This window comes from Cydia amplana, chromosome 4 (assembly GCF_948474715.1).
Source record: "Cydia amplana chromosome 4, ilCydAmpl1.1, whole genome shotgun sequence".
NCBI lineage: Eukaryota > Metazoa > Arthropoda > Insecta > Lepidoptera > Tortricidae > Cydia > Cydia amplana.
Window position 1 is genome coordinate 6076822 of NC_086072.1, and position 118499 is coordinate 6195320.

The 118499-nt window shown below is 37.3% G+C and overlaps 4 protein-coding genes across 7 annotated transcripts; 1 reads left to right on the plus strand and 3 right to left on the minus strand.

Annotated features, from left to right (window-relative positions):
- The first annotated feature begins 48332 nt into the window (after window positions 1-48332).
- Window positions 48333-91119, plus strand: LOC134663055 (cell adhesion molecule Dscam2-like). Of its 2 annotated transcripts, none has more exons than XM_063519350.1 (35): window positions 48333-48399; window positions 58567-58768; window positions 62670-62812; window positions 63487-63669; window positions 67833-67973; window positions 68216-68333; window positions 68433-68646; window positions 68736-68958; window positions 71832-71985; window positions 72327-72478; window positions 73599-73689; window positions 74842-75017; window positions 75259-75540; window positions 75632-75751; window positions 75834-76037; window positions 76113-76260; window positions 76470-76627; window positions 76706-77026; window positions 77117-77187; window positions 77279-77396; window positions 77727-77876; window positions 78159-78308; window positions 78573-78743; window positions 78912-79035; window positions 80090-80271; window positions 80608-80775; window positions 80904-81104; window positions 81317-81523; window positions 81904-82094; window positions 82506-82614; window positions 83263-83547; window positions 84225-84410; window positions 89768-89890; window positions 90066-90213; window positions 90833-91119. In XM_063519350.1, the coding sequence occupies exons 1-35, from the start codon at window positions 48336-48338 to the stop codon at window positions 90897-90899; spliced, it is 5745 nt and encodes a 1914-aa protein (XP_063375420.1). In that variant the 5' UTR covers window positions 48333-48335; the 3' UTR covers window positions 90900-91119. The 2 variants fall into 2 exon arrangements, with proteins under 2 accessions (XP_063375420.1, XP_063375421.1); XM_063519351.1 differs by lacking the exon at window positions 90833-91119 and adding an exon at window positions 90536-90720.
- A 9078-nt stretch (window positions 91120-100197) lies between these two features.
- LOC134663054 (odorant receptor 94b-like) lies at window positions 100198-103946 on the minus strand. 3 transcript variants are annotated; one of them, XM_063519346.1, is made up of 9 exons: window positions 103779-103946; window positions 102509-102731; window positions 102024-102153; window positions 101630-101957; window positions 101428-101550; window positions 101232-101331; window positions 100997-101101; window positions 100533-100706; window positions 100198-100275 (listed from the first exon to the last, which is right to left on the minus strand). In XM_063519346.1, exons 1-9 carry the CDS (start codon window positions 103781-103783, stop codon window positions 100222-100224), a joined length of 1242 nt encoding a protein of 413 aa, XP_063375416.1. In that variant the 5' UTR covers window positions 103784-103946; the 3' UTR covers window positions 100198-100221. The 3 variants fall into 3 exon arrangements, with proteins under 3 accessions (XP_063375416.1, XP_063375419.1, XP_063375418.1); XM_063519348.1 differs by having other exon boundaries at window positions 100205-100275; window positions 102554-102731; XM_063519349.1 differs by lacking the exon at window positions 100533-100706 and having other exon boundaries at window positions 100199-100275.
- A 1786-nt stretch (window positions 103947-105732) lies between these two features.
- On the minus strand, window positions 105733-108762 carry LOC134663087 (protein rolling stone-like). The gene is made up of 4 exons (XM_063519415.1): window positions 108453-108762; window positions 107313-107426; window positions 106603-106795; window positions 105733-105946 (listed from the first exon to the last, which is right to left on the minus strand). Exons 1-4 carry the CDS (start codon window positions 108724-108726, stop codon window positions 105751-105753), a joined length of 777 nt encoding a protein of 258 aa, XP_063375485.1. The 5' UTR covers window positions 108727-108762; the 3' UTR covers window positions 105733-105750.
- Window positions 108763-110692: 1930 nt separating this feature from the next.
- On the minus strand, window positions 110693-116308 carry LOC134647582 (protein rolling stone-like). Its single transcript, XM_063501938.1, has 4 exons — window positions 115763-116308; window positions 112357-112467; window positions 111788-111980; window positions 110693-110995 (listed from the first exon to the last, which is right to left on the minus strand). Exons 1-4 carry the CDS (start codon window positions 116055-116057, stop codon window positions 110785-110787), a joined length of 810 nt encoding a protein of 269 aa, XP_063358008.1. The 5' UTR covers window positions 116058-116308; the 3' UTR covers window positions 110693-110784.
- Between the last annotated feature and the right edge of the window lie 2191 nt (window positions 116309-118499).

A 118499-nucleotide genomic window follows, 5' to 3' on the forward strand; every position in this document is an offset into this window, starting at 1 on the left:
AAAAAAAATATCCTAGCCTCGACACGTAGTAACAAAGAGTTCCTGACACAAAAAAAGCATCTCTGAGAACATTAACTACAAATTTTATCTATTTGTGTAATTATGTGATATGCTAAGTTCACACGTGCTATGCTGAGGTTATTTAACAACGCACAGACGTATATTTGGTTCCAAACGAAAGCTCTTGCTCTATTGATTACAGAACTTAGGAGTTCTCGGTTTTAAATCAAGCGAGGAAGCAACAAAAAACATAACTTTCATAAAATTCAAATTTAAAAATTACACGTTCTATATACAAAAATATTTTTAAAAGTTCTAAGCGTATTTTTAATCTAAAATGATAGCTGTGTATTTAATGTATACAGAATTTAAGAGTGCCTGGCCCTAGTGTAACAGTTAAAGTGTAGAAAACCATTTTCTTTGAAATTTTGACATTTTTCAATATAGAGACATAAATTGCTAAAATATTTTCAGGAGACTTAGGCTTGAATTTGCTCTTGTATGATAACTGTGTGTCTGTAGTATTAAAAACAGCAGAGTTCCCGACAATTGATACACTTTGAAAGAGAAATAAAAATTTAGATTGAAATTTCGACTTATCCAAATTTTTCCAAACTACGGGTGTGCTATGCTGAAACATTTTCAGGATATGATTCTTGAATTTAGTCTTTTACGGTAGCCGTCTGTCTGTTATATTTTAAACAGCGGAGTTCCCGGCAATTGATACACATTGAAAGAAAAATAAAAATTAAGATTGAAATTTCGTTTTAGCCACAGTACAGGTGTGCTATGCTGAAACATTTTCAGGATATTTAGGCTTCAATTAGGTCTTGTTTGATAGCTGTATGTCCGTAGTATGTAAAAAAGTGGAGTTCTCGGCAATTGATTCACTTTGAAAGACATGACAAAATTAAGTTTGAAATTTCGACTAATCCAAATTATTCCAAAGTACAGGTGTGCTATGCTGAAACATTTTCAGGATATAATACTTGAAATTGGTCTTGTACGGTAGCTGTGTGTCAGTTCTATTTAAAACAGCGGAGTTCCCGGATATTGATGCACTTTGAAAGAGAAATAAAAATTAAGTTTAAAATGTCGTCTTCTCCAAATGATTCCAAAGTACAGGTGTGCTATGCTGAAACATTTTCAGGAGATTTAGGCTTCAATTAGGTCTTGTATGATTGCTGTATGTTCGTAGTATGTAAAAAACTGGAGTTCTCGGCAATTAATTCACTTTGAAAGAAATGACAGATTTAAGTTTGAAATTTCGACTAATCCAAAATATTCCAAAATACAGGTGTGCTATGCTGAAACATTTTCAGGATATAATACTTGAATTTGGTCTTGTAAGGTAGCTGTGTGTCTGTTCTATTTAAAACAGCGGAGTTCCCGGATATTGATACACTTTGAAAGAGAAATAAAAATTAAGTTTAAAATATCGTCTTCTCCAAATTTATCCAAACAACAGGTGTGCTATGCTGAAACATTTTCAGGATATAATACCTAAATTTGATCTTGTACGATAGCTGTGTATCTTATGTATTTAAAACAGCGGAGTTCCCGGATATTGATACACTTTGAAAGAGAAATAAAAATTAAGTTTAAAATTTCGACTAATCCAAATTATTCCAAAGTACAGGTGTGCTATGCTGAAACATATTCAGGATATAATACCTAAATTCGATCTTGTACGATAGCTGTGTATCTTATGTATTTAAAACAGCGGAGTTCCCGGATATTGATACACTTTGAAAGAGAAATAAAAATTAAGTTTAAAATTTCGACTAATCCAAATTATTCCAAAGTACAGGTGTGCTATGCTGAAACATTTTCAGGATATAATACCTAAATTTGATCTTGTACAATAGCTGTGTATCTTATGTATTTAAAACAGCGGAGTACCCGGATATTGATACACTTTGAAAGAGAAATAAAAATTAAGTTTAAAATTTCGACTTATCTAAATTTTTCCAAATTACAGGTGTGTTATGCTGAAACATTTTCAGGATATAATATATAAATTTGACCTTGTACGATAGCTGTGTATATGTAGTATTTAAAACAACAAAGTTCCCGGCAATTGATACACTTTGAAAGAGAAATAAAAAATAAGTTTAAAATTTCGACTTATCCAAATTATTCCAAATTACAGCAGTGCTATGCTGAAGCATTTTCAGGATATAATACTTGAATTTGGTCTTGCACGATAGCTGTGTGTATATAGTATTTAAAACAGCGGAGTTCCCGGCAATTGATAAACTTTGAAAGAGAAATAAAAATTAAGTTTAAAATATCGTCTTATCCAAATTTTTCCAAAAAACATGTGTGCTATGCTGAAACATGTTTAAGATATAATACTTAAATTTGGTCTTGTACGATAGCTGTGTGTCTGTTCTATTCAAAACAGCGGAGTTCCCGGCAATTGATACACATTGAAAGAGAAATAAAAATTAAGTTTGAAATTTCGTTTTAGCCACAATACAGGTGTGCTATGCTGAAACATTTTCAGGAGATTTAGGCTTCAATTAGGTCTTGTATGATTGCTGTATGTTCGTAGTATGTAAAAAAGTGGAGGTCTCGGCAATTGATTCACTTTGAAAGACATGACAAAATTAACAAAATTACAGGTGTGCTATGCTGAAACATTTTCAGGATATAATACCTAAATTTGATCTTGTACGATAGCTGTGTGTATGTAGTATTTAAAACAGCGGAGTTCCCGGCAATTGATATACTTTGAAAGAGAAATAAAAATTAAGTTTAAAATTTCGACTTATCCAAATTTTTCCAAACTACGGGTGTGCTATGCTGAAACATTTTCAGGATATGATTCTTGAATTTAGTCTTTTACGGTAGCTGTCTGTCTGTTATATTTTAAACAGCGGAGTTCCCGGCAATTGATACACATTGAAAGAGAAATAAAAATTAAGTTTGATTTTTCGTTTTAGCCACATTACAGGTGTGCTATGCTGAAAATTTTTCAGGAGATTTAGGCTTCAATTAGATCTTGTATGATAGCTGTATGTTCGTAGTATCTAAAAAAGTGGAGTTCTCGGCAATTGATTCACTTTGAAAGAAATTACAAAATTAAGTATGAAATTTCGACTAATCCAAATTATTCCAAACTACAGGTGTGCTATGCTGAAACATTTTCAGGATATAATAGTTGAATTTGGTCTTGTATGATAGCTGTGTGTCTGTTGTATTTAAAACACCGGAGTTCCCGGCAATTGATACACTTTAAAAGCGTAATAAATATTAAGTTTGAAATTTAGTTTTAGCCACATTACAGTTGTGCTATTCTGAAACTTTTTCAGGAGATTTAGGCTTCACTTAGGTCTTGTATGATAGCTGTATGTTCGTAGTATGTAAAAAACTGGAGTTTTCAGCAATTAATTCACTTTGAAAGAAATAACAGATTTAAGTTTAAATTTCGACTAATCCAAATTATTCCAAAGTACAGGTGTGCTATGCTGAAACATTTTCAGGATATAATACTTGAATTTGGTCTTGTACGGTAGCTGTGTGTCTGTTCTATTTAAAACTGCGGAGTTCCCGGATATTGATACACTTTGAAAGAGAAATAAAAATTAAGTTTAAAATATCGTCTTCTCCAAATTTATCCAAACAACAGGTGTGCTATGCTGAAACATTTTCAGGATATAATACCTAAATTTAATCTTGTATAATAGCTGTGTGTATGTAGTATTTAAAACAGCGGAGTTCTCGGCAATTGATACACTTTGAAAGGGAAATAAAAATTAAGTTTAAAATTTCGACTTATCCAAATTTTTCTAATCTACGGGTGTGCTATGCTGAAACATTTTCAGGATATGATTCTTGAATTTAGTCTTTTACGGTAGCCGTCTGTCTGTTATATTTTAAACAGCGGAGTTCCCGGCATTTGATACACATTGAAAGAGAAATAAAAATTAAGTTTGAAATTTCGTTTTAGCCACAGTACAGGTGTGCTATGTTGAAACATTTTCAGGATATTTAGGCTTCAATTAGGTCTTGTTTGATATCTGTATGTTCGTAGTATGTAAAAAAATGGAGTTCTCGGCAATTGATTCACTTTGAAAGACATGACAAAATTAAGTTTGAAATTTCGACTAATCCAAATTATTCCAAAGTACAGGTGTGCTATGCTGAAACATTTTCAGGATATAATACTTGAATTTGGTCTTGTACGGTAGCTGTGTGTCTGTTCTGTTTAAAACAGCGGAGTTCCCGGATATTGATACACTTTGAAAGAGAAATAAAAATTAAGTTTAAAATATCGTCTTCTCCAAATTTGTCCAAACAACAGGTGTGCTATGCTGAAACATTTTCAGTTATATTTTTAGTTATATTCGATCAATTACGGAACTGCTCCACATTTATTTTATCGAAAGAAATCCAACCTGCTTGGATAATTTTTAAGAAAATGTAATTCACACTTTTTATCCTTAATATTATTCAGGATACTTAATACAATTCATTTGGATCCTTTTGAGAAATACAATTTACTACACTAAAATCCTTCAGATAAACAGCAAAAAGAATTCATCTCACTTGGATCACTAAGTTAAGAGCTGTTGTCAATTCTACTTTGGTGTGATAATAATCAGCACAAACGATCCATGCAAGTATTTTTTTTTAACAATTATGGCCTGGATACGACCCCTTTAAGCCAATCCATGTAGGTATACTTGATCAAGCAAATCTTGTCAGTAGAAAAAGACGCGAATTTTAAATTTTCTATGGCACGATAACCAAAACTTCCGTGAGACAAAGACATAGTAAATATATTAAAAACGGGTCACTCACGTATTTTAAGTCGAAAAACGCTCGACATGTTTCACTTCGTACCGAGAAGTGTCATCAGGAGCTTCTTCTCGGTACGAAGTGAAACATGTCGAGCGTTTTTCGACTTAAAATACGTGAGTGACCCGTTTTTAATATATTTACTATGGCACGATAACCCTTCGCGTCTATAAGTTGCACCAAGAAAAGTCTGCAGCGGATTTGATAGCGCACGCAGTGTAAGTGTTATTTATACGTCATAATTTCATAGAAGTTTGACGTTTAAAATGACACTTGCACTGCGTGGACTATCTAAATCGCTGCAGACTTTTCACGGTCTGAGTTTACATTTTTTTTATTTGCCGCCTTTTTCTACTGACAAGATTTGCTTGACCACTTTGACCAGCTATATTCTTAAGATTCCTTTCTAAATTCTAATGGCATTATTTTTAACTATTATGTAAGTATTGGCTTGGACCAATATGCAATAATTGTAAAAATGTGGTTGTTGCACATTTTTTTTATTGACGCTACTTACAATTTTTATTTAACGGTAAACATAAAAACGACCCAACGCGGTATTATAGTTGGTCAAGCAAATCGTGTCAGTAGTAAAACGCGGCAAATTTAAAAAATGTAGGCGCGAAGGATTATCGTCCCATAGAAAATTTGAATTTCGCGCCTTTTTCTACTGACAAGATTTGTTTGAGCTATAACTCTTAAATTATCACTAAAATAATAAAATAGGATTTTAAACATATGAATCGTTTTTGATCATTTATAAATAACAAAACACGCAAAAATAATTAAATATATTTTGAATTCGTCTCCTACGTTTTTAGCAAGTTATACATAGTATGTCAAACAACTTTCTCAGTAAAAAAGGTGCGAAATTCAAATTTTCTATGGGACGATAACGCTTGGTGCCTACGTTTTTTAAATTTGCTGCATTTTTCTACTGGGAAATGGCTATAAAAGTCACAAACTTTGGTAATTTGTTCTCTTTTTGGTAACTTGCAACACTGTTCGTGTCATAGTGTTGCTGCGCATTGACAAATTTAATCGTGAGACAGTAATTATGTTTTTTTTAGGGTTCCGTACCTCAAAAGGAAAAAACGGAACCCTAATAGGATCACTCGTCTGTCTGTCCGTCCGTCTGTCATAGCCTATTTTCTCCGAAACTACTGGACCAATTAAGCTGAAATTTGGCACACATATGTAAGTTTGTGACGCAAAGATGGATGTGTAACGTAAATAAATGAATTTTAAATATGGAGGCCATTTTTGGGGGGTAAATGAGAAAATTAAAAAATAAAGTTTTTCAAACTATATCGTGTTATATATAAAATGAAAGAGCTCATTGTTAGGATCTCAAATACATTTTTTTTATAATTTTAGGATTAATAGTTTAGCAGTTCTTCAAGAATATAGGCAATAAATGACCATTCCCCCCCTTATCTCCGAAACTACTGGGTCTAAAATTTTGAAAAAAATACACAAAATAGTTCTTTACCTATAGATGACAGGACCTATTAGAAATGTGCAGTCAAGCGTGAGTCGGACTTATTTTAATTATAAACTCTAAATTTAAAACGGTAATAGGTAATTTTTAAGAAATTTTGTGATCATTATTAGGTTTAATACTGTTTAGCAAAACTAATTTAATTTTTATGGTAAAATAATACATAATAATTAATTAAATTGTTTTTAATAATGATGTATTTATGGTTTTTATCCAATTTTATTGAATGGATCCTTATTGCATAATTTTAAAAAAAAACGAGAGTCTATGAAAAGTGTATTTTTATGAAAAGGATCCAACCCACATTTGGTCAAATATCTCGACAAATGTTGCATGAAACTGAACAATGTATCTATAAATATATAAAAGGCGAATTGGCTCGTTTTTCATCCAAACACATAGTATAAAAAATATCTACCAGTATAGAGGAATACCGATTCAAACTTTAAACTGCCATAACTTTTGTTTAACTTTTTGTAACTACGTCCAATTGAAAATCTTAATTTACATTAAACTGCCACAAATTTAATTAGTTCCTCGTCATAATAATCTAAAAAAAATACCAATAATTTGTATGTAAAGAAAAGGTACCTTGTGGTTAAGTTACATGATGAGGCATTGATGATGATGGAAAAGTTAGGATAAACTAATAATATTTTGGGGTTAAGATGGTATAAATCGTTTATTTCTTTTAAATAATATATTTTGGTTGCCATTGTAGACAAGCGGCTTTGAGGTTCGATGACCTCAGATATTACCTATAGGAATGCGTCGGGTATTGGCATTTTTCAGCAAACCAATGGCAGATTTCTTGTATAAGACTGAACCAAATGAAGATAATTCTAGTTAAGAAAGACTTGACGAGAGTAACTTTGGTATAATAGCAGGCTACTCGGATTTGTAATGTACGTTTATAATATCGGCTAGGCCCCCCGACCAGAACTGAAATTATCAAATTAGTTTTTCTGAATGCAAATACACTTCTCTACCAAACTTCTTTTCTCGTATTGACTAGTTCTTTTTGGGAATTTTTCAATTACATTTCCATAAGGTACCTTTTCTACTAAACTTTGAAACGACATTACTAAGCTTATAAGTCACTTATAACAAAAATAGAAACAGGTAAACAAACGTTAAGCATTTAGGTTTCAGATCACACAATAAAAAGAAATTGAGCATTTTTTTCACCTTTTTACAAAACATTGAATATCTCCGAAACTAGAAACGCCCATAAGGTACCTTTTCCCGTGGGACGTCACAAATAGATAAAATTTGTAGTTAATGTTCTCAGAGAGCCTTTTTTGTCCATCCATCCATTTTTACCGTCTGATCTTGCACAATACACTCAAAATTCGAGAAATGTGGTTATAAAACTTTTACGTGGCGGGTCAATGAACCCATGCGGGATCAATGACCTAACAAGATTTCATTGACATGACCATAGGCGCGGTAGGACGATTTAGGTTAATATAACTTTTAAAAGTGCATAAAAGGTCGAAAACTCCGCTGTTTTCTATATCAAGGACACACAGCTATCATACAGGACCAAATTCAATTCTAAATCTCCTGTAAATATTTCAGCATAGCACACGCGTAATTTGGCTATATCGAATTTTAAAACTTAATTTCATTATTACTTTCAAAGTCAATCAATTGCCGGGAACTCCACTGTTTTATAAACTACGAACACACAGCTATCATACAAGATCTAATTTAAGACTGAATCTCCTAAAAATATTTCAGCATAGCACGCATGTAGTTTGGCTGAATCGAAATTACAAACTTAATTTTTATTTCTCTTTCAAAGTATATCAATTGCCGGGAACTCCGCTGTTTTAAATACTACAGACACATAGCTATCATACTAGACCAAATTAAAGAATTAAATTCTGAAAATGGTTCAGCATAGCGCACTTGTTTTTGTAATAATTTGGATAAATCGAAATTTGAAACTTACTTTTTATTTCTCATTAAAAGTGTAGCAATTGCCGGGAACTTCGCCGTTTCCATCCATCCATTTTTACCATCTGATCTTACACCATGCGCTCAAAATTCGAAAAATTGGGGTAATAAAACTTTTACGTGTGGGGTCAATGAACCCATGTGGGGTCAATGACCTAACAAGGGTTCATTGACATGGGTGTACCCTTGTTTTGTCGACAAACTTTTCATCGAATATTATTTCATCGACAACGATTCATCGAAACATTCATCATCTTCCTCGCGTTGTCCCGGCATTTTGCCACGGCTCATAGGAGCCTGGGGTCCGCTTGGCAACTAATCCCAGTAATTGGCGTGGGCACTAGTTTTTACGAAAGCGACTGCCATCTGACCTTCCAACCCAGAGGGTAAACTAGGCCCGTATTGGGATTAGTCCGGTTTCCTCACGATGTTTTCCTTCACCGAAAAGCGACTGGTAAATATCAAATGATACGATTCATCGAAACATTAGTACTCGTAATATTCTTTGGCGTTATTTTGTTTCATATACTACTTATTTCAATTTTTCTTACTGCGTAGAAATACTATTCAATGAATATTACTTGATCGCTGATTCGTTTCAAATTATTTTAATTGACTCAACTACTAAACATTGCAATTCATTTGTTCGACGTATTACTTTAATAAATTTTTATATGTATATACACATTTATACATTTTTCTGTTGTAAGAATTTTAAAATGATGTATATAATTATCTCATACAAATATGTATAATAAAACTAAGTAGGTTTCGGTCAGGTTAGATTAGAACTGAGAACCCACACAGAAACGAACGGCTTTCAAAGTAGGTTTAGGTTAGGTTAGAACTGCGACCACGTAGAGAAACGAACGGCTTTCAAAGTAGGTTTACGTTAGGTTAGAACTCCGACCCCACACAGAAATAAACGGCTATCAAAGTAGGTTTAGGTTAGGTTAGATCTGCCACCCCACACAGAAACGAACGGCTTTTTTTTTTTTTTTTCATTTATTTTTCAAAGGTACATATACATAATAATTTTTATAGTTCCTCGCCAAACTGCTTAACATGCAGTTTGTTGGCGAGACAGCGCTCATTTTTACAGTTTTATGCACCTACTTTTTAGTTGCTATCATGCTATGCTTATCTATCCGGTGGCGAATGCACTAGTCCCAAAACGCACTATTAGTCAATACACTCTAATTTCGAAAGCCCCTCTTCTCATAAGAAACTAGGCCCAAAATACCATATTTCCAAAAAGGCTCATTCTCGATTTACACGAGAACCATTGAGAACTAGTCCCAAAATACACCTTTCCCAAAATACCCCAAATTGTGTTCACCTGTGCGTGGCGTAATACTTTATTCTCATAATGCGTAGGTCTCAAAACACTCTAGTTCCAAAATACCCTATTTTTTTGGAATGTCTCTTTGTGACTGCTTTCAGCCGTAATCATTACCCGTTTGATGCCTAAAATATTTTTCTCAAAAATAGGATTTACGTATTTAATTATTATTTTGAGCTATACAGGGTGTAATCGTTAAGTGTTGCTCGGCGATAGTTCCGTAAATATAGCAGATATCAGAAAATTTCAAATTGATATCGAAAGTGCATATAGTGAAAGTGAAGGGCAATATACACACGAGTGTTTTAATGCCTGTGTTGATAAAGCAGTGTATGGAACTATCATAATTAGGTGGGCGAGAAACTACCCTCATTTATGGCATTGGCAATAATGCCATAAATGAGGGTAGTTTCTTGATGATCTTAGATGATTACGGCTGAAAGCAGTCACAAAGAGACATTCCAAAAAAATAGGGTATTTTGGAACTAGAGTGTTTTGAGACCTACGCATTATGAGAATAAAGTATTACGCCACGCACAGGTGAACACAATTTGGGGTATTTTGGGAAAGGTGTATTTTGGGACTAGTTCTCAATGGTTCTCGTGTAAATCGAGAATGAGCCTTTTTGGAAATATGGTATTTTGGGCCTAGTTTCTTATGAGAAGAGGGGCTTTCGAAATTAGAGTGTATTGACTAATAGTGCGTTTTGGGACTAGTGCATTCGCCACCGGATAGATGCTTATTGCTTACCCTAAAATTAACATTAAAGTTATTCTCAGAAAATAGATACACTTTCCTTTTACAAAACATAAGCACAGTAGGTTTAGGTTAGGTTAGAACTGCGACTCCACAAAGAAAAGAAACGGCTATCAAAGTAGGTTTAGGTTAAGTTAGATCTCCCACCCCACACAGAAACGAACGGCTTTCAAAGTAGGTTTAGGTTAGATTAGAACTGCGACCCCACACAGAAACGAACGGCTTTCAAAGTATTACAAATATTAAATAGATATGAAATATTACAAATTGAAATAATATTATGCGTAATAAATTTTATTAAATGCAATCCAAAATTAAATAAGAAAACCCGTAAAGAAATACCACGATATAAACTATATGCATAATAACTCGAGTGCCAATTAAAAGTGCGAGATTTAAATTTACTAGTATCGATTCTTCGACGCAATGACTTGTCGATGAAATGAAAATACTTGAAACGTTGTCTTCGAAATAACATTCGATGAAATGTCTGCCGGCAATTCAAGGGTAAACCATTGACATGACCATAAGCGCGGTAGGACGATTTAGGTTAATATATACCAAATTTCAAGAGTCAGTGTATAAGCGACATAATGGGACATATCAGACTTAAAACCCACTACACCCTTTAAGACGTAAGTAGTATGGCCAATATACGTCTGTGCATTGTTAAATAACATCAGCATAGCACGTGTGAACTTAGCATATCACTAGGCATCGGAGTTTTTGTCGCATGGTAAGACTAATAGCAAGTTATGGAGTCGACATTTGCCATAAATGTAAACTCTTATTCATACTCATACTCATTTATTTAATTTATCTTAAAATGCCTTTAGAGCGGTCGGTCGTGTATATTATCTTAGTCGAATTATATAAAAAAATATTTTTCTATTACATTATGAATTCATAACTTCAACTATTTTAACATACAACTATACAAACTACATCGCTGCGAAAGACCTAATGTCATGTAGGTACTTACCGCTGATAAAATTGATTAGTATTTGTCATGTGTCAAACACTGCTGATTGCAAACGTAGTAGTTATTTATATCTGTATGTGGTAAATACGTTGAGGAATATTCCATAATTAATTATTATGCCTAACCCAGAAATAGCTGCAATTTTGGCATGGATAGAGCCATACAACGATTTACAATATGACAATGAAAAATCTGCTATAGTGTACTTGAGTTGTGAAGTACAACTCGCCCAATTGAAACATACATTTATTGCAACAAATGAGGTTTAATAAATAAAACTTATATACGTAGTAACTATTTAGTAATCTGTTCTCATATTAAATAAAATTAATCATGAGTATGAGTATGAATAAGAGTTTACATTTATGGCAAATGTCGACTCCATAGCTTGCTATTAGTCTTACCATGCGACAAAAACTCCGATGCCTGCATATCACGTAATTACAAAAATAGATACAATTTGTAGTTAATGTCCTCAGAGATGATTTTTTTTGTCCATACATCCATTTTTACCGTTTGATCTTGCACAATACACTCAAAATTCGAGAAATTGTAGTTATAAAACTTTTACGTGGCGGGTCGATGAACCCCTGCGGGGTCAATGACCTAACAAGGGTTCATTGATATGACCATAAGCGCGGTAGGACGATTTAGGTTAATATAACTTTTAAAAGTGCATAAAAGGTCGAAAACTCCACTGTTTTCTATATAAAGGACACACTGCTATCACACAGGACCAAATTCAAGTCTAAATCTCCTGTAAATATTTCAGCAGAGCACACGCGTAATTTGGCTATATCGAAATTTCAAACTTAATTTCATTATTACTTTCAAAGTGAATCAAATGCCGGGAACTCCACTGTTTTATAAACTACGAACACACAGCTATCATACAAGACCTAATTGAAGCCTAATTCACCTAAAAATATTTCAGAATACCACGCATGTAATTTGGCTGAATCGAAATTTCAAACTTAATTTTTATTTCCCTTTCAAAGTTTATCAATTGCCGGGAACTCCGCTGTTTTAAATACTATATACACACAGCTATCGTACAAGACCAAATTCAAGTATTATATCCTGAAAATGCTTCAGCATAGCACACCTGTAATTTGGAATAATTTGGATAAGTCGAAATTTTAAACTTATTTTATATTTCTCTTTCAAAGTGTATCAATAACCGGGAACTCCGCTGTTTTAAATACATAAGATACACAGCTATAGTACAAGATCAAATTTAGGTATTATATCCTGAAAATGTTTCAGCATAGCACACCTGTACTTTGGAATAATTTGGATTAGTCGAAATTTCAAACTTAATTTTTATTACTCTTTCAAAGTGTATCAATAACCGGGAACTCCGCTGTTTTAAATACTATATACACACAGCTATCGTGCAAGACCAAATTCAAGTATTATATCCTGAAAATGCTTCAGCATAGCACACCTGTACTTTGGAATAATTTGGATTAGTCGAAATTTTAAACTTAATTTTTATTACTCTTTCAAAGTGTATCAATAACCGGGAACTCCGCTGTTTTAAATACATAAGATACACAGCTATCGTACAAGATCAAATTTAGGTATTATATCCTGAAAATGTTTCAGCATAGCACACCTGTACTTTGGAATAATTTGGATTAGTCGAAATTTCAAACTTAATTTTGTCATGTCTTTCAAAGTGAATCAATTGCCGAGAACTCCACTTTTTTATATACTACGAACATATAACTATCAAACAAGACCTAATTGAAACCTAAATATCCTGAAAATGTTTCAGCATAGCACACCTGTACTGTGGCTAAAACGAAATTTCAAACTTAATTTTTATTTCTCTTTAAATGTGTATCAATTGCCGGGAACTCCGCTGTTTAAAATATAACAGACAGACGGCTACCGTAAAAGACTAAATTCAAGAATCATATCCTGAAAATGTTTCAGCATAGCACACCCGTAGATTGGAAAAATTTGGATAAGTCGAAATTTTAAACTTAATTTTTATTTCTCTTTCAAAGTTTATCAATTGCCGGGAACTCCGCTGTTTTAAATACTATATACACACAGCTATCGTACAAGACCAAATTCAAGTATTATATCCTGAAAATGCTTCAGCATAGCACACCTGTAATTTGGAATAATTTGGATAAGTCGAAATTTTAAACATATTTTTTATTTCTCTTTCAAAGTGTATCAATTGCCGGGAACTCCGTTGTTTTTAATACTACATACACACAGCTATCGTACAAGATCAAATTTAGGTATTATATCCTGAAAATGTTTCAGCATAGCTCACCTGTAATTTGGAAAAATTTAGATAAGTCGAAATTTTAAACTTAATTTTTATTTCTCTTTCAAAGTGTATCAATATCCGGGAACTCCGCTGTTTTAAATACATAAGATACACAGCTATCGTACAAGATCAAATTTAGGTATTATATCCTGAAAATGTTTCAGCATAGCACACCTGTACTTTGGAACAATTTGGAGAAGACGATGTTTTAAACTTAATTATTATTTCTCTTTCAAAGTGCAGCAATATCCGGGAACTCTGCTGTTTTAAACAGAACAGACACACAGCTACCGTACAAGATCAAATTCAAGTATTATATCCTGAAAATGTTTCAGCATAGCACACCTGTACTTTGGAATAATTTGGATTAGTCGAAATTTCAAACTTAATTTTGTCATGTCTTTCAAAGTGAATCAATTGCCGAGAACTCCACTTTTTTACATACTACGAACATACAGCTATCAATCAAGACCTAATTGAAGCCTAAATATCCTGAAAATGTTTCAGCATAGCACACCTGTACTGTGGCTAAAACAAAATTTCAAACTTAATTTTTATTTCTCTTTCAAAGTGTATCAATTGCCGGGAACTCCGCTGTTTTAAATACTACATACACACAGCTATCATACAAGATCAAATTTAGGTATTATATCCTGAAAATGTTTCAGCATAGCACACCTGTTTTTTGGATAAATTTGGAGAAGACGATATTTTAAACTTAATTTTTATTTCTCTTTCAAAGTGTATCAATATCCGGGAACTCCGCTGTTTTAAATATAACAGACAAACAGCTACCGTACAAGACCAAATTCAAGTATTATATCCTGAAAATGTTTAAGCATAGCACACCTGTACTTTGGAATAATTTGGATTAGTCGAAATTACAAACTTAAATCTGTTATTTCTTTTAACGTAAATTAATTGCCGAGAACTCCAGTTTTTTACATACTAAGAACATACAGCTATCATACAAGACCTAATTAAAGCCTAAATCTCCTGAAAATGTTTCAGAATAGCACACCGGTAATGTGGCTAAAACGAAATTTCAAACTTAATTTTTATTTCTCTTTCAAAGTGTATCAATATCCGGGAACTCCGCTGTTTTAAATAGAACAGACACACAGCTACCGTACAAGACTAAATTCAAGTATTATATCCTGAAAATGTTTAAGCATAGCACACCTGTACTTTGGAATAATTTGGATTAGTCGAAATTACAAACTTAAATCTGTTATTTCTTTTAACGTAAATTAATTGCCGAGAACTCCAGTTTTTTACATACTACGAACATACAGCTATCAAACAAGACCTATTTGAGGCCTAAATCTCCTGAAAATGTTTCAGCATAGCACACCTGTAATGTGGCTAAAACGAAATTTCAAACTTAATTTTTATTTCTCTTTTAATGTGTATCAATTGCCGGGAACTCCACTGTTTTGAATAGAACAGACACACAGCTATCGTACAAGATCAAATTTAAGTATTATATCCTAAACATGTTTCAGCATAGCACACATGTTTTTTGGATATATTTGGATAAGACGATATTTTAAACTTAATTTTTATTTCTCTTTCAAAGTTTATCAATTGCCGGGAACTCCGCTGTTTTAAATACTATATACACACAGCTATCGTGCAAGACCAAATTCAAGTATTATATCCTGAAAATGCTTCAGCATAGCACACCTGTAATTTGGAATAATTTGGATTAGTCGAAATTTTAAACTTAATTTTTATTTCTCTTTCAAAGTGTATCAATATCCGGGAACTCCGCTGTTTTAAATAGAACAGACACACAGCTACCGTACAAGACTAAATTCAAGTATTATATCCTGAAAATGTTTCAGCATAGCACACCTTTACTTTGGAATAATTTGGATTAGTCTAAATTTCAAACTTAATTTTTATATCTCTTTCAATGTGTATCAATTGCCGGGAACTCCGCTGTTTAAAATATAACAGACAGACGGCTACTGTAAAAGACTAAGTTCAAGAATCATATCCTGAAAATGTTTCAGCATAGCACACCCGTAATTTGGAAAAATTTGGATAAGTCGAAATTTTAAACTTAATTTTTATTTCTCTTTCAAAGTGTATCAATTGCCGGGAACTCCGCTGTTTTAAATACTACATACACACACCTATCATACAAGATCAAATTTAGGTATTATATCCTGAAAATGTTTCAGCATAGCACACCTGTTGTTTGGATAAATTTGGAGAAGACGATATTTTAAACTTAATTTTTATTTCTCTTTCAAAGTGTATCAATATCCGGGAACTCCGCTGTTTTAAATAGAACAGGCACACAGCTACCGTACAAGACCAAATTCAAGTATTATATCCTGAAAATTTTTCAGCATAGCACACCTGGACTTTGGAATAATTTGGATTAGTCGAAATTACAAACTTAAATCTGTTATTTCTTTCAAAGAGAATTAATTGCCGAGAACTCCAGTTTTTTATATACTACGAACATACAGCTATTATACAAGACCTAATTGAAGCCTAAATCTCCTGAAAATGTTTCAGAATAACACACCTGTAATGTGGCTAAAACGAAATTTCAAACTTAATATTTATTACGCTTTTAATGTGTATCAGTTGCCGGGAACTCCGCTGTTTTAAATACAACAGACACACAGCTATCGTACAAGACCAAATTCAACTATTATATCCTGAAAATATTTCAGCATAGCACACCTGTAGTTTGGAATAATTTGGATTAGTCGAAATTTCATACTTAATTTTGTAATTTCTTTCAAAGTGAATCAATTGCCGAGAACTCCACTTTTTTATATACTACGAACATACAGCTATCGAACAAGACCTAATTGAAGCCTAAATCTCCTGAACATTTTTCAGCATAGCACACCTGTAATGTGGCTAAAACGAAAAATCAAACTTAATTTTTATATCTCTTTCACTGTGTATCAATTGCCGGGAACTCCGCTGTTTAAAATATAACAGACAGACAGCTATCGTAAAAGATTAAATTCAAGAATCATATCCTGAAAATGTTTCAGCATAGCACACCCGTAGTTTGGAAAAATTTGGATAAGTCGAAATTTTAAACTTAATTTTTATTTCTCTTTCAAAGTGTATCAATTGCCGGGAACTCCGCTGTTTTAAATACTACATACACACACCTATCATACAAGATCAAATTTAGGTATTATATCCTGAAAATGTTTCAGCATAGCACTCCTGTTGTTTGGATAAATTTGGAGAAGACGATATTTTAAACTTAATTTTTATTTCTCTTTCAAAGTGTATCAATATCTGGGAACTCCGCTGTTTTAAATAGAACAGGCACACAGCTACCGTACAAGACCAAATTCAAGTATTATATCCTGAAAATGTTTCAGCATAGCACACCTGGACTTTGGAATAATTTGGATTAGTCGAAATTACAAACTTAAATCTGTTATTTCTTTCAAAGAGAATTAATTGCCGAGAACTCCAGTTTTTTATATACTACGAACATACAGCTATTATACAAGACCTAATTGAAGCCTAAATCTCCTGAAAATGTTTCAGAATAACACACCTGTAATGTGGCTAAAACGAAATTTCAAACTTAATATTTATTACGCTTTTAATGTGTATCAGTTGCCGGGAACTCCGCTGTTTTAAATACAACAGACACACAGCTATCGTACAAGACCAAATTCAACTATTATATCCTGAAAATATTTCAGCATAGCACACCTGTAGTTTGGAATAATTTGGATTAGTCGAAATTTCATACCTAATTTTGTAATTTCTTTCAAAGTGAATCAATTGCCGAGAACTCCACTTTTTTATATACTACGAACATACAGCTATCGAACAAGACCTAATTGAAGCCTAAATCTCCTGAAAATTTTTCAGCATAGCACACCTGTAATGTGGCTAAAACGAAAAATCAAACTTAATTTTTATATCTCTTTCACTGTGTATCAATTGCCGGGAACTCCGCTGTTTAAAATATAACAGACAGACAGCTATCGTAAAAGATTAAATTCAAGAATCATATCCTGAAAATGTTTCAGCATAGCACACCCGTAGTTTGGAAAAATTTGGATAAGTCGAAATTTTAAACTTAATTTTTATTTCTCTTTCAAAGTGTATCAATTGCCGGGAACTTCGCTGTTTTAAATACTACATACACACAGCTATCATACAAGATTAAATTTAGGTATTATATCCTGAAAATGTTTCAGCATAGCACACCTGTTGTTTGGATAAATTTGGAGAAGACGATATTTTAAACTTAATTTTTATTTCTCTTTCAAAGTGTATCAATATACGGGAACTCCGCTGTTTTAAATAGAACAGACACACAGCTACCTTACAAGACCAAATTCAAGTATTATATCCTGAAAATGTTTCAGCATAGCACACCTGTAGTTTGGAATAATTTGGATTAGTCGAAATTTCAAACTTAAATCTGTTATTTCTTTCAAAGTGAATTAATTGCCGAGAACTCCAGTTTTTTACATAGGACGAACATACAGCTATCATACAAGACCTAATTGAAGCTTAAATCTCCTGAAAATGTTTCAGCATAGCACACCTGTAATGTGGCTAAAACAAAATTTCAAACTTAATTTTTATTTCTCTTTCAATGTGTATCAATTGCCGGGAACTCCGCTGTTTTGAATAGAACAGACACACAGCTATCGTACAAGACCAAATTTAAGTATTACAGTGTGTTGCCTATAACGCGGGTGAAAAATTAAAACGTAGATTCTACTCCTCAAACTATACAATGTTTGTTCAGCGACTTTTAAAAATAACTTGTGGTTTGTATTTTAAAACACTTTAAAATTTAATCGAACACGCAATGTATTACGAAATTGATTATGCCTGTACGGTGACAAGACTGACGGGCAATGTCAATTAGACGGAATTTAAAGTACATTGAAAATATTATTTAGTTTGTTTGAAAAAGGGCCATTTTTAAGACTACATAATTTCAAAAAGTTGTTGAACAAAAGTTTTATTGTTTGAGGAGTAGAATCTACGTTTTAATTTTTCACCCGCGTTATAGGCCACACACTGTATATCCTAAACATGTTTCAGCATAGCACACATGTTTTTTGGATAAATTTGGATAAGACGATATTTTAAACTTAATTTTTATTTCTCTTTCAAAGTTTATCAATTGCCGGGAACTCCGCTGTTTTAAATAGAACAGACACACAGCTACCGTACAAGACTAAATTCAAGTATTATATCCTAAACATGTTTCAGCATAGCACACATGTTTTTTGGATAAATTTGGATAAGTCGAAATTTTAAACATATTTTTTATTTCTCTTTCAAAGTTTATCAATTGCCGGGAACTCCGCTGTTTTAAATACTATATACACACAGCTATCGTACAAGACCAAATTCAAGTATTATATCCTGAAAATGCTTCAGCATAGCACACCTGTAATTTGGAATAATTTGGATAAGTCGAAATTTTAAACATATTTTTTATTTCTCTTTCAAAGTGTATCAATTGCCGGGAACTCCGTTGTTTTAAATACTACATACACACAGCTATCGTACAAGATCAAATTTAGGTATTATATCCTGAAAATGTTTCAGCATAGCACAACTGTAATTTGGAAAAATTTAGATAAATCGAAATTTTAAACTTAATTTTTATTTCTCTTTCTAAGTGTATCAATATCCGGGAACTCCGCTGTTTTAAATACATAAGATACACAGCTATCGTACAAGATCAAATTTAGGTATTATATCCTGAAAATGTTTCAGCATAGCACAACTGTAATTTGGAAAAGTTTAGATAAGTCGAAATTTTAAACTTAATTTTTATTTCTCTTCCAAAGTGTATCAATATCCGGGAACTCCGCTGTTTTAAATACATAAGATAAACAGCTATCGTACAAGATCAAATTTAGGTATTATATCCTGAAAATGTTTCAGCATAGCACACCTGTAATTTGGAACAATTTGGAGAAGACGATGTTTTAAACTTAATTTTGTCATGTCTTTCAAATTGAATCAATTGCCGAGAACTCCACTGTTTTAAATACATAAGATACACAGCTATCGTACAAGATCAAAATTTAGGTATTATATCCTGAAAATGTTTCAGCATAGCACACCTGTACTTTGGAACAATTTGGAGAAGACGATGTTTTAAACTTAATTTTTATTTCTCTTTCAAAGTGCAGCAATATCCGGGAACTCCGCTGTTTTAAACAGAACAGACACACAGCTACCGTACAAGACCAAATTCAAGTATTATATCCTGAAAATGTTTCAGCATAGCACACCTGTACTTTGGAATAATTTGGATTAGTCGAAATTTCAAACTTAATTTTGTCATGTCTTTCAAAGTGAATCAATTTCCGACAACTCCACTTTTTTCCATACTACGAACATACAGCTATCAATCAAGACCTAATTGAAGCCTAAATATCCTGAAAATGTTTCAGCATAGCACACCTGTACTGTGGCTAAAACAAAATTTCAAACTTAATTTTTATTTCTCTTTCAATGTGTATCAATTGCCGGGAACTCCGCTGTTTAAAATATAACATACAGACGGCTACCGTAAAAGACTAAATTCAAGAATCATATCCTGAAAATGTTTCAGCATAGCACACCTGTAGTTTGGAAAAATTTGGATAAGTCGAAATTTTAAACTTAATTTTTATTTCTCTTTCAAAGTGTATCAATTGCCGGGAACTCCGCTGTTTTAAATACTACATACACACAGCTATCATACAAGATCAAATTTAGGTATTATATCCTGAAAATGTTTCAGCATAGCACACCTGTTTTTTGGATAAATTTGGAGAAGACGATATTTTAAACTTAATTTTTATTTCTCTTTCAAAGTGTATCAATATCCGGGAACTCCGCTGTTTTAAATATAACAGACAAACAGCTACCGTACAAGACCAAATTCAAGTATTATATCCTGAAAATGTTTAAGCATAGCACACCTATACTTTGGAATAATTTGGATTAGTCGAAATTACAAACTTAAATCTGTTATTTCTTTTAACGTAAATTAATTGCCGAGAACTCCAGTTTTTTACATACTACGAACATACAGCTATCATACAAGACCTAATTGAAGCCTAAATCTCCTGAAAATGTTTCAGAATAGCACACCTGTAATGTGGCTAAAACGAAATTTCAAACTTAATATTTATTACGCTTTTAAAGTGTATCAATTGCCGGGAACTCCGGTGTTTTAAATACAACAGACACACAGCTATCGTACAAGACCAAATTCAACTATTATATCCTGAAAATATTTCAGCATAGCACACCTGTAATTTGGAATAATTTGGATTAGTCGAAACTTCATACTTAATTTTGTAATTTCTTTCAAAGTGAATCAATTGCCAAGAACTCCACTTTTTTACATACTACGAACATACAGCTATCAATCAAGACCTAATTGAAGCCCAAATATCCTGAAAATGTTTCAGCATAGCACACCTGTACTGTGGCTAAAACAAAATTTCAAACTTAATTTTTATTTCTCTTTCAATGTGTATCAATTGCCGGGAACTCCGCTGTTGAAAATATAACAGACAGACAGCTATCGTAAAAGACTAAATTCAAGATTCATATCCTGAAAATGTTTCAGCATAGCACACCCGTAGTTTGGAAAAATTTGGATAAGTCGAAATTTTAAACTTAATTTTTATTTCTCTTTCAAAGTGTATCAATTGCCGGAAACTCCGCTGTTTTAAATACTACATACACACAGCTATCATACAAGATTAAATTTAGGTATTATATCCTGAAAATGTTTCAGCATAGCACACCTGTTGTTTGGATAAATTTAGAGAAGACGATATTTATACTTAATTTTTATTTCTCTTCCAAAGTGTATCAATATCCGGAAACTCCGCTGTTTTAAATAGAACAGACACACAGCTACCTTACAAGACCAAATTGAAGTATTATATCCTGAGAATGTTTCAGCATAGCACACCTGTAGTTTGGAATAATTTGGATTAGTCGAAATTTCAAACTTAAATCTGTTATTTCTTTCAAAGTGAATTAATTGCCGAGAACTCCAGTTTTTTACATACTACGAACATACAGCAATCATACAAGACCTAATTGAAGCCTAAATCTCCTGAAAATGTTTCAGCATAGCACACCTGTATTGTGGCTAAAACGAAATTTCAAACTTAATTTTTATTTCCCTTTCAATGTGTATCAATTGCCGGGAACTCCGCTGTTTTGAATAGAACAGATACACAGCTATCGTACAAGACCAAATTTAAGTATTATATCCTAAACATGTTTCAGCATAGCACACATGTTTTTTGGAAAAATTTGGATAAGACGATATTTTAAACTTAATTTTTATTTCTCTTTCAAAGTTTATCAATTGCCGGGAACTCCGCTGTTTTAAATACTATATACACACAGCTATCGTGCAAGACCAAATTCAAGTATTATATCCTGAAAAATCTTCAGCATAGCACTGCTGTAATTTGGAATAATTTGGATAAGTCGAAATTTTAAACTTATTTTTTATTTCTCTTTCAAAGTGTATCAAATGCCGGGAACTCCGTTGTTTTAAATACTACATACACACAGCTATCGTAGAAGATCAAATTTATGTATTATATCCTGAAAATGTTTCAGCATAGCACACCTGTAATTTGGAAAACTTTAGATAAGTCAAAATTTTAAACTTAATTTTTATTTCTCTTTCAAAGTGTATCAATATCCGGGAACTCCGCTGTTTTAAATACATAAGATACACAGCTATCGTACAAGATCAAATTTAGGTATTATATCCTGAAAATGTTTCAGCATAGCACACCTGTACTTTGGAATAATTTGGATTAGTCGAAATTTTAAACTTAATTTTTATTTCTCTTTCAAAGTGTATCAATATCCGGGAACTCCGCTGTTTTAAATACATAAGATACACAGCTATCGTAAAAGATCAAGTTTAGGTATTATATCCTGAAAATGTTTCAGCATAGCACACCTGTACTTTGGAATCATTTGGAGAAGACGACATTTTAAACTTAATTTTTATTTCTCTCTCAAAGTGCATCAATATCCGGAAACTCCGCTGTTTTAAATAGAACAAACACACAGCTACCGTACAAGACCAATTTCAAGTATTATATCCTGAAAATGTTTCAGCATAGCACACCTGTACTTTGGAATAATTTGGATTAGTCGAAATTTCAAACTTAATTTTGTCATGTCTTTCAAAGTGAATCAATTGCCGAGAACTCCACTTTTTTACATACTACGAACATACAGTTATCAAACAAGACCTAATTGAAGCCTAAATATCCTGAAAATGTTTCAGCACACCTGTACTGTGGCTAAAACGAAATTTCAAACTTAATTTTTATTTCTCTTTCAATGTGTATCAATTGCCGGGAACTCCGCTGTTTAAAATATAACAGACAGACGGCTACCGTAAAAGACTAAATTCAAGAATCATATCCTGAAAATGTTTCAGCATAGCACACCCGTAGTTTGGAAAAATTTGGATAAGTCGAAATTTCAATCTAAATTTTTATTTCTCTTTCAAAGTGTATCAATTGTCGGGAACTCCGCTGTTTTTAATAGTACAGACACACAGTTATCATACAAGAGCAAATTCAAGCCTAAGTCTCCTGAAAATATTTTAGCAATTTATGTCTCTATATTGAAAAATGTCAAAATTTCAAAGAAAATGGTTTTCTACACTTTAACTGTTACACTAGGGCCAGGCACTCTTAAATTCTGTATACATTAAATACACAGCTATCATTTTAGATTAAAAATACGCTTAGAACTTTTAAAAATATTTTTGTATATAGAACGTGTAATTTTTAAATTTGAATTTTATGAAAGTTATGTTTTTTGTTGCCTCCTCGCTTGATTTAAAACCGAGAACTCCTAAGTTCTGTAATCAATAGAGCAAGAGCTTTCGTTTGGAACCAAATATACGTCTGTGCGTTGTTAAATAACCTTAGCATAGCACGTGTGAACTTAGCATATCACATAATTACACAAATAGATAAAATTTGTAGTTAATGTTCTCAGAGATGCTTTTTTTGTGTCAGGAACTCTTTGTTACTACGTGTCGAGGCTAGGATATTTTTTTTATCCCATTAGTAACAAAATGATATGCTAGTGTGTGAACTTAGCATATCATTTTGTGAAATTCCATAGAATTGGTTTTTACGATAAAAACGCCAGAACTATTGCTAAAAAGTATCAGGAACTCTAGAACTATGGTGCATGCTAATAGAACTCCAAAAAAAACGTGATCTGCTGGACTTTGATATGCCAACTTCACAGACATTATGCCGACGACATTGTCTTAATAGCGGAGTCGTTACCAGAGCTACAGGCTGATCTTACAAAGTGGTGTAACGCTTTGGAAGGAAGTGGACTCAGAGTAAGCAAGCCAAAGACGGAGTATATGTGTTGTAACTTCTCTACTGCTGCACAAACTGGCACGGCCTCAATATACGACATTCCGCTAAAAAGAGTAGAATGTTTTAAATACTTAGGCTCAGTAATAGATGCCAATGGCAATATTCAGAAAGACATCGAGTCTAGGATTAGAACTGGCTGGCTGAAATGGAGATCTCTTTCCGGTGTTCTTTGTGACTCAACAATGCCAATCAAAACCAAGGGCAGGATATACAAAACAGCTGTAAGGCCCGCTATGCTGTATGGCTCGGAGTGCTGGCCCATGCGAAAAGACGATACCCAGAAGTTGCACGTAAACGAGTTAAAAATGCTCCGATGGGCCGGAGGAGTCACACGCATGGACAAAGTGAGAAACGAGTATATCCGGGGTTCCTTCAAAGTTGTTGATGTAGCCTCTAAACTGAGGGAAACGCGGCTGCGATGGTACGGGCACGTTATGCGGCGTGACGAACAACATTTGACCCGTAAAGTAATGGCCATCGAAGAGGGTGGACGAGGCAGAGGACGCCCTCCTGCCACCTGGATCAGAACCGTTGCCAACGATATGAAGACGTTGGGAATAAACCCAGAAACGACGCAAAACCGCCAACTATGGCGACAATGTATTAGGGGGGCCGACCCCGAATAGGGATAAAGGCAAGGAGAGAAGAAGAAGATTCTTTTATACTGTTAACTAATCTGTTCTTTTCTGACTGCTTCATCCGTGAACACTAATGAAATGCTAAAAGGTTAACTTTCCTGATATTTCTTTCTTTGCGGGCCGGATAACGCAGTCACCGTTGTGTGCATAATCTAATAAGACCAATATTGCTAGGGATCAAGTCTGGGGTTGACTCTGAAAACCCACTAGCCTGCACTACCCCGGGTTGCGCTATGCGCATGCTCCACAATCTGGAAGGTTTCCATTCTGAGCTGAGGATCCTGGACCACAGTGCGGAGCCTTCTTAGAATACTCTGGACCTGCGACTGCGATGCTTGCTTTGTTCAGCGGAGCCATCTACAACTGCCCGCCTGCGAAGTAGAGTCCCAGGAAAGTGCCTCCTATTAAAGACTTGTTTCATTATTTCATTCTTGCCGGCTCAGTTATAAGGACTCACGGCCCTAGCTAACTTATTGTAATTCTAAGAACCTAATATTAATTAACTTTTCTAAATTAAACTTTCATTTCCTTCCTACCTCTATCCAACTTTCACTTCCTTCCTACCTCTTTCCAACCCTAACTGCGACGCTAAACGTCACATTGGCGCCCATACTAGGTTTAACTGAGCTGAGCACTACCGAAACAGGTCTTTAGCATTTTTTTTGGTTTTCACTGATGTAGGTAACTTCATTTGTCATTCTAATTTTTAAGTCATTTTTGTACTGTCATATTTAGTTTAAGTTTGATTAGAGCAGTTCCTTGGTACGTGGTTTTCTATTTTTGTTAATTATTGTCAAGGAAATGGTAATTTCCATAGCCTTTACCTTACTAATGTAGCTTCTAACTAACTAACTAACTAACTGAGTTTTAAAACCACATACTAAGAAACTAAAACTGTATTTCAACCTACTGTGTAATCACAACACCTACCCTATTCATGTGACTTAATCATGGCTCACCCTATTACATTTTTGTCTCTACAAAAAGCTGAGCTTGAATACGAGGTCGTTCTCAGAGGTGGATCAGCTGGCTTAGTACAAGATCTCCGAAGCCAGATTGTAAAATTAAACATACCACCTGAGGATATTTTAGAATCTCACTTAGAGCCTGCAATTGATCTAAATGGTGTCAAGGATAGTCTTTCTAAGTCTCAGACTATGTTGTCATCCTTAAAGTATTAAAATTCATTTCTTCCCTTGTTGCTATCTCTACGTCTATCTACGTCTATAGTCTAATTCTGTAAAACTACCCTCATGAAACTCGTACTTACTAACTAAACCGCTATCATATTCTTTGAATTTTCTAATTACTTATTAGGTACAAATTAATTTTTTATTAACCCCTACCGGTTAATGAACTTCTACAAAGTTCGAAAAATTATTTTGCCATTATCCCCTACTGGTTAATGAGCTGTTTGCCTATTATATTAGGATATAAGACTCCTACAAAGTTTTATAAAAAAGAATAGTATGCGGGAACAACTTGGATACTGAGGTTTAGAGTTAGACTAATCAACATCTATTAATAGTTATATGAGAGTATTTTATACTGGCATAAGTAAAATACTCAGCCTGTATGGACGCAAAAACACTTTTCTATAGTGTTTATTGCTTGTTTGTCTGCGTGTTGTAAGTATGAAGAGGTATTTTGTGTGTGAAGCCTGATTGATAATTTGTATTTCTATTAAGTAATAGAGACTTAGCAGCGGATTTTCTTAGCAAAAATCCTAACCTAAAAAGGGGGGTATGTAACGGTTTGCTATAAAACCTCGTTTGCGCTAAGCGTTTTGTGCTGGCGGATTGTAAAAATTTAGAAAACATTTTCAAATAGTTTTCAGAAGTCTGTCACTTGAAGAAAATTAATGACATCGTCGACAATTTTATGCAAAGAAGATACTAAAAATCTCTAAAATAATGTAATTTATCTAACTTGATATTATTTAGATCATGCCCTATTAGTATTACTCTGTGTACATTTCCCCGGATCGGGTAAGTGTTGTGAATCTTTGATCTAAGTTTCTTATGGGAATAATTTTACGTTGTATTCTTTTATACAGTTAACTAATCTGTTCTTTTCTGACTGCTTCATCCGTGAACACTAATGAAATGCTAAAAGGTTAACTTTCCTGATATTTCTTTCTTTGCGGGCCGGATAACGCAGTCACCGTTGTGTGCATAATCTAATAAGACCAATATTGCTAGGGATCAAGTCTGGGGTTGACTCTGAAAACCCACTAGCCTGCACTACCCCGGGTTGCGCTATGCGCATGCTCCACAATCTGGAAGGTTTCCATTCCGAGCTGAGGATCCTGCACAGTGCGGAGCCTTCTTAGAATACTCTGGACCTGCGACTGCGATGCTTGCTTTGTTCAGCGGAGCCATCTACAACTGCCCGCCTGCGAAGTAGAGTCCCAGGAAAGTGCCTCCTATTAAAGACTTGTTTCATTATTTCATTCTTGCCGGCTCAGTTATAAGGACTCACGGCCCTAGCTAACTTATTGTAATTCTAAGAACCTAATATTAATTAACTTTTCTAAATTAAACTTTCATTTCCTTCCTACCTCTATCCGACTTTCACTTCCTTCCTACCTCTTTCCAACCCTAACTGCGACGCTAAACGTCACAATGGCAACCATGCAGTATGTCATTAAAGTCGTCATGGATGTCGTTTTATAGGTTTTGAGGGGCGGAGATTTCGAAAATGATGACCATTTTGGATTCCAAAATGGCGGCCATGCACTATGTCATAAAAGTCGTCATGGATGTCGTTTTATATGTTTTAGGAGGCGCAGATTTCGAAAATGATGACCATTTTGGATTCCAAGATGGCGGCCATCCAGTATGTCATAAAAGTCGTCATGGATGTCGTTTTATAGGTATTAGGGGGCGCAGATTCCGAAAATGATGACCATTTTGTATTCCAAAATGGCAACCATGCAGTATGTCATTAAAGTCGTCATGGATGTCGTTTTATAGGTTTTGAGGGGCGCAGATTTCGAAAATGATGACCATTTTGGATTCCAAAATGGCGGCCATGCACTATGTGATAAAAGTCGTCATGGATGTCGTTTTATATGTTTTAGGGGGCACAGATTTCGAAAATGATGACCATTTTAGATTCCAAGATGGCGGCCATGCACTATGTCATAAAAGTCGTCATGGATGTCGTTTTATAGGTTTTAGGGGGCGCAGATTTCGAAAAAGATGACCATTTTGAAATCCAAAATGGCGGCCAAGCAGTATGTCATAAAAGTCGTCATGGATGTCGTTTTATAGGTTTTAGGGGGCGCAGGTTTCGAAAATGATGACCATTTTGAAATCCAAAATGGCGGCCATGCACTATGTCATAAAAGTCGTCATGGATGGCGTTTTATAGGTTTTAGGGGTCGCAGATTTCGAAAATGATGACCATTTTGAATTCCAAGATGGCTGCCATGCAGTATCTCATAACAGTCGTCATGGATGTCGTTTTATAGGTTATAGGGGGCGCAGGTTTCGAAAATGATGACCATTTTGGAATCCAAAATGGCGGCCATGCACTATGTCATAAAATTCGTCATGGATGTCGTTTTATAGGTTTTAGGAGGCCCCGATTTCGAAAATGATGACCATTTTGAAATCCAAAAAGACGGCCATGCAGTATGTCATAAAAGTCGTCATGGATGTCGTTTTATAGGTTTTAGGGCGCGCAGATTTCTAAAATCATGACCATTTTGGATTCCAAGATGGCGGCCATGCAGTATTTCATAAAAGTCGTCATGGATGTCGGTTTATAGATTATAGGGGGCGCAGATTTCGAAAATGATGACCATTTTGGATTCCAAAATGGCGGACTTGCACTATGAAATAAAAGTCGTCATGGATGTCGTTTTATAGGTTTTAGGGGGCCCCGATTTCGAAAATGATGACCATTTTGCAATCCAAAATGACGGCCATGCAGTATGTCATAAAAGTCGTCATGGATGTCGTTTTATAGGTTTTAGGGGGCGCAGATTTCGAAAATGATGACCATTTTGGATTCCAAGATGGCGGCGATGCAGTATTTTATAAAAGTCGTCATGGATGTCGTTTTATAGATTATAGGGGGCGCAGATTCCGAAAATGATGACTATTTTGGAATCCAAGATGGCGGCCATGCACTGCGTCATAAAAGTCGTCATGGATGTCGTTTTATAGATTTTGGGGGGCGCAGATTTCGAAAATTATGACCATTTTGGATTCCAAAATATCGGCCATGCACTATGTCATAAAAGTCGTCATGGATGTCGTTTTATAGGTTTTAGGGCGCGCAGATTTCGAAAATCATGACCATTTTGGATTCCAAGATGGCGGCCATGCAGTATTTCATAAAAGTCGTCATGGATGTCGTTTTATAGATTATAGGGGGCGCAGATTTCGAAAATGATGACCATTTTGGATTCCAAAATGGCGGACTTGCACTATGAAATAAAAGTCGTCATGGATGTCGTTTTATAGGTTTTAGGGGGCCCCGATTTCGAAAATGATGACCATTTTGCAATCCAAAATGACGGCCATGCAGTATGTCATAAAAGTCGTCATGGATGTCGTTTTATAGGTTTTAGGGGGCGCAGATTTCGAAAATGATGACCATTTTGGATTCCAAGATGGCGGCGATGCAGTATTTTATAAAAGTCGTCATGGATGTCGTTTTATAGATTATAGGGGGCGCAGATTCCGAAAATGATGACTATTTTGGAATCCAAGATGGCGGCCATGCACTGCGTCATAAAAGTCGTCATGGATGTCGTTTTATAGATTTTGGGGGGCGCAGATTTCGAAAATTATGACCATTTTGGATTCCAAAATATCGGCCATGCACTATGTCATAAAAGTCGTCATGGATGTCGTTTTATAGGTTTTAGGGGGCGCAGATTTCGAAAATGATGACCTTTTTGGATTCCAAGATGGCGGCCAGGCAGTATTTCATAAAAGTCGTCATGGATGTCGTTTTATAGATTATAGGGGCGCAGATTTCGAAAATGATGACCATTTTGGATTCCAAAATGGCGGACTTGCACTATGACATAAAAGTCGTCATGGATGTCGTTTTATAGGTTTTAGGGGGCCCCGATTTCGAAAATGATGACCATTTTGGAATCCAAAATGACGGCCATGCACTATGTCATAAAAGTCGTCATAGATGTCGTTTTATAGGTTTTAGGGGGCGCAGATTTCGAAAATGATGACCTTTTTGGATTCCAAGATGGCGGCCAGGCAGTATTTCATAAAAGTCGTCATGGATGTCGTTTTATAGATTATAGGGGCGCAGATTTCGAAAATGATGACCATTTTGGATTCCAAAATAGCGGACTTGCACTGACATAAAAGTCGTCATGGATGTCGTTTTATAGGTTTTAGGGGGCCCCGATTTCGAAAATGATGACCATTTTGGAATCCAAAATGACGGCCATGCACTATGTCATAAAAGTCGTCATAGATGTCGTTTTATAGGTTTTAGGGGGCGCAGATTTCGAAAATGATGACCATTTTGAATTCCAAGATGGCTGCCATGCAGTATGTCATAACAGTCGTCATGGATGTCGTTTTATATGTTATAGGGGGCTCAGATTTCGAAAATGATGACTATTTTGGAATCCAAGATGGCGGCCATGCACTATGTCATAAAAGTCGTCATGGATGTCGTTTTATAGGTTTAGGCCCGGCGCAAATTTCGAAAATGATGACTATTAGGGCTTCCAAATACCGGACTTCTCACAATACCGGTATTAATACCGAAAGTGTCTTCGTCAATACCGGGATCCCGGGATCCCGGTATTGGATATGAATCGCTTAAAAATATATAGTTTTATTAAAAAGGGGAATTAGAAAGGCTCACTGGAATACCAGATATGTCCTAATAGCTATTACAACAATAAACAATCAATGCCGCCATCTGCAATAATTTTATTTCACACTCTAGGTTGGCAATAATTTTATCCAATTTGTTGACTTCACCTCACCAGTCACATTTGTAGTCCAACTTAACCAACCAGACAACGTGTTTTCAAATTTCCGTCAAAATTGGTTTGCCATTATTACAGTTATCCTTGCTCTTTCGTTTTATTTTTTGATAAAATTATAAGAACTATTTATGTTAAATTTAATGTCACTATCATCATATTCATCACTCACATAACTTCAGGATTCATCCACCACCAACCACCAAATATTTATCTGACGCCTTAGCCAACGATCTTGTTTCAATAATAAAATGCGGGCTAGAGACCAGTTAGAGTTAGACCAAGTAAAGTCTGCAACGATTTTGGTAGCATATGCAGTACGCAGTGCAAGTGTTATTTGTACGTCATAATTTCATAGAAGTTTAATATAATACTTGCACTGCGCGTGCTATCAAAATCGTTGCAGACTTTTCTTGGTCTAACTCTAGATGCATCTGACGTTTAGTAAGCTTTTTGATACAACCGAATATAATGGATTTAAAGGGTTTATACTGCGCATTTCCCTCATTTTTTAAAATACCGGGATCCCGGTATTGCCTTCAAAAATACCGGTATTGAAAAATGCGTTTAAAAGGACGGGATCCCGGGATCCCGAAATACCGGGATCCCGGTATTGGAAGCCCTAATGACTATTTTGGAATCCAAGATGGCGGTCATGCACTATGTCATAAAAGTCGTCATGGATGTCGTTTTATAGGTCATGGTCATCATATTCGAAATTTGCGCACCTGTTTCAAATAAGATATAGATGCATCCTAGTAAGTCAACAACATCTATATCTACTATCGAAATGTACTTTTGATAGTAGTAGTACGAAATGTAATCTGAAAGGGATCAAGTAATGCATTCCTGTAATGAGGAATCGACATTGATTCCAATTACTAGTAATTGTAATATTCGAGAAATTGATTCCTGATTCCTCAAATGGAATTGTACTTAGTAATTCGGTATTGTTACATTACAAAGTACCTAATCTGGGAATCGGTAATCAGATTAAAAAGTAATTTCAAGTAATCGTGGAATCAGGATTCAATTACCAAATGCCCATCTTGGACTAAGTAGCACTGCTTTCAATTGATCTTTTTGACGAACCGCGAGTTCTCAGTTCGGGGCGAACTACTAGTTAGATGGTCGTTTATGTCTACGTGATAAAACGGTTTCCGTCACTGTCCATCCCGCGAAGTTAAAAAGTGACAGTTATTTTACCACGTGGATAAAGCATCCAATACGCCTGCTCTGATTAGGAGTGGCGAAGAGACATTCGCTTACGCATAGTTTCCAGTAATATAGAAGCATAAATATATTTTATATCGCAATAATTTCTTATTATCATAAATTACTTTAATTCTCAGAAATTATTGCGAAATTATAAATTCCTTTCTCATCATCCAGTTCATCAGTCCATCCAGTTTCGTAGGAACCGGTTTAGAAGACGTATCTGTCGTACTTTGTTGAAACAATCAAAGTAAAACAGGTTCAAACGCCCAAAACGAAATCTTGTAAGCTTTTCAGTTTTTTCCGATTCTGTAAATTGAGAATATCTACATCAAAAACTCTCCCAGCACAACATAATTACAAAACAATATTACAAATAATAAAGCTTCAAGGTATACCCGTAAATTAAATTTTAAACGAAGAGTTTCTTCAAAATGAAAATCTTGTCTCGTGTTTTGCTGTCAGGGAAAAAGCGAACGAGTATTAAGTGAATTGAAATTGAATGTGTTTACTGCTGCGGTAAACGAAACAGTAGGTAAAGTTACGACCTCAGTTATTGCGGAGTTACGGCGTTGTTGCTTAAGCTTTATGAGAGTGAGTTGTCCACCTGGCTTTAACTTGTTAAAGGAACCAAATATTATCTTTGCATTGTCTAACAGACCGTGTCATCAGATAAAGTTCCTCAACTTGCGACGATTTTAAACAAATCAACCTAAAAAAACTACTGCGGTTAGGCTTCGCAAGCAGTTTTGTATTCCATGAAATATATAAATAAATCAAGGATAAATCAACGAAATGCATTCAGATTAAAAGACTCAACTACCCAGTTTTATGAATACTAAAGGGGAAAAATGATCCTGGATTCGGCTCTCAAAAATTGGTTACCTACATATATTTAGACACAGAAAATTCTGTATGTATTATATAACCATAATAACCTATTCAATGCTAAAACGGTAAAGTTTTTAATAAACCGATAATAATATATGTAACTAAGTACGTGTAAGAAAGAGATGAAACATAAGTTAATTATCTGATATGATCATATACGTTTGCACTCATATAGGTAGGTGGGTATAATTTATCACTGTTCGTGGTCGTAGCGAGTCGACGACATGTTGACGATAGCAGCCGCGTGTCATCTGTCGTCGCGACTGTCGCGACGAGCTCGAGCACTTTAATTACCGCCTCGAGGTGAAATCGAGATTTACCTCGTGTTGATCCATTCCGTTTGTTGTTTGTCGTTTATGACATTGTCGGAGATTATAATGATCTTTACGTATTCATTAACTAAATTAAAATTTATTTTGCTTCAACGGTCCCTTTTTGCTAGGTTTTAAACTGCTTGGCATTGCGTAACAATCTTTGATTGTTCTTATATCAAATATTCAAGTATAAGCTTAACTTTTAATTACTTTAATTAGGTATATGTTTATATTTACGCCTAAATAGGAGCGCATTGTTTGGTAAATATCTGCGTACTTTAATAAAAAAAAAAATCATTTATTGCAGATCAAAGATCCATATAATGTCAGTAACAATTTTGACTTAATAACTAATAAGTTAGTAGGGTACAGAATATATACAGAACTTAGCCTTATCCTATTTGGCCCTGCCGATGACCACTTCTACCCAGTATTTAGTTATAGGGCAGTCAAGGCTCTCCGACAATACTTTGAGGAGGCCGTTGCCGCTGCCACGCACTCGCCTGAGTAGTGATCCCACACGCTTGCGTCTGATTGCGTAAAAGTGGTCCGTTCGTACTTCTGCAAACATGTTGGACGCACTACAGTGCTTCGGCAACCGCAACAGCATCCTCAAAATATTGTTATATTAGACTCTTAGTCCATTGTATGCCCTCTGTGTAAAACCTACCCACAGACTGCAAGTGTAGAACGTCTGACAGTAGGCTTTGAAAAGCGTCAATTTGACTTGTTCATTACACCTTGCAAATCTGCGGGCAAGCATATTACCACGCACCGCCATCGCCCTTCTCTCCCTCTCTATATCCAGGTCATCCTTTAGGTCTTCTGTAAGGATATGCCCCAGGTATTTGAACCTCTCAACTCTCTTCAAGGGCACGCCGCACAGCATGATCCTAGGTATTGTTGTAGGGTTGTATTTTCTGGCTTTGAAGAGTACAAACTCACTCTTGCTTGTGTTATATCTAAGACCATGCTGCTCAGCGTACCCCTCACACATCGAAATGAGTTGCCGTAACGAGTCGCTCGACGGACCCAGCAATACCATGTCGTCTGCATAACTGATGTTGTTAAAACATGTTTTATCTATATGACATCCGACATGTGTATTGCTGAGCCCCTCAATCAACTCATTCACATAGAAGTTGAACAGCACGGGAGATGTTAGTCCACCCTGACGTACCCCACATTTTAAACTATACTCGTCCGAGTCCTCACACCCGCCCATCTCACGCAATTGACCTGGCTGCTGTATCAGTACTTTAATAAATTGACGCACTCACTTGGTATACCCGTTTTCTCTAGCTTGTCCCACAGTACGTCGTACACAACCAGGTCAAATGCTTTCGACAGGTCCAGAAAACACGCATATATGGGTGTGTTCCTGTCTTAATAGTACCTGATAGTCCTCTTAACGCACAATATTGCAGTCTCTGTGGACAATCCTGGCCTGAAACCGACAAAAACAATAATAATAATAATTAATGTATGACAAAATATAGGTGGAATATGTGTGTTTATTTCCTTAAATTCTGTTAGATATTATATAGAATTGGTAGATACAATGAAAGTAGGTTACGGAAAAAGTTCTGAATTGAAATTTATCTAATGTTTTCGCTCACAAAGCTTCCCTTTCGGGTACCCAGTGGTGCCGCTGTCATGACCATTCCAACTTTTCGCAAACCGTTTGCAATTAGTTTCAACATTCCAAGTTTCAGCACAAATAAATGCCCCAATCTGAATGAAATTTATATTTTACCTACGTTTATGTACATGTACCTAATGGAAATAAGTTAATTTTTTTAAGTAGGTACCGTAAAATGGGGTGAGTAGGGTTCGTGGGGAGAGTTGGGTTATGAATGGGGAGAGAAGTAATGAAAGGGGGGTGAGATGGGATCTTAAGTCTACTGCTACAAAAATAATGTATTTCAATTTAAAATGGAGCTATAGTAATACTCATAATAAAAAAAATCGATCCAACAATCTTCCAAAATCACCTTTGTATGAAATTCCATCTCACCCCAATTACGAGGTACTACGGAGTGAGGTGGGATTTCCTGTTTATCGTCAAAGTTATGAAATGGAACTACCCAAAATAAAATAAAAACTAAAATACAAACGTCCGGAACACTTATTATATACACCATTCAGTTTGCATATGTAAAAATAAAATGTTATCGAGGTTTGAATGTCAGTTTTGTCCCTACTCACCCCATTTTACGGTATCTAATGTCAATTTATTAATTTTTCATCGTGAAATGAGTTCTTATACACGTTATAGTTGCTTTCTGCTGGCCTTTTACAATTTCAGGTACACATTTATTCATTCCACTCTAGGACTATTTGCCAACTCCTCTACTTCACTCATCATAGGATAATTTCCCATCGGTATTGCAACGTCGAAACAAATACCGATAGGAAAATACACTTCTAAACGTAGACGCTGATAATCTGCAATGTTCTGTCGATCCGCTGCGGAAAGACACAGACAAGACATCCTCCAGACTGAGCATAGTAGCGCTACCCCCTCTGCCACAAATATACGGTAGTTTTACTCCATTTTCGAGTCAAAATGTCTTTGTGTGACGTCCGTGTCTTTGAACTGACCAATCATGGAACGGGACTCGCTCACCTCGTCCCCCGTACCTCAGTATTTTTGGCAGCATCGGTTTCATGAAATAATTGCTCTAAACTCCGCCTAGAGGATTCCTAGTCTATGGCGGAAAGATAAACAAAGAGATGTTATTCCAATCAGACCGATAGCAGGTGAACCATTATAAGTAAGTAGTACCGTTTATGAGTAATTCTTACTGATCTCGAGGTCACGTTAGATTGGTTATAGTTGCTGGAAGTGACTAATAGTAACCAATAGGAATACGTGACAAGCGCACCAATCAGCAGAGACCCGGACACGGACAAAGGTTTTAATCAGAGATGAGTTTAGCGCGAGAATCTTCGCAAATTGTGTCCATGCTCAGCACTTTAGAGTTTGGATCAGATGCTCCTGATTTGACCTGAGTGACCAGATGTGAATAGTCAATATAACCTCGAATGATAGTCCCGTAATATGTATTTCTTTGAACTTGGCTGGACACGCTGCCGCGTGTCTAGATCACAGTTCCTTTTTATATGGAATAGCTGTCGCGTTAAATGTTTGTAGATTGTTTTAAAAGTTTAAATAGCACATTAATTTATTTATAAATATAACAATCAAGTAAGTAATACGATAAAAACATATTTCTTCAATTATTTTATAAATTCAGTCTCACCAAAAGAGACTTGAAGAAACTGTCATGGGGCCATCATTAGACGCGAGAGAAATAACTTGGAACTCACATTGGTGTAAGAAAACGAGTAGTAAATAATATACTTATTTAAAATTTAGGTGAGCAACGAATTAAACAATTAATTGCTAAAGTAAGGACGCTAAGCACGAAGAATTTAGTACATTGACCCGCTGTTTCCGTTGCTTTCCGACCTTAGTATATCTGAGTATATAAACTTCAATAAATACTTAAATAAATACATGGAGACAATGTTACAAAAATCAACCTATAGCCACAACCTTTGTATAACTACAACAAATATTTGCATAAAGTTTGCTCAATTCACTTGACAAAGTTTTTCCAATTGTTTCCAACAATCTTACTTTCACGCCAGCAGTAGATAGTTTTTAACATCACGCAGTGTTCAAGCAAAAGATTAGGGTTCTAAATCTGTAGGAGATTCATAACGTCTAAGGGCCCGATTCGGATTTTGAAATAGACATCTATTAGATATCTTTTAGACATCACCAAGATACGATAACGAAATGTTTAAGATCTAACCTGTCAAATTTGACATTTCTGCGATTCTGGAGATACTCTTGAACGATTTCCACAGGATACCTATGACTTAGAGATCCAATTCACATCTAATAGATATCTAACTCTATCTAACGTAAAAGTGACATTGGTTGCCCGAATTGCGCTGCAAAAGAGAACTAGTTGAAATCTAAACTATAACGTATCTAGAATGGATCTAGTACGTGTCGTCTCTTGTGAATATCTTGAAGTTCGAATACGGCAGTAAGGGTCCTTCTCGTGTGCACGGGAGTGGTTCCCGATCCGTCCCGCAGGTGTCATTCGGCGCTGGGCGGCGCGCGCGGCCGGTCACGCGCTTCACCGCAAATCGTCGCGATGACGCCCTCCGTGCGTTCGTCCTTACTTCTTACGTAGTTGTGTGATGGTTGTGCTTTCGGACTTTGTATATGGAATTTTATCGATTAATGTGAGTATTTTGAAATGAATTCTTTGAAACTCGTGTGATTTATGCGTTAAACACCTATTTCAACCAACTTCGTTGGGTACTTACTTACTGAAAGTTTTCGTAATTTACTTTTAAACGTTTGATGAAAGATATTGAAGTCCTAATTTAGTTTTATTCGTCCGCAAGACAGTTTGAAATGGCTTTTATAATTTTATAAGACGATAGGTGTGTGATATATATGTCGTTGTGTAACGATTCTACGGAAGTTTTAAATATATCCGTGTTTTAACGATTATTATTATTTTTGTATATTATAGTAAAAAAAATATTGCCAGGTGCGATATATGACCATTCATTTTATTCAGGCAATCCTTATTTGCCTCCATTTTGTTCTTATATGTAATTAAAAAAAATCAAACCCAAATTATTGTCGTTGTACATCCAAATATGATCGAAATAATGACCATATAAATGGTTGGTGACATTAAATCATTACTTAAAGAAACAGTAGGATTTTCTGAAGACAAAAGTCCATCAGTGGTACCGGTAAAGAACCACTTTAATATATTATCATGATTACATGTGTTAACAAAAGTAGACCCTTCGATCCCATTCTAAAAGTAAGTACTTATGCAGTTTTTTAGCTTGCTGTATAATATTGAATAGGGCTCTGGCTATTTTATATGACGTTAATTACTTTACTAACGATAATTTATAAGATCGCTTCTCAGCAACAAAGTTGGCTCCTTATTAACAACTTTCCAACTTTTCCCGTCTGCCGCTTCGTTGCTGAGAACAATAAACCTTTGATTATCTTCATGGGAGGTTGTTCCATGTTAATGTACTTTAAAACTAGATATTTTTAAAATTATTACAAAACAAACCAAATAGCTTATTATCATCATCATCTTATGTTTTTGTCTAACGAATAACGTTATCTAATACAATAATATACTCATCGTAATTCGTCCATCATATAAACACTTATTTAATTTAAAAAAAAAAACAGAAAAATACGCTAAAATACATGTCTGTCAATCCAGGCCATCCCTAAATGTTACAAGCTGACAGTATACAATAGGATCACACGGGATTTTGGTATTTACCTACTCGTATATTACTTATAATATAATTCTCTTAATCTTATTTCAGAATACTAAGAAACAATATTTTTAGTATACTCATACAAATAGATTTGTTAAGAAACTCTTTTCATTTACGTTCGACAAAATCATTACTATAAAGAATATTAAGGTGATATTTCAATACTTATTATACGAAAGTACAATATAGTGGATCTAATTTACCAAGAGTAAGGCACCCTTGTCGGCGTGAGTGTGACAGGCGGAAATTGTGCGGAACCGGGCGCGGGAGGAGACACCACTACAAGTTTATAATTGTTCTCACACTGTAGTTCTCAATATGTCCAAGTGGTGAAGAATGGGTCACCGAACAAATACTCTATTGAAAACTAATTTTTATTCAGTTTTATTCAAATTGAATCTCTTTACTGGCATATTAGGCTTTACACTGTTTGAATAAATATTATAGGTCAATCTTACTCCACTCGACACTCACTTATAACACTGACCATATCATATCTATAACAAATCCACATCAAATTCATAGCCTGTTATAACAATCAGTATACGCCTCCCGAATTCTACTTAAAACTTGGTTTATCGCTCGTAAAAGAACCTTATAAAAGCATAAAGATCAACCAAATACTAGTACAATTTTGTACACGTTAACAATTTAGCTTGCTGTCAATATATCCGAATTTCACCGATAAGGATTTCAGAACATTTCAGATAGGTATCTTTATTTACTACGAATAGAACAAAGGAACTCGGAACCACACTAGCGCTACGAGTAGCTACGTACCTAATAGCTTTGTAGCGCTCGGGGTCCTGATGTTGCTACGTTATTGGAATCGTAATTCTGTAAACTCTTTTACTATTCTTACGGCGCGATTCGGGAAATGAATTAGACATTCACTAGATATGAAATAGTAACGATATATGATGTTCCACGGCAAAAGGTACCTTATGGCCGCAATAATATTGGAGCGGCGTTAATAATAGCGTAAGCGTCAACCGCCATAGGGTTCCTTTTGCCGTGGAACGTCACATATCGTTACTATTTCATATCTAGTGAATGTCTAATTCGTTTCCCGAATCGCGCCGTTAGAGGCTTATTCAGGTTTTGTAAATATTCTACCACCGTCACCAATCTCGGTCTGTTTATATTATCTTCGAATAATATATTTAGCAAATAGAACTTGAGTGGGCGATCTGGATAATTATGTTTACTTAACCATCAAGAGTGTTAAGCTAATTAACGTACTTTACGTTTTGAAAGGTTTAAAAAAAATGTCGGAATGTATATTATGAACAAAATTCGTAATTTTTCAAAGAGCATACTCCTATCTTAAAGCCGGCAACGGACTTTCAACCCCTCTGGTATTGCGGGTGTCTATGGGCAACGGTAATTGCTTACTATCAAGCAATTCGTCTGTTCGTTTACCTCCTACATCATAAAGAATAGAAAAATTAACAGTTACTTACGTTTCTTCAGCAAAAAACGATACTTTTGACACTGACAGATCAGATCCGTAAATCCAGACCAGCTATCATGGTCGAATTTAACCTGTCATGCTATGCGTCACTTTCGCACTTACATATTTATTAGAACGTGACAGCCATGGTGACAAATGATAAAGAGCCGGCCATCTTAGCCCTACAGGTCTATTTTGTGGCTTGTTATTAAAATCAGAATATGCTTGTAAGATACAAATTTGATATAAACTAGATACTAACTTCCCTTCACTTAATATCCCCCCATGACTGATTCAAATTGATCAAGTAACTAGTTAACGCCTGAGGCCGTAGTTAGCAAGTTTTGATTCAGTACGAATGTAGGTACCTCCTATTAAATGTCTTATCATAAATTTTGCGCCCAAATTTACAACAAACTTACTGAAACAATATCCTTTTGTAACACGTCAAATAGACAAGATGCAAGTCCTTGTACTAATTTTGGCAAATTTCGCATTATAAGTTTGATGTAACTTTATATAAGTACCTTATCACCCTAATACAAACCAGGAATTGTATCCTGTACATAAATGGTAAACCATGGTCTACCGCTTTTCTTGGTTAGCAGGTAAAGTACTTAGTTGCGCAGTTGTTTTTTAGTAAATGGTAGCTTAGTATTGGGACAAAAATTAAGTAGTTTAATTTTTAATTTTTTCATACTATCTTAAAAAAAACAGACGTACACTGCCAAGAGTATTTCAGAAGAGTATAATAACTTCTTACAAACTGCCTCAGTTATATAAGTAATAAACCTATATTAAATATCATAATTTTTAGCCTTGAGTGCAAGCAGTATATGCCACGACGTAAATATACAATACAAACCAGCGACAGAGAAATCTAATTTGAAAGTCACTCGCGTCGGCAACTAATGTATGTCCTGTCTATTTTAAGTAAAGAAAATACAAAACAGGTATTCTATATTCTTATTTTGTTGCCAAATAGTTTATTCCGTACTTAGTAAACAGCGCTTTTTGTAAATTGTTGAGGGCTCGCGACGAACTCGTTGCATACTCGCGGCGAACCAGTTGCACGCTCGCGGCGAACTCGCTGCGCGCTCACCTCGCTTGATACTCGCTCGCAGATCGCCAGTGTGATAGAGCCGTAACTGGGACTCGCTACGTGCTCGCGGCAAGGTCGTGGCGCGCTCGCGCTCGCGGTGAACTCGCTGCGCGCTCACCTCGCTTTCGACTCGCTTGCACATTTCCAGTGTGATATGGCCCTTATAACATGTACAACGAATACAGGTTGTTGCACCGTAAGTTTAGGCTAGTTTGAATTATTCATTCGCTCCATTCGCCTCAAATTGCGAGACGAAGGAACGTGACACGGTGCATACCATATGTCAAGGAGCTTAGTGTGAGAAATCTAATTTGGGTGTCGCCCGCGTCAGCCACTAATGCGCGTCCTGTCTATTTCACAACAACAATTATGTGATAGGAAAAGCTATTATAGGCTGGTGAGACAATGGTGAGACGTGAAAATGTCTAACTGTATGTCATGAGTTTTCCTTGCTTGTAACCTCATAATAATCTATTTAGTTATCGAAATGCTGTATCCTAGCTTTGCTTGCTTGCAACGTCATCTCCATAACTGGCATTAGCACTAACCCTGATGGAAATTCAAATTTACATTGTGGCATCAAAATGATATCTAAATGATGTCAGTCGCCCGTGCGTCTCGAAAGGCATTTTTATTTTTCTTATCTTTGCAGTTTTATCTATATTCTAGTACCTGCTAGCGAACGTGCAGGATGCAAAATTTTAACCCATTTACACTTATAAAAGTAAGAAATTTTGAAAGTAGGCAAGCTTAAAAATCTTAAGAACAAGTACCGTAGTATAATATATGAAAATATTTTTATACCGACTATTCGATGAACTATAAACATAATTAGGAAAGCCGGAATAATCCTATATAACAAGGCCTGGTTTCCTTTTTGTGTTCTATTTAAGTCAGGTGGCGCTTTCTTAAAAACATTGGATTTAATACTCACTTATCCAAAATAATAATCGACGGAAAATTTGATGCTTAAATGTACTTTTATTTAGTACATAACGATCATGATTGTTCACCATTAGCAGTCAATAACAACATTATTCAAACTAGATAGATATGTTTTTTAATTATAATCAAATAATGAATATGAACAAAGTAAATTGCACAGAAACAGTAAATTGTTTGTAGCTATGTAATTTAGGAAACTAGTAAACTAGTGCAAAGCCACAACGTTTGCGGCGGAAGATTCCTAGACAGCGGCACAGTCGTAAATTGCCCGGGTCCGGGTTCCCGGACACGTGAATACCCGGACCCGGCGGGTACGCGAGCAAAATATAGCAACGATCGCGAATAAGTTCGCTCAGACGACCAAGCTTGTATTATAGTATAACTAACACATGATTGTTACCTAAAAATAATAAATATAAACTTATATGTATAACTAAAGACAATAAAATGTTATGAATTAAAACACAACTAAAATATAAAACCCTAACACGACTTAATCTCTCTTTGTCTTTTTACTGTCTTTTTCAATAATTTATTTTATTTTATTTCTTAATCTCGTAAATGTTCATTTATTTATTTACTTGTCTTTAGTCATGTTTCGAACATGACATTAAGTTCTTGATCGTAGGAAAACTGACTTACTCTTTGCTGACGGCCCGATTCGTACAATGCTTATAAGATGTCACAGCGGCACGATACCGATCTGACAGTGTCAAAAGTAAGATTTTTTCAACGTACCTACGTTAACGTACCGTCTCTTTATTTGAGATACTGGTGAGTCAAGAAAAAACTAAACTTACTCCTCTCAATAACTATAGTAAATATCCTGCTATAATATGTGTAATATGTCGCGAGTTAATTACAATGATAATGTTAAATGAACAGTGCTGAATAGATGATCAAAGAGATATTTGAATTATTACCAGATGAGTGTGTGTAACTGCTTATAATCCATCTCTTCTGATTATGCTTGATTACATCGCTATCGTACCACTGAACGGTAGCCTAAAGGCATAAACTCTCAACTATGCGACGACAGAACCAATCAACGCTGACATACATTGCTCCCTACATATGTAACTATATGCTAATGGTATCGAAGTTAGCCAGTAGCAGATGTAACACGCGCTTTGGGGTCGACTGATGATGATGGGATCGCTTAGAGGTTTTCCCAAGTGTAATAACGCGCCCGGCTCGGGTTCTATGGCACAATTAAGACCCGACCTTTGTCCATTCCGCAATTAAAATCGCATCTAGAACTACAGAATTTCTCAATGGTCTTAATTAATGAAATTGCAAAGAAAATTTAAATGCGTAAAGAAACTACAGCAGTTTTTATGGGGCGCATCGTTACGGCGCGTTTTAATTAAACGCTTTGTGCCTGGCGAGTAACCGAGTTTAATATGAGCCAGCGAGCCGTATTAGCGGTGTAATACCGACAAGTCTATCCCGGTGGGTTGGTTCATGTGCTATTTGCCGCTGAACAATGGAAAAGTGCAGAATGACGCGTCGGCGACAGGAAACGTGCGCTGTACGGCTATGATGGTCGTTTTTGTCTACGTGACAACGTGATAAAACAGTATCCGTCACTTTCAGTTGCGCTCTGTTAAAAAGTGACAGATATTTTGTCATGTGGATAAAGCACCAATAATAATAATATGTGGATAATAGGCCTGCTGCACATCGAACTCTGCGCTTTGATCTGTCAACTTTAGTTTTCCCGTGTACAAAATTGTACAAACTCAATTTATTGGACCCGTGAAGCCTAATAGCCGCAGCTATTAACCTTTTCGACGCCGCGTCAAACACAAAAGCTGTCTCTCAGACGTCAGGTCACCGAAGTGTCAAAACTGAAATTTAACTTTATGCATATGAACCTAGGTCTATGTTGCTCTGTGTTCTATGACCGATTAATACGTCTTTGGCGTTGGACCTGCGGTGCGTATATATCGGTCATTGGCGTCCAAAAGGTTAATATTTCGAGTAAAACGTCAACGGGGAGCTAAGTTGACGTGTCGTTCGCGCCCATATTACCCTCGTGACAAATCTAATTTGCACTCGACACTCGGAGCAGGGATTACTCAGCAATTGTGTTAAATAAAGTATACAAAACAAATACAGTGTACTGTTGTCTGGGAAAGTGTTTAGCCGGGGTTCTTAGAGTTGAGTAGAGCTGAGTGCGGTGTCGTATGGCGTGGAGTGCCATTGTGAAACTTGTGTAAGACGAAGCCTAGAGCCACTCGACGTGCTCACTTACTGTTTGTGATGCGTGAGATGGCAAGAAGACTAGCTGATATAAATCAAAGCTTATAGAATATTCAAGCACTAAATTATATTGTTTATATAATTGATTGCATGCTAAAAATACTATTGAAGCTTTTTTAGCCAGTTCGTTAGTGTCAAAGTATACCTACATTCAGTTTTTTAGGGTTCCGTACCCAAAGGGTAAAAACGGGACCCTATTACTAAGACTCCGCTGTCCGTCCGTCCGTCTGTCCGTCCGTCCATCTGTCCGTCCGTCCGTCCGTCCGTCCGTCCGTCCGTCTGTCACCAGGCTGTATCTCACGAACCGTCATAGCCAGACAGTTGAAATTTTCACAGATGATGTATTTTTGTTGCCGCTATAACAACAAATACTAAAAACAGAATAAAATAAAGATTTAAGTGGGGCTCCCATACAACAAACGTGATTTTTAACCGAAGTTAAGCAACGTCGGGCGGGGTCAGTACTTGGATGGGTGACCGTTTTTATTTTTCTTGTTTATTTTTGCTTGTTTTGCTCTATTTTTTGTTGATGGTGCGGAACCCTCCGTGCGCGAGTCCGACTCGCACTTGGCCGGTTTTTTATTCAGGCTTGAAAACTACCCCGTCCATTCGTAAGTTATCAATTAATAACTAATGAGGTTACAGTTTTCTCTTCACTCCAAAAGAGTTTACATTAAACTAATTTACATGCATTGCCTACGTTGTAGTACTTGTAAGTAGCAAAGACTACATAATATCATGAAAATACATACGTAAAAAGGCAAGAAATTTAGGTTTCAAACTGGGCCCCTATTCGACATGTACAACTGTCAGATTTCGCGTCCACTTCAATTCAACAGTTGAATGAATCGCATATTCATCAAGTGCGGATAATATCATTTGGTACAACCAATAATTCAACAAATATCAACTTTGTTTTATTACTACTTTAACCCTTAATAGGGCAGAGATATGAATTTCGAAATAAAACAACTTCAGTGAGTGATTTAGATATTTATTGTAGCCACAATCAGTTTTCATGAAAAACAGGGTGGTAACTATATGACCGTTACCTTTTAACGGTTTTTAGGAAGTGGTAAGTATTTTACCGTTGCCCGTTCGTGCTGCATGAGACAATACTGTCCTCAGACTGGTGAAGCGTGGACATGCCGTCTGTGGGTGCACAATGAAAACTTTTAAAGCACGGCGTGGCGCATAAAGCCACTTTGCACACGTCACATTGTACTCGTGATCGTTTTTGTTGTTTTTTTGTGCTGCAGAAACGGCATCTTGTAAATATTTTTTGGTCTTCAGGAAAGTGCGGCGATGTATTTAAGCGAATTTCTTCCGGCACCCCAAATATTCCCCCCTTTTTGTTTTTGAAAACAATCGCAGACATTTTCATCTTCAGATATGTCTGGGTTTCTGTAAAATGGGTCTGTAGACCAATACAAGTTGCAGTCAGGCAGTGGATTGAGTCCCATTAATATTAGTACACCAAGGAAAGCGCGTATTTCGGTTTTGGTTGTAGGAACCCAATTCAAAGCTTTCTTTTGTATGGCGTAAATATTTGTTTATTCTACAATAAGTTCGCAGGCCGCGTCAGGAAAAAAATGGTCAAAGACACTGACAGGTTGTGTTTTGTGAGTAAATGCCATAAGATTTTTAAATGCCATTAGTCTATCAAAATTGGGAATGCGATGTGCTGGTAAATCTGAGGACCATTCTTGAGCTGGTTCTATACGACGAAACCTAGTTAGATCCATATCTTGAGGTAGGTTTTGATTGATGATCGGAGACTGTATCTGCGTTGAACGTGGAAGGGAACTAGGCCCGACATTTGTAATTTCATTATGTACAACAATGACTCGTGGTATTTTTTTGCTGGGCTGAGGATCAGCAGTTGTCTCAGTAGGGCTAGATGAAGCAATAGGGGTCAGCACATTATTCATGGGAGTATCAGGTCTTGTGATTTCTTAAATTTCCACGGTTACGTAGTCAACTAATTCCAAAATATCTTCGGAAGACCGATCAAGGGCCCCACTACATGTTTTCTTCACATGTTCACCGTATCTGAAACATTTTGTGGGGCAGTTTGGGTTTTTGCCATATCTTCTACCTCTAGATAATCATCTCTAGTGTCAACACAATGCTCTTCGTCAACCTCTGAACTCAAAATTTTTGATAACCCTCGCAAAACTTGGTTGTTGTAATTATACTCAGTGACGAAATTAGAAATGTATCCCATGTCATCATCTGAGTCACTTTCAAGGCCGGCAAGATTATTTTCAAGTATTTCTTGAATATCTTTATCGGTTAACTTCTTTTTTCTAGACGTATTAACTGAAAAGATGAAAATAAAAAAAATAATTTTAAAACTGATCCGTACTTTTATGACCGTAACGGGCTCTGGTAAAATATTTACCACCAACTTAGAGCTACTTTTCGAAACTGTGGAAATGTATAAATGTATTATAGGGTGGATAACACGTAATTGGGTAGATAAAATAACAAATTACAACATAAAATCAACAAAAACCACTTACCGGAATCTTGTTAGAACACTTTGATAAAAAATATTCGCTAAACACTATAAAAATAGTTCGAAATTCAAATTTTCTGCTCAGCAGATGCAAAACCTACATTTGACACTTCACAGTGTTGCCAACATATTTTTTTTATGAATGACAGGTTATGTATGCGTTCATAGAGTCAGACCAAGAAAAGTCTGCAGCGGATTTGATAGCCCACGCAGTGCAAGTGTTATTTTAAACGTCAAATTTCTATGAAATTATGACGTATAAATAACACTTGCACTGCGTGGGCTATCAAATCCGCTGCAGACTTTTCTTGGTCTGACTCTAAACCTATCAAACTATCAGATAAGTCAAATTGTATTTAATCTGTGCCTGACAGAACGAAGTGGTAAGTATATGACCGGTGCCCTATTAAGGGTTAAAGTTTATAATGGTTTGGTTTGGTTGTCACCTAACTGTGGATTGCTAATGTCAAATTTTGACACAGGATTGTTCAGATTCAACGGGAGTTCAACACGATACGTCAAACGTAACGTCGCTTGTCGAATAAGGCCCCTGTTCTACTCGCACTCAAATTACAATTAAGTCTAATTGTGAATATCTCAAGTCGGTACGTAATTTAAAGTGATTATTGGAACTCAGGGGCGTGTAAACAAGCCGTAAATTAAGTCAAACCGAGGGTTCCGCGGCCGATAAAGGTGTTTGTGCGCACCTGGGCCATATTTCCCGCTCCGTGACTTGGCGGATTGATTCATGCCACTTGTTACTCGCTTGTTTTATTGCATTCGGGGATCGTTGGTACTTGAAGAGCAGGGATTAGTTACAGTATTTTATTTAACTTGCCCGTTTTGTATGTAAGTACCTATACATATGTTAGTGTGGGTCAAATCTTGGAAGCTAAATTTGAGCCGCTTCCCTATTTCCGATTGAGCTGAAATTTTGTATACATACATATGTAAATCGAGTGACAATCCAATATTACAATGATGACATGGGGCTGATCTGATCTTGGAGACAAGAGTTGGCCATGGGAATTCTGTGATACAGCAACGCAAACTAATTGTATTTGGAGTTATTATTATTATATTGCCCGTAGAAAGAAAAAAGTGTCCAATAGCTATAAGTAGTTACACCCATTTTGAATTTCGTTTCTTTTTTTTAATTAACACGCTTTTATTGGTCGACCTGTATGTACTTAACTATGTAATGGAATCTTGCAAGTTAAATTTGATCCACTTCCCGGTTTCCGATTGAGCTGAAACTTTGCATACACATGTAAGTCGGGTGACAATGCAATATTATGGTACCATCGAGCTGATCTGATGATGGAGACAGGAGGTGGCCATAGGAACTCTGTGATGAAATAACGCAACCTAATTGTGTTAGGGGTTTTAGTATTGTCTCGATGAGTATTAGTTGTCTGTCGTAAGAAAAGTACAGTCAGCGATAAATGCTTGTACCAAATATGAAATTTTTGTTAAAAACTTATTGATAAAATGTTTATTATTTTTGCCGTAAATTTACATGAAAAATGTCCAGATCTCCTTTGTTTTAATCGATGTTAATGCAAGCAGTTTGTTTGTCTACAGATGACTCTCATGCGGCGCGATGCGGGCGCAACCTTGCAGCTGCTTTTCGTGGTCCTTTTGTTCACTTCATATCGTAAGTACCTAGATAATTTACACAGTAACTATAACATCACTTCCTTTCTAATTTTATACCCTACGCTACTCATTTTGCCTACGTGAATAAACTATCTTTTATCTTTATCTTTTATTTATTTATTTATGAGAGGGATATTTGATTGGATGCTATTGTCGTGGACGACTTATGATTTCACAGACCGTTATAATGGCATCGAAGGATCCTAATCCCTATGCTTCACTGAATAGGCGACGTTTAGGCATCTATTTATCAGTTTTTTGTTAAATAATACCTTTACTGGTGAAGATATCTCAACACTTATAAATATTTACTTAGTATTATTTATTTGTATTTAGTGCATAATCCAAGTACGATAAAGCTTGACACGTGTACGGTCCCACCTCGATGATTTCATTTAGCTTTAGGGATGTAATATCACTCTGTTAACATGTGATGTAAATGTGACACCAGAACAATACCTCCGCGCGGCTGCCCACAGCCTCCCGACCTTCGTTATTAAGTAGTGATATACCGACTATTAATTTGGCCGACTAGCCGACTAATCGGCGCTCGAATGGCCGATTAGTCGGCCGACTAGTCGGCTAATTGGCCAGATCATTAGTTTGGTCTAAGTTCGGTTCAAATGCACTAAAAAACAATCGTTATTTACCCTTTCGTCGCGCTATTTATCATATAGTAACGCTAAAAAATTAAATAAAAAAATCCTAAGGTTATATTTCACACGGCGACCGCACAATCAGACATAAAAAAGCGACCACAAGGTCAATAATTTCGAACAAAAGTTTTCGTAAGCACCCTTAATAAAAAATTGGGTAAAATAGGTAAAAAGCTTATGAAAATATGTGCTGTTTATTTCTTTTTGCCCTGTTTTTCTGTCACTTATAAAGTGCCGACTAATCGGCCATTTTTTCCGACTAGTCGCCGACTACAAATGAGGCCGAATAGTCGGCTTTCCTGACTAGTCGGTACATCCCTATTATTAAGATAACGTAGGATAAAGCTCAACTCCCGCCTCCCCACTGTTCTTTATTTCAATGTCGACGTTTCCCCTCATTTTGTTACAAGTACGAAGATTGTTACCTTTATTTTTCATGTTCGTGTTTTTATTTGGAACCTCGTCATGACTTTGATTAAAGTAGGTTGGAGTGGAAAGGAAAAAACATATAAAATTGATTCGTTGCGTCTTTGAGAGCGGAGATAAATAAGAGTGTCGTGGGTAAGGGGAGATACCTGATTATTTGTGCGGAATGTATTTACTTTCTAAAGCGCCACGCTGAGAAATTAACTCATCAAGACGTTATTTATTTATGAGTATTAAAGTATTGATACATGTTTAATTGTCCTCATATGTATATCGCAAATCGGCCAATCGGATGCAGATTAAAACGAAAACACTTCCCGTCAAACTAATTTAGACAAGAAACTCAAGATTGAAGAATTGATTGATTGAAGATTGAGTATAAATTCGAATAAATTCAAGATAGCTACCTACAGGAAAATAATACGTAGAAATAACAATTTTATTGCTTTAAATAAAACAGTAGACTGTTAATATGTTTCCTACAAACCCAAGTCTCTTTATTCATTTTCCTTCTTGGTTCCATTAGAATGGAGAAAATTAGATAAAGAGCATTTGGGTATAAAGCAGGAAACATAATAAAATTGTCGGCCTTTTCAGACTGGGGTTGATATATGGAGTAAGTATACATATATACAATATATACAAGTATGTATATATATTAGTATTTTAATCTCATTATGTAAATATGTAAAAATCTTGACTTGTAAAACAACAAATTTTACCAATAAATAAATAAATCCATCAATCAATACATATATAAACTAGCGACCCGCCCCGGCTTCGCACGGGTTAACAAATTATACATAAACCTTCCTCATGAATCACTCTATCTATTAAAAAACCGCATCAAAATCCGTTGCGTAGTTTTAAAGATCTAAGCATACATACAGACAGACAGACAGCGGGAAGCTACTTTGTTTTATACTATGTAGTGATATATATGTATGGAAACTTTGTCTCTTATTAACGAATATTTTACATCTACGTCAAATATAAGCTAATACTCGCAAATATCGATTCTATCTTAATAAAAGAGTTTTAGAAAAAATCGACGGGGCGCGAAGTTTTACAGTTGAACTAGATACATAGATGACAATTGTGCGGTAGCATATAATTGCCAAATTTACGTCAATTTATGCCACAATTGACGAAGACGTACCGCACGATCAATATTAACTGTCAAATTAAAAGTACGATTGTTTCTTAGGGTAACATTCCATTTCTGACCGCAGCAACACTACTGGTGCTGAACGCGCCACTGTTACTGTCAATTTCCATAGTAAAATGAACAGTAGTGCAGCTGCGGTTGGAAATGGACTGTCACCTTTAAACTTCTCTCTAAAATAATTTACTCATTGATCTTAACCTTACATATTCTCTTTGTCACTGCACTTACTTTTTGTGAGCATCCGCTAGATGGCGTTGGCGTAGAACCTACTAGAAGCATGCTCGCCCCAATGGACTCATTGTAAAGTGAAACAGAAACTAATTCCCCAACAACCGCCAACAAACTTAACCGGATTACACGACAGAGGACAATTCTGCGCCCGCCCCCGCCCCACCGCATCAAACTTTTATCAACTTTTACTCGTGCGCGTCTAGCCGCGGGCCAGTACTGGAACACATCTGGCATATATCCTCAGGTCTTAAGCCTTGTTTACACATTAAATAGTATCAGGCTATATACACTTGCAATTGCTAATTGTGGTTTTAAGATAATAATGAGCGTTGAGGCGTGCAGCTTTCAAAGCAATACTTTTCTGATATGTGGCAATATCAAGGATCATGCCTTTTGCAATTCGACATAATTGCCTGAATAATTTGTCGTCATGTAACATGTTATTGTCCGGCCGTGTAAGACATCGCCACTTATTGCAAAATATAGAAGACACATCATTTGTTGCTTTCTAAAACTTTATAAGTGAATAAGCCCCCAAGGATTCAATTAACTCGACAGACAGCAGGATGCAGAACAGCTGCCTAAACGAAGCTCGAAGTAGGCCGTGCTTTTTTTGTGAAACGAGTCCTAACTCCACTTGTGTTGTTTGAGACTTTAAGTGGCTTAAAGTTAGCGTTGTTTTGCAAAGTATCCCTCGGCCTTCCACCCCCAGTACTACACACGACGGCTATTGTCTGCAAACACTTAAGTTTTATTTATTTTAAAAGCACCCAGCAACAAAGCAAATAAAAATAACAATGAAACAGATAGAAAAAGACCCAACTCCGCTCCGGCAAAACATACTTTACTTCATTGTGCTCCCCCCCAGCCTTCAGCGTGATACAATCTCTCTGCTCGATTGTTTGTCTGCATTACAGTATTAAATTTATCCGTCTGGGATTTAGCGCATGTTATACTCAGGTTAAATAGTTTTTATTTCTGTTCTGTTCCAGTGTTTTTATTTCATTTTACTTGCATTTCTTTTTGTTTTGCCAACCGGGAGCGCTGTACTGAGGCCAGTGCGAACGTACACTGATATCAGAATGATATCCGGGGCCTTATTCGACAAGCAACGTTTGACGTATCGTGTTGAACTTCCGTTGAATCTGGACAATCCTGTGTCAAAATTTGACATTAGCAATCCACAGTTAGGTGACAACCAGACCCCATTATAAACCTTAAAGTAGTAATATAACAAAGTGGATATTTGTTGAATTATTGGTTGTACCAAATGATATTATCCGCACTTGATGAACATGCGATTCATTCAACTGTTGAATTGAAGTGGACGCGAAATCTGACAGTTGTACATGTCGAGTAGGGGCCCTGAATTATGACATTTAGTTATTGTGTGTACGAGTGAAATGCACGATAGCTGAATGGCATCATTCAGATAATGTCAGTGTACGTTCGAATTGGTCTGTCAGATTATTAAAATAAATCAAATTTTAACAGTTTTCTCGTGTTACGACCAAGGACCGGAAAACCCCTCTTTACGCTTAATCCTATCCATTCGGTAACCCAATCAATTCGGTTACCTTATCATTCGGTAACCCTATCATACTGTTACCTGATTGTAACGGTAAGCTTATTGAAACGGTAACCTTAACCGTTAACCGAGTTAATCTCAAAACCCCATCGCGTTAGGGTTTTTGTTAGGGGTTTTTAACCGGTTTTTATTCAGTTATGGTAACCTTTATTATCGGTTGCTTATTGGTTTGCTACATTCGTATTTAGTGATGTGCCGTCAGTCAAATACTAAGAAAAATTGTTAATAATAAATTAACTACATATTTTATAATAGTTTATTTTGTTATTTTTGTCAATTTTCTTAATTTTGCTTATTTTAATGTTCTTGTTTATTTTACTTATTTTGTTTATTTTTTTATTTTGTTTATTTTACTTATTTCATTTATTTTATTTGTTATTAATTTTGTTAATTTTATTAATTTTATTTATTGTATTTATTGTATATATTGTATTTATTGTATTAATTTTAGTTTATTTACTTTATTTATTTAATTTATTTTATTTACTTTATTTACTTTATTTATTTTATTTATTTTATTTACTTTATTTACTTTATTTACTTTATTTACTTTATTTACTTTATTTACTTTATTTACTTTATTTACTTTATTTACTTTATTTACTTTATTTACTTTATTTACTTTATTTACTTTATTTACTTTATTTACTTTATTTACTTTATTTACTTTATTTACTTTATTTACTTTATTTACTTTATTTACTTTATTTACTTTATTTATTTTATTTATTTTATTTATTTCTTTAATTTTATTAATTTTGGTTATTAAACATAACCTAACCATTGTTCATTAATTTTTGTCATAAGCATTTATTTATTTAATTTTATTGTTAAACATTTTTTTTACTCTATTAAACATTTAGAAGACCTGACGTATTTTCCTTTAGGTATATAGTTAAATGTTCCCAAGTTTTAATTCAGGCGTTCTGGGTTTCTGGCTTATATTGATATAGCTTGCATTTTTATACTACATACGTACATTACTACTTAATTCCTTTTACTCTTTCGGGTTTAAAAAAATCCCGTGAATTGGAGAAGAAAGTTTTGTTGGAATGTAAAAAGCATACTAAGTCTCAAGTCTCAGAGTTGGACTAAAAATAACTTGAATAAGAAGAAGAATAAGAACATACATTTTATTCTTATTCCAATCGATTTGAATAAGAATAATTCTTACACTCGTTATTTTAGAATAAAATAAAAGTTAATAAATCATGTCACTTTTATTTTATTAAATGAAAAATAAAAAACGGAATATTTATTCCAGGTGTAGGATTATTCTAAATAACGTTTTATTCAATTAGAATGTTAACTATAGATAGATAGTAAAATGAATGTTCGGTATTAAAACCTTCTCCGTTTAGTTATATTGATTTTATACATTTAAAACATTGACATATTAAAAGAGTGTGACTTTTCTATTTAGATTTGCACCAAAAACATGTATTCTTTATTAATAAATAAGAAACAACGATGATACGTGTTTAAATATACAATACATAATCCACTTCAATTTCACCCCTCTTTTCAATGGTCGGATTGATTTGAATTTTTTTTTAGCGTAAAAGATTTTATTGTGATAGATAGGTACATTTTTTGAAGTCTTCGAAACGGTGATGATAATTTTATAATGAAGCTACATATAAAGTAAACTGCGAAATTATAATTATGATGGTTCAATGTATATTTCTTTGCGTATTAAGTATGTATGTATTTTGTTTATGATTCCTATCAGCCTTGAGGTCATACGTGTGCTATCTCTTTCACACCTACGGAAAGTGAATGAGATAGTAAATTACTGCAGGTAAGAAAAGAGTCCTACGCTTATCACTAGATTTGCAGAAAGTTGCAGGCGTGTTTCCACTTGAGACCGTCATTTATTACTCATTGGTAATAACAATAGGATTAAGTCGTGGCGTGGTGAATTCTTTGTCAGCATTTGCTAAACACGTGCGGCAAGCGTTGTGTCAAACGATATTAATATCTGTTAATTTCCGTCTAAATAATAAATGCAAATTTTAAATATCAGAAGAACTTTTAAAAACACCATAAGTCTTGGTAGTAACTCGGACACTGAAACCACATACTAAACATAATTCGAAAACAGAAAATAAACATGAGTATTTTCCCCATTTGTTCCTGCCCAACGTGACCGCCGCGATACATGAGGCGGGGACATATGGGAATGATTTAAATGAAGCGCCTATTCCCATCTGTGCCCGGCGGGGAGAAATAGGAATACACCATATCGAGCCATTCCTTATCCTACCTTTAAAAACATCTTTCTTAGGGTTCCGTACCCAAAGGGTATAAACGGGACCCTATTACTAAGACTCCGCTGTCCATCTGTCTATCACCAGGCTGTATCTCATGAACCATGATAGCTAGGCAGTTGAAATTTTCACAAATAATGAATTTCTATTGTTGCTATTACAACAAATACTAAAAACAGCATATAATAAATATCTAAGTGGGGCTCCCATACAACAAACGTTATTTTTTTGTTGGTTTTTGCGTAATGGTGCGGAACCCTTCCTGCGCTAGTCAGACTCGCACATGGCCGGTTTTTTTTATTCATAGCAGCTGAATTGTACCTGATGATTTAGATCACATTAAAAGAAATACGGGTATCGTCCAATACCAAGACTATGCGGCAGTAAATTAAATTTGTAAGATTTTATTGCATAAAATCAGGTATAAATTAGACAAGAAACATAGTAGTTTCTTGTCTAATTTACTTCTATCTATACGTAACGCCTATACGGCACCCAGACTGCATGTTTAATCTAGGAATATTATTTAGAATATAAAATCATGATCTTGGGGCACGGCAGTGCCCCCGCCAAGTCGAGCGCGAAGCAAACACTGCCGTACCATCCTTTACTGGAACCATTTCGCCGCATTTTCAGGCCCCTATTTGAGAACCTCTGGATAAGACCAGAACGCAGAAATTTTCGTCATCCAGTAAGTTATAATCACATACTTAAAATCCAATTTCAAGTCTGTAGGTCATTTAGTTCCGAAGTTAAGCGAAAGCAAAGTTTCGCATTTATGACACTCATTCACTCATGATCATCAGAATAGAACTAGTACTTCCCATAAACTCAGAGAGCTGAAATTTGGTACAGAGTTAGGGTTTAATGGCCACATAAAGGGTACACCTAAAAATATTGCAATATCACTCACGTTTTAAAGATCTAAGAACTGCATAAGTAAGTTTGTAATCCCATATAAATATATGATATTACAAATTTACTGTTGCAGTTCATAAATGAAGATATATTTAGTTATGATATGTGTATACATAGTATGGGTATGAGTACCCGAAAAGAAGGACTGCCTACAAAAAGAGATGAGATCCCTTAAAAAAACATTACATGTAAAAAGGTGCAAGTCTCGCAACGCTTTTACTACAAAAAAGTTTTGAGATGTAATGTGAAACCAAGTCGGTTATTTCAATCAGTGCCAGGGGGTATTAAAACCGTATCAATAAGATATCTTTAATTTGTAATACATATAATGACTTGGCAATCGCACATAATGCTTTACTCGTACCGTACTCGTAAATATGTGTAATGCTCAAACTGCAATTAGCGCTAGCGTTATGTTCAATTAGAATTATTTTAATAGGTGACGATGATCCTTTTGCCATTATGCAGCCGTGCGATGGCCAAGTCATTATACGTATTACAAATTAAAGATATCTTATTGATACGGTTTTAACACCCCCTGGCACTGATTAAAATAACCGACTTGGTTTCACATTACATCTCAAAACTTTTTTGTAGTAAAAGCGTTGCGAGACTTGCACCTTTTTACATGTAATGTTTTTGATGGGATTACATTTATTTGATTAAGAATTATTCTTATTCAATTTTTTCACATACTAATTATTTCCAATCAAATTTATTTAAATAATTTTGACGGGAATAAAATCAACATGATTTTATTCTTAGGAATTCTTATTTAAATAATGATTTTATTCTTGAATGACCAACACTGCTTACTAAGTATGTATGTATCTATTTAATTTAAACAAAACTATTTCACCTAGCAATGTTATAAATACCCAATAAATATAATGAATTCTGGTATTAATGAAAGATTTGAAGTATTAAAATAAGTTTATTTATCACTGCTATAGATATATATTTTCTGATCGCTGCATTAAGCGGTACAAGGTAAATTACGGCTTTTAGCTCATACAAACTCACCGCATATGAAAACATTTTAAACTAAAGTCTATTTTTTTATTCGGTAGACTAAAATGACATTTCATAGTATGAATGAACATCATGTGTCATTTCATTTCATACTGTGAAATGTCATTTTAGTCTACCGGATAAAGAATAGACTTTAATTGCTTATTATAAAATAAGCTCGTAATAACTAGTACATATGTCATTTGTTAACAATGGTAAAATATCTACCACAATCCACTAGCGCATGTATCTTTATCACAAAGTGATTTTTTTTAATCACTCTATCTCTATTCTCTGGAATCTAAAGATAAATTATACCTAACTATGTACCAGTAAAATTACTAGTTAGGTAAAAATTTTTCTTTAAATCAGTCTTTAATCTGTAGGTACATACCAAGTGTGAACCCGAAAATAAAAATAATAATCTAAGTAGCATAAAATATAACTATGTAAATAATAGCAGATATTACTAGGATAGGATGTTGTTTACTTGCAACCCCTTTTCTAAACATTTCTAAACTAGAATTGCTCCGAAACACAACAATAGGAACACACAGGTATAAAGATAAACAAAGGAATAACCACGCTGCCTGCGGCTGTCGCTCCAAAATAATACTGTAATCGCTCACTTATGTTTTCAACTTTAGCTTAAGGACTCAAAGTGCAATATTGTTTGAATTGACAATAAGCGAAGTTACCGGCAAAAAAACTTGTTTGTGCTGGAGGCTTCATAGACCGCCCATGCCAACCACGGTTATTCAATAATGAGTTGAATTTAAGTCTGCGTAAAGATTACAATCGTTTGAACTGGTTCAAAACCTTATTATGAGGTAACAGAATCGACTGGGTTTTTATTTCGGTTACCGGTAACAGGGGTTAACTCGATCTGATACGGTTACCGAATCAAAGTGTTACCTTATCAGACGGTTACCGTTATGGTAGGGGTTTTTATAACCACTTCTAAAATAACCCTATGAAAAACCCCGGTTAAGGTAACCGGTTCCGGTCCCTGGTTACGACGTTGATATGACTCGCAGTACATGTTGCGCGCTCAAATAAAGTGCGAGCGAGATGCGTAATGAACCGAATGCAGATTTTATTTTGCGTGTAAGTAGATAACACATAAATTCTTTATTCACGTGCCTTCTGTGTCACATATTCCTGTCTATGCAGGCCGCATGGCAACATAATTTTATGGTTATTTTTGGTTTGCAACAATCGCAACTGGTCACGGTTAGTTTCTTTCCGTATTTCAAAACGTAGTTTCAAATGCGCAGTCTGACCGCGGTATTCGGAAAACAAGATCCGTTCTAGACTAGAGAACGATACGATATGTACTAGATACGTTGTAGTTTAGATTTCAACTAGTTTTCTTTTGGAGCTCAATTCGGGCAACAAATGGCACTATCGTAATAATATCTCGTGGAAATCGTTCAAGAGTATCTCCAGAATCGCACAAATATCAAATTTGACAGGCAAGAACTTAAACATATCGTTGTCGTATCTTGGTGATGTCTAATAGACATCTAATAGATGTCTAGTTCAAAATCCGAATCGGGCCCTGAGTTGTACTGCGCTTAGGGCAACATGTAAATTCAATTCTAATGTTTGAATGTTTTTTATCATTTTAATCGATCTTGTTACATAACAGTAAAATACTACGAGCTAGTTTTTAGAACGCTGCGCTGTGCAAGTATTTCTCAAATCAAGAGTATACCGACTTATAATGGAACCCGTAAGAGATCTGCTCAAAAAAACGGCTCGCTGTAAATAAGTACATAGTTAGTTGGTTAATAAGTTTGTGTGTGTGTACCTACAACATTAGTTGTAAGATTAAAATGTGTCACTAACGAAATTTATCCTTTGTTAGTTTTGAATCAATTTTATTTCTTAACAGGCGGAGCAGCAGAGGACAGAGAGGAGCAAACAGAAAGCTCGGAGCCGCGTCTAGCGCCGTGGTTCACGAGTGAGCCGCCTTCGCGCGCTGTGTTCGCATCGGGCGCGGGCGCGCGGCTGCTGTGCGCGGCACGCGGTGAACCCGCGCCCGCCATCACGTGGACCACTGAAGATGGTCAGGAGCTGCTCTCCGATCAGCACAGGTACCAGTTTTAACAAATCAAGCATCTCATTAATGAGCTATATTCCTAAAAGTTGTCAGCTTTGTATTCTCCAAAGATCGCAACTTGCCTGCTTTTTGGTGTCTCTCGTTTTAACTAACGATAACAAATACACTGTTATTACCGTAACTTTACAACTTATATTTACATTTATGTGCACGCATTATTTAGGTACAATATAATACGTGCACAGCAGTATTGATTTATGCACTGGCAGTCGATCCTGCTATCATGAAATTCATGAATCACATCAGTATCATGTTATATAATATCCTAACCTAATATTGCGTAAATATATTTCATCAGTTAGGTACTTATCTGTATACCTATGTACTTATGAGACCTATATCACATAGGTACAATTTTTTCTTTAATGTCGAAATCATAACTTTAATGGTTTGTGCACTTGTAGAGTCAAGGAAAATTCCTTGACTGTACAACCATTAAAGTTTACACACTACTCATACTCGTCCCCATTGAACGTGCGACCAGCCTAAGGGTATTGGTTCATGTTTAATAATCCCGATTTGGAGGAGGCCGAGGGCAGCCTGCTGTGAAATCGTGCAAATGCCGATCCACATTACCAGTACCCGAGCGGACGCACGCCGAATCGCCGATCATCGCCTTTCAATCACCAGCAAATTAAATACCGACCGTCGCAAGGTAAAATAACTAAGGCCACAAAGCCACGTTAAACGGATGGAAATTTAGATTAAAAGAAAACTCACTTGCCACGCTCACCGCTGAATTAATCTTGTTTTAAATTGATTCATTATCTCCCTGGAGTGCCGTCGCTTGAATTATAACGGTATTAAAACCCTCGTCTCCGACACTTATCAATTAGGCTAAGGGCACAGGATTGTGTTATGCACGATGCCTCTAACAACCGCTAACGTGGTCGGACCAAACTCTGAAGAGGGGCCTTCCCCCTCTTGCTTTCATCTGCCACAGATTCCGGTTCGAGATAATGCTTTGTACGATGTAAAACAAAGAATTAGAATTCCTATATGTACTGAAATAATAATAAATGTTGTCTGCATTATAAGTAACGAATACATCAGTTTCATGTTTAAAGTGTGTGTACTGTTATAGCAGCAGAAAACGTGAACTATTTTATAGTGCGGAATTAAGCTAACGTGCTTACATTTTTAGTCCTAACTTTTGAGCTAGTTCGCCAACCAGCAACCACCAACTACTTAGTATGAATTTACGAGAAGCTTATTTCATAGTAAGTAATTAAGGGTTATTCTTGTGAGAAGGAACTTTCTTTCCCCTCAACATGTTTCCACACGAAGATTTTGAAAAGGAAGAGTGCTGATGTGTTAGTTTACGCCAAGATCGGAAGATCAGCGCTAGAAGTCGCCAGCAACATGGTGAGATGGGACCATTTCGTGACACTTTATTTTCACTATGTTCTTTTTGTGTACTTATGTCTATTCTCTGTGTTTTTGCGAATAAACTATTCTATTATATTCTAAGAGAAAGAGTGTAGTAGGGGTAGTTAGTTGTTATGCCTATAGATAGCGTCAAGAACTCTTAATACATAAATTTAATTCTATGATTTAACATGTAACCTGCCCCATTTATCACATCACACAATAAGGTGTTCTACTTACTGATTACTGGCACAATTTATTTAACCACTGGGCATATTAACGCCCACGCACACTCAGAGAAGCCATGCAATAAAACAGTAGCCCTGAGCTCGTTACACAGCCCCCCCCCCCATCCATTTTCATAGATCCCTGAAGAAAATTTGATTCTTATGATAATTATTAACGGTGTATCGACATCGTACACAATAACAGATTTTTCATCAAAGGAACCCAATTTGATGTCGAGCGTAATATTGAAATTACCTGCTGTATAATATATTTGTATTCTCTCCAAGGAACGCTTTGAGGCGAGATTCACGTTTATCCGACTTCAAATATTAAATGGGATTTCTCTTTTTCATGATGTTGACCTATATCCTATATAATATATGTACCTACTTATTTTATGAAGTACATACTCGTAAATACCTATTCATTAGTAGGTTTAACATCATGCTTTTTAGAATAAAATAATCAGTACCTAGGTATTATAAAATTTCCAGACCTTGCTTTTATTTTATTTTTTATTATTCTTCCTGATAAGATTGATTTGACTAATTGGCTGACAAAACCAGCTTCGCAGCTATCATATCAAACGATATCATTCCAACCATTACAAACCGCAATAGGTTGAAACGCTCTGGAGAACCAGTTTAAAAGATTTCTCAGCTTACGCGTAGCTAATACAGGCTTCGAACTCACATTTTCACTGGTTATAATCCGCTGACTCGCATTGGTTTGGTTAGCAAATGAAATACGGCTATGAACATAGCCCGCTCGTACCGTTGGGTACAGTGTCGGACGACAAGCGGTGCTAATGAAGGCAATTTTTCGCAACCGGAGGAGTTATAATTAAACGTAATGAGGGAAATCATAATTTGTCCGTGTAATTACCCGCACTGACGAGCGTCTGTGCCCCCGGGGGTAGCTATTGCTGGGCGGTGGGCGGTACGCCCTCAAGGTAAATTCCTGAATGGGCATTTGCCTTTTTGGACATATAATTAATAGCGCTAAATCGAATTAAAAGGCCTATTCCTCGAATTTAAAAAAGCGGCCAAGTGCGAGTCGGATTCGCCCATGAAGGGTTCCGTATTTAGGCGATTTATGACGTATTAAAAAAAAACTACTTACTAGATCTCGTTCAAACCAATTTTCGGTGGAAGTTTGCATGGTAATGTACATCATATATTTTTTTTACTTTTATCATTCTCTTATTTTAGAAGTTACAGGGGGGGGGGGGGGACACATTTTACCACTTTGGAAGTGTCTCTCGCGCAAACTATTCAGTTTAGAAAAAAATGATATGAGAAAGCTCAATATCATTTTTGAAGACCTATCCATAGATACCCCACACGTATGGGTTTGATGAAAAAAAAAATTGAGTTTCAGTTCTAAGTATGGGGAACCCCCAAAATTTATTGTTTTTTTTTTCTATTTTTGTGTGAAAATCTTAATGCGGTTCACAGAATACATCTACTTACCAAGTTTCAACAGTATAGTTCTTATAGTTTCGGAGAAAAGTGGCTGTGACATACGGACGGACAGACAGACAGACAGACAGACAGACATGACGAATCTATAAGGGTTCCGTTTTTTGTCATTTGGCTACGGAACCCTAAAAATGAGAATTTGTGATGTGCACCTCGCTGACACTGATTTCTGGTAGCTACGCACGGGTAAGATAATAGACAATAAAACATCAAAACATAATAAATGTAATATAAAATAAATTAAGATGCTATTTTTTAAATTTTGATATGCCTTGAAAGAATCAGAATTAATTGTAATCAAATTATGTAGGTAGTAAAAGTGTAGCAGTAGCCGCGTGGGTAAAGCTCTTTAATGTCCATAAATGAAAAGAAACACGAACAAATGTAGATATTAATTAGGGACGCTTTTTTTTGTTTTGTGACTTAATTTTTAGGACGATGTTTTGATCGCTAATTGGACTATATTATATGTAGAAAACAAATGAAAATTAGATACCTCATATAATTTCGCTTGGGTCGTTATGTTTGCTTATGTTATTTAACGACCCGATCACAGGAATATAGCTATTTGGGTTTGATTACATTGGCAACAAATTTGATAGTATTGTATGTATATACTTTGTAGGTATTATATGATTATTTGTGTGAGCCAGAACAATTGTAAAGTAAATAAATAAGCCTAAAGTTATAGTCAGATCCGAATTTAGAGAGTGGGAATGAAATTCGATATGTAAATCTGTCTATCTGAAACAAACAGAAGTAAAAAAAAAATAACCTTTTACATGTGTTTGTGAATAGGCGAGTGTACAACAACGGCAGCCTTGAGATAGCCCCTACGCCGACGGGCACCAGCGTCGGCGGTAATGGGGCCAGCGTGGTTCGCTGTCGCGCCAGTAACGCGCACGGCGTGGCGCTTTCCGCGCCAGTCACACTTCTGCCCGGTTAGTCTCAACATTTATGAATACTACTCACTACTAGATGGAGTATAAATATGTGTAAGACAAACTAGCCGTTCCATTAGCGCTCGCATACTAAGTTTAGTACGTGACCGCTACCGCTCATGTCAATTGCGTTTGCCATGACAGCTAACGTGGATGTAAGACGCATCGGGCAAAACGCTTATATCAAATTGTACCTTGTTTCCTTACTGTTGGAAAGAAGACTACGTTGTCGGCACTAGTGTGATTGTTTCGTTGTCACGCTAATACTTAGATCAATTGCTCTTTGCGTCTGTCACTCTTCCGTCCGATCAGCCTTATCTCAAATACTTACTTACCTATCTATTTTCACCTTACTTTTGCCGCAAGTAATAAATTAAGCTTGGCACTTTCCACGCCCGGCAAGGTCTTGGCTATACGGCCAGTCAAAACAAATGGATATCATATTTTACGTTTCTAAATAATAAAATAGAACATCTAATTTAATAAGAAATTAGAAAATGATATAGTGATCAATATTGGAGCGAGTGACATTGATATAAGTTTTGTTTTCAAAATTGCCAATGTCACCTTGTTCTGCTACGATGTTTATTCAATCTTGTTTCTAGCTTGCCCTTTTGTGTCGTAATTAGTAATTTGATCAGGGATATAATTTATCACATTTTTCTATCGTTCAGTGGCCGATGACAGCTGGGAGGCGGTGGTGACGGCATGGCCAGCGGCCGTGGGCGGTGTAGCCATGTTAACTTGTGGCGTAGCCGACCTAAGCAGTCCGGGGGATGAAGATGAGGGCGATGAGGTGGAGGTCGCGCTCTGGTACCATGGAGAACGCGTCATCGACGTGCCACCACCTACACCAGGTTTGCATAAGATAGTAGCTCTTTAATTTGTCACTTATTACTGGTATGTAGTGGTCAGTGGCGACGACCTTGTAGCCTTTCTACCAGGTAGCGTGGTCAAATCTATAAATAAAAAGAAAAAAGGGCAAAAGCTGGAGGTTCTGTTATGGTACCATAAAGAAGGTGTCATCGACTCCTGTACTCTCATCACCATGAGTTGTATGCGGCCTTAAGGCTAGCGATTGCGTCAACTCAAAAGCAGTACATCTCGCTTGCACCAATGTGAGTACGAGGAAGATGCATTGTGAGTTAGTTTTACGCAGTCGCTAGCCAATATGTCAATGTCAAACTCGTGGCAATGACTAATGATACAGGTTTGTACTACTTTTACAGTAAAACCGAATTACTGTAAATATGATGTGCATTGACAGTAAAAAAGTGCTTCTTACTAGGCCTACTAGATTTTTTTTCGATTTGAATAAATCTTTATACTTATCATAGAATCGGTTGAGAATTTGACAGAGTATAGTGGAACTTATATTTTGTGGTACTCTGACCTGATCTCCATGATAGGTGTAGGTGTAGGGTCAGTTGTCGAACATTGAAACAATCGTACACAGTGAAACTTTGCGATATCTCGGAAACTAGGTGTTATCAGCTAGTGCCGTCTGTCAAGCAAGGGCAGGCTCAAGGACCCCCAGCACCTCCCCAATACGCGAGCGCGCCTCGGAGAAGGACCACGTTGCTACGAGCGTTATTGTGAATTCGTGTGACAAAAGTAATATTTTTCATTTATGTTTAGCAATTTTTTACCAAGATATAGAGTCTAGTTTGGCGTTATTTAATTTTTTGTTGTGTTCTATGTGTATTAAAGTTACTTTGGAGCTAAATATTTTTAAATTTCTTTCACTCTTTGGTGCAGTTTTTTTTTAATTGTTTCAAAAAATACCCCCTAGTCTCACAATGAAACATATTTATGTAGTAAACAATAAAACATGATGTTCACTGAACACCAGTATTAGTACACAATGAAACAAACTCATTATTTTTTTAATTAATTAAAGACTATGTGCGAAATTTGTGAAACTAAAATACCATGAAAATTGATAATAATTTGTCTATCATATGACAAAATATAAGATACTTAACTTTAAAAATGACTGAGATAGAATAGTTTATATGTTGAATGTTTCATTGATGGCAAGGTTAAGGTCACATGTCTAACATTGAAACAGTCGTTTATAATCACTATGTTGCAAGAAAGTGTATGATATCAAGCATGGAGATGCTTAAAACCCTCCCGCGTCCACCTAGTTGGCAATCATGCTCCGTGGACATAAAAGGCGCCTTTCTCGCAGCATGCCGTAAGTGCCGACCAGATTTTCGATTCACAATGAAACTTAAGGTGTGCGTACAATGAAACAAGTCTTTCGCTTTTAGATATTTCAGCAATCTTATAACGATTCCATATTTTGGAAACCTTTTAAATAACAAATTTCAGCCTACCACTATTTTCTCCTTTCCTTTCTCATTAATTGATTGAAAGGATGTATGTATTAATGTAACTTATTTATTACAACGTTTCAATGTTTATTAAGGATGTTTCATGGTAGACTATATATATTACATCTGTTTCACTGTAAAAATTAGAGTGTTTCATTGAAAACATGCACAAGTACACAATGAAACAAAACTCATTTTTCAAAAAAAGCTTTATAATACAGAAACTGTTAAAAATAAGTAGAAACCAAGAACGCCATATGATAGCCAAATAAATTGTTTATCTTCATACGAAATATCACACTCATAACTTTAATAAAAACACCAGAGATAGGAAGGCTTAAACTTTTAGTGTTACATTGATCAACAACTAACCCTATACATATGCCAAAATATATGTAGGTACCTATTATATTCAAGCTCAAACTATTCTGCAAGCAAAGCGGTCTACAGTTATTGGACAGTTCAGTGCAATTCAATACATAGATTAACGGAAACATAAATTGCACGATGGCTAACGAAATTGGATAGGTATTTTCATCATGTTCATGTTACACCTCGAATACCCCACATTATATTGCCTGCAACTGTGCAGTATGCGTAAAAAAGACGACAAAAATTCACATAAAAATTAACCAGTCATATAGGACCAAAAAATGTATTTTTCTCAAACATGCAATGAAATGTCGTCGCTCCGGGCGTTATATCAGGCTTCGAAGTATCACGTTTAGGGCGGAGCAACTCCAGAGAACGGTAAAGGAATTTCATACGAAATTGAAGGCCTAGGCCGGGAAGTAATTTTTTTTTTAATTCTAATGTAAACATGGGGTCTATGTCCATGAACAGACTAAACAGCCGAATTATAGTTTGTCAAAGGACTGTCCTATTTCAAACATAGATAGAAAGAATCATACTAGCTTTGTCTTTCACTAGTATTAGCACCCAAAAGAAAAGGATAAGTATAGTTTTTTGTGTTCTTATTTACTGCCAATTTGGTTTGACCAGCTATATATATATTTTTTTATATTTTTGGTGAATGAATGGTTATCGGACCAAAATATCCGTGTTAACGCCTGTTATACACGAACGTACTGATATTAAGAATACAAATCTGTATGATTCAATGTGTTGATGAATAAATTTAAAATTTTGTCTATACGTAAGTCACCAGAGACCATAGACAATATTTAAAATCCTCTGCATTTATTTTATTTATAGAAATTGAGATTCTTATTTTCAGATTGTGTATAATGACCCTAATAAGGTCTATTCGAACACTACACACGCGAAATACGGACGACTTCCGTAAAAAAAAAACAATTATGGCGGGATTGGAAGGAAAATTAAAAAACTTTTGTTGTGAAGTTGGATTTTTATTATAAAGATTATAAATTTGTTTTTTTGAGTGGTGTATTTTTTTATTTCATTGCATGTTTGAGAAAAGCACTATACATGCCTAGCCGTGAAAAGGTCTTGCCGGCTTCGTATCACTATCCGGCCGGCAAGCCCTTCTTTCCCGGCGTCTGCAGTAATGTACTATTCTTCATTCATTATAAAGTACAAGCATTGGGATTACAGAGAGCGAAGTCTTGGCAGCTGTGTTACATTTAATTAGGCTGGCTCGTTAGAAGTATAACAACGGGTCCGTTGAACTAGCAAAGCCAAAAAAACGTCTTAATTAAAAGCTCATGTTCGGGCTAACTAGTTAGGTAGTTCTTGTGGTTATCTGCGGACAAGTAGTATTAATTAAGGCCATATCTCACAGAGGCGTATATCTGAGAGGGTAGCTAGTTGTGTATTCCTGTCCCTTACCAAGCTTTAGAACCAGTTTAACTGGTTAGTCGGGGTCCGTATATAAGCGTAATCATAGAGCACGTTATACTGATTTGGTCGATGTGAATGCTCGCCACCGGTCGATGAGAAAGGAAATAGTAGGCCAGGGCAAGCGCGTATATCACGCCACGTGAATGATGGCGCCGTGCGTCTCTTGATTGATTAAAACGCTTATGGTACTGTCTTCTACCATTTGATAAGTTACTCTTATTCAATTATCGTCTTATGGGCTTTTATCTTAACAATGATTTCTTGTAGAAGATTTCTTGATTTATATGGAAAATGAGTGCATTATTTCTGCGATATCAAGGGATATAAAAAAAAACTTCACCTCCAACATGCATGCTGGATAATTTGAAGCTTGCGTAGTTCCACCTCAATTATTTTTAATCATAGTTTATTTTTAGTTATTTAGGTATGTATATCCTGTCAAAGTCATCATCTTCCTCGCGTTGTCCCGGCATTTTTGCCACGGCTCATAGGAGCCTGGGGTCCGCTTGGCAACTAATCCCAGTAATTGGCGTGGGCACTAGTTTTTACGAAAGCGACTGCCATCTGACCTTCCAACCCAGAGGGTAAACTAGGCCCGTATTGGGATTAGTCCGGTTTCCTCACGATGTTTTCCTTCACCGAAAAGCGACTGGTAAATATCAAACCTGGTATCAGATCTGGTATATCCTGTCAAAGTAGCGAATCTAAAGTTAGAATACTTACTAATATTGGGTAAAGTGGGTAAACTATATTAAAATATAGTTGTTCATTATGAACTTCAAGCCACTATTTTTGTTATGGGCCAACAATTACAACATGTGTGATAATCTGATGGTGTATGATGTAAATATGATGTGCAGAAACGCGATACCTGTCAGCGGGAAACACGCTCCTAATACGTAGCGTAACAGAACGAGATGCTGGTACCTATGGCTGTCTAGCGCGCCACCGCGCCACGCGCCGCTCTCGACGAGCGCGCCCTGCCGAGCTACGAGTGTCACGTTAGTACCTACAACTGCATATTTATTGCTAAGTCAAGAAACGCGACATCTGTCAGCGGGTTTTACGCTACTGATAGTGACGGAAGACGCCGGATGGATATCGCACGAAAGGCACTTCGATTCCAATAACCTAGTTACATTTTATCCATTTTTAAGATATAATAGTCAAGCAGTGATACTCTTACGTTGTTTCTAACCACCAGCGTTTGCTGTATGACTATAACACTGTATGCTGTTGACAGGAGGTGCAACCGGCGCTGTGCCAGCCCCGGCGGCGGCGGCTCGGACTATACGCGCGGCCGCTGGAGCAGCTGCCTGCCTCCCTTGCGCCACTTCGCTTCATCCTGGTCCTCACTACACGTAATATTCAAATCTAACCATTAAATCTATTGTGATCGTAATATTTTTATATAGTTCTCAATTGACATGACATATTTTAAACTTTGTTTAAATACCTAGGTGGTACCGGGAGCGAGAGGGTCGCCTTCAACCGGTAGCAGGAGAAGGCGACACCTGGACTTGGGCGGGCGGTGCAGCGCTATGCGTACGCGCCGCTCGCACGGCAGCTGGTGCTTGGTTGTGCAAGGCTTACAGTGCACTTGGAGACGCCACGGCACGGTTGCGTCTTCTCGTCGATGTCCCTTTGACAATCACATTACACCCCCAGCTTGTGGTACGTTTTGAAATTCCAGTGTTAAAAAGCTAGTGTGTAAAGTGTAACTTCGACAGATTATATTAATAAATATGTACCTACATGGACAGGTGGCTGCCAGCGGAAGCACTGTTAGATTCAACTGCTCAGCGTCAGACGAAGAAGCGGCACTGAGTTGGAGGCACGACGGCGCGCCGGTGGCAGGCGCGGGTGGCGCGGGAACAGCGTCACTTGTGTTGCGCGGTGTGACGCGTGCCGCGCGCGGCGTGTACCAGTGCGAGGCGCGTCGAGGTACTCGCGCGGCACAGGCCAGCGCTGAACTCCGACTTGGAGGTTAGTATCGTAATTTTAATTCATTCAACTATATAACAATGTTCAAGATTCAAACGCAGTTCATCAAACCAGAAGAAGGACGAGCTCTCATGTGCCTTCAAAAGCACGGAAGCGCATAGTTAGTAACCACATAAACCCTACATCCAGCCAAAAATTTACCATGGTCAGATTTTGCTAATTTTATTCCCAATTTGGTAATGTGAGAGTATCTAAGAGCCCTTGAGAGCACAGTACGATAAAAAATGAAGCCACTTATCAACTTGTTGCCGTGTAAAAAGCACTCGACAATCAAGCGCCCGGACGGCTCATGAACGCAATCTCCGTAATGATATCAGCTAGATGAGAGCCCACGGGAGGGAGAGGCAATCGGTTTCGCAATAAAACGGTTTTTTATTTTGAAAAAGAAACCTAATAACTTTTTTAAAAGGAAATAACGTATCGGGGATTTGTAACAAAATTTATATCACTTTATTAGATGGAAACCGACCGAAAAAAGTGATTTTGGTGATGTGGGAGGGGGCGGTCGGGTGTTGTCACTCGATCAATCTCAATGTAGGAGTTGAGGAATCAATCAGGGATCGGCAGGCGGCGAGCGTCGGGCCGGGCTGCAGCGGGCGCCACAAATATTGAACCCGACGTGTCTTTTGTCAAGCTGACAATGCCTTCCTTTGTGCCATTTAAATTAAAGTGGATTCTAGAGATTCTTGCGGCTGCTTCGGTCACTGTCGGCTTACCAATTTTAAAAGTAATTTTCAATTCATCTATGCACTGCACTGATTGAAAACAAATGCTGATATTTTAAAAGGCCTCCACGCACACAGTGTATTTTTTTAAATATTTAATTAGTTATATTTCCAAACCCGTGTCACACTGTATTTGAAGTTATTATCTCACGATTATAACCTTAGCGGCCTTAGTTCCGAGTAGGCATGAATAATGGATTACACCTAATGCAATTGACGCTAAGAGAGTGATGATGGCCCAGGAGAGCTGAGTTGTCACTAAGCGACGATCCCTCCCTTCCTTCATATACACACTGATGTACCTAGTTATGCGTAACATGTACCCCAGGATACGCAAATGCTAACTAATTTCAATGATTTTGATTTTTATTGGTGCGCGTGTAATTTAACGCAGGTAGGTAATTTTTTTGCATAATTTTATTAATAATATAATAATTTTTTGTTTTTTTAAGCGCCATAGGTTTGTGGTATCACCAGTTACCTAACTAAGTATAACTGATTGGCTGAGTCAATTTGGCACTACTTTAGGCGTTTGTATTTACCTTTGTCTATGGTGTACATTATCGTTGCATTACTTATGTAACAACCAGTCCAGTTGGAGTTACAATACTAGCAAGCAAGTGACATAGTTAGGAAACTGCGATTTGAATTTAGTTGTAAAGTGTTCACTTGAGAATCCTTGTGTTAAAGTTAAAACTATCTCTGCCAAGTTAGCTAGTTCGGAGTCAAAAGTTAGAACTATGATAATAAAACGAACATACACAAAGAGAATAGCTTTCTGTTTTAGGGAAATTACGTTCACCCACACATAAATAAACGTATAAATTCATGACGAAGATTTATCACTGTGAGTGGCTTGAGCTAGCTTTGGCATTAACGAGATAGGATGTGAATAAAGGAGACAAGAAATGCACATACAATATGTAAATTTTAAACAATGTGTTTCCTTTCCTGTTTTTTATTCTAGTTTTGTGATAAGTAATGATATTGGGTACATTTTATGGTTATACCAGGGCACTTCAGAAGGACTTTGCTGTGAAGGTGATGAATACATTCTAATTTATTGATTACCAACAAAAAAATAATTTAAAAGGTTGTTAGGTTAGGTGGGTACTTACATCTGGAAAATAATAAAATGTTAACTAGGTCCCTATTTAACTTATTTGGCAATACTATTTAATTTAGGTTTTACTGATACCACCTGTACCTTACTTTCCACAGGCAAATAATACTCATCGAGACAATTCTTACAACCCCAAACACAATTAGACATTGTCATTCGATTTACATATGTACCTATGCAGATATTTCAGCTTCCAAGATTTGACCTACACTAACTAACATACCTACATACTAACAGGGCAAGTAAAAGCTTGTAAAATGGATCGTCTGCAAAGGAGGATGGGCAGATTTGTATGGACACTGGCCAAAGAATAAGCGACATACCATTGGAAAGGTTATTTATATGTAAAACGAGGTGACTTTAGGAAATTTTGGGGATACTTTGATAGTTTTAAAACTGCCACTAAATTATCATTATTCATTATTTTCTCGAACTGTTCGTGTAACAAGTTAGATTATTATACATACTTGTTTACCTACTACTAAAAAATCCGAATAAAAATATGTAACGGCTGAAAAACTGAAATATCGAAGTCGCCCCTGCATTTGAAAGTCACCCCGGTTTACGGTACCTACTCCATTTTTTTGTATGACGAGACTCGTCAAATCTCTGTTTAAAAAGAAATTATGACACAAACAAACATAAGAAAACGAATAAAAAACTAAAATATCGTGACACCAAATCATCCACAATAACAAAACCTTAATGATCTGCCACACAGGAACTTAGTATCGAAAAAAACTATACAGTCACGTTTAAACTCACACTAATTTTAGCGGTGATAACTTTTTTCACACAAAGATTTGGGACTATCTGTCATAGTAAAAGTATTAGAACTTAGAATAAGCTATCCAGTAACATATTGCTTGTCCTTATTGGTCATATAGGCCAATTTGCCCACCCTCCTTTAATTGTACGACGTTTTCTTCGTTCACCGCTAAGTGGCGTTGATCAGTCCACTAACTGTAGTTGGTACAAATTCTCCATCAAGTCAATCCCTCTAACAGAATCAGCACCAGAGCTCCAGTACACATTCATCGAGCAAGCGCTGCGCGCTGGTGGCGATGTGGCGTTGCGCTGCGCGGCCGCCGCTGCGCCACCTCCGCGGATAGCCTGGTTGCTGGACGCTCAACCACTTGCGCACTATCGCGCTCCTCATAGGTATGGAACCATATCTACCTATATTACTAGCATAGAACCAGTTTCTACTCTTAGAAGAAAATATGACTAACTACATAAGTATAATTCTTATACCTGTGTATAAGAACACCAATCGGGCGGTTAAATTCGAAGAAAATTAAGCAGGTTTTCAAAACTTGCAGATAAATTGACTAAGAAATACCTGCTTAGGCACAATGGTTGTCGATTTGCGGAAAATGCCCAGTACAACTTAACTACCTGTTTTATTTAACTGTGCGGTACAATAATGTACTTACTTATAAAGATTCAGATTATTATCTACTCACTTAGAATTTTCAATTTAAAGTGCCTGTTTGTCGCAGATACACAGTCACTGAGGAAACAGGTGCGGGCGGTGAAATAGTTTCGGTGCTGAGACTACGCGCGTTATCTGCCGCGGACGGCGGCCGCTACACTTGCCGTGCTCACAACTCCCGAGGTGCTGCCGAGCACTCAGCACGCCTCAATGTTTATGGTGAGAGCTGAGTTATTCCTACAGAATCACAGATAAGTTAGCAGTCATTAGGCAAACTATGTCACGTGTGCAATTTAACACGACGGAGCACATAAATCACTGTTCTATTTTGCGTACTGGTAAGTGCCGAGCCAATTTCACAAAATATCGTCAAATAAAGGAGACGAGGTAATGGTGTTTTGAAGTAAATACTATATATGCTATATGCGGTGTCTGCTGCGATTGGCAGCCGCTTTATATACCGTGGGCATAACTGTGAGGAACCAATGCCAGCAACTACACTTGCGTCAATTGCATTTACATACATATTAAACTAGAGATGAGATGGAACGGTGAAGTTGATGTAAGGCTGCCAATGGTGTTTGTTGAAATGTTAATGTATGTACCTACTTAATATTATTATTCTCGTACCTATAAATCTTAATGCACTACAGAACACAATATAAATTTTACACATTCTACAGAGTATTCTAACTTACTTCGTGAGTGTGTATCTGCTAATTCTACTTTAGGTACTTTGTTCTCATATGCCATATTATATACAACTCTACGTATGTATGTGGGACGATATAGTTTCATTCGAATAACATAAGTAGAAACCATTTTTTAACCGACAAAAAAAACGGAGGAGGTTCTCAAGTCGACGCGTATTTTTTTTTTAATGCATGACCACGCATAGAGTAGTTCGATTTTGATAATTATTTTTTTATTGGAAAGGGTATACCCCGAAGTTGGTCCCATATAAATTTGGAAAAAAAATCCAACCTTAAGGGTAGGAAAATAGGGGATGATTGATTTTACACCCACCGATTGAAACTAAAAATGGAAAAATAAAAACTTTTTACAAAAAAATAAAACCGACTTCAAAAAGGATGCAATAAAATATTATCCTTTTTGAAGTCTACCAACTGATATGTTTGAAGTCGGTGCCAAGCCAAGTAGTATCAATACCAGTCAAAAATAATCAGCTTTATGACTATAAATCCCATTTTTGACTCGTATTGTTACTACTTGGCTTGGCACCGACTTCAAACATATCAGTTGGTAGACTTCAAAAAGGATAATATTTTATTTCATCCTTTTTGAAGTCGGTTTTTTTTTTATAAAATTCGCATTGCAGGCCCGCCATCCATCCGAGCCGCGGGCCCCGTGCGAGTGGTAGCGGGCGCCAACGCCACCATCTACTGCCCCTACGCTGGATATCCGATCAGGTCCATAGAGGTGCATTCTATAGGATGATTCCTTTTACAAATCACTACACAAATACACTATCACTAGTAGTATTAATAATTATTATAAGTATTGCCATTCAGCAAGGGAATGCTGCCAGCGTCTTTGGCACCATGCCGCGGGGGCCTTATTTTGATTTTATTTAGATTTTATTTAGATTTGCTGGCTATGGACGAGGTCTTGGTGGCTCAGATGGCAGAGCGCTGGAGTATCTATCCAGAGGCCGTGAGTTCAATTCTCACCCAAGACAGTAATTTTTCCACTTTTAAATTTATTCTAAGCTTATTTAGATGTATTTTATTTTAGATTACTTTAGTTTTTAATTTTATTATAAGAAATTTATATTGTCATTTTATAATGAATAAACAATATATGTTATTAACCTTTTAAAAAATCACTAGTTAATTTAAATAACTAAAGTTCACATTTAAATAATAAATAATTCTACACAAGGAATATTTAACTTGGTAACTCACGTATGATAGTTGCTCCTGTACTATAATAGTTTGGGGAAATTTGGACATGAAGCAACGCCGCTCGCTGCTTGACATAATTATGCATAATTATGTAGGTAGGTATTTGATTTACACCTTGCTAGTCTAGTAGAAAATATGTAACTGGCTGATGGTTTCTACATTTTCTACACATTTTATTACGTATCTTCTTTGTCGTGATTATTAAGTAAATATGTAACATGACGATTTTATTGTTTTGTCTAAGTATTACGAGTATATTATTTTTATCTTCAATGTCTATCAATTACAAACTAGAAGTAAATAATTGCATGATGACAACCAACTATTACATATGATTTAAGTTATGAGTGTTATAACTACCTTATTATAGGTTAGACCTCGAAACCCGATAAAAACGGACACTTCATTTTGCCTGTATTTAGATATGCGCTTCATAATTAACAAATAATTCAAACAAATTAAGACAAAACATTTAGTTTCTTATTATATGTGTATAAATATGAATAGATTATAATGTAATAAACGTTTCACAACAATACATGTAATTTTTAGTTAATTCATATACTAGTCACAAAATTATCTGTTGTCTTTCTCTCGCGCCTTTACACAGCACAAATTCATCCTTTGTGGAGTTTGATTTGGCTTTTCCGTTTACAGCGAGGTGTGGTGGTGGCGCGACGGCGAACGGATCGGTGGCGTTGGGCGCGTGTCAGCGCGCAGCGCGGCGTTACGCCTGCGGCCCGCGCTACCCGCCGACCAGGCGGCGTACGCTTGCAGTGTGACCGCGCCCGATGGACAGGTCGCAAGGCGGGAAATCGAGATACAAGTCCGAAGTAAGCATGCTGTGAGGTGATATATTATACATCTGCGACTCACGCTGCCCGCGAGTGTTGTACAGTTTTCTTTATACACACTGCCTATTCTAATTATTATATTTATCATCCTATTTTTATAGGTAGGTACTACTTGCATATCCAATAGCTGCAATCTTATCATAACCGTACCTGGTTAGATATTTATATCATAATTTCTTGTGTAAGATGAAGTACCTCTAATTGTCGTTTTCCTTGACAGATCCGCCAAAGATTTCACCATTTATATTTTCGGCCGAGTTGACGGAGGGCAGCAGCGCACAAGCACTCTGCGGCGTATCGTCCGGCGACAAACCGCTATACTTTTCGTGGCTGAAAGATGGTGCCCCGCTGCCGGCAGCCCTGCAGGTTCAGGAAAAGAGTCTCGGCGAGTTTTCTCTGCTTGTGTTCCCCGCGTTGGCTGCGAGGCACTCCGGCGTTTACACTTGCCGTGTCGCCAATCACGCCGCTAGTGCCAACTACAGTGCTACTCTCAGCGTTAAAGGTGTTTAATATTTAACTAAAATATTGTATCTACCTATCTTAACGTTTTTCTCCTTGGAGGCCTCTTTATTAAAAGTCGTTTTTTATCACAGTGGCTCCTTCATGGACAACAGAACCGTCCGATGCTGCAGTCTTGCTGGGTGCCCCTTTGCTACTAGAATGTTCCGCTAGAGGTCATCCAACACCAGTGATAACGTGGTTTAGAAAAGTTGGTAAGACGAATAGTACCAAATACCGCTCTTCTGGTCCTCAAAATTCCTGGGTATCAGTAAAATTGTCAGCTTTCTGTTTTAGGTGAGTCTCCAAATGGTCTAGAGAATGAAGAGCAATGGGAAGAGGTCAGTGGTGGACAGTGGGGTGACCCTGGAGGAGCGGCGGCGCGTGGTGGTGCACTTTCAGCTGCAGCGGCGGCTAGACGCCACCAGGGACGGTATCGCTGTAAAGCGGATAACGGAGTCGGTGCTCCTCTGCTCAAGCACGTCAATGTTACCGTCCATGGTCAGTATTCTTGTTCTCTGACCACTAACCCTTCATCGTATATAACAATGCACTTAAAAATCCTATTATCTGTAGAACCTGCTCACTTCGAAGCTATCGAGCCAAGAAACGTATCAGCAGTGCGCGGCCGCGAGGCTGTTCTCTGGTGCCGCGCACGGGGCGATGCGCCACTTAGTCTCACATGGACGAGACTTGGCCGCCGTTTAGATCTTGACTCTTTTCGGTACGTTTGATTGTATCAACGAAATTTTTCATACATAAAAATGGCTTATAATAAAGGTGTTAAGTCCGCCATATGTAGGTACATAGGTAATTTAAGTCTCTGTAGTGTAGACACTGAAAGTCACGTCAATTTTATCCGAGTTGAGCTTTCTAGTCGCTCTTAATGCTGCGTAGCAAACGCTAACGTGCCTAACTTCTGTCGTTGTACAGGTGGTCAATATCAGAAAGCGGAGCCGGCGGCGCTGGAGAAGCACTTCGTTCGGAGCTTCGATTACGAGCCGCCGAGGGTACTGACGCAGGAGAATATCGTTGCCTTGCTGCTAACCATTACGGTCGCGCTGAAATGCTTGTATTCTTGCATGTCGAAGGTAACTTAACTATTTATTAGTAGATTATTGGCTACAATTGTCGTCCTTAATATATTGATGTTTTTTTTTGTCAAACAGAACCTCCCGAGGCACCAGCTGGATTGCGGCTAGGTGGTGTAGCCGCGCGCTGGATCAGATTAGTATGGGATGCAAGCTCCACTGACGCTCGCTATTCGGCTATATATACACCTTTGCACGCGCCTCCTGGTTCAGCAGCTTTGTCAGTTAATCTTACTATTGAAACAGCGCCGCTTGATGCGGAAATCCCTTCGGGCGCATTGTCTGCGATACTGTCTGGGCTGCGACCGGCAGCAGCTTATTCTCTGCGTGCTGTTGCCGCCAATCATGTAGGCGCTTCACCACCGTCCACACCCCTGCTTTTTACTACCCTCGAAGAAGGTGAGTTTCAGATACATAGGTAATTATTATGTAGCGCTAATTTAAATCAGAGAAGCGTTTTAAATCTGTTTTAACGACATTTTTTTGCAGCTCCTTCAAGCGCTCCCCAAGACGTAAGAGTGCGAGCGATTGCGCCGGGAGAACTGCTAGTGTCCTGGACGGTGAGTTACCATCATGACGTAGGTATTACTATACTACTGTATCTGGGTCAATTCGGAGTTTATGTTCTAATTGTTTGTATAATCACAACAGGCTCCATCGCGAGACTCCTGGAACGGCGAGTTGTTAGGGTACGCAGTGACGTGGCGAGCGCTATCCGGAGCAGATGATGACGAAGAAGGGGAGGGCGAAGAAGGAGCGGCGCGTGCAGGTATAATAATATTTACACGCCTGAATAAAAGCATCATAAAACATATAATATTTAAAACCTTCGCGTTTTGAACACATATTAACTCACATTTATGGTACGGGTCTAACGCGAAATTTATTCAATTACCTTTATATACCGACGTTTCGACACAGGTTTCACTGGTCATGGTCGCGGCTAACTGATGTCCCAGCAAACGTCGGTATATAAAGGTAATTGAATAAATTTCGCGTTAGACCCGTCTATAAATGTGAGTTAATATCATAAAACATATTGTTAAAAAAAATGAGTTTGTTCTAATCTGCTAATTGAGAAATCATTCAATGCAAACAGGTAGTTCAGCGATAGCGGGATGGGCGCGCGCCGAGTTAACACTGCGTGGGTTGCATAGATACGCGCGCTACGCAGTATCTCTACGAGCTTACAATCGCGCCGGAGCTGGCCCGCCTGCTCCACCAGTTTACGCCTCAACTGCAGACGGAGGTTAGTCGAATCTTTGCTACTTATAAGCCATAGACTTTACGTCTATCATTACTGCATTTTAGCTGCAACTTATATGAAACCTGCCTAGTACCTAGCCTGTGCACAACGATCGGAACATGAAAGGCATTGGGGTTTTTTTTTCAATACGGTCACATGTCGTTTAATGGAAGTTTTTGCATGGACTGTAAATTGTAGTTAAAATTCAACCCGTCTGTTTAAAAACTATATCCTAATATCATGCACTCTCTCTTCTAACTGTAACCGTGACATGTGGTTTGACAGTGCCTCTCGAGGCTGTAGGCGGGGTACGATGCAGCGCAGAGGCAGGTGCGTTGCGCGTATGGTGGTCACCGCCGGGGCCGCCTGCTCCGCCACCAGCACCGGCTCTCGCTGGCTACGATGTCCACTATGCTCCTCAATACGACTCTCCAGGTAATTCTATGTTTTGCACAGTGCATGACAGATAGATAGTGAAAAACAGTATGTCAGTGTCCACTATACGACTCATGCCAGATTATTTTTCAAATTGGCAAAATAGATGCTGGCTGTCTGTCCAACGTAGCGTAAATAAATTATTTCTCCAGCGAATCTCTTCTTAATCTGAAACCGATTATATGAGCGTTCGATTTTGTAATTCATAAGTAAGTACTTTTTTGTAGCATTTATCAAGTGTTTTCGACGATTATGTTTATGTAGCATGGACTGGACCTGCTGGCGGCGGCGTGGCAGCAGCGGCGTCTGGCGCGTCGGGCGCCACTTTACGTCAGCTGCGACCTGCGACGAACTACTCTATCTGGGTACGAGCCCGCACTGGATCTGGGCCCGGACCTCCTTCTACAACTGTCACTTGTACTACACTTGATGACGGTAAGCGTCACTTTAAAGCACTATAATGTCGTTGCGTGCTTTCTTAATCCTTAGAATTTTAATATGTTTTACTAAGCACCAGGCTAAGCGAGTCCTATCTACTAACAATAGTAGGTACTTTATATCATATAGGTACGAATACCTAAGTTAATGGAATATTTTCAACAGTTCCGGGGGCAATACGCTCAGTGCGTGCGTTGGCATCAAGCGCGAGCACTGTGCGAGTGTCATGGCGCGCGCCTCCGCGGACTCGGATCAGCCACTTTACATTATACACTAAGGAACGTGACAAGTAAGTGTCTGTTAAACCTTTCATTAGCTTTCTATTGATATATCACGGTAAAAAAAGGCCATGCACATGCACAGCATAGTTCGTCGTTTTACCTTCGTGTGTGTGCGGTTCGGAAGGCGTGTAATTTTATTGGCACAATCTTTCATTCTAAAGCAAGGACGCTAAACACGAAGAATTTCATACATTGACCGGCATGGTTGTCTCTATCTCACTCGTTTAGTTATATTACTGTCCCACTCGCCCGGTGGTAATAACCGCGGGTATCATGGGTGGGACGGTAGGTAGGTATAGTATACATTACATACCTGGAGGTGAATTCGTGAATGCTCCAGATGGCAGGTGTTTGTGGTCCGAACCGAAGGTGAGGGCCATTAATATGCGATCTGGGGCTTTACGAATTACCGCCCGTGGTTTGTCTAAAGTTTTACGTCTTGCCTTGGCCAGGAAGTGAGGGAGGCCTACTTACGGGCCTATACTAGGGTGACGTGAATATAATTACGTGCGTGTGAGGAATAGGCGTGTCATTGTACGAAATTCTTCATGCATCATCATCTGTCTTTTCTAAATTGAGAACTACAATATTAGGCAGTATGAAAAAAATATATCAATAATTGGGACGCTACCTGCGTAAATACCCAGGCGCCGTCCCATATTCCAAGCACCAAAGTTGGTGCTGGGTGGGGCCGCATCCTCAGCCGAAAGCTCCAAACGTCGCAAATATTCGACACTAGGTAGTAGCTACATATTTTCGGCGTTTGGGGTGGGAACCCTGGGGCCGTGGGGACCTAGCGTGCGTAGCCTCTATGAGGAGCTGTCAAAACGCCTTATAGAGGCTTCTGGTGACCAGAGGGCTGGCCAATATGTTTCCCAGCGGATCAGCACTGCCATCCAGCGGGGCAATGCGGTCAGCCTTCTGGGTACCCTGCCGAGCGACCACGACCTAGGCCAATTTTTTTATTTGTACGTTTTTATTTTAAGTGTTTTTATTATATAAATTTATATTCAATAAAAAATCCATATTTTTATAACTTTATTGTATTGTTTCTGACGCAAGAGTGGGTGGGGAATGGTCTCAGCGAGTGGAGCCGGACGAGGATCTCGAAGAAGAGGGTGAGGCGTGGCACGAGGTGCGGGGGCTGCGCGAGCGCGTGCTGTACGAGTTCTGGGTGCGCGCGCACAACGCCGCCGGCTCGGGTGAGCCGGGGCGGGTCGCCACTGCGGCGCCGGCCAGTAACGGTAATCACACTTCTAATTCTAATGGTACTTATAGGGCATTTTGAGTTATTGCGTGGTTTCCAGATAGAACGTTAAATTTAGATTTTTTTTTATATATAACTTTAATTTTCAAGATAATAAGAGCGCGTATTTTGCATGTTTAATTTCCCTCTTAACGTCAGTCACTGCCAGCCCAAGCTACGCTCTACGAGCGTAGCGTATTTTCCACTTTGTAACGAAAAGGACCTGTGAACAGAGAACTCGCCCAGCGGGTTACTGGCAGCGAATGTGTCCTGCTGCAGACTATACAAATGCAACTAATATCTCCCCACAAAGTAAGCGTTGTTTGTACCACAGCGCCAGTGCGCGTGCTGTCATGGCCGCGAACAATACGCGCGATACGCGGGACCCGCGTGCGATTACGCTGCGTGGTGGCGGGCGGAGGTTCCGGGCTCATCCGACGACGCTGGGCACCTCTGCCACGACGGCACACTGTCACTGGAGCAGGGGATTTGCTTATACATGGTAAGCCACCATCAGACAAACTAACAAAAAAGTCACCTTGTCAGGTCGCCAAATACCAAAAAGTCTTGGTTCCTTCGCCTTTGCTTAGTACTTCAAATTCCCGCTTTAACACAGTTTTATTCCTCTAGAGTTAGAAGCGGAATCATCAGGCAACTACACTTGCCTCGTATCCGGCGCGGACGGATCCAGCGACATAGCCACGTGGAGAGTAGATCTTCGAATGCCGCCGGCCGCCCCGCTCACGCCGCGCCTGCTGCGCGCTGATCACCATGACATGCTCGTCGCCTGGGACGCCGCGCCGGCGCATATAGAAATGGAGCCTATATTAGGTATCAAATTTGTAAAATTTACTGTAGGTAAGAAATCATGAGACTTTTGAGATTAATTATTTCATAATAAATATACCTCAATACGTGCAGCATGACCACTATCTACTTTGATCTGATACACAACCAACACTTTTTTGTCTTAAGAATCATGGCACACATACTAAAATGTTAAAATAGCTATAAAATATTTGATAAGATTTGTTGAAATTCAGGTTACACGATATGGTGGACGCGTGAAGGTGCCACAGGTGGCACGGCGCGTTCAGCCCGAGTCCCAGCGAGCGCGAGCGTGGGGGGTTATTCCCGCGCGCTAAGAGGGCTTGCATGCGGGGCGCGGCACAAAGTGTGGCTGCGCGCTCACTCGCTAGCGGGTGTGAGCGTAGCTTCAACACCATTACTGGCCGCTACTACTGGTCGCCGTAAGTAGACTAGGTCACCTACAATGGTCATGCATTTATTATCTTGTAGTGGAAAAGGCATAGAGGTTCCAGAGCGAAGTATCATTAGTAGTACTGGCGTATGAATGGTTCATAAAGGTTTTTTCTTTTTTCTTCTCTTCATTTATTTTTTAAACATAGATCATATACATATAGATCATCTGTTCTTATGCTTTGTGAACTTGTATGTGTAACTAAGTTGGGCAAAAACTTATTACAATTTATTGTATTTCTATAAGTGAGAACCTATAATTGGCTCTGTGATTCTGTTAATTGTAATTTCTGGATATATGTAGCGCTGTTGGTTTTCCATGTACTAAAATAAAAATAAAATAAAATAAAATTGGCGTATTTGTGCGTAGAAGCCGGAGCACCGCCGGGCGCGGCGTTGATCTGGGCTAACAGCACATCGCTGCGGCTCAACCTGCTCGTCTGGCGGGCGGGGGGCGCGGGCGGCGAACTGCCATGCCCTGTCGCTCGCTGGAGCGTGGCGCTACGGCCTGCTGCGGGCGGCGGCTGGTCCGCGCTGCCGGAAGACGGCGAGACAGCTGAGGTATCTGTCATATTCGTACTGTTTCAGTTTCTTGTTTAGGACATTTGGCGGGTGGTGAGTCACCTTGACTTTCCGTACTGCTAACGGCTACTACTCTAGATTGAGTCCTGGCAAAATATGCTGGCTTTAGTGTAACGCCTCATAGTTTATTCGATTATTTTCATCCAAAATATATGATAGCAATGATATATTTTCACCTACCTTATACAAAAATTACTTTCTTGGTGGCCAAGCCTATCCACTATTAAACTTCTTAGTAGCACAACCTAATCTGAGTTTCTTTTTGACTGCCTCTTTGCCATCAAAGAATAATGGAATTTGATTATTGGTTAGTCTCTGCATACTGTTTACGTCAAACGATGCTGAAACATAAATTGTTAAATCTCAGCTAAATTAAGCCAACTTTTCCAGGCGGGTGGTTTAGCGCCAGGCGCATGGTATGAGGTGCGCGTGGCAGCGCACGGTGCGGCGGCAGTTACGCGCGCACGGTACCGTGCGGCCACCCGAGCGCGGTCTGGTGGTAAGAGAATTTATCATTGAACCAATTCTAAGTTTAGCTAAATCATCTTATTTGCCTTACACCTGGTTCTCTCCAGTACAAAATTAAACTTCGGTTAGCGAATCTTAAACTGATAAAAAACCGGCCAAGTGCGAGTCGGACTCACGCACGGAGGGTTCCGCACCATCAACAAAAAATAGAGCAAAACAAGCAAAAAAACGGTCACCCATCCAAGTACTGACCCCGCCCGCCGGCCAAGTGCGAGTCGGACTCGCGCACGGAGGGTTCCGCACCATCAACAAAAAATAGAGCAAAACAAGCAAAAAAACGGTCACCCATCCAAGTACTGACCCCGCCCGACGTTGCTTAACTTCGGTCAAAAATCACGTTTGTTTTATGGGAGCCCCACTTAAATCTTTATTTTATTCTGTTTTTAGTATTTGTTGTTATAGCGGCAACAGAAATACATCATCTGTGAAAATTTCAACAGTCTAGCTATCACGGTTCGTGAGATACAGCCTGGTGACAGACGGACGGACGGACGGACGGAGGGACGGAGGGACGGACGGACGGACAGCGGAGTCTTAGTAATAGGGTCCCGCTTTTACCCTTTGGGTACGGAACCCTAAAAAGAACAAAAGTAACAGAGCTCCCTTATTTTTCCATTAGAAAGGATCGGTGACCCTGTCGAGCTGGCAGTAGAAGAAGGCGCCTCACCAGCGGGCGTTGAAGGCGTCCCGGGTGGCGACACAGAAGGGCGCACATGGCGTGGCGGCCTGGCGCCAGCACTAGCGGCAGGGGCGCTAGCAGCGCTGTTGGGTGCTGGCGCAGCAGCATTGCTGCGTGCTCGTCGGGCGTCGACCCCGCCGCCCGCGCGACCCGCACATCCTCATCCGCAGCTCTACACTACAGAGCCGGGGAAGAGGAACGGGAAGACTCTCACGCCACCTAATGGTAAGTAAACGATTAGATAAATAAGTTTTTGGCAAAAATTTCATTTTTGGTACAAGCTTTTATCGCTGACTGTAGGTACTTTTCTTACGACAGACAACTAATACTCATCGAGACAATTCTAAAAACCCCTAACACAATTAGGTTGCGTTGTTTCATCACAGAGTTCCTATGGCCACCTCCTGTCTCCATCATCAGATGAGCTACTCGATGGTACCATAATATTGCATTATCACCCGACTTACATGTGTATGCAAAATTTCAGCTGAATCGGAAACCGGGAAGTGGATCAAATTTAACTTGCAAGATTTGATTACAGACAACGGGGACAGGTGAAACTAAATAAAAGCTTGTATAAAAACGTGATAACTGCAGATTTAATACGTTCTTGCGACACAATAAATACCATTAAGTCATACCACCCCGTCAGGGGCTGCAACTATTTGAATATTTTGAATAAACTATGCGCTCACTTTGTAAGAGTAGGTATTCTAAAATACTCTATATATGTATTGTGTTTTAAAGTTAAATTCTATGTAAAAGAAAGTAATTCCAAATGTTATCCAATACAGGAGCCACGTCTTTTTGTAAGCCATTTTATCAGCCGGCTATTAAAAAAAAACACCTTTATAATTAAGATGTTGATAGGAACTATCCTTACACCAGCTACATGTCTAAAGGTGAATTAGAAGAGATCAGCCCGTACGCGACGTTTAGCATGGGTGGTGGTGCAACAAACACGGGCACGACAGGCACGACGGGCGCGCGAAGCGGCTGCGCGCTGCACTTACACACGTTTGGGCGCGCGTCGCCGCTGGCGCTAGCAGCGCCGCCATCACGTCCTAACTTACTACATCACGCGCCAGGTAAGTCTATTATTACAAGACGTGTACGATAACAGCTAGCGTGTGATGTTAGGCATGGGCGGCGGCACGACCAACACTTGCACGAGACGCACTACTGGCGCGTGTAACGCGAGGCGGTTGCGCTCTGCACATTATACACTAGCGCGCTTGCCGCTTACCGCGCCGCCAACTCTTCCTAGCTTATTACATCGTCATGCGTCAAGGTACTTAATTCTCTTACGGTCCGATTCGAACAATCCTTATAAGAAGTCACAGCGGTACGATACCGATCTGTCATTGTCAAAAGTGACGTTTTTTTGGTTGAAGAAATGTCTCTTATGACACTGTAACCACGGCACCAAGTTTGTAATTTTGCGGCACTTCATTAATTTTAGTAATATTATTATTTATTTATTTGGCTCGTTGGGTGGACGACATCCGGAAGATTGCGGGTCACTTCTGGATGAGATTAGCTCAGGATCGGGACAAGTGGCGTACTAGAAGAGAGGCCTATGCTCAGCAGTGGGCGATAAAGGGCTGATATGGTGATGATGATGATGAGTAATATTATTAATCGTGAATCACTTAGAAGCACGCCACACACAAGTAATCTGAATTTAAAAATTGCTAGATTTAATGGAAGTGAAATTTCCAATACTTCTATATTATTCTCTTGATTTTATATAGCTCACGTTTTCGATTCAACGGTTGTTCAAGGAAAAATAATATAAAACTGCACGTGGTATGAGACATTGCTCATTTAATTACGCTCTTTAGGGTTTCGCGATTTTTATCGAAATATGTACCAGCAAAGCTCATTTGTTTTTAATGAAAATGTAAGCCGCCATTGACAACATTGCAAAATTTGTAGTGGCCTATATCGAAAACCATTTCGATATAGGCCACTACAAATATAGTATTTCTTATACCAAGTATTTCTTATTCCATATTTAAGTATTTCTTCAACTAATTTCGTAGAAAATCTCGATAGTACCTATTAACTGAAAGTGTGACGTCATTACTATAAATATTATGTTTAAAATTTTAATTGTGTGGCTATTACTGTCTTAATGAAATGTCTAAGTCAGTTGTAGCGTTTACCTATGTATTTTACTTTTGATCTCGGGTTCTTTCTTTCAGTGAAATATTCTTTTTAGCATTTCAGCTGTGGTACGTACGCACGCACGTCATACGTACTTCACTTACGACCCTTTGGGATTCGCTACTTTTAGATTTGGTATTTTTTATAAACATGTATACTTTAGAATTTAATTTTCTTTTGACATATAACATTAACATATACCCCTTGAAAAAATTAAATGTTGTCAATTTGGTATCCCTCGTCTTCTAAGCTTCTAACATACCTACCTACAAACATTCGCACCAGAGATACTCATAATATGTGAGCTTAACGTAGCTTGATATTAAACATTAGTACTTAGGAAGGTACTTCGGATAAACGGTGTTTGCTTACTTCTTTATTCTTTTCCAATCACGTTAAAAGCTAAATCCAAACCTTACCCAGTGCGCGTGCAACAAAACAAGCATTTGTTTAGTCAATTTCTGCAGGCATCTGCCGTAAGCAGAGACTCGCAGGCGGTCGCCGATTTCAATCTCGAGTACTCAAATAAAATTTCGATTCCCGGCCATTACTTTTGTGAGGAAATAAAAACCGCGAGCCATAAAATTTCTTCGGGGGCCTTTAAAGCATTATCTTCCGCGCCTTTTATGCAAAACCCAGCGTTGATTGCCTCCAATAAAATACGTCCTGCAGATTTTCGCAATAAAGCTCCACGAGGCACCGTCGTGGAAGGGGGAGGCAATATCCGCTCGATCCTTGACTTTATAATTGTGTGCTGGTCTTACAACCAGGGATGTTGCGGATGCCGATTTTTTGACATCCGCGGACGCGGATGCGGATGCGGATTTTTAAAAGCTCTCATCCGCGGATGCGGATGCGGATGCGGATGTCAAGATAGGTACACAAAAAACATCAAATATTATATTTTAGTAATTTTTATTTCCAAAAACCGGCCAAGTGCGAGTCGGACTCGCGTTCCAAGGGTTTCGTACATTAAGTCCCACTCACGCTTGACTGCTAATTTCTAATAGGTTTTTTTGGCTAATTACTAAATTACCTAGCAGTCTAGCACTTACGCCGATGCTAAGACGTTCCTATACCGACCTGTTCCACATCCGCATCCGCATTAAATCCGCATCGATTTTATGCGGATGCGGATGCAGATGCGGATGTTGAAAATAATGCGGAAGTTCCGCGGTTGCAGATGCGGATGCGGATATTCGCAACATCCCTGCTTACAACAGGCAGGCTGTCCGGCGCAGCGCTAGGGCTATCTTACCTCATCGCTCGCTCGAACGGTTTTAAAATTGTCTACCTAAATATTTCCGTTATCCTCCATGCAGCTCTTGATTATTCAATCTTTAAGTAATTATCTGGCATATTTTTAGCTTTCATCTTTTCTTTTATACACAGCAAAAGGAGTCAGATGACTTCAAATGAAAGACGCTTTTATTTGATAATGGAGAAAATTGTCCATAATTAAAATAAGAATTAAATAATTATGTTACGTACCTAAAGTGGAATTCAATAGAGATTGCAAAATTTGCAAATACTTAATGTATACAAATTAATCAACCTCCATGTAATGTAATCTCGCACTATTTAACGACCATCATGATCTTATCAATAACCTGTTAATATACCGACTATAATCATTTTTGTAGGTACTTTGTATGGCTGTATGCCCTTGTCAAAAATTTACTACTGAATTGAAATTGATAATTACTATATTATAGTCCAAATTGTCTGAGATATATACGGGAATGTATAGATGGTCAAGCAAATCTTGTCAGTAGAAAAAGGCGCGAAATTCAAATTTTCTATGAGACGATACCTCTTCGCGCCTACATTTTTCAAATTTGCCGCCTTTTTCTACTGACAAGATCTGCTTGACCATCTATATATGCCCATACGGGAGATGAATTATTTTAAAGAAAACAACGTTCGTCGGTATACGAGTAAATGTTAGGTTATATGTCAAATTCTAACAAAATCTGTCATGTTTGTTTACATTATTCGCATTATTATTACATATAAGGATTACTCTTAAATTTATAACATACTGGTATTCGTCCGCCGCTTTGTCCGCTTTCAACCCTATTTTCACAGATTGGGGTTTGAATTTCATAACTATTTTCTTATTAAAGTTTTGCAACATTTGTTTCAAATTTCAAACCCTGCGGAACCTGCCTTTAATGGGTTAGGCTGTGCATTGTCTGTCAACGTCCAAGTAACGAAACTATTTTTATCTTTAGAGATAGAACTCCCATGCGACAAGTAAGATTTTTTTAGCTGCCGGGATTATGTGAATATTACGGATAGTTCCGTCAAAAAGTTTATAAGTCTCGCTCGCCTGCAGCCGACGGTTCCCGCGCAACTTAAATATTTTAAGCGAAAACATAAAACAAGAAAATAACAAACGCTTAACTATTAAAACTCATTACCGGAGCCGCGGCCACGAGCGCGACAGGATATTAAAAAACGCCGTAAAATAATAATAGTTCATTCCCGAGGCATTATCTCTGGTTCCATTGAGCGAGTTTGCAATTTCCGCGAGGAGCCTCCCCGGCCTTCCACTTTGCTGGCTACAGGCTCAGATGCACAGACATATATCTAAAAAGATGTCCTATGTACCATCACTTTTATGAACATAACTACGGTAACATCACTGAAGTAACGATTTATAGATGGTCAAACCAATTTGTCAGTAAATAGGAACCAAAAAAACTATACTCATCCTTTTCTTTTGGGTGCTAGTACTAGTGTAAGACAAAGATAGTATGATTCTCTCTGTCCATGTTTGAAATGGGACAGTCCTTTGACACACTTTATTTTCTTTATTTTAAAAAATATACGTATTTTGATATGTTAAAATGTTTTAAACACAACCCCGCATATCAACCGATTACTTACCATTCTAAACATTCGATTATTAGAATGATCAAACCGTAGGCTAGTCGGAGAACTCAAAAAACACATTTTAAATTTAAATTGTTATTTTATAAGGTTCTGAAATATAACTTCGAAAACAAAAATTAACAGCTGACAGATCATGTCCATAACAGTTTCAGAACAAATACCTAAAATCAGAAGCGGGTTCCCGGAGGCGTATTCTGGTTTTAATTATTTGATCTGGATTTGTTATGGATATGATTTGTCAGTGTCAAAAGTAACGTTTATGGTTAAAGAAATGTCACTTTTGACACTGTTAGATCATATCCATAACAAATTCACAAATTTACAAAAATAACACGCCTCCTGTGCTCTGCAGACCTTAAATAATCAGTTATTTACACACAAAGTAGGTACATAATTACCTGACCGTAAAGAGAAAAAAAAGTGCTCTGTATGACCCAAAAAAATCTAAATAATATTGTAGGTCTATAAATATTCGGGAGTTTGATCACTGTCCTTAACAGTTTACAAACAAATAATATTATATGGATGGCAAGCACATTTTCGTTTAACATACTTGGCAATCTTCACTACGAGAGTGACCCAGACACCTATTTGTTTTATAGTCAATTATGTTTGCAAACAAAATGAATACTAGAACCCAATTATTTACTAACGTAATAAATTGTTTAAAACCACCAAGATATTACGTTTTCCTACGTGTAAAATGGAAACCTAAGAGGCGTTTTTATTGGCCACTTCCACCCAGCTTGCGCGCCCTTCAGCGCCGTAATTAAACTACTCCATTTCAGTGAGAAAATTTCATTAAGCCTGTGCGAAGTGTGTTTCGAGCAGACATGCTTGTAAAATTTCAACATTTGAAAATACTATAGAGCATTGCCAATAAATGCAAGAGGAAGCTGCAATAAAACATACATTATTCTAGATATTTATTGGTTTCTCCGAATGCGGGAATATTTGCCAAGAATCGGTTTAGCGCTAGATCACTACCCCCGCAGTCGATGCAGTTCACGACTCAATTCCCGATCTCGTAACATACCTATAGTATATCGCTGTGCGAATATTGAAGTTACATGAGTTCACGACTTTATTGGATCACAGATAGTTTGTGACGATATCGAATTATTTGGCGCTTTACTCATATTTTGTTAAATATACAGTTGAAGGTTACTAATACTTCCTGAATTTCCCTAGCTTTTGTTTGTTTATTTTTGTATATTTTTTAACGGTTCTACAATAGGTACACACTGAGAATAATTTCGTAATAAGATAGTACGATTAGTAGTACCTACATATTAGTATAGTAATTTCGGCACAATGATGATATTTCCACTCTTTTTGCATCGGTTGCAATTCAATTGTTTAATCCTTATGTGTACAGAATTCGGCGTATGTTCGAGCGACTCCGAGTCAAGCGGGTCGCCGTGCGCTGCGTGTGCGGAAACGTATCGCGTGCCCGCCGGCGCGCGGCTCACGCCGCACGCTCATACGCGGTCGCATTCAGGTACCTTGTTGTAACTGCAAAACGTTCCCCACTATTTATAAGCTCATGTGGGGTAAGAGAAATATTATAGTTTATTATACTCGGGGCAAGAGAAAGTGTATGAGGAATCGCGACAAGTGTTTCTCTTGCCTCATTGTTTCTACTACCCCATCTAACTTTAACAAAATTATGACAGAGTCAGTATGCGGCGTGGAGTCGAGCGCAGATGACACGTCGTACAGCGCGAGTGGGCGCGGGGAGCGTGCGGTGCGGGGCGCGCGCGGGGAGCGGGGCGAGCGTGGAGCGCGCGGGCGCCGGCGCCGAGATCACGCGCCTGCACTCAGGTAATTAAATAATATGGGAGGAGTAAATCTTCGAATATAATGGTTTAATATAATCGGCACATTTCACAGACAGAGAATGATGAAATGAATTCATTCATAATGTGGCCATGCAATTTTGTAGCTGGGTGTAGTATGGAATATTAAAGATTTACCTAAGCTTTACATATTAAAAGGTGTATTAAAATTAAATCTTTATTTCTTCCGGTCTGATTAGGTCTCTTTTTCACTCGAATGTAAACAATCTTGTGTAATATCTTCTGACTTTCATGTTTATCATGGTACACTCTAGTGCTACAAATAAATTTGTTTCTTTCCATTAAAGCCACCGTTTCTAAAGGAGCGGTAACGGATAGGACACGGATCCCGGTTCGGTAATAAGTAGCTCGACCCGGAACTAGACCCCTCTTCCAGCATGGCTTCACGCTTTTCGTCTGGCGCGAGGCACGCGCGCTGCAGATTGGACCCGGTTGATATTGACTCTAAATTCGAGGAATTCCTATTGTTCCACATTGGCTCAGTCGAGATTGTAGGAATGCCTGCTCGCTCCGCATGCCGCCGATGATAGTTGCCTGTATGTATGTTCGAATTAGTAGATTCATGGACTTGTCTGTATGTGCAGGTATGGCGAGGGCATGCGCGGACGGAGTGGCGACAGCAGTGCGTACGCGCGACGCGACGCGCTTTAAGCGCGGTGCGAATGCGCTGGAGGAAAGCTGTGAGCGTTACGAGTGAGCTGTAAGCGCGTTGCGAGCGCGTGGTGATTTCTAGTCTTATTTGTAAATAAAATTATGTTAAAACTTTGTAAACAGTCCCAATGTTGTGCGGCAAGGTGGCCACCGTTTTATTAAATAACTCCGTTTTCTACAAATGTTTTATTTTTTTCCCTGATTTAGGTGGCAAAGTTTATTCAATCGTTGTATGTTCATGTATTCAATAATTAATTTTTAATCTAGACAGCAGCTATAAAAACGAAGATATTTACTAAGGGCTACCAAAGAACATAAAACAATTGTAAAAGTAGTTTTCAGTAGTAATATGTATGTTTGTAATTAAGAAGTTCAGTTCAGGAAAGATTATTTTTGTTTACCTATTTTGAGCCGAGGGGAGTTTGTTGCAAAAGTAGGCGTTATGGCGTGTAATTGAAACCAAAATATCATTAAGTACTGAATTTTTTACGCATTACGCACGTTACATATTAACTGATGTAACAATAGCAGCGAAATATTGCACAGTCGGCCCATGTTAAACACATTGCTAAAGAATCTTGCTACTTTAAATTGAAAACGTTCCTTCATGATCATTGGCCTTAGCGTCTAATGCAGACGATTTATGGTGTAAAACCGGAGAAATATCCTATTACACCGCCTGGGACGAAATTAAGGAAACGCAGGGATGCCCAGCACCTGCATTACCCTCTCGTCTTCACTGTCTTATCCCACAGGAAAGGCGAGCCAATACGTGTGGGAGACAGGTCAGCTGCAGGAATCTGCCGCTTGTTTCAGGTTGGACCCTACTCGCGCCTTACGGAAACTCCATTCCGGGTTTTATTTTGGAGTACCCTTCTCCTAGATGGATTGCAAACCAATGCTAAGAGGACGACCATCTCCCCTGTAACGAAATACCTTCTTGCTTCGTTTGTGGACTTAGTCGCCTCGTACGACACCCTTATCCTATGTCCCTCACATTGGCGCTATTCTAAAGCCGGCCACCACACGGCTTGGAAACGTTGCTTAGAAGAGCCCATATCATGTAAGAGGTATTTACTGCTTGGTATAACAAATTTTTTCATTTGTTTAATGTACCATCATTCAGAGATAAGGGTCACAATGGTCAGCTAATAAGCTGAATTAGATAGGTATTTATATCCGTTGAGGCCGATAAATAAATAATTGCATTGAAGAGTTTTGCGTGTATTTTTAAGTGACTAGAGCTGTTCAATGGACGAAAGGGTGACGACGGATCGCGTACATTTTTAAAGGGACGCATTATAACGGTGGCTTCTGATGATCTGCCATCAAATATTTACGCGGCCCGAAAAATCACGTTCTGGGTATGTGAGTTATTTTCATGGGGATGGGGGCGTACCTACATTTAAAAAATAGCTGTAATACTTAATATTATCCTACTGGAGTAACGGGACTGGGTCACCCACGTCTATCGCATGCATCCGGATGGTGGGCTAACATACCAGCACCAAGTGAGTGTCGGTAGAGAGGTATAGGGGCACCTAGCGAAACCATAGAGAAAAAAATGCATAGAGTGCTCACTCCATACATCAGTTCAGACTATTAATATCAGTATCTACATCTAGCATCGAGTAGCGGAACTATCAGTACTGCTACTTGACAATAGATGTAGCACCGAGCGGAAAGTCTTATCTCAACAGCATAAGACTTTCCGGTCGGTGCTACATCTATTGTCAAGTAGCAGTACTGATAGTTCCGCTACTCGATGCTACATGCTAATAGTCTTTTTGGTACTAAAACTGATGTATGGAGTGAGCACTCTATGTATTTTTTTCTCTATGGCGAAACTGAGAAAAGATGAGATTAAATTTTCTTAATTTTCTCAGTTTCGTTACGAACGTTAGCTATACAAATTTGCATTTTTGTATGGTTAATTTTCGTTACGAAACTGAGAATGTTAAGAAAATACGAGACAAAGATACAATAAATTTGCAAATGACCCATAGGCGACGGTGGCGAGGCGATTTTAAAGTCTTTAACAACTCACTGTTGTGTTTCTGCCAGTGAGTAAGGTTGCCAGGTAACAGGTGCAGGAGATGCAGGCGTTGGAAACTGCTTACCATCAGCCGAGCCGTATCCAGGGAGACGAAAGTAAATAAAATAAAAGTGAAATTAAAGTTTGTAATGAACTACATTTCTGCGAAAGAAATAAAACAGACGCATATCAACGGTTTTACGATCTCACTTCAACCTACTTCCAATAACTAAAAAAAAACAACATCGCTCTTTCGGTAACCAGATGTTCCCAACGCCTATCAGTACAAGAATGAGAATGCAGAACTTTCAGAACTTTTGACTCAGGGTAATCCAATCTAGCGTATGCCTTTAACATCCGTAACAATTATCCTGAACTCAGGACCAACTTACACTGGTTCATTTAAGATGTGGCAAATGCACGACGGTAAAAACAACACTGTATTCTACTTCCGTAAAACTATTTCAATAAACACTGGCGGTGCATCCTCATACTGGAAAATCGAGGGCAACGGGCTACGAAACAATGCAGTCGTTTTAATGAAAAACGTTTAATCCATCGCAGTCAAGCACAGCTTTTAGTAGACTCATTCATTACGTAGTACACCAATAATGTTTTTAATTTACCTGGAATTTAGTGTGAAATGGTTATATAATGTGAAGTTGTCAGATTGAATAAAGGGGATTATGTTTAGTGAAAATGAAATGGCTCTAAAGCTCTAGAGGAATAGAGTCTGTGCGGAAAGAGAAAAGTCGTTGAATATAAAGGAATCATTACATTCCATGACTCTTCTCTTTCCGCATAGACTCTAATATTTTATGAAAAACTAGCGACCCGCCCCGGCTTCGCACGGGTTAACAAATAATACGTAAACCTTCCTCTAGAATCACTCTATCTATTTAAAAAAACCGCATCAAAATCCATTGCATAAATTTAAAGATCTAAGCATACGTAGAGACAGACAGATAGACAGCGGGAAGCGACTTTGTTTTATACTATCATCATTGGCTTTTGCTTCTATTCCAGACGATTTATGGTGTAACGCCGGAGAAACACCTTTTTTGGTGGCTGAATAGACCGATGCGAGACCGACATGGTCTACCATATGCCTTACAAGAGAGATGCATTACTGATAAACAATCTCTGTAGACGTGTGAAAAATCAAATAATTTAGACCATTCTAAATTTGGAATAATATTTTGGTACTTTGTAGAAAATTACATACGACTAGGTACGCGAATTATATTATGAGTACTATCTTCTGATTTTTAGACTATGAAGCTACGTTGTTTTTTAAAGCGCGCCTTATATTAATGGAAGCCATTAAACCCCCATTGTGTTAGCTTCAGGTGACCGCTGTCACTCCTCATCACCCTGCCACCCGAGTCCTGTCGCTATATCGCCGCGGCGGTGACTAATGGCGCCTGTGTCGGCAGATAACAAGAAACAAGAGCCGAGTATAATGTTATCTTTTATAATTACTGGTTTTTCCACGTGAATTTATCCGCATAGAAATTAAAATGGTGTCATGAATAAAAATATTCTTCTCGTATGTGATTACTTTGGTTTTCAGGTCGCATCATTTTAGAGTTATTGGACTTTCTGTAAATTGATGAAATTTCAAAACGACATTCCCGCTGCGACTGTTTGCTATTGGCAAGAATCAAAAACGATATGATAAATTGATAAATGATGATCGGGTACGTAGTACGAGTATTATTATAAATAATATCTTAATTTACTTAATTATACATTTTATTTTTGGATGGTTAAATAATATTACTAAAGTACCGATATCACTTTTTTCTGAAACTAATTCTTTCCTTTCACGAAAGCAATTTAAATGAAATGTCGTTATCGGATTTTACAGCGTAGATTAATAATAAACTGTTTTTACAACGTAGATAATACCTAGGTACTTTTGGCGATATATCTAGCTTAAGGTGACGGTAGAGGTGGGTAAATTTTCAGATTCTGTCAATTTACCCCATTTCACACACAAGCGCACTTCACGCACACTACCTCACTTTACTGGGACAGGTCATTGACCCATCAAGTTTTTTTAAGATTGCGTTTTGAGTTTAGTGTTAACCACTGACCTCTTTTGAGGAACAGAAACTGTAAAAACGTTCCATTGAAAGAAGAAAGAGAAACAATACATTAAATCTTGCTCTCCTTGTCTGTTCATGTCACACGTGACGTATTTAAATTCTAATTTAATTCATTTGATTGTTAACTATTTTCTGCATATTATGGCTTTGTCGAGATACGCGTTTTGTAAAGTTAAACCGAATAAACCCAGATGTCATTAAGTCAGATGTAAAATGTTATTTACTACTCTATACGGTTATTCATAAGGCGAAAAATCAATTCAATTAAAAATTTAAATAAATAAAGTTTCGGCAGGGTGGAAATTTAATTAAGGCCGACAAAATAAAATTTAATAATATATGTCGGCTGATGTACCCCTAAGATCTTTACAGATTTACTTGTACGAGTATCCTATATTCGCTATTTATTTTGCTATTAAATTTATAAAATTAAAATAAATAATTAAATATTATACTGGCATTCCACCGCTATTATTTCAGTGCTGAACTGATTATCTTCGATCGTAGCCTTGATGATGTAGTTGTACTTACACTTACGGCGGTAGGAGCGGCAATGAACCCCGCGCAGCGTAGAACGAGAGGTGCGTTGGGATAAGTGCATATACATATAATTTCTCGTGCGTCTGTCTGTCTGTCCGTCCGTCTGTCACAGTCTATTTTCTCCGAAACTACTGGACCAATTCAGTTGAAATTTGGCACACATATGTAAATTTGGCACACAAATGTAAATTTGTGACCCAAAGATGGACGTGTAACGTAAATAAAATGTATTTTAGAGAATTTGAAATACGGTAGCCATTTTTGGGGGGGGTAAATGAAAAAATTAAAAAATATGTTTTTTAAACTATATAGTGTTACATATCAAATAAAAGAGCTCATTGTAAGAATCTCAAACATAACTTTTTTTATAATTTTAGGATTAATAGTTCAGCAGTTATTCATGAAAATAGGCAAAAAATGATCATTCTCCGCCCACTTTCTCCGAAACAACTGGATCTAAAATTTTGAAAAAAATACACAAAGTAGTTCTTTACCTATATATGTCAGGAAAATCTATAAGAAATGTGCAGTCAAGCGTGAGACGGACTTAATATACGGAACCCTTAGAATGCGAGTCCGACTCGCACTTGTTTTTGTTTAGCTCTTATTAGGTTTAAGGAGTTTTATGAGTGAAAAAAGAAGGTTTTTGTTTTATGTGCCCGCGTTATTGCCGATCGATTGTGTTTTAAACGATAATTAGACAAAAAAACTTGTTTTTCACCCAACGAATATAGATCCCCATGACACATCTTCCAAGTCGCCTTTGGATAGGCTTAATTTTAAAAATAATTGAAATAATGTTCTATGTTGTATGAATACTTGCAAAAAAAGACTAAAAATAATTTACGTGACCAATGCTTATTATTAGTAAATATCTTACAATTTAATATCTGATATATCACACGATACAAAAAAATGGCCGCAAAGTTAAAAGTTTATTTATTTACGTTACTAGTCCATCTTTGGATCACCGACTCTTTGTCATATGTGAAAAATGTGTACCAAATTTCAATTGAATTAGTCTATTAGGGGCAGACACACGAGTGATCTTAAAAGGGATTTTTTTCTTGAATGATTTGTATGTACTTACCCCAACGCACCTCACGTTCCACGCGGCGCAGCGTAATCAGTAAGTACCTAATAATTAGTGTCCGACCGAAACACAAATTTCTGTATATATAAATATTGTTGTCCTACTTGCTCGCCAACTTTTGGTGTTTGTCACATAGTTTAGTTTCATAATACGAAGTACTATTTCGTATGTTTCGGCCAGGCCGAAAGATTCGGCCGTTTTTTGGCCGAAACCGAAACTACGGCCGAAACATGATTTTATGGCCGAAACCGAAACCGAAACCGAATCTTCGGTCGGACACTACGAATAATCACAATGGTCTTAAGTACCACAGACCCTACTGTCGCTTAAGTCCTTTATGACAATCTCTGCCTATTAGAACTTATAAAAAAAAAAAGAAACCGAGTAATTATATCCAACTACCGAACCTGCTTACAAATTTTCTCGAGATATTTGAGAAATGTGATATGCAAAGGAGAACATTCGAACAAACGAAAGTATTTTTGCCCAAGCTGAAACGGAGACCTTCGCCTACGCTCGGTCAGTGATGGTTTAGGTACAGTCAGCTGCAGGTCACCCCTGCATAGAAGATTGTATGCAGGGGTGGTACCTTTTCTCTGCAGCTGACTGTACACCTATAAAAAATTGTTGTACCTGCTGCAATTTTATACCGGTACCGTACTTTATATTTCAACAGGTATAGTACCTTCAAAACGAAGCGGTATTGATAAATAATAACGGTACCGTACCGCCTATAAATAATAATAATAATTCAGCCTATATACAGGGTGGTCCAAACCTTGACGTCCAAAAATTTTTTTTTAGATTCCTCACGTCGTGGGCTATCAGAATATACCCCATGTATGTTAGCCGATTTTTCGTAGTTATCGAGTTATGATTTTTTTTTACTTTTAACTTTTCATATGAAATTCCGGGGTTCCCATACAGAGTGGCTAAAAATAACTGCATTTCCGTTGCCAGGGAGGTTTTGGGATTATACTGAGCAACTTTTACAATGGGGCCAACCCCGAAACCGCGAAAAAAAATTACCCTTCCATAGAAAATGGACTAGCCAAAATGTATAAAAAGCCAATTTTTTTTTCGCGATTTCGGGGTTGGTCCCATAATAAAAGTTGCTCAGTATAATCCCAACACCTCCCTGGCAACGGAATGCAGTTATTTTTCAGCCACTCTGTATGGGAACCCCGGAATTTCATAGGAATAAGAATAAGAATAAGAATTGTTTATTGCCACATACATGAACATAAAATAGAGTTAGAATTACTTACATAATAAAATAAAACAGTTGTTATCATATACAAAACAAAAGTGAGAAGATCTTTGTATTAGGCAAAGGGTTCCAGTCTCAGCGTGTGCCGGGCCTAGGTGCCCGGCGCTGGTTTTCAGACCGGTCCCAGACTAAGGACGGTCGGAGAATATTACCTACATAGGAAAAGTTAAAAGCTTAAAAAATCATAACTTGAAAACTACGAAAAATCGGCTAACATACATATGGGGTACATTGATAGCCCACGATTTTTGGACGTCACGGTTTGGACCACCCTGTATAGACAATAATCTCAACGCTAGCCCAATGCGGATTGGGGACTTCACACACAGCTTTGAATTTCTTCGCAAATGTATGCACTACGAGTATGCAGGTTTCCTCACGATGTTTCCTCCTTCACCGAAAAGCTAGTGGTAAATATCAAATGATATTTCGTACATAAGTTCCGAAAAACTCATTGGTACGAGCCAGGATACCAATGAGTTTTTCCTTACCGCTTATACCGTAAAGAAATAATGCAGTCTCTGCTTTGCACGATTATTGTGTGGACATAATTCTTATAATCACCGAAACATACATACCTCTACGCACAGAATGTCATTGAAATAAAACATTGTTTTTTATAGAGAAATTAATATAACATTCGATTTATACACATAACAATAAGCAGGCCAGGCCGCAGCGATATTGGCCTGTAAGCTTCATCTCGGTCTCCAAATCCGCAAAACTCGCTGGTACTAAATGCTGGTCTTGCCGTTATTAATTATCTTGATTCTTGAAGATTATCAGAACAGCACGTTACGTAATCGCATACATAGACGGAACGAACGTCAACAAAGTAGGTGTAGACACTGCAAGTCTTTAGGTATTAAACGAATTACGCTTCGTATTAATAGATGAGTAATATTTAAATGAACATATAATATTCTCTAACATAAATACAAGATTACAATTAATTGACATCAAAAGTCATTGACGTACAGAAGTCATATACATTTTTATAATGACGCAAAATTGATACCAGCATAATGAAAATCAATCCCAATCAGTAAAACGAGTCTTTAAACTTTTTTCATTTTAAGCGGGTTTTGAAGGAACAAGTTACTTAAATTCGATTGTAATCGTATTGTTTTAGGATAATTTACTGCTGTTTTCGACCGTTACGACCCGTAAATAACAACAACTCACATTTAAAATTTGACTGGAGCTCGACGTGATTATATTTATTTACCCTATTTTATGAAATACAATTTATCTACTGGTATACATTTTCGTATGCGTATATGATGAAATGTCTTTATTAATGTCAAAAACGAGCTATGACGATGTACACGTCTGCTTCGATGCAAGGCCAACGGCCATCTGACTCGAAGAAGAGTTTTGAGTGATGTCGTCAATGTATGGAAATTATACGAAAGTTTACATTTGGGATTGAATTTCTGTGTTGTATTTGTGAGTAAAAATATAAGTAGATAATAATCTGGTAGTTTAGTTATCTAGCCTTCAAAATCCCACAACAACTCAATTACTGTCAAAGACAAAACTGTAATGCGTCTTGCTCAAACGGAACTCCATATTTTGATTTTTGGACACTTTTAGTGTCGATTTGTAGAGAATTACAGGAAATAAAAAAAAATATGGCGTGAAGAGCCGGTACACGGCTTCTTCGTGAACAGATTTGCGTATAATTTAATGCAGTTATTAATCATTCATTGAACAAATTGATTGCACAAAGTGAGGTCTAAATCGAAAACGTCATATACCGTCCCCTAGAGAGCTTGTTTTACAGAGAGGAAAATATACGAATATTCATTCGCAATGCGAGTATTGTTAGACTTTTTATCATCTAGAGAACTTTGAAGATTCTCGTATGTAAGATGGACAAGCAGCAGACAAGATTAGATGTCGCGCGCGCCAGAGGTCAGAGTTAGAGTTCGGCGGGAGAGTCGAGGGGAGAGAGGCCCGCGGCGTCGCTTAATTAACCGGATGTCGAGATGTCGCCTTCAAAAGCGTTTGATTACAAAGCCGGTCTTCATAAATTCCTTTTATTACGATTCGACCTCCCGCTACAGGTAAACCGACCCCCTCGTTCACTTTTATCGTGTTTCTAAGACCTGTTCGACAGTCGTATTTTTCAGTGCTTATAAGTGATTCGAGGGAAACAATTATATAAAACAAATGTTTCTAATGAGATGTTCATTCGGTATTCTACATATTTTCTATTATAAACTGACTAAAATGTGATCCTTGGTGCGGCTTTTCCATATACAGTGACATCAACGCTGAGTCTGTCGCAGCATCGCGTAGAATGTGTACGAAGACTTGATAATCTGCACATAAAAACACACAACTACAAGTCTGATTATATATCTAGTTAGTTAGTTAACATACCAAATTTTCCACGTGCAACTGAGTGACAAGTAAGAATCAACTATCTCTAGAGACTTGCCACAAAAAAATATGAAAAGTAACAAATAACGTAAAAACTAAAAATATTTCAGTTGTAGAAGACTGCTTGCGAAAAGGATCACTCATAGTCCTTCGACATCGAGTAGCTAATGATATTTAAAAAAAATGTAAAATTTACTGTGACGAAGGTCTCAAGCGAAAGCGGGATGAACACCGCAGCGGGACGCAGAGGGCGACGAGCGGCGCCGGCGCTGCAACATATGACAAAGGGCAAGGCGCGCCGTACTTCTTTTCCGACCCCATCTGGCCCCACCCATTCCATCCCGTACACTGCATCGCTCAGTTGTGCACTCTGTAACAGTTTTTGTTACCAACTCAATCAATATTCCTTTGAATGAGGTTTGGGTGAATAAAAACAATAAGTAATTTGAATTCCGACATTCACAGTTTGTGCAGCAGCGGTGTTAGAGTCTGTGCGGAAAAAGAAGAGTCCTGGAATGTATGGGGCCCAATACAATCGACGACTCTTCTCTTTCCATACAGACTCTACAAAATGTGAACAGAGTAGATTGGTACCAAAAGTGAATCATTGGGACTCTAGTGGTAAGTTTATATGACGAATGTTTTACAGAATGGGCTTACCTCTGCAGCAACCTCGTTCCCATAATAGCAGTAAAGAAAGAGCTCGGTAAGAATGCACATTAGAAACATCACCATAGACACAAATTCCAGAGAGGCCACACTAAGCTGTAAATAAGCAGACGTTGAAATAAAGACTAGTGTTATAGTAGTGTTTCAATTGACCATAGATATAATAGCAGCTCATAATTGTTATCACTAAAACGTTAAAGTTTAACATCTGCCGAGAAGAACTTACGCCGACAATTTTATAAGCCGCCATACAGAGAATCCAACCGCCAATACCAAACTGTAGCAACACTGCTCCGCCAAATATCGCTTGCACCTCGCGCGACGTGCTGTAAACATCAAAACAAAATACTCAAATTCTGACTTGCGCTTTGGAATGATTCCTGAGACACATTAACCATAATATAAGATTATAATCTGCTCACTCGCAAATCTTATGGTGGTGCTTAATGCAGCGGACGAAGAGTGCTGCCGCCGCCGCACCTACTTGCTCTCCAGTTTCACGTGCTCGTTCATTTGCCCTCTCTGCCAACGACTCAAAGTCCATTCTGAAAATGATTTTACATCAGCATGCATTGTAAAACATTAAATAATATGGCAAAAATATTATAAGAAAGTAGCGCTCACTTCAGTATGGTAAGCTGCGTCTTGCACTGTCCGAGTATGATAGCTATGAAGGCATCCATAGTGGTATTGGCAATTCCAACCAACGACGTAACGTAATGCGTGTACAGGAGAACAATAAGGAACTCAGGCCAGGAGTAATAGGCAAAAGGTACCCATAGAGCAAATACAACGCGCGCGCCGCCCAAACGCGCTAAGAATGGGAAAATAGTCCACAGAGCACAGGTAAGCGCTGCAGTTCCTGCGTAAGCCGCTCCAAGCCGTGAAGCTCCTTGCGCTCTTTTTATCAGCAGATTTTTTCTTGTCTTCTCTTCCGGATTGTATGCCAAATCTGCAACACAGACATCTGCAGGGTAGAATTAATTCACACCCAAAGGTCTTCGTTGAATGGTCTTACCATCAAAATCTTGTATGAGTTTGGCGATGCGCGAAGCACGCGCCATGAAGACGATCTGCTTGGCAATAGATGTCACATGACAGAGTAGGAGGAACATCACACGCGCCAGCGTATCCATATCGCCGCGCTCCTACAAAATAATTCCTGTCAACTTGCTTTGGACCCTATAATTACCTAAAGGTACCTAACTGATGTGCAAGTTGCTGAAAATTTCCTAAAAGTTAGAAACAGTTTTCATAAATTCCTGGAATTAATCATGGAAAATTACATTTTGAAAACGGATAGTTTTAAATATACAGACAAAAAGTAAATGAGATTTTCGGAAATTTTCTCGTGTAGCAATTTCTCAATTTCGGAAACTTTTCAGTGGAACATCAATACCTACAAGCATGCGCGTTTAGTAGTAGCTATTCTAATAGTAATTTACAGTAGATTCTTCATGCAAAGCATATCCTACAGGATGTATTACTTAGTACACTAAATACCAGATAAGCGTAGATGAGCTCTTGGACCAGGTACGTCGAGGTTACCGCAAGCGCGATGCCACAGTAGACGTCGTGCGTTGCACGTGCGATGCGGGTAAGGAGGGTGGGGGGTTCGTTCGCTGCCGCGGGGGGCAGCCGGCAGAACCCGCAGCATCGCAGTGTGCGCAGGAGTGGAACCACACAGGCGCCGGCAAGCGTCGCGCTTTTACGGCGTGCCCGCACTCTGTTCCGCCACAGACAGAAAGCTAATAGTTTTGCTAAGCTCAAAAAGTTAATTTCGCCTCATATATTTGAGAAAGTAAAACTAGATGGCGCCACTTCGCGCCAATAAACAAGGGGCTCGTCTCGTAACCTACAATTCGTGCTGCCCTTTCCAATTCATACTGAAAACTTAACATTACAGTGATTATTGTGTTATTTTACGTTAGGTACCTACCTGTTTCTGTGGCACATTGTATGATCAGAAGTCAATAAGTAGGTACATAATAACATTAATAACGTACAAATATACCTACGAGTATACCGAAGCAATCAATCAGTCTTGTATACACAGATTCTATAGAAATGAAGCAACGTTAATGATTTATTAATAAACGTAATTTAGGGATGGAACATAAGGTACAAAGTTATTCTGATTCGTTTAGAAAATAAGTAATCTGAAACCTTTTTAGAATATAAACTATGTAAAATAGATTCTTTAAATAACATGATTTCTGCAAATTGAAATTCAATCAATTTAAAAAAATTCTCCTTGAAATATAAGGACCTCTATTGCATTATTAAGATCTAAAATGAGCACTGTTTAGTAAGTACTAGTTTGTTGAATGACATAAGTACAAATATTATACTAACTTTGGTATTAAACCCATTAATCTATTATAAAAAGGCTACCTGCTCGGAATGTTGAAGAAAACACAAAAGGAAAACCACCTGGACAAAGGCAATAATCATAAAAATGTAGAGAGTAATACAGGTATCAGTACCAGGCCATAAATTCTGAAACTTAATTACGAGTATACCAGTCTAGTAAATAATCGCCGTCTAGTAAACAATTTATGGTGGATATACAAATAGTAATAAATACTTTTATTCTTAGCTTATTAGGGTCTCGCACAGTTGTTTTTTTTTTATACAAAATCTAATTCATATTTAAACAAAAATTATGATATTATTTATATAAAAATTAATTTGTTTAGTATAATAAAAAAATGGTTCAAACGATTATTCAAGCGTTTTAACTTCTATAATTATTACACTGTTATTTACCTACCTCATTATGAGCAGGCAAAGAGCAAGGCGGTTATTAAATGAAGTAAGACATCGGGCTGTGATTCCGAATGCGACGTAGCTGTATTATTTACTAATGAGGTAATTACGGGCCGCGATATAATTACTCGTCCCGCCGAGAGACAGGTACCGCCCATCCGCCCCAGTTCATTATTAAAGACTTATTAGGTGCTCCATGCCGTTTAACCTTTTGACCGCCAAAGACGTCAATTGACGCGTGTGACTACAACCCAATATCAACCTTCGTGCTTTCCGACAAGGTTCAAGGCGTAGTGACGAGCACGATAGGCTTAGCATTCAAAGGGTTTTAAGCATTGGACGTTAACATGTTTTCTTTAAACATTTGATTTAGTCTTCAACATGGCTTCCGACGACCGACAACTTAAGACCTTCAAAGATCGAAAGCTCATGAATAAATGTAAGTTCATACTATTGACTTTTTCATTTAGTATAGGTAAATGGAGTAAAATAACTTTAATCATTTCACGGTGCTGAATTGAAATACTCCCAGAATAACCATAGACGTTCAAGTTGTAAACTTTGTTAAAGCAAATAGTTGTTCGCGATGTTGACAGCAAATACCATCATGCAATGGTCGCGTGCCTGTTAAGGATCTAGACCACACTTAGTTTGGTCAGGCGTGTCTCACTCCGCGATTTCGTCGCTTTGCTACAGGTAGCTAAAAGTACATCCGTTCGGCCCCAATTTTGGGGAAAGCCATAAGCCGCGTGTGGCGCTGTCGCCACCTAGCGGCCATATCTGTGCTGATCGTAACAGACGCTTTTTGTTAGAGAGTGAGTCTTCTGTATTTAATACTATTATTTATTCTGTGGTTTGGTCTGGATCCGATGTTTGGTCAACTATATTAATGTCAGAGTTAAATCCGACTGCGTGTCCAGTGCAGTGCTGGACACAGGCCATCCCAAAGTAGGTATGCCTTGTATGGCCTTGTTCATCTATATGTTTTCAATAAGAGGCCTTTACACTACGCCGCGTGTCTCACATGACATGATTGTTGGCGCTATTTACTACTTTGTGCGTATGAAAACTGTCACCATACCTACTGCTATTTATAACTTCGAAACGTGGAAATTGGAAATGCACTTGCCCGACTACAATCACAGGCACCAAAGCTCAATGGAAGCAAGGCAGTGTAACATTTCAACCATCTATATTAAGGAAACCAGCGTATTTATAATGTAAAGTTGTAAACACCTATATTTTCTACCCAAAAAGAGATGCGAGTTTTGTCAATATTTTAACGCCATCTATACAAAATCTTCTTACTAAAGTAACTTAGGCGATTCGCCAATAGATGGAAGTAAAAATATATGCAGCTATTCAACAACAGATGGCCCTTAAATCACAAAGTAAATGGTAAGTAAGTGTTAATTAACGTAATATGTAATTATATTACCAAATCATAAAAACAGCATTTCGTTAATTCCTTAAATTTATTAGGTATCCACCTTATTAGGGTTCCGTACCCAAACGGGAAAAAGGGTAAAGGTAGCTCGCTGAGCGATGGCGCCATACCTTTGGCCTATGCTCGTGTAGATGGCGACACTTTTTGACATTTAACAAATTTAACACATTGATAATATATGAATGTGAACATAGATGTGTTCACTGATGTGGTGATGTGAAAGAACAAGGATCAAAGTCAAAACGCTTTATACATTTTTTTAATCATGTGTCGAAAGATGGCAGTAAATTAAATATACTGTGGCTATAAAATTTACTTTGACAAATCCGCCTGTATATTAAATTCCTTTGGCGATAGCGATAGGTAGGTACCTATCAAAAACTATTTACCTACTATTGAGACATGTTTCATCTAAAAGTAAGAATTTAAAAAAAATTAACATGGTTATGAATGTTATTATGAAGTACCTATACGATGAATAACTAAGATAACTAACTTAACTTTAAACTCAATTTCTGTCGGGTGATAGTTAAATTAGTATGCTGTGTTCGGTTGTCCGGTGTCTAGTAGAGCAACATACGCGACTCAGCATGTCGCGGGCAAAAGCGAATGCCCACAGAGTCACGTATAAAAAGATTGTTATTATTGCAGTTCCAATTGTCATTATGAACGAGCTCCGCGGCTCGCTCCAGTCCAGGAACTTGTAGATATACGGCTCACCATACCTGTAAAGGATTTATGTTTAATTTAAAGGCAAATCGCAAGCAAATCCGTTAAACTAGAGACTGATGGTCACACAGACAAACAGTACAAACACGGTTAGGTTTGTCGCGCTGAGCTTATCATACATTATCTGATTTACCATGTATTTCAAAAAAATACAAATAACTTACATACATACATAACATACATATACTTACTCACGCCTATTTCCCGGAGGAGTACCTAAGCAGAGACCACGGATTTCTATTTGCTACGATCCTGACATACCTCTTTCGCTTCCTTTCATAATAAGTATATGCGCGTATGTAAAATACCAATATAACAGATAGAGATAGATAGAGAATATAAGAGATAGATTGTTATTAGACATACGAGTACACAGTTCGCGGTGTTTGAGCTCAATTAATTCAATTCAACTTGCCCTCTATGCCACACGCCTGTGCACATACACAGTGCACACCCTTTTACTATATCAGCTCGAGATTCTAAAAAACTGGCATGTACTGCGGGCTCAGCACGGTTCCATTTTTATCGACTATCACTATGCCCGTCACTTTCGCACTTATATACTTGTTAGAACGTGACAGGCTTGGTGACAAACGATAAAAATGCGACCGTGCTACTAGGGCTGTACTTAAATAAAATAAATATAACTTACGCGCCAGTGCCCCCAGCCTCCTGATATATTTTGGAAAACACAGCGTACACGACACCCAGAAGAAGAGGCTGGTATATGTGCGCCAAACGCACTGGAGTCCGAGATGCAAAAAACTCGATCAGAACTATTACAGCATTAAACCCATGTAATGAAGTTTCCAACCAGAAATACCGTTCATGGATGCTGAATTTACCTAAAACGTCAACTATATTGCAAATGGTTTCTTATTAGCCTACCTATTAGTGTCCCAGTGCTGAGCCAAGCCCCCTTCGTTTTTTTAGCCTGTCATTGGCATTTTTCCACCATATTGGGTAGAATTGTCCAAATCGTCCCGCCATCTCGTTTTCGGTCTACCTGCACCCCATGGTGTTCCGTGGGTCTCACTCAGGTAACCATATTACAAGGATATCTCAGAAAATTTTAAATTAAGTGTAGGCTTCATAATGACAAAATTGAAAATCGTGTGGAGTTCTACACCGCTTTTCCCTTGTCTCTGACCAAAGCATCGAAAAACATTTTTTGAATTTGAAAATTAACCTCAATTAATTAACATCTAAAGAGTCATATGTAAGTACAAACAGCAACACACTCCTAAGTACATTGGTGGAACTTATTACAAAAGGCATAAGGTCCACCGATGTAGCTACAGTTAACAGCGTTATATGTAATCTCTTATTACAAAATACATAGATACCTAATTTGCAACTTACTAGCATTTTTAGATAGCAACTTCCAATAAAGCATGGTTACAAGGATAGCCAAAGTAACAGATATGTTATAAAATACCCAGTACATCATCACGTACCACGGTGGCTTGCCTACATCTGAAATCAAACAAAATGATGTTCATAATTACGAGATGTGACACAAATTCTTTTATATATAACATATAACTAATAATCTTATGTACAGTTCAGCTGCAATAATATGTTACTCTTTGAAGGCCGAAAACATATGTGACACACTCTTATGGGTCTATAAATAAGATCGTGTTAGATATTTTTGCAGCCTTCTTTGTGTAACATATTATTACAGGTGATGGAACAACATACAATACCTAAACTAACGAGAAGCATACCTTCAAACGGGTTCATATAAACAGAAAAAGGTTAATTGTAATGTGAAAATCTTTTGACTATTAGCTTCTGAGCAATTTTTTGTGTCACTAACTCATCAAATTATTCACAACATCTCTCGATGGGGTAAAAGTGCCAGGTTTTGAGATTTGTTTGAGTCATGTTTGTATCATGTCATGTTATCACTATCAATGTCATCATTAAAATTATAATGAATGTAGGTAGTATTAGGTATAATAATATTACTTAGTCCCTTTTTAGTTCTCTGATACTTTTCAAATACATGTAAATTAATAGTTCACAATCGGTTCTAACGAAAATTATGAAGACAAATGAAAGACGGGTGTAACGCACATGTAATTTTTATCCAGTGAATTAAAAAAAAACTGTAATTCTGTGGTTTGCACAAAACCTATTTAATCAAGACCGCAGATCCAAAATCCATTAGTAACTAATTAACTTTGGATTGAACTTGATTAATGTTTAAGACGTTAACCCTTAATAGGATTGCATTGATACAGCCGGGTGAATAAACTTTTTAATATTGTAGATCTAATATTTAGAATGTCGACAAGGTTGGAAAGGTGGTATAAAAACATATGGCCCGCCTGATGGTAAACCGTTACCAAAGCCTACACTCGCCTTTAGAAATATGTATCTTTGGGAACTACCAGCAAGAAATAATTTCAAACCACGTACAGAATTGATTACAACCGTATGATGTCGATTTGAAAGACCATCAAAAAACACAAAAAAGTAACATTTATAACTCACCCGGTAACTTCTTTTTCAGTGCACATATTGATACAATTAGGCCGCTGGCCCCCATGGCAAAAACCAGTATTATACCCCAAGTTGTGAGGTAGACGATCCATTGGGGCACCGCAGCTTCAATCAAAGACCACAACAGTATCCCCAGTGCCAAAGTAGACTCCAAGGCCCGCAATACTAGCATTGCTGATGGCGAATCACTCTGTTGCCAAGACGATGTGTAAAATCTTCTCAGATGCTCACCTTCACAAGACGTTTTAGTAAAATGTAGGACCATTTTTCACTGAACACTACTTAATTTTTTATTCTATTAATCATAAACGGGTCATTGAAATCGAAAATGTATATAAATTATAAATTTTCAAAAATAATAATTAAATCCAATGGACTGTTTGAGAGCGTTTAGTTTAGATACGTTCGGAATCGTACCTAGGAAGGAGCTAGCAATCTCAGTGCAAACGCGGACTGTAGTTCGCGTCGTCTGGCAAATTAACTTGAAAGCAGTGGACTTCTTGCTGAGCGATTTCATCAGATTAATCTTAACCCTATAAAAGCGTGACGTCAATAATTATCATTCTTACAGAATTTACATATTGTACCGATATACAACACATAGGTTTTTGCTTATAAGCATTCACATATTACATGCTGCCAAATAAGAATAAGAATAATAATTATTTAAAAGATAAAATAAAGTTAATTAGTTATTGTTACATTATAGCCTTTTGTTAATCACGAATATTTAGTTATAAAAGTGACTGAATTTGTAAAGTACAGAAACTTTAATTTTATAAAAGGCCAGCTCAACTCTCTCATTTGACCGTATTTGCGCTTCCTTAGTTAGTATAGAAAAATAATCACGTTAAAATATGCAAACCACTACTAAGGTCATTTTTGCAAAATGAAGTCGAGCGGACCAGCTACAATATGGCATTAAAATCTCATTTTTTATGTTTTTGTGGGTTGACACATTATTGCTTATCAGCATCCATTTGTTTAAATATTTAGGTACTTACTATATAAATTATTTAATATCTAAGTAAAAAAGGCAAGTGAAACAAACATTTACAACATTTAATAAAAATATATTTACTAGTAGTATATTTACATCAACCTAGTAATAATCTTAAATAAAATATTTACAAAAAATATATTAAGTACGTACATAATTATAAACATTACAGTATAATTGAAATATACGGAATGTTTATTTATTTGTAAAGTTAATCTAATCCAAACGCAACAAACTGCAGTTGTTTTATTTATTTAAATAAAACTATGCGGTATAGGTATAGGAACAAAGCTTTAGAAATATAGCTTTAGCTCATCGTGATTAACATTATCTGTAGCTCATTTACGTGGTATCCTATATACTTGTTTGCGGTTTTAGGCAATTACAGGATGAAACTGATGATGATGACAGTCTAACAATAGAACATTAATACAGATGATACTACCAATTTCACGAAAATGTGTGACGGAAGTCAATTTTAAAGCTTTTTTCGTCTGGGATTAGTTTTAAGAATCTCTTTGCAGGTTCTAAATATTTCGCAGAACCCAACATGAGATACAATTGAATACCTGCAAGGCAAACCTCATTTTAACACCCTGCCAGAGTAGTAGTCGGTAGAACGTACCTTGTTAATCAATTCGATAATATCATTACCTATAATACAAATAATAACATTTTATGTTGTTACCCACAAAACATTTTAATGTAGGTATACGTTTCGTAATGACAATGACCATCCTCAGCATCGAAAAACGTTGCTGAGGGCCTACCGCGAACCACGTTCGACGTGTTGCCTCCCTGTCACACTTACGTACGAATTTATAAGTGCGACAGAGAGGCAACGCGTCGAACGTGGTTGGCGGTAGGCCCTCTGCACTCTGGTTTCACATGGGTGAAGTGCACATACGTCACTTACTCATTTTGTCATTACAATGTCTGGGAATACGAGCTTTGCTCGGAAAACATATAATAACTAAAAAATGCGCGTTTTCCCAGAGATACGAGTGAGACCTAGATCGATTTTTTGCCCCCGAAAACTCTCATATAGCAAATTTCATCGAATTGTTACAGCCGTTTCCAAGATCCTCGAAACATAAGGACAAGAATTCCTCATTTAAAGGTATAAGATATAGCGACGTAAATTTGGATACAACATATCCATGTATCTGTAAGCTCGTAAGCTCACATGGCACGCAAAAGTCAAGGTGATAAATATATAGTCGTACTGTTTTTTCCACTGTCTATCAACGCGAGCAGTAGAGAAGTTATTTGGTTTAAATGAGGCATTAGTCTTTCCACCGGCAAATATTTTGGAGTCAGAACTTAGGCGTATCCGCTGTAGTCAGGTGGTGTAAATGGCAGGGTATGGCTGGTAGTCCGTATGAGCGCTCCAGTCAGCTTGTCTCGAGCCATGGTGAGGCCCCACAGCGCTGAGTACACAATGATAATGCCTACTGCAGCACCCACTACCAGTACGGTTGTGGGGCCCGGCCGGCTCCAGTCCAGAATCTCGTAAATATACGGGTTCCCGAGGCTGAAAAAGAGTTTAAAACGAAAATATATAAAATAGAACAACGGCACGATTGCGAGATGAAATGGCAATTCAAAAAAAAGGTATATAGTGTCTCAAAGGACTGTCTTTATTGCAACATAGACCGAGAGAATCATACTATCTTTGTCTTACATTAGTAGGTATTAGCTCCCAAAAGAAAAAGATACGTATAGTTTTTTGTTCCTATTTACTGATAAATTGGTTTGACCAACTATAAATGTAACAATATTCTTCATTTTTTTAAATAAATAGTCACTGTATATGTATGTATACTATGTATGTATGTGTATGTGTACACATCTACTAAACATCGTCAATTCAAAGTATGTAGAACCAACATCTTTATGTGTGGGCCAAAAACTAACATTATTATCATCTCCCGATTTAGACAGATTCATTTTACGTCTACCTAATGATTTTGATTAACATGGAAAACGGCGTACCTACCACAGATATTTGCGAAACACTACCTACCTAATTATACTATAATTTGTGCGTGTACGCAATGGACAATATAAGTCTTGAGCAAGACATGCCTAAATGTCTCCGACATATACGAATACGTGCAAAGTGACGTTACAATATTATGCGCTACTTTGACCGAATGGCTGCATAATCAATAAATAAAACTTGATTTTGTATTTTAACTACTTTTATTTTTTTTATTTTATTTTATTATGGCAACAAACAGTCATTACATCAAAAGATACAAAGGATGGATTACAGAGAAGACAAACAGTGCCGAACTACTTATACGAATAAACAATAACTTACCCATCAGTGCCCCCGGCGACATAGTATATCACAGAAAACAGGGCGTACCACACGCCCACGCCGAGGGGCTGGTAGATGTGGGCGAAGCGAAGCGGCGTGCGAGAGGTGAACAACTCTGTCAGAACCAGGATCGTGTTGAACCCGTGCGTTACCGTCTCCAACCAGAACAAGCGGTCTTTAACCTCAGCGATGCCTGTAATTTTAAGGGATTCATTTACACTTTTACACTTTTTCGGTTTCAGTTTATTTACGAATACCAATCGAGAAATAAAATCGGAAACAAAATGTCCGTTGATGCGGTTTCATCATAATTGCTTGTGCAAAACCAAAAGGCGTTTTCTTATTTCTCACCTTGTAGTCAGACCGTCGTCACTGGTAGGATAACTGTCTAAGCTAAAATACTTTTCGGAAAATTCAAAGATATCATTGCAACTGTTTTCAAGAGATCATTCTCAAATATTTTTATAAGTTTTATTATGAATGAGCTCTTGAAAACAGTTGCAATGTTTTCTTACAGAATTCAACTGCTGCAATTATTCTTAAAAATTATAAAAGCGATTGTTACTCACTTGAATCAAACAGTAGTATCCAATACAGCAGAGTGATAACTATAGCTACACTGCCAGATATGTTGTAGAACAACCAGTACATCGACACGTACCACGGTGGTACGCCTTCATCTGGAATAAGAGCAAATGCAAACATAATTAATTTACAGTTATGTACTTAAGGACCAGATACTATACCACTAAGATTTATAAATAATAATGTCATTTCGTGTTTTCACTACATCTCCACACTGTCCATAGTAAGTGAATTAAATATTGTTTAAATTGAAAAACATAATTATATATTTCACTCCATTACAAATATATATATATATATATATAAAACAGAAACAGATTTACAATTTAAGTATACATAACAACATACGGTTTTATCGCCATAAGCTCTTCGATACAACTTTAGGGTAGCAAGAGATAAAGAACAAAAGTTTTGATCAGTAAATAAGTAAAAGCTTCAAGTTCGGATTGTAGGCGACAGTGAAAGTCAACGACAGAATAGTTTCCATTTAAATTACCTGCCGGGCTAGCACATGATTGACGCGACAGTATCTCGCAACGAGATAGACTACCCGTCCTTCTTTTATTAACACAGATAAAGCCGAGTAGTCTATCTCGCCGCGAGATACAGTCGCGCCAACTTGAAACTACTAGGGATGCTGACCATATTCTTTTAAGACACCGACAATCGTCATGAATAGCGGACACGCATAGTATTATATACTCGCGCAATCCATCGTCACGTTGCATAGTAAACATGGTGAACATGTTGCACATCGTCGACGTAACTAACTGCCCATTTGTTAACATTTTACGTAGTTATGCCTTGCGGATAGTGCTGGATGTGGACAAGAAAGGTGAGTTTTTTCTTGGATGACGCGAGCAACCAGGTTTCGTATTTTCCACGCGTAGAATTGTTAACACATGGTGACATAATGATATTAATGATAAGATTAGGATAAGATAAAGTAAATCAAATTAGGAAAATCCAAGCAAGCTAATTCTGAATGGCATTTGGTAAGACAACGTGTGAAAGGGCATTTCTATTTAAATTAGTGCTAGAATTGGGAAATTTCGTATTATTTCTACTCAAGATCACGATCTCTTTCCAACCCCACGTAGAAAAATATGTCCCTATTTTATTGGTCCATTTGGTTACGTTTTCAATAAAACCTACGACCGTAACCAAACGGACGACCATATATGAAAAATAAAAATATGACATTCAAAGTTATAGCGATACTCACACTTTGTCATCTTAGGCCCTCTTGGACCATTCCACTAACCCGGGGTTAAGCGGTAAACCCTTAACCCAGTGTCAATTGTATCTCTAGGTTTAACCGGTTAACCCCGGGTTAGTGGAATAGTGCAAGTGGACCTTAAAGTCGGTACAGTGCAGTTAGCTTAGACGGACTGTACTGATAGTACAGAAAAAAAATTGAAACGCATTTTAACGTTTCTTATGTGTGTACCGTCTTGTGTGTGTGTTTATTATTATTTATTACGTACGTCGCCACGCCCCCCATTTCACGGTGTTTAGTAGTATTCTTATGAATGTGGGCCAGAAAAAAGAGAGTGAAGCCAGCGACTCGGCCAAGGTCGGTCGGCGAAGCCTGTCCGGCGACCGGTGACTTTCGTAACAAGTTAGATAACTTCGCATTGCGATCGTGGGTAAACACTGCGGACGTCACTGCATACTAATTAAATCAAAATCAACCTACCTCTTAGAAAGAGATAGGTAGATAGTTTTATGGAATTTATTACAAATGTGACTCATGACTTAATACACGAGATATGCATAATGGATTTTTTTACTGCGGCACTGAGGGCTGAGGGCAGACCCCATGCTGCTACGCCAAAGTGGTCTTAGGAGACCATCCCTGATTTTTTAATAAACAGTGATTGACATTTACAGATTGTCTTCAATTTTGTATTTTTTGTTATGTCGAATTGTATCGAAAGATTCTACTTCTGTTCAGGATTTAAACGCTTCTTAGAACATCGTATTTATATTTTATCCAATCTCGATTATCATCAAAACGGTTGATAGAGCTTAGCAATGATGATGTCTCATGTCTTGTTTAACTTAAAATTTCTTTTGGTAATCCAAAATGCAAGAAACTTCCTATTAAACACTGATACTAAATCTTATAAATGTAGTAAAATTAGGTGAATATTTAAGTAAATGAATACGGTCTAGCTCCGTTATAATATAATTTACAAAGGGAAAATATGTATCTACGTAAAGGCAGTAATGACAATGATAAGCCCCGATTTCCTTGAATCAATGACGTATACAATAATAGGTGTTTAGATTAATTGCTAGACAATTATCAACAGCCAGCAACGGTAACCTTCAGTTTATAAAAACATGATAATCATGAGATTCGAGTTATGAGGAAGTTGATAATTTGAAAACTGTAGCGCTGTGAGCATGACAAACAATTCAACTGATGTCTGCCTTTGTTAACAGTGTATAATTTGATCTGCTGGTTACATCCTGCATGAAAACGATACGTCGCTGTAAATGCCTTGTGTCATTGTAGTTATAATACAGGTTTTGTCTTTTTATAAATGTCTTATACCTACAATACTAGGTACTTTATTTCGTTTGTTGGTGTGGTTCCCAAACCTGAGTTACCCGTTACCCTGGAATGCATTATTGCATACAAAATACTGAAACATAAAGCTTAAAGCCAATTGAGATGAAATTTGGTATGGAGATAGGTCCGGAATGAGGTCCGGGAAAGGATACAGCATATTTTTTATCAATCATGATCATAATTTCACGCAGACGAAGTCGCGGGCAGAAGCTGCTATTTGCATAGGAGATCCATTCGTAACATTAACAGTCATACACAAATCGTACAGTAGGTACTTCCTTTTCATAATATATTCCATAATTTGTAGTCAGCTATAAAATAGCCAGGTTTTATTTACGTAATGCCTATTTTCTTATTATATGATTAATTATTGATTATGTTTATTTCCAATCTGACATCGTCAAAACAATTCTAAGCTATACCGTTAAAACAATTTGTGCATTATAAATTATAAATCCAACTTTATTTTATTTTATTAGAAAAAAAAAAATCCAACTTCAGTGCTAAATGTGCTTTCCGTAAAATCGAAAGTGACTGATTTGTAATACGCTTTTGGGAAATACTAACCATTTTATCAGTCGGGGCCACAAGATAATCCGGTCGACTTCGTCGCGAGATTTATCAGTGGACGTTAAGGCTTCGATTTAACAGCTGCTGCCGAAATACTAGTATCCTTACACAAAATGAAATGGCTTTTGTTCATATCATAATATTGAATGAGAATGAGGCATTTTCTATGATTCGATTTATAGTGTCGCTTCATTTTAGAGACAATTTTATTTGGTAGAATATCTCATATAGATACTAACCTGGTAGCGCCTTCCTCACGGCACTAAAAGACACAAGTAGGCCACTGACAGCCATCGCGGAAACCAGCACTAAACCCCAATTGGTCAGGTAAATCAGCCAGTGCGGCACCGGGGCTTCGTACACCGACCACGCGAGGATCGCCAGCGCCACAATGGCCACCATCATCCGTATCATCAACAGCGGCACCGGTGAATCTCCTCGTTGCCATGACGATGCGTAGAAATCACTCAGGCGCTCGTGTGACGACACCCAGAAGTCCGACAGGCATATATTCTTCCTAAAATATTTAACCATTTTCACTTTGTCACAATACCATGTTCGAATCAATATTTTGCTGTCTGTCAGTCAATCATTGCCCGATGAGAGTCCAAGTCTCAGATAAGTTATCCGAGATAACACAATTTCGCAACTGAAATTTATTCGACGGTGAAGCTATACGGTGCTAAGCCCTTATCGGGATGATATCATCATCTATCGTGAGCATGGGAATATGTTTAGTTCAAACGTATCGGGGATTGCTCTAGTTTAAGTTATAGCATCGATTTTTTATAGGTTTTGGAGCTTAGTTATGTGATACAGAGGTTTGCGCACAAAGTGCCGGAGCGCTCGCGGCGCGGCGGCAGTGCGCGGGCGCGTTCGCGGACTGACGGCGCGGCTGCCGCCAATCTTGCACAAGAACCCTCAAACCTGACTTTTATGTGATTATTTTTGCACTGAGCCTAACTGGGTTTATAAAACGACATTTATGGTGGCCCTATAAAAACCTCAAAGGTTTCCAGCAGTTATATATTTTTGATAATATTGATCAATTTTATAATTTAATTCAGAAAATGGTAAGAACAAGAACCTTATGTAAGAAACAAAACTATAATCGTATACGCTGTAAATATTTCACTATGTTCTCATTTCCTGAACAAATGGAATTCTCATTTTCTGAACTACTTACCTAACAGAATTATCGCAAATATTATTCTAATTAATATTTCATATTCATTAAGTACAAAACCTTGATAACGCTGTTCAGTGCATTTATTGTTTGATATTTTAATGTTGCTTAAACACGCCTGACTGAGCATTTTATTAGGATTATGCATGTGTATAGGTGCACGCGAGCTCCCATTTCAAATTTATCGTTTATATGCTAACTCCCTCTGGATAAATAATAAATCAACAAATATTTGAGGAAAATTACTTAGTGCCAAATTAAGCAATGCTTGTAAAATGCTACAATAGGTACTAATTTTATGTATCATAAAATGAAACAGAAAGCATAATCCACGAATTTATTCACTCTTATCACAAAAATATATGAGGGCATATACACGTCAGTGAAAGAGTTCTCTGAGAAAGTTGCTTATATTCTTATGACGAGCTTATATTAATATGTTAGTTGAATAATTCAGCTAAACTGCGTTGGCATTTGAATATAATTGGTTTTATTCGTGTTTTATAGTTATGGCCCTGAATTAGTTCCTTATATTTATCTACATTTGCATTTAAGGTGTTTCCTGGGCTTATCTAGGGCGCTTATAACTAATACGAATACCTTGATATACTTAAAGATTATCAAAGACACAATATTACTAACATACAAGGAACTTTATTGTTTATTCTTCTCGAGTATAAATTCCACAATCGCGATGTAGGTACCAGTTGAGTTGGAGTGTCGTTGATGAATGGTATCCTTTCAAAATGCATCTGGGTTTTGTTTTGATGTTGTCATATTTATTAGCCAAGCCATGAATATTGCATCATTAAACCAAAATAATTGAAAAAAGTAGAGTTCCGAAGCGACACTGGTGGAGTGCTTACCAAACGTGAAAAACGCTGATATGTAGTCACAGTCTAAGATATCGGCGCGCCCAATTTGAAACAATATACTTAGTTTAAATTTAAAAGCGATTTCCTTACGTTATCATAAAATATACAACAGAAAGGCCGGTTGAATATTAGATAGATATTTTCAGATTGATACTTACATTTTGTTCGATTTAACGCTAAAAGTAAGATTATTTCACTTATTTGCATTATATTATTAAATTATTGCGTATTAACTTGGGAAATATTTTCTAGAACCTACAATACAATCTTTTCTTTTCTTGTATTGTGTGTTACTTGTACCTGATGCTAAATAAATGTATTTCTTCTTCTTCTTCTTCTTCTTCTAATTAAAAGGTCATTGCTTTTAACTCTATGTCTAGAACATGTCTAGAACTACTATACAAATGCCATCTAAAATGACAGATTGTCTATAAATCACAAATTACAGATTTATTGAAAATATTGCCATTGAGCATTGAAGGATTGAAGGTTTACTGGGTCAACCAAATCTTGTCAGTAAATAGGAACAAAAAAAACTATACTCATCCTTTTCTTTTGGGTGTTAGTACTAGTGTTAGACAAAGATAGTATGATTCTCTCTGTTTATGTTTGAAATCAAACAGACCTTTGACATACTATATTTCATATTGAGATTTTATTTTTATTGTATCATATATCATAGAGATATAGAGCAAAGAGTAGTATAATATACAAGGTAACACCATGGTAACTCTAAGCATCACTAAGCGCATAACTTGTTTTAAGCTCTTTACGAATTTACTATAGTTCGTTTTTATTTGCATTAGAAAGAACTTGCAAGAAGGTAAGCGATCTTGACATGTCTTTTAATTGAAAAACGCTTTTTAAAAATCAAAAACTATTACTTATGAAAGCAGAAAAATATAAATGATCGTA

Bases quoted from the DNA above. Each gene is read 5' to 3' on its own strand.
- LOC134663055 (XM_063519350.1), top strand. From the start codon at position 48,336: ATGCGGCGCGATGCGGGCGCAACCTTGCAGCTGCTTTTCGTGGTCCTT. The intron at 58,769-62,669 runs GTACCAGTTTTA...GTTTGTGAATAG, and splicing joins CTGCTCTCCGATCAGCACAG to GCGAGTGTACAACAACGGCA. The intron at 76,628-76,705 runs GTAACTTAACTA...TTTGTCAAACAG, and splicing joins TGTATTCTTGCATGTCGAAG to AACCTCCCGAGGCACCAGCT.
- LOC134663054 (XM_063519346.1), bottom strand. The intron at 102,154-102,508 runs GTATTTAGTGTA...ATTATTTTGTAG, and splicing joins AGCTCATCTACGCTTATCTG to GAGCGCGGCGATATGGATAC. The intron at 101,551-101,629 runs GTGAGCGCTACT...AATCATTTTCAG, and splicing joins ACGCAGCTTACCATACTGAA to AATGGACTTTGAGTCGTTGG.
- LOC134663087 (XM_063519415.1), bottom strand. From the start codon at position 108,726: ATGGTCCTACATTTTACTAAAACGTCTTGTGAAGGTGAGCATCTGAGA. The intron at 107,427-108,452 runs GTGAGTTATAAA...GTTTGATTTCAG, and splicing joins ACTGAAAAAGAAGTTACCGG to ATGTAGGCAAGCCACCGTGG. The intron at 105,947-106,602 runs GTAAGTTATATT...AATCCTTTACAG, and splicing joins GAGGCTGGGGGCACTGGCGC to GTATGGTGAGCCGTATATCT.
- LOC134647582 (XM_063501938.1), bottom strand. From the start codon at position 116,057: ATGGTTAAATATTTTAGGAAGAATATATGCCTGTCGGACTTCTGGGTG. The intron at 112,468-115,762 runs GTTAGTATCTAT...CTCTTATTCCAG, and splicing joins CGTGAGGAAGGCGCTACCAG to ATGAAGGCGTACCACCGTGG. The intron at 110,996-111,787 runs GTAAGTTATTGT...ACTCTTTTTCAG, and splicing joins GTCGCCGGGGGCACTGATGG to CCTCGGGAACCCGTATATTT.